This window comes from Crocodylus siamensis, chromosome 5 (assembly GCF_052110815.1).
Source record: "Crocodylus siamensis isolate JL-2025a chromosome 5, ASM5211081v1, whole genome shotgun sequence".
Classification (NCBI taxonomy): Eukaryota; Metazoa; Chordata; order Crocodylia; family Crocodylidae; genus Crocodylus; species Crocodylus siamensis.
The window spans coordinates 174,499,905-174,644,083 of record NC_143399.1 but is presented as its reverse complement, the minus strand read 5'-3'; the positions used below and the strand labels follow the sequence as shown (position 1 = coordinate 174,644,083).

Genomic DNA, 144,179 nt, shown 5'->3' with positions numbered 1-144,179 from the left:
TGCTTTTGAAAAGTGTATGGGATCCATGGATAAATAGCATTGTTGATTATGTAGGATCCTGTGAGATTAATGTGAGATTTATTTTATTCTCTAAGGCTAGAAATAGACATCGGCAAATGAAGTGGATCAGCTGTGCTGGAATATATCATAAAAAAAAATTATGGCAGCACAAAGGCAAAGAAAGGCAATGTCTGTTTCCACCCTGCCTTATAGCTGCTTAGGTAGGAGAAATTGCTTCCTATGGAAGCACAGTACAATTGGTTTGCTGATTTCTAGGCCTCTTCCTCTTCTGGTCCAGTGAGTTTGGCCACTGTTACAGAGCTAATGCTATCAGTGGCCCAACCAGAATAACAGATTTATTTGAAATGTATTTTAAGGGCAGCAATGACTTTACTCATTTAAAAAATCAAACAAAACTGTGACAACATAAAGACCTATAAAACCTGCCATTTTTCAAATAAAAAATATTTTGATTCTCTCTACACTACTGCCCTCTCCATGCACGGAGAAAGAAAATATAGAACAGGGTAGGTAGGCTCTTAGTTTTCTGCTTAGAGAAACAGAAAGCTTCATGGACTATAAGCAACATAAAACACCTTGGGACCCATAAAATAGCTTGCAAAGCACAAAAATCTCAGTTGCTCTTGCAACCTGATATCAGGATTTCTCTTGAGATGCAATAGATCTTGAGGTAAAAGTAACTACACCAGCTTTCAGAAAATGTGAACTTGTCCTGGTTAGAACCTGAAAGCAACAAAATTGAAACACCTTATATAAACCAGAAAAGAATTGGAACAGGGCTTGGATCACTTAGCAACAATAGCCTGAACCAGACAAATGTAGTGAGAACTGTAAAAATTTGTGGTAGCACAGCCTGGTGCTCTAAATGGAGATTTAGTCTTTCAGCCTCCCCTGAAGTCACAGCAATCAGGAAATATTTGTATAAGCTAACAGAGGAGGAGTTCGCTCTTTGTGACTGTTGCTGTCCGATATTATGCCTCCTGAAGAGCAATTATAAATTATTGATGGAGTTGGAATGAGTGGGAAGAGATCCTTGCTGAAAGGACTGGTAAAAGAACAAGGCCTTCAGCAGGCTCTTACATGCAAAAAACACATTGAAAACATTATGCAAACAACACATTGAATTTAATATGGATGATGCTAATTGGGTTCTATAAGAACTTAATCGGGTTCTGTAACAATTACTCTAAAAGAACATAGAATCTAGTAGAGAAAACACATTCTCTAACTTTTTAAACCTTCTTGTCCATAGCAGGTAATAGCATTCTGTAGTTCATTCAACAAACTGTCTCTGTGCTAACCTAAAAAATTCTTATCCTCTATGGTATATAATATGGGTGTTATCATAAAGGTTAATAAAATGACAACATTTCAATAGAAAACAAAGCAGGTTTGGACCATATCCTGTCATCTTTCCCAGCAGAATCAAGCCTAAAATGGGGGCACTTCAAATAAAAGCTCTGCGCTCATATATCCAGGATCAGCAGTATCCGGGTTTTCCATTTTCCATGGAAAAACAACATTTTCTCCTTCAAAGGAGAAAAACCCAGGAAACTGTGTCAGAGTTCCAGCCTGCAAGGAGCTCAAGGAGACTGATCAGGCAGGGGGCACTATGTGTATGTGCACACACACATATGCACATGGCCAGCAATACAACCAGGCAGTGTGGTGTAGGCACAGCTGGTGAACTCAGACTGGTGGGGCAAGTGGAGTGGCATATGGGAGCAAATCCCCTCCCCCACCCCACTCTCATGTGACACTTCACCCACCCCACCAGTCTGAGTTCACCAACCATGCCTGCTGTGATGGAGAGGAGCTCCTGCAACTTCCTTCAAGTAAGTCTGGGGGGGGGCAAAGGCAATGTGTGGTGGGCAAGAGGCATAGGCAACATGCTGGGGAGGCACAGCAAGGCAGGTGCCCCCCAGATTTCTGTGCCCACAGTGGGGTGTTGGGGCATGGGACTGCTTCCTAGTTGGACTGGCATTGGGCAGGAGCCATCTCTATGGCCTACCAGGTGGGACCTGGCACAAGAGGGCAGAGCGAGGTGGGGAGACTTGGTGCTGCTGCCCCTGTGACTGTCACCAGGAGTACCACGCCATCATGGCTGCCAAAGTAAGGTGCCCCCCTGCCTGCCCAGCAGCAGCAGTGCAATGCTGCATCTCATGCTGTGTCTTGCCCACTGGGACACAGTGGCGGCTCCTGTCCAGTGCTGATCTGGCCAGGCTGCAGCCCCGTGCCCCACTGTGGGTGCAGAAATTGGAGGGGGGGAACATAACCCCCCCATGACCCTCAGACATCACTTTTGCCCACCCCTCTCTTCCCCACCCAGACCCCTCTACCTCACACACTGGGGACCAACAGGGCTGAGGGGGATTGGAAACTGTGGGATGGGAGTGAAGGGCACCGGCAGAGTCAGGGGACTTCAGGTTGGAGTAAGAGGAACCAGCAGGGCTGGGGAGGCTGGGAGACCTGTGGGTCCAGAGTGAGGGGCACCAGTGGTGCCATGGGAGGTCCAGGAGTGAGGTGAACCAGCAGGTCTGGGGAGGGGTGGGGGGCTGTGGTTTGGGAGTGAAGGTCAACAGCATGGACAGGGCACCAGCATCTCAGAGCTGCATCACAAACCAGCAAGGGGCACAGCCGCAGTTGGACCTGCATCCTGGTGAGTGAAGGGGGCAGAAGGACCTCTGATTTTTCCATGATAAAAAACCCCAAAATCAAACACCAAAACATATAGGTATTTAGAATGTATTTATTATAGCGATTGAGGCACTGGTAGGATCCATATAGCTTTAAAATTTTAAGTATATCAATAAAACATTGTGTTCAACTGATACTTATATATAAAATTCTGTTTCAGTTTAATCATATAAAAATTTGTAATTTGGGGTTTTAAATAGGAAAATTTGGGATTTTTTTATCAGAGGAAACCAGGATCCCTGGTGCTCAGTCACTCGATCTGCAGGATATAACACACACAGCCCTAGAACTGAGTTAAGGACTATGGCCTCCATATGCATAAAGCCCCTAGTGGGTAATAGATATGGACATCTGCACTTTACTGTTTCCCTAGGTGGTTTTGGGGCGAGCAGGAGGTGTTCTATGACTGTACACACAGACTATGCTTCTGACCTGCTCATACTTCTACCCATTCAGCTGCCTTGTAAAGACTTGATCTTCTCCCCTATGTGCATGATGACAAGGCTTCAGGCTGGCTTCTCAGTGCTCTGAGAAAACAACATTTCTTTTGCATTTGGCCCTAACAGAGGCAACTTAATAGGTTTTGAATTGGGCAACCAGTTATTTCTGTCTTTTAGGTATAAGGTCTAGACAGGTGAACTACTACACTGCTTGAAAGTGGGCATGGGAAGACTTACTGATCTTGACTGTGCGCACAAGTTCAGTGCGCACAAACCTGTTTGAAAATGGTTGAAACCAGTTTGAGATAAACCTGGTTGAATGTAGTGTCAGACTTAACTAATTTAGGTCAAACCGGTTTATGCAATGTCTGTCCCAGATCCCTTCCTGGTTTAACTCAAACCAGAGTTCCCCAGCATCCCAGATGCTTTGCAGGGCTGGCTCACACCCCTCTGCTCTCTGGCTAGAGCTCCAGCAGAGACTACAGGTACAATAGCACCTGCTTGGTTTCCTCCTGCTTCCCCCTCCCCCACCATGACTCCCTGCTCAACCAGAGATTCCTCCATTCCTTCAGCCTTACATTAGCTAGCATACCACATGCTGACTATGGTCTGTGCTGTAGGAGACAGGACAAAGGCAGACAGGACAGAGTCTACTTAGGGCTTTTTGGAGCTAATCAACAGGTAGCTAGTAATGTCCCTTCCTTCCTTCTTCGGAAAAAGTAGTTTAAGAAGAGCTGGAATTAATGAGCACGGATCCTGGTTTTCTCTAATAAAAAAATCTCCAATATTCAGATTTAAAGAAGTAACACAAAATCCACATTTTCTATGATCAGAAATGAAACATCATGATATAGAGATATTAGTGGTGTTTCATTTAAATTATGGGAAAATGTGGATTTAGGGTTAGCTTTTTTTAATCCAAAAATTGGGGGGGGGGGGTTAAATCAGAGAAAAGCAGGATCCCTGCTAATGAGAGAGGCTTTTGTTTTGATGGGCTGATAAATGCTATCAACTCCATGTGCAACTCCTTGCTGTATAACTAAATGCTCTTTTATCAACTCCCTGCTGGCTCCCTTACTGGTCAGGAGCAGTGAGGGGCGGGGGGAACCCCTCCCTAATCAGAGTGCCCTGCCAGAGCCTTGCCACGCCCCACCCTCAGCTCAGCACTGTAGGAGGAAAGGGAGGGCTGCTCTAGTGCCCCCCATTTTCTACCCTGAGCCACTGCAGGTATGTGCATTTCTTCCATCCAGAGGGGATGTCTGTATGGTTACAAACTGGTTCAGCCTAGCCAGGTTAGACTAACCTGCAAAGACCGAATCAATTCAGGCTTAGGCGTTTTGAATGTCTCTAGCCTTTAAGTTAAGCTATGATAAATCATCTCTTTCAGCAATGGAACTTTTTACATCTGTGTATGGCCTAATATAAACTTTTAGTCAATATATATCAGCACAGCTTCTGTAAGTTGTGGGAAAATCTATCATAATGCTACATTTGCCACCTTTCAATATAATACCATATTAACTCACCCCCAAGTAAAACATGGACCTTATTTTTAGAAAGCAGAATGCAGAAGAAAAACTGTTTCCAGAGTCATAGCTAATTGTGTGACATTAGAGTAGGTCTTCCTTGAAACACAGTGTCTAGGAAACATGGCATCCCAGGAAACAGCCTGGGTGGACCATCAGGGAAGAAGTTCCTGCTGCCTACTATCTCACTCAGATTGTCTCCTGGGCTGCCACACTTCCTGGACATTCTGTATTCCCCGAAGGATTTACTTGATGCCCCCTGGCATACCTTGTTTCTCAGGCTCAAATGCTGGGGTCATCCCAATCTGCTGATCATTGGCTGGCAGGGACTGCCCTGAGACTCAAGGGATTCCTGAGCCCACAATCATGACTCCTGCCACACACATGTGGTGTGGCAGGGGGCACCTTTTTTGGAATTGGGGATCAGATCCCATTGTCCTTTTGAGTGAAAGTCTGTCAGGGGTCTTGTCATACAAGGTTAGACCCAGAACCTCAAAAGGGCAGTGATAAACTTTAGCTCCTTAGCATACATAGTTTTTCCTATGTGATCCTGCAAATACATTGTTTCCACATCACAAGCCTCATCAAGAAACTACCAGCAGCTCACTTCCTTCTTCAGGCACAAACTAGAGTGCTCAACAGTAGCTATGGCTATGAAAGTGTTAACAGGACTCTGGTCCTTCAGCTTGCTCAGCCAGGCAAGTAGCAGCCATCTTGGCAGGTGCATTGCATGTGCAGTGTCTCCAAGTGTGCTGCTTTTTCAGTGAAGAAAAGAGCTTCCCTACTTAATACACTCACCCCAATTTTGGAAGGACAAGGTGTGTGTCACGTAAAAGACAATACGTTAAGATTCTGGAAGAAAAGCCAACTTTAACTGGCATAACTGATTTCATGAGATACAATGTAGTAAAATGCTGTGTATCCAAGTTCAGAATTGAGACCCTAGCATGATTATGCCCCTAAATTTTGTTTTCAGTGATGGCTTCAGTGAAATACACCAACTGCTTTGAAAGGCTCCTAAAATTTGAGAGAATGCCATCAGTCTTTAAAGCTTGCTATATTTTTCAGTATTTAGAAATCTTTCCATAATTTTTTTACCTTGCTTTTATATTTTGTAGTTGAAGTCCTCTTGGTCTTGCCTCTGGGGTTTTGTTTTCGGGGGGCGGGGGTTGGTTGTTTTTGTTTTGTTTTGTTTTTCTGCATGGAGGTAGCTACACGTTTATTCTCCTGTAAAATCTTACATAATCAGCTGAAGGTCAGGAAAAGTTGACTCAAGTAATGAAACAGTTGAAGAGAAATTACTTCTTTTAAGAGTAACATGTCATCACCTTTTTATACCTTTTGTAAGATACATCCTTACACTGGGAAAGTCTTTTGGAAAACAGTACTTAGAACTCTTTTGAGGAAATGTTTGGGGGTTTTTTGCCTGACTCCAATGTTGTCAGGTTTAATAATTCCTGTAAAATGCCATTTTCTCCCCTGCTCTGCTGTATCATTTTCATTGTACACTCCAGCATCAATACTTCGTAAATCTCTTCAGTTCTTTTTCAGTTTGTCTCAGAAATCTGTTTTTCTCCTGGATCACTTATTTTTGAAGTTACCAAGTTACAAAAGTTACTGTAATAGAAACTGAAAACAAGGAGAGAGCTTCTAGATGTGTTTATTTTATAAACTTCTAGTATGAAATGAAAATGTGTAAGGCCAATGTAAGCATGGGTGTGAGCAATCAGTAATTTTACAAAAATTAATTAGAGGCAAAACAAGAATGATCTTTTCACTGAGCTTTGTATCTCTGTTTCTGAATAGGTTTAAATCAAGCTTTTTATTACAAAGGTTTTCAAGCAATAAATTGCAATCATAAGATAGCATTGCTTCAATGTCCGCCATTTCAGCAAGATTGAAAGACCCTCATGAGAAAAGGAAAACTCTTGGGCCTTTATTCTTCTTTCACTTTTAAAAGGTTGTACTGATGTAACTACACTGGCTGTAGGAGCCTGGCAAAGCTGCTATTAATTTATACCATGCCTTTGACAGAAGACTGTGGCCCAATAATGTTCTATTTACAGGTGGTCCAACTGAATTTCCTGTAATGTAATGCAATTTCCTGTAATGAGACTTTCTATGGCATTTAGTAGAAGTTAGACTGAAGTCGCAAATCCTTTCTAATGGTCCAGGTGGAGCGATGGGTCTTCCTGCCCTCAAGGGCTGACAGACTTTGGCTTTTAACTGTTTGGGTACCTAGCAGCCTGGACAGATGATACATTTATACCAGTGCATCTCATACTGGAATCTGCAGTAGACAGCTATGCAGATATCCTTAGTTATTTGTTATAGCACCTTGCCACTAGCTGCCAGGAGTGCAAGTATTATTCTGTTTGCCTTAAACAGCTACCCTTGAATAAGCTGTAGATAGACATCACCAGTTACAGTGGTATAACCTACACAGGTGGAGTGTTACTCTTGACTCATTCATGAGCAGTCCTACAATGTATGGGTGAAGTTGACCCAGCATAGGGGTTTGATGTCTGTTGTCTTTGTTTTTACATCACTGTGAGGGATTATGTTTGGCATAAATGTTTAATCTGTTCAGGTCCTAAACATACATTTCTCTATTTTCAGGTGCTTGTATTCCTCTTGAGAACAGCCATGAATTTTCTGGGCTTTTAAGGTTTGCATTAATTTTATTAAATATGAAATTCTTGTAAGGCTTTTACCCTGAGACTATATCTGCTCTATACTATTACTCTCAGTTCTGTTTTCATGAGGACTGCTCTAACTTCCATTAGATGCAGTTCACAGTGCTGCCACCTGGACATGCCACCAGGGCAGTCTGGGCATGTTTTCTATGGCCCCTTGTTTAAGGAGGAAAACATAAGAGCTGACTAGACTGGCTTCATAGATCTACTGGCAACCCCTCCAGAGGAGATAAAGAAAGCTCCAGCAAAAGACTTGTGCGTGGTTTCTGCTCTCTTTGCACTCTCTGAAAAACTCAAAAAGAATAAAATAGAACAGAAAATATGACACAAAATACTGATCATGGCTTCTTGACTTCTTTGAAATATTATGTTCGGTCTTCATGCCGTAAAGGTCAGGCACTGGAGGAAGGCCTCTGTTCTCTGGAGTTTTGCATACCTAACACGCACATCTGCAAACATCGAAATGGATCCAAAAGAACTTCAAACAGTCCCTTGGAAGAGAGAGCATGATGAAATAGAGACCCTGCCCCTTTCAACTCTTTCTAGAATTTTTTAAAGCCCCTTTTCTTTGCTTTTATCCACACCCCACAATGGAGGAGATGGGTACTTCATCAAACTAAATTGCTACATCGTATTTCCATAGCAACAGACTTTTTTGTTATGTCACAAACACAGGACTTGTGATTTCACAGAGGGACAAAGCTGAAGGGAAAGCTGGCCTGAAAGAGAAAAGGCTCTTATCAAATGTAAAAAATAAGAGCAAAATGAATATGGCCAAGGAAATTGCTGCTTCTACAAATGTTCTTTTCCTTCCATACTGTGCTTCAGTATCAAAGTCCCTCTTTAAAATACTCAGTATTCAGGGGAATGGAGAATTTATGTAAAAATTGTCTCTGTCTTTCTAACACATTTCTTCTGGCAACTCTGAATGGCAGGACTGAACAGCAAAGAATAAAAAAAGTGTGAGTATTTAGCAGAAATAAATGGATATAATAGTAGTCAGAAACACAGTAATGCTAGTGCCCTCATCACATTGAAGGGACTAAGGTTCACTCACTCAGTAAATCTATCTATGAAAAGAACACCTTCTATATCAGCCTTGTGAAAAAGGATCAACCTGCCCTTTCAGACAGGGGAAAGCTTTTCCTTAGGACTTCCCAAAGCAACAGCCTTATTTGGTCTCCCTCTCCTGATAGATTTCATAGACATAGATTTCATAGACATTAGGGCTGGAAGGGACCTCAGCCTGCCATCGTAAGGTCTGTTTTCTTGATCTCCGATCATGCACGTGGCTCTTCTCTGGACTCTCTCAAGGTTCTCCACATCCTTTTTGAATTGTGGGGCCCAAAACTGGACGCAGTACTCCAGCTGCAGCCTCACCAAGGCCGAGTATAAGGGGAGAATGACGTCCTGGGATTTGCTCGAGAAGCATCTATGGATGCAAGCCAGCGTTTTGGTCACTTTACTAGCCGCAGCATCGCATTGAAGGCTCATGTTCATCTTGTAGTCAGTGATGACCCCCATGTCTCTTTCTTCCGTAGTGCAGCCCTAGCATAGCTTCATGAGTGACAAGCCTCTAGCTTTGAAACCCTGGTTCTTCTCTGTCCCTGGCTTCTTCTGTGATCCATAGCAACCCCCTTCTCTAGGACCTCCATCTTTTAGGTCAGCTCCTGGGAAGGAAAGAGGGTGCTTTCTTCTTTGCAGTAAAGCCTGCCCACACAGAGCTCCCCAGGCTAAGTACAGACAGTCAAAAAGCTCGAGGCTGAATCGATTCAATTTTCTTAGGTTAGTATAAGCTGCAGAGTTTGAACCAAAAAGCAAGTGAACAGGCATTCACTTTTGATTCTAGAAATGCAGCCACATACCTGCAGAGGCCCAAGCCAGGAGCCAGGTGGTACTGGAGCACAACTCCCTGCTTGGTTGGAGCAGACAGGTTCGGCCAGGGCTAGCCCACCCACTTGGTGACGGAGGATTAGCAGAGAAGGTGTAAAGCACCCTGGGATGCTGGAGGACTACGAGTCAACTTGAATCTGGAGGGGATCTGGACCAGAAGTTCAATAAATGGATTTAACATAGAATAGTTAAGCCTTATACTGCATCCAACCAATTTACATGATCAGAAGCTGGTTTTAACGTGTAACAGAACAGAAGTTCAATGCACATAAACTGCTTTCAAACTGGCCAAACTGGTTTAAGATAAATCTGGTTGGATGTAGTATCAGATATAACTGATTTAGGTCAAATCAGTTTATGGCACTTCTGTCCCAGACCCCTTCCTGGTTCAATTTAACTCACAGTCCCCCAGCATCCCAGGGTTCTTTGCAGCCCTGGGCTATGTTGTCTGCTCCAGTGGACCAGGGAGTGCCTCTATGGAGGAGGGAGCAGGGAGTGCCTCTGCTCCTTAGCCTGCTTCTTGTCTGTGTCCATCAACTCATAGGGATGGGGGGCGGGGCGCAGGGGAACAGACCCCTACATCCCCTTAGCTAGGGTCTACACAGCACATGGGGGGAGGGACAATCCTTGTGGTGGGGTTTTCACCCCTCAGCAGCCCCTCCTCCCCTTCCCTTCCCAGCTGCTGTTTGCTTCAGTGTCTGCCACAGGAGGAAGGGAAAAGAAGTTTTCTGGGCTGGATGCCTGCTCATGCAGCCTAGCATGGGGATATCAGGGAGCCCCTGCCTTGGGTCCCCCAACCCTGAAGAGCCCCGGAGCTGTTTGCCTTAGCCCCTGCAAGTCTCAGGCAGCCTTGGAGAGCAGAAGGAAATTCTCCTGCTCCTCCAAGCCTGTTTTGCCTCAGCTACTGTGAGTCTGAGGCAAAACTAGTGCCAGGGGAGCAAAAGAATATCCCTGCCTGGACAGGCACCTGGCTAAAAGGACTACTCCTCCCTCCATCCTGTGGCAGCAGCTGTAGGAAGCAGCAGCTGGGAAGGGAGAGGGGGTGAATTTCCCTCAGCTCCCCAGGGCTGCCTGGGCTGGGGACCCCAGGCTGAGGGAAACCTCCTGAGGGGGAGGCTCCTCCAAGGTTGGCAAGCACCTGGACAGAGGGCGCCTTATCCTGCCTAGATTGAATTGATTCTGCCTCAGGCTTCTTGACTGTCTGTACTTAGCCCTGCTGTTTTACTGATTTGAACTGGTTTCTGATCACTTATATCGATTTGTGTGTGATTTCTGTTCCTAGCCCCAGAGTGCTCTCTGTTGGAACTGCAGGTTAGAATCCAGCTCACTTAGCTTCCTTTGTCACAATCAGTTGTATACAAATTATTTAAAATGTATCCAAAGCACTTAAAAACATTTTTAAAGTTGCTGTATTGAAGAAATTGAGAACATATTAACTAGAAGGGTGACTTTTGAGTTTAGTATTGTTTAAAATAAGTTTAGAGGCAACTAAAAGGAATTTTCCATCATATCTAGACTAAATGAAAGGACAAAGGAGAGGACTGTCCAGAGTACAAACGATGACCCGTAAGATTAAAAAGAAGTCTCTTTGTTGCAATTTTATCATCACTTGTAAGTGACAAAGTGCCAAAAGACAGGTTTCTGGCAGCAGCAATACATTTTCTTCAGGGCAGTAAAATCATCAACAAGGTGTCTGTATATGTGTAGCACTGCTTGAATATGAAAGCAATTTTCTAAAGCCCGGTGATTTAATTCTATTGTTTTCGTCAAGAACGAATATTCTGGATCACAATTTTCAGTGACTGATAGTAATGGACATGACTTGAAAAATGGATGAGCAAGCTCCCCAAGTGATTGCTGGACAAGGCTCCAATACCATTGACAGCAATATTTGCATTTATCTAAAAAGAGATTAAATGCTAACAGGGTTCCCGTACATTTGTCTGCCTGGCATCTGTGCATGGTTTCCATTAAATTAAAGGGAGGGAAAGAGTGGCATAGGAAGGGAATAAAAAGGGGAGGAAGAAAAAAAAGGCATATTGCATGCAGTATACCACTATAATGTCCCATTTTCTAAATACTCTCACTGTAGAGAACTATCAACTAGAGAGAGAGAAGTACATGTAAACATGAGAGCTGTTCTATCAGATTTTTTTAGATTGTGTGGATTTCTGTATGATCTGCCACTAATCTACTAACATAGCTCCAAAAATCAAATGATATATTTGTTATTCATTCTTAATATCTGCTAACAAACTCCTCAGATATGCGGGAGCAGATTTTTCCTGCAGCAAGGCCAGGCCTTCTAGCATTTGATAGCGATGTACCGTGCAGGCAGCTTTAATTATTCCATTCCATCTATCATAGACTAGATCCTTCATTAAGCTCATATTCATTATCCCTGCTGGCTTTAAGGAAGACCTGCACGTATGGGGTCATGCCATACATAGCAGCTTGGAGGAGTTCTATTTTTAATCAAGTGGTAATAGTTGATTTTTTGTTTTAACCCCAAATTTCACAAAGAAAATTACTGTTGTTGTTCCAGATAGGGAAAGCGAGCAGATAGAAATGGCTTAAAGGCAGCTTAGAGTCTATGAGTTTGATCTTGCGGTCTTAGAAGTCAGTAAGAAAAGACATTAATTAAACTAGAAACAACTGGATCATGCAGGTGTCTGGCTGTGTGGGAGGATTTGACATATTGGTCCTGATTCACTAAAGTGTATAAGCATGCGCTTATCTTTAAGTATGTGAGTAGTGTCATTTAAGTCCAAGTGTTTTCTTTGATTTTGGGTAGAGGAAGAAATCAAAGCAGTGGGAGACAGCCCTGGGCCCAGTTTATGCTGAAGTCAGTTGAACTACTTGGTTGTTAGATACTTAGACCCAGATCTTCTCATTTCAATGGGAGCTCAGTACCTAAATACCTTTGAGGATCTCAGGATTAGTTAACAACTCTGCTGAACAGGAATTTTTTGATAACTGATTGAAGTTTAAAATAAAATTTTAAACAATTCATATTAGGCTGTCTGAGCTGCTATTATGATTAAATCTAAATCTGTTGTAAATCCTGATTTTGACAGCCTTTTTGGATTAACAACAGTTAAGTGAGTGCATATTTTTAATTGCTTTTTTCTGGTAATGCAACATTTAAGTTGCTAGAACCAGTCTAGAAAATGCTCTTGGAAATAAATGTTAATATTAATCAACAATTTAAAAAAATCCTACGTCTAATTATATATGAGTGTTTCTTATCTCTGTTATATCATAGGAACACTACTCTGCTGGAGACTCATATTTCCATTCACTGAGCAACTTCATGAAGATTGCATCCGAGGCTAAAGCTGCCTTTGTTTATGCACATCTCTTCTCAGCTGTAGAGCTCCAAGGAAGATGCCAATGCTGGAAGCATAACTGGTGGATGATGAGGACATGAGCCCCAGGTACCAGAGGTGTATCTCGGGGTGGGGGGGGTACAGTGGTGCAGTTGCACCCCACCTACTTTGATTCCTGCTCCACCCAAAGTTTAAAACTAACTGTGTAGGAGAGGCAGCAGCATTTCTATTCCAGCAGTGCTGGGGGAGTCAATTGACTTTATGGCTCATTATAAACTACCTGATTCCCACTAATCTCTCTTCAGTCCCCAGATATTATCAGTCCTCTTTTCTACTGTTTAAATTATCCTTTCTTCTCCAGTGTTGCTGTCTGTTAGCCATTCCTAGTGGTGTTTGCTTTCTAGTTCACAATGCCGCAGGCTATTTTTGCTCTAGCTAAAGCACTTAGCTCAGGTGTGTAATATGAGCTCAGGTATAGAAACGACTGACAGTGGAATATCAGAGACACTGTCTAGATGCTCAAAAAGACTAGGTTTTGTTTTACTGTCATTTAACTATAATCACCACAGGATCAATGAAACAATATCTTTGACTATTTTGACTACTTTTGCTTCCCCACAACTTCTGCTACTGCCTGGAGGGCTACCTGTGACTATGCTCCACATTCCTGCACCCCCTCAGCTGAGGAGGACCTTGCTGCTGGCATCAATGCTTTCCTCAGTGCGTGAGAGGCCTGTACCCACCCAGCTGCACAGTAGAGTTTGGCACTGTCTACCACCTCCTTGTATGCTGTGTGGGTGGAACTTAGGGCCAGGGGAGTGCAGGTGGGCTGGGGGGACAGCAGAGCATGGTAGGTGGCACCCAGCTAGGGGTCCCCTCAGGGAGGAGCTGATGTTGCTGCTGGCTGGCAGTGTCACGGTCAGCTGTGCCTCATGGCAGGGGCTGAGGCTGTGGAGTTGGCACAGCAGGCATTGTGTTCCCCAAGCTGCTGGTGGTGGCTGCAGCTGGGGAGCAGAGTGGGACAGGCTGCTGGGTGCCTGAGGGGCCCTCCCCTGGTGATGTGGGGCAGGTGCTTGTGTAGGCTGCCCGTGCTGCTATAGACAGCACAGCTACAGCCTGGGTCCCAGGGCATGAGGATGTCTGTCATTTGCCACATAAAAGGCATGGACTTACAGACACTTCCCAATGGGGATTGTGGTTGGTGATGGAAACTCACTGTGCCCACAAGGCCTTGACCTTTAGGCAGCACTGCTGAGCTGACTGGTTGTGCCTGTGCTCCTGCATCCAGGCTGACAGCCCTTCATAGATATGGGTGTTGGAGCACCCACCCTGCTCAAACTCACACTGCACCTCCACCTCACCCCACTGTGCCACGAGGTCACCAGTCTTCTCCATGGATCAGCTAGGGTCCTAGGTGGTGGACATGGGCATGGGTGTGACTGTGGGCAAGGAGGACGCCTTTGTGGATCCTGTGCCGGCTCTCTGGGCCTCTGTGCAGCTGTTCCTATGTTGCCTGCAGCACCCAGCACAGGGGCCCGGTGTGAGACTGGCAGCTAAGCAGCAAGGCAATGTCTTGCAGCAGCCTCAAGCAGCCTGCAAGCCTGAATGATACAGGCCTGGCAGCCACACAGCAGTACAATGCCAGGCAGCAGTACCAGGGTACAGGCAGGCTAGGGCAGCTGTCCTGCAGCCTGACCAAGAGACCACAGGGGCCTGGAGTTGTCTTAGGCTCCCTGATGGTGTGCCCCAGGGCTCTGAGTGCCTGCAGGCTTTTAAAGGCCTGAGGCTAGGGCTGCCATAGAGGCAGCCCAGCCCTGGGGCAGGAGAGACTCCCAGCCTGGAGCCCTGGGGCTAGGCTCAGGCTAGCCCCCTAGTGTCATGGCTGAGCTGGGAGCAAACTTGTTCCAGGGTCACATCTACATGTGCATAACTATGCAGTAAGTAATCACACATAAATTTGCTACTTGCATTTGCAGGTAGCAGATTTACTCACAATTAAGCGTTTTTACTGCGCAGTAAGCATGTGCATGTGTAGACATATGCACCTACTACACAGTAAACTACACTATTGTGCAGTTAAGTGCCTTGTGTAGACACACCCCCTGTGCACAAAGTAAATGTAACATTTCAGTGGAAAAAATTAATGGAAACAAATTCAGTGTCAATGGGAAAAAGACTACATTTTCCCTCTAATTCCTTTTGGTTACAGTAATGTCTACTGCTGCTGCTTGCAACCACTGCAGTTTAAAGAAATTTTCTATTCTATTTGATATTGTTTCAGTAAGCATGAAAATGACTAATACTAACCCCAGTATTTCTGATGTTTATTTTTCTATTACATTGCACTTATTTTATTATATCCCTAAACTGTCTGTGTACCACAGATTATTGTCAAGATAATGCATAGCTACATTTAGTGGAAGTCAGGGAAGAAGATGAAAGTTTTGGCAGTATGGAGAGGCCAGAGTTTTAGCATCTGTGAAGGTATGAAAGGCAGCTTGGGAGAGCAAGAGATGGCCATTTCTGCTAAAATGGTGAGCAAGGACATAATTGATAATGTAGTGTATATTTAAATCAACTTCATGAGGCTTGAAAATTAACTCTTTGAAAGGTATGGTAAGTGGCAGTTTACAAGGAGATGGTTTGGGGCCCAAAGTAGGATTTTGTTTTAATTTTTTTTTAATCCCCATTTTTATTAAAACTTCAAAAGTTGAAAAAAAATTGTTGAAACCTATGTAGAGACTCAAAATGTGACATCATTTTAGTCTGTTTCCTTCAGTGCCATAAAGAATAGTAAAAATATTTTGGTTTTATGCACAATCATAGCCTTCTCCTTCTACTTACATACCTTACATTTCCTCACAAATGACTTGTGACAAGTGACCATTAAGAAATATAGCACTGTATAATCCAAAACCATTACTGCATTATCTAGAACAGTCCCAGTAGGATGAAAGCTTCTAAGAGGGACTTCCAGAAAGATCAGACTCCAGGCAAAAAAAATAAGTCCATTATTCACTAAGATATTGGCATTCTGTCTCTTCATTCAACTATTTCTAGCACTGCACATAAGAACTACAGTACTGAAAGTATACTGTATCAAGGATAGCATGTAAGATCTATGGACAATTTGTCTCTCCTGTCATTGCCAGAACAATGCTTACTGCCGATCACAAAGCGAAACAAAACAAAAGCCTTGTTAGGATATAACCTGAAGCGGCAGGCATTTGCAATATTAAGAAACACATTTTCAAAATTAAGCAAATTTAAAATTGTGCAAACAAAATCTGTGCATGAAAATACGCTGTGCATGTACAAAACAGGTATTTGTGCATTCATATGACCAGACACTTAGCTAAAGTGATACAGGTATCTGTATTACCTTATATGAAATCAGTTATTGGAAAGTTATTGATGAAAACACTATAAATATGTGGTTCAATCTAAAATTGATAAATCATTCGGAGATATGAAAATAATTTCATTGCTTACAAGCAAAAAGATTAGATGCTTTAAAAGGGTGTGCTATAGCAGTCTTTATGAGCAGGATTTCTACAATGCAGGCACATCTACACGTTGCCCTACATCACCATAGTGATGTGCTACATCACCATATGGCGTACTATGGCTACGTCGTAATCACTTGAGTCTACATGTGATCGGCAGCTACTTCACCATAGTAATGCACTCCCCCGTGTTAGCGTTCCACTATGGCAAAATAGCAATGCAACCTAACTGTACCGCATGCCCCATACAGTACAGGCTGTTACTGTGCCACGCTGTAGTACTTCCAAAAGGAAATGCTAAAGCATGGCACCATAGCAATGTCACCATATGGCAACATGTAGACACACCCTGCATGGATGAAATAAACCTTATAATTCATAGACCTCCCAAGTCATCAAAGGTAGTCCCCTGCTGTCATAAGCAACCACATCATATAATCCCTTTCATAAATTTATCAAGCTGCTTCTGGAAATTACTTGGGTTTCTTGCTCCCTCTACTCCTACAGAGAGGCTGTTTCAGAGCCTCATTCTTCTGATAATTGGAGACCTTCTAATTTCCAACCTAAATTTATTCATAGCCAGTTTATACTTATTTGTTCTTGTGCCAACATTTTCCTAATTATATAATTATTTCCCCTGATGTACAGGTCACAGTCATATTTCCTCTCAGCCTTTGTTTTACTAGGTTAAAAAATCCAAGCTTTTTAGTTTCCTGTCATAAACTACACTGTTCCATGATCATCCTCATAGCCCTTCTTTGCTGCTTTTCTTTCTTGAATTCATCCTTCGCAAATGTGGAGGTCCAGAATTCTAACCTGTGTACTACATGAGGTCTCAGCTATCCCTTATAGAATGACATTAATACCTCTCTACCTCTACTAGGAACATATCACCTAACACATCCTACAATTAAATTAACTTTTTTTAAGGATGACATTCTGTTGGTGGCCCATGTTTATCCTATGATAGCCTAATACACCCAGGTCCTCCATCTCCCTGTTACCCCGTCTACAATGAGCCCCCAGCTGACAACAAAAATATCTGTTGTTAATCTCTAATCACATGATCATTCACATTTACATTTAAATTTCATCCTATTTCTATTATTCTGGTGCTCAAGGTCATCTTATTTCTGTAGGATATTCCAATATCATACAGATATTTTTGATACTGCCTAAATTTGTGTCATCTGAAGATTATCTCAGCACCATAGTTCTTTCAGTATTTTGTGATAAAGATTATCCACTCCCCACAAATTAATCTCTGAGTTTTGTCTCTCTCTCAGATGTAGTCATTTTAATTTCCATTTTCATATCCTGGTCCCCATTACATATCTTTGCCAACATATCAATATCATCATTCTTATTGGAAAGTGAGGCACAATATTCATCATGCCATATTAGGCCACACTTAAATTACCTTCCCATCCTCAGTGAATAGTAACCAAAGTTGTTCTTTCCTATTCTGTTTTGTATTTATACATCAAAAATGCCTTTTAATATTTCTTTTCTTTTGCCAGGTCTAACACCAAAGACTAGGGACAGACATTTAAAAAGCCTAAGCCTAAATTGATTCCGTCTTTGCAGGTTATTCTAACCTGGCTAGGCTGAACTGGTTTGTAACTGCACAGACATCCCCTCTGGACTGAAAAAATGCAGGTACATGCCTGCAGTGGCTTAGGCTCAAAGCCAGGGAGTGATGGAGCAGCCTTCCCTTCCCTGCCACAGTACTGAGCTGAGGGGGCATGGCCAGGCCTCAAGAGGACACTCTGATTGGATACTCTAAGTAGGGAGGTCAACTTACACTGTCCCAGGCTTTTCCCAGCTCGCTGCTCAAGGGATGGAAGTGTTTCCAGCCCCAAGCCCCTCTTCCTAAACAGCTTTTTCCAAAGAAGGAAGGAGGGACCTTACCAGCTGACCTGTTGGTTAGCTCCAGAAAGCCCTAAGCGGACGCTGTCCTGTCTGCCTGTCCCAGTGAAATCGGAGATACACACACACACACACACACACACACACACACACCCACCCACCTCTCTCAGCACTAGCTAGCATACTGCATGTCTAGGGTCTGTGGGGCTGGGGTCCGTTCTGTAGGAGCTGGGAGAGGGGGAATCCCTGCTTGAGCAGCAATGGGAGCTGAGGCAGAGGGAAGCCAACCAGACCCTGCTGTGTCTGCAGTCTGTGCCAGAGCTCTGGCCAAGGAGCAGAGGGGAGGGGCCAGCCCTGCTGCAGAGCAGAGAGTTCCGCCCAGCCCAGACAGCATGCTGGGATGCTAGGAGCATCTGGTTTAACTTAAATCAGCAAGGGGTCTGCGATAGACATTGAATAAATCGGTTTGACCTAAATCAGTTAAGTCTGATACTACATTCAACCAGGTTTATCTGAATCTGCTTTCAGCCATTTTCAGATTGATTTATGTGCACCGAACATCTGTTCTGTTACAGGTTTAAACCAGTTTCTGATCACTTAAACTGGTTTATATGTAATGTCTGTCCCTAGCCCAAGTGATTTTGGCAGTTTCAGTTTGTTCCTACATTTTGAGCTCCAAGATGTAGGCTTCTTTGTTGACAAATCCCTTTTCCCATCACAGATTACTTCTAATGTCCTTTTGAAATGGTTATCCATTCATTGAGGTTTAGAGTTCTTCCCTATTAGTTCCATTTGCTTGGATTGCAATTCCAGTTAGTTTTTGTAACTTCGATGACAAGAAGTGGTAGATTTCCTTCATTTATAAATCTTTGAACTCTTAAATCCAGTTGCCTTCACTAATTAATACCCTTAATTTCTCAGATTGCCATTTGCAAACTGAGAACCTTAATTTCAGATCTATTTTTGTATATTCTCACATTTCATTTTAAATGACTCATGACTTGATCATTTGAGTCAAGATTTGTTTTCTATGACCAGCTCTTCTATAGGGTCCTAGCTGCTTGCCAAAGCTAAGTTTAAACCCTTCTTTGTTTAATCATTGTTGGATGTGATCACTGAAAGATTTCTTCATTCCATTATTAACAAGGTGTATTCAAATATACAAACTCTTCAAAACTCACTTTGTGAATATTACTGCCATTTAAATACATTTCTCTAATATATGAAAGGAGTCTTCAATGATTTTCCATTATTTCAAGTCCCTTATTGCAAATTAAACTTACAAAGAGAAATCTCAGGTGTTAATGTGATGTCTTGTTTAACATTATTTCAAATGTATAATTCTCTGTGGAAAAGTTAAAATGTGACCTTTTTGTTTCTAGTTCTGGAGCTATGTTTTCATACCTACAGATGGCCATGAAGCAAACCCAAGAGTCAAGATTCTTGAATTCTGGAAAAGCTGAAATTCCACTGTGAATTTTGTGCCTGATCTCTATCTCTGCAAAGGACAGAACCAAAATCTCCACCCTCACATTTCTAGCCTTTGGGGCTTGAATTCTTTAGCTGCATCCACACAAGAGTGGATATTTGTTTCCCCAGGGACAACTAGCAGCAGGACACCTTATTTCGCTGCTACTTGTCCCCAGGGAATGGCTGTGCCAAGCCATCTCTGGCATGTGGCAAGTTACCCCTGTTGCACTAGAAGAGGCTGGGACACATCTGCAGCACCACATACTGCATGGCCGCACTTGTCTGGACACAGCCTTTGAGTCCTTGAGTCTTTATCCCAAAGACAAGGAATTTCCCAATTTCCCTACAATCTGAAAGCCAAATGTCAAATTTCTGATGACCAACATATAGAATTTATAATGCATTTCTCTGTACACTGAACACTAGCACAGTAAAAAGAATATAAAGTATGTCAGGGCACTTAATGCATCTGTAGGTATGCTGTGTTCCCATCTTCTAAACACGGCAGACACTGTAAGTTGTGCCCCACCTTGCCGAGACAGACTTAACCCCCTTCCGTGCACTGTGAGTAGTTCCCTTGTGTCCACTGGAGCTAAACACATATACAGAGTTTAGCACAAGTTCAAGTCTTTGCAGGATTGGGGCTGTCTGTCCTAACTCATCTGTAGTTCTGCTTGGAATGTCTAGGCACTGACATTATAATGATGTCTTCAATGCATTATACATTCAGAAATGTATTTCATACTCTGAGGTGTTTCTTCACCAAGTAATCAGCACGCACTGCCTTCTTACTGAAAATAGTGAGAGAAATCTTCAACTGGTGTAAATAGTATTGCACCATTGATTTCAGTTGAACCAAACTGATTTGCAATGACTGAGAAACTGGTCCCAATATGTATTGTTTTACAATTACTCAAATTAAACATCAGGCCATCTGCTCTCTCAGGCACCCACTAATACCCAGAAAAAAAGGCCTGCTTCATGTTGGCATTTTTCATGGCAATTGGGGAGTGGAATGAGAAGAAAAGAGCAGTTATCAAGACAGCCTGGGAAATAGAAACAAGATTTTAAAAAAATGTATTTAGGTTCAGATTTTAAAGGGCATATACTTGCAGTGGCTGGGGACTGCTTTCTGTCCACGCTCCCCTCCCGTGGCCTAAAGGCTAATACAGTGCATTTATACTGTCATTTTGCTGCATTACGAGAGGGGTTTTATTTCAGATTCTAACAGTGGTTCTGTAGTTCCAAAGCTGTGTCTTAACCTTTCAATCTGCTTATTAATACCCATGTCATGGCTCCTGTTGAGAGAGAGGTTTAGTGTCACTGTCCTCAATCAGTGTCCTTTCATTCACTTTCATTAAGAACCATGTTTTCCTGACAAAGGATAACAAATGGACACTGTTGGTCCCTAATGTGCTTTTTGACTACAGAGCCTGTACCATTTCTCTGAAGCAATGGCAATTATTTGTCATTTTAATATGACTTGGCAAGGAGATCCAAAAACATATGACCATTATTCATCAATATGTATATTTTGTGCTTGCATTAATATTAGAATATCATTATTATTATCCTGACATTGTATGGGCTAGATAAAATTGCATCATGTAAAATGTATTAAACTATGTTCAGCAATATTCATATGGCAAGGCAAAAGCAATTTGAAGACCTGTAAAATGTCTCTGTTGAATGCTGCAATTTATTATGATTAGTGGTGAGGCACCTTTACCTTTGTGCTAATGGAATATATATCAGTGTTTCACCACTGCTAATTGGAAATAGTATAGCTATATGTTACTACCACCATCAAAATATATATAATAGTTTCATTCATTTTTCCAAATTGTGAAAATGTTGTGATGTCTAATATTCCTGGCATTGTAAAGATTAAATTGGTGAATGATAAAAACACTTTTTTAATTAATTTGGGAACATTACAAAGATGTGTATTTCTGTGATCTCTTCTGATTTGTTGATTTTTTTCTTGTTTGTTTTTTGAGTCATGCACCAATGTCTCTGACCTGGGCTTTAGGAGTGCTATTTGGGTGCGATGATGCTGTGGTTGTTGTACATGTGTCAGTGAAGGCATGAAAGCTATTAAATATAGCCAGAGAGGAACAGCTTTTGTTTTCCGTGGATCCTGAGGACTGAACAAAAAATGTTTGGAGAAACTTCTCCAGGTCTGCTTATAGATTTCATAGACATTAGGGCTGGAAGGGACCTCGGGAGATCATCGAGTCCAGCCCCCTGCCCAAAGGGCAGGAAGTCAGCTGGGGTCATAGGATCCCAGCAAGATAAGCATCCAATTTACTCTTGAAGGTGTTCAATGTAGGTGCTTGAACCACCTCCGCTGGCAGACTGTTCCAGACCTTGGGGGCTCGGACAGTAAAGGAATTCTTCTTTATGTTCAGCCTGAAATGGTCTTGCAGGAGTTTGTGACCGTTCGACCTCGTCATCCCTTGGGGCGCTCTGGTGAACAGATGTTCCCCCAGATCCTGGAGGTCACCCCTGATAAACTTATAGGTGGCCATCAGATCACCCCTGAGCCTATGCTTTTCCAGGCTAAAGAGTCCCATGGCTCTCAGCCTGTCGTTGTAAGATCTGTTTTCCTGACCTCTGATCATGCGCGTGGCTCTCCTCTGGACTCGCTCAAGCTTCTCCACATCCTTTTAAATTGTGGAGCCCAAAACTGGACGCAGTACTCCAGCTGCGGCCTCACCAAGGCCGAGTACAAGGGGAGAATGACGTCCCGGGATTTGCTCAAGAAGCACCTATGGATGCAAGCCAGCGTTTTGGTCGCTTTACTAGCCGCAGCATCGTATTGCAGGTTCATGTTCATCTTGTGGTCAATGATGACCCCCAAGTCTTTTTCTTCTGTAGTGCTAACCAATGTAGCACTGCCGAGCCTATAAGGGTGCTGCAGGTTTTTCCTCCCAAAGTGGAGAACCTTGCATTTATCGGTGTTAAACACCATCAGGTTCTCGTCTGCCCATTTGCTGAGCTTGTCCAGGTCAGCCTGGATCAACTGCCTATCTTCTGGTGTGGATGCTTTGCCCCAAAGTTTGGTGTCATCGGTGAACTTGGCCAGTCCACTCCTGACTCCACTGTCCATATCGTTAATGAAGATGTTGAACACTATGGGTCCCAGGACAGAGCCTTGAGGGACCCCACTGGTCACAGGGCACCACGATGAGTGACTGCCATCAATTACAACCCTCTGGGTCCGACCACGGAGCCAGTTTCCCAGCCAGCGGATCGTGGTGGAGCCAAGGCCACAACTGGGCAGTTTGGCCAAGAGGTGATCATGGGATACCAAATCAAAAGCTTTTTTGAAGTCAAGATATATGACATCAACCTCTTCTCCCTTGTCCAGGTGATAGGTCACCTGGTCATAGAAGGAAATGAGATTGGTCAAACAAGACCTACCCCCAACAAACCCATGCTGACTATCCCTTAGAATGTTAGCCTGGGCCAGTCCATCAAGGATGGCTTCCTTAATAAACTTTTCTAAGATCTTCCCCAGGATAGAAGTCAGGCTAATGGGCCTGTAGTTAGCCGGATCCACTCTCCTCCCTTTCTTGAAGATTGGCACCACATTGGCCTTCTTCCAGTCTTCGGGCACTACACCAGAGCGCCAGGAGTTTTCAAAGATCCGTGCCAGGGGCTGGGCTATGACGCTCGCCAGCTCCGTGAGTACCCTGGGGTGCAGATTGTCAGGGCCGGCTGACTTGAAGGTATCCAGCTTCTCAAGGTGTTCCTTCACGAGGTCAGCATTGATGGAGGGTAGGGGATCCCCATCACCCGGATCTCCCTGTCCCATAGCAGGCATGGGCGTCCCATGGGACTGATGAAAGACTGACGCAAAGTACCTATTTAATAGGTTGGCTTTTTCCTGGGCGTCAGTTGCCAGTTGCCCCATCTGGTTTAGCAGGGGTCCAACATTTCCCTTGCTTTTCCTCCGGCTCCCCACATATCTGAAAAAGGACTTTTTGTTGTCCTTGATGCTTGAACCTAGTTGGAGTTCAGTTGCAGCCTTGGCTTTCCTGGTTTGCTCCCTGCAGGACCGGACCAGTGCAGAATAATCCTCCTTGGAGGTGAATCCCGTTCTCCATCCTTTGTAGGCTTTCTTTTTTAGCCGCAGGAGGTCCGCTAGGTCCCTGGAGAGCCAGGAAGGCTGCTGTGCCTTCTTGCTGCCTTTCCTCCGTGTTGGAATAGATTTAGCTTGTGCATTGAGGATCGCTTCCTTGAGAAGCAACCACTCTTCTTGAACTCCCATCTCCCTGGGGTCATGGTCCCTGAGGGCCTGACTGACTAGCCTCTTGAGCTTGTCAAAGTCGGCTTTTCTGAAGTCAAGGACTTCTGTGTTGCTGACTGACTTGCCAGCTTTACGGCGGATGGTGAAGGTGAGCAGCTCATGGTCGCTGTCACCCAGCTTCCCATCGATCACTAGGTTGCCGATTAGGTCGTCCCCCGTAGCCAGTACCAGGTCAAGCAGCGCTTTGCCTCTCGTTGGCCCATAGACTTCTTGAGTCAGGTAGAGGTCATCCACGCATGACAGAAAGCTTTGCGACTGCTCGGATTTTGCTGAGTGATCTTCCCACGAGATGTCCGGGTAATTGAAGTCACCCATGACAGCTAAGGTCCTGGAGCAAGCGGCCTCAGTCAGTTCCTGGGCGAACTCCTGGTCAAGCTCAGGACTTTGAGTGGGAGGTCTGTAGTAGACTCCCACCGTTTTGTCCCCTGTGCTGTATTCCCCACGAATTTTTACCCAGAGGGTCTCTAGCTGTCCATGCTGGTCGCCAACATCAGCTTGCAGGGACATGTAGCTTTCCTTCACATAGAGAGCTACACCCCCACCCCTTTTGTCAACACAATCCCTCCTGTACAGGGTATAGCCCTCTATACCCATGGTCCAGTCATGGGTGGAGTCTCACCAGGTCTCCGTTATCCCAATGATGTCATAATTCTTTGCACTGAGCAGGAGGACGAGCTCGTCCTGCTTGTTCCCAGGCTCCTGGCATTAGTGTACAGGCAGGCAAGTGTGCCCTTGGGGGCTCTTGCCTTGCCCACAGATTGTGCCAGGGCTGGGCAGGGGTGGGATCCCTTAAGTGCCTTAGTCTGCTGGCTTTGCAAGGGTTACTCAGCAGGCCAGCAGTGGCAGTAGTCCCCCCATCCCCCAGCAGGCTTAGTTTAAAGCCTGGTGGAGCAGGTCAGCCAGCCTGGCTGAGAAGATCCTCCTCCCCAGGTGGTGGAGGCCATCTCCCCAGAGGTAGAGACCATCTCTTCCCAGCAGCTCACTGCCTCTCTCGCCAAAGAGTGGGCTGTGGTCATGGAAGCCAAAGCCTTCCCGATGACACCAGCTCTGCAGTCTTTGGTTCACTGCGTGGATCTTCCTCTCCCTCCTCAGCCCATAGCCCAAGACTGGGAGGATCGACGAAAACACCACCTGAGCTCCCAGACCCCTAAGCCCCACTCCCAAATCCGTGTAGTGCCTCATGACCTGTCTGGGAGTGCTCCGAGCCATGTCATTGGTGCCCACATGAATAAGAAGCATGGGGTAGTGGTCTGTGGGCCAGAGGAGCTGTGAGATCCTCTCCTCAATGTCTCAGATGCGGGCCCCCGGGAAGCAGCAGACTTTCCAAGCTAAGGGGTCGGGGCGGCAGATTGCCCTCTCAGTGCCCCGCAGGATGGAGTCTCCCACAACAAACACCTTTCACTTTGACTTGGGGAGAGCGGGGCCAGTAGCTGCAGTTGAGCCTGGGTTGCCTGCGGGAGCTGGCAACTGCGTGGGCTCTGCTGGGGCTGCAAGAGGTGCGAACCTATTGCTAAGCTCCAGCGAGGGAGGGGCTTTGGTGCGGCGGGCCTTCAGGCCCTTGACCACCTTGGTCCATGCCCCTGACTGGGCAGAGCGGGAGGTCCCAGAGTCCCCCTTAGTCGTGGAGGGAGATGGTGCTCTTCCCTGCGGCTCCTGGGGGAGAAGGGCCTGGCAGTAGGAGTCAATCTCCTGCTCGCAGTCCCTGATGGCGTGCAGTCTCTCGACTGTGGCCTGAAGCTCCTCCAGCTGGCGCACCAGAGACCCCAGTAGGAAGCAGACCCCGCAAGGGGAGGTGGCCATGCTCCCGGGCCCCAGAGCCTGAAAAAGGGACAGGCAGCCCCCGCAGCCAAGAGCCAGGGGCTCCGTCTGCATGGAGCCCGGGACCATGGGCTCCGTCTGGGTGGCCGTCTCTGAGGTGCCCAATAGGGGGGCCACAGAGCCCGAGGGGACCCTCGGGGTGCGGCGCGTGCCCATCCGTGTCATACCTCTGGTAGGCTGGCTATGGCTGGGGCTGACTACTCTGGGGGGCCACAGGCAGGGTCTCGTGCCCTCCCACACCCTCTCCTGCGTGAACTCTGTGCTAACTCGAGCGCCTGTTTACACAGCCTGTTCGCGCAGCTCCGGTCGCGGGGCTCCCTGGGGGGCTGGGCCAAGTAGGGGCCTGGGCGGGGGCTTGACCCAGCCCGGCTCCAGGCAGCGGCCTCCTCCCAGGGAGCGAGGAGTTAACCCCTTCCCAGCACGAGCCCGCTTACCTCCGGCTGTGCTGGGGGTCGGCAGGGGGCTCTGCGGCTGCTGAGGGGGTATCTGGGGGGGCTTTGGGGGAGCGGGGGCACAGCGGGCTTCACCCGTGCGTCTCTCACTGCTCCGGAGCCTAACTGAGCTATTTTTTTTTTTTTTCTTTTCCCTGTTTGGCGGGCCCTTTTAAACTGCGCACATGTGCAGTGGGCCTGCCGTCGGGGAACGCTGGTTTCTCAGGCCAGGGGGGCCCTGCCCTACAGGAGGGAGACTGGTGAGTACCCCACTCCTTCTCTTGTCACTCCCGGGGGGGCTGGGCCAAGTAGGGGCCTGGGCGGGGGCTTGACCCGGCCGGCACCAGGCAGCGGCTCCTCCCAGGGAGCGAGGAGTTAACCCCTTCCCACCATGAGCCCGCTTACCTCCGGCTGTGCTGGGGGTCGGCAGGGGGCTCTGCGGCTGCTGAGGGAGTGTCTGGGGGGCTTCAGGGGAGCAGGGGTGCAGCGGGCTTCACCCGCGCATCTCTCACCACTCTAACTATACCTAACTGTACCCTTTCCTTCTTGTGCTTTCTTATCACACCTTGAGAAATATTAGCCTTTCCTTGCAACAAATGTACCAGTTGAAGTAGTAAAGCCACTTGGGGACAATCCCCCTCAGCTGCTCTCAAGCATCTCAGAGTTAGAGATCTTGAGAGTAGCTGAAGTGGGGGTGGCCCATAGATGGGCTTAATGGTTGCATTTTCAGGGTTAGTGTCTGTGAGTAGGTGGATGAAGCATATTCAAAAGGGTCCTTGATGTGGTCCTGAATGTGGTGGAGAAATGATATAGACATGTGTGTTATATCCATAGCAGCCATATTTTTTCATTAAAGTTACAGTATTGTAGAATTGTGATTAGAAGTAGCATTCTGGAAAACCCAGCACAGACAGCCTGGAGAATACCAGCCAGAAGCAAGGACAACTGTGCTATGAGATGCTAAAGCAAACTGCTGTAATTAAATGCATTTAATATGCAGATATACTTGGCAGTTTAATTATTTATGAATCTTTTAAGACTCAACTTGTTTTCTTTTACCAATATTTTAGTAGCTACAGCTGGAATGTGTGAACGCAGTTGGAATGAGCAACAAGAGGCATCTCATGGTGGAAAATGGTGTTTTGAGGATCAGATCAGCATTTGAATGAACAAGTCTTGTGCGAGGGCTAGAGCCAGGCACAGAGGATACACTAATAAAAAACCCCTTGAGTTAGCTTTCCTGTCTCTTTAACAGTGTGGTCATAAATTGTAGATCAGTGTAGTTGCTCGGCAAGCTGTATTATTTTCACTCCATTTTGTTGGACTGTGTCCGGATAAACACTCATCATACTTGGCAGCTGCTAATAGTGTGTCACCTTCTGCAAGATCAAGCCCTCATGAAGCTATGATAGCTGTCCACAAATATTTGAAAGATGTAAAAAGCCAGAACAATTGCTTAGAGTAATCTAAACCTAAGGATGTAGGGCTGAAATTGAACAGAGGGAGATATATGGGATGAATATCAGGGTGAAATTCCTAATGCACATTTTGCTAGACTTCAGAATAGACTCATAAAAGGGGTGAGGGGAGTCCCATCAACTAAGACATTTAAAACTCACCTGGACAAAGCAGTGGAATTTAGAGGATGACCTTTTCCTGTCACTAATGTCTACGATTATGTACCTTCTTTTCTTGAACACTGTTCAATCAGTATCTACTTTGCTGTCAGCCAAGAAAAATAAGAATAGGTGGAGAAAGGAAAAGGAGGCAGAGGATATTCAGCCAGCAATTTAAAAACTGAACCTGAAAAAGACTAGGTACAGACAGTCAAAAAGCCCAAGGCTGAATCAATTCAATCTTTGCAAGTGAGTTTAAGCTGCATAGATTGAATGGATAAGCAAGTGAGCACATATTCCCTTTTGATTCCAGAAATGCAGCCACATGCCTCAGTGGCCCAATCCAGAAGTCAGGGAGCACTACAGCATGCCTTCCTCCTAAGCTGGAGCAGACAGATTGGGCCAAGGCTAGCCCACCCACCCTATGAGGGAGGGTTTGCAGGGAGGTGCAAAGCATTCTGGGATGCTGGGGGACTGTGAGTTAACTTGAATCTGGAGGGGATCTGGGACAGAAGTTCAATAAAAAAATTTAATGTAAATCAGTTAAGTTTAATGCTACATCCATCCAGGTTTATCTTAATAAAATCTTATCTCAGGCTATGGGCTGAGGAAGGAGAGAAGGATCCAGGTAGTGAAACAAAGACTGCGGCACTGGTGTCATCAGGAAGGCTTTGTCTTCCATGACCACAGCCCGCTCTTTGGCGAGAGAGGCAGTGAGCTGCTGGGAAGGGATGGCCTCCACTTCTCTCTGCTGGGGAGGAGGCTTTTCTCAGCCAGACTGGCTGACCTGCTGCACTGGGCTTTAAACTAAACCAGCCAGGGGATGGGGGGACTACCACCACTGCTGGCCTGCTGAACAACCCTTGCAAAGCCAACAGACCAAGGCACTTGAGGGAGTCCACCCATGCCCCAGCCCTGGAACAACCAGTAGGCAAGGCAAGGGCCCGCAAGGGGGCACTTGCCTGCCTGTACGCAAATGCCAGGAGCTTGGGGAATAAACAGGAGGAACTTGTCCTCCTGCTTTACACAAATAATTATGATGTAGTAGGGATAACGGAGACCTCGTGGAACTCCACCCATGACTGGACCATGGGTATAAATGGCTATACCCTGTACAGGAGGAATTGAGTAGACAAAAGGGGTGGGGGCATAGCTCTCTATGTCAAGGAGAGCTACACATCCCTGCTAGCTGACATTGGTGACCAAGGTGGATGGCTGGAGACCCTCTGGGTTAAAATCCGTGGGGAACACTGCACAGGGGACCCAATGGTGGGAATCTCCTACCGAAAGTCAGGAGTTTGACCAGGAGTTTGACAGGGAATTGGCTGAGGCCGCATGCTCCAGGACCATGGTTGTCATGGGAGGCTTTAACTACCCAGACATCTTGTAGGAAGAGTGCTTAGCTAAATCCAAGCGGTCACAAAGCTTCCTCTCATGCATGGAAGACCTCTACCTGACACAAGAGTTCTATGGGCCAAAGAGAGGTAAAACGCTGCTCAACCTGGTACTGGCAATCAGGGACAACCTAATTGGTGACCTAACAATTAATGGGAAGCTGGGTGACAGTGACCATGAGCTAATTACCTTCACCATCTGCCATAAAGCTGGCAAGACAGTCAGCAATACAGAAGTCCTCGACTTCAGGAAAGCTGACTTTGACAAGCTCAAGAGGCTTGTCAGTGAAGCCCTAAGGAACCATGACCCAAAAGGGAGGGGAGTTCAGAAAGAGTGGTTGCTTCTCAAGGTTGCTTATCCTTGATGCACAAGCTAATGCCATTCTGTCTTGGAGGAAAAGTACCAAAAGGGCACAGCAACCCCCTTGGCTTTCCAGGGAACTAGTGGACCTTCTGTGGCAAAAAGTAAGACCTACAAAGAATGGAGGGCGGGATTCACCTCCAAGGAGGAATATTCCGCAATGGTCCAGACCTGCAGGAAGCGAACAAGGAAAGCCAAAGCTGTGACTGAACTCCAACTTTGTACAAGTATCAAGGATAATAAAAAGTTATTTTTTGGATACATGGGGAGCCAGAGGAAAAGCAAGGGCAATATTGGACCCCTGCTAAACCAGAAGGGAAAACCGAAGCCCAGGAAAAAGCCAACCTACTAAATGAGTACTTTGTGTCGATTTTCCATCAGTCCTATGGGTTACCCCTGCCCATTACAGGACAGTGAGGCCTGCGTGAGGGGTCTCCCCCTTGCCCTCCATCAATGCTGACCTCATTGATGGGTACTCAAGGAGCTGGCTAGCATCATAGCTCAGCCCCTGGCATGGATCTTCAAGAGTTTCTGGCACTCTGGTGAAGTGCCCGAAGATTGGAAGAAGGCCAATGTGGTGTCTATCTTCAAGAAAGTGAGGAAAGTGGGTCCGGCAACCTACAGGCCCATCAGCCTGATCTCTATCCCAGGGAAGGTCTTAGAATAGATTATCAAAGAAGCCATCCTCAGTGGACTGGCCCATGGCAACATCCTGAGGGATAGCCAGCACAGGTTTGTTGCAGTTAGGTCTTGCTTAACTAATTTCATTTCCTTTTATGACCAGGTGACCTATCACCTGGTTAAGGGAGAGGAGATTGATGTTGTATATCTTGACTTTAAAAAGTCTTTGATCTGGTATCCCATGATCACCTCTTGGCAAAACTGGCCAACTGCGGCCCCGGGTCCACCACGATCCACTGGCTGGGAAATTGGCTCCGTGTTCGGAGCCAGAGGGTGGTGGTTGATGGAAGTCAATCATCGTGGTGCGCAGTGGGGTCCCTAAAGGTTCTGTCCCTAGGCCTATATTGTTCAACATCTTCATTAATGATGTGGACATTGGAGTCAGAAGCAGACTGGCCAAGTTTGCTGATGATACCAAACTCTGGGGTAAAGTATCCACACCTGAGGACAGCAAGGCAATCCAGGCTGGCCTTGACATGCTCAGGAAATGGGCGGATGAGAAACTGATGGTGTTTAACACTGAAAAATGCAAGGTTTTCCACCTTGGGAAGAAAAACCTGCAGTATCCTTATAGGCTTGGCAGTGCTACGCTGACTAGCACTATGGATGAAAGGGACTTGGGGGTCATGATTGACAACAAGCTGAACTTGTGCCTTCAATGTGTCGTTGTGGCTAGTAAAGCAAGCAAAACGCTGGCTTGCATCTATAGATGCTTCCAAGCAAATCCCAGGATGTCATTCTCCCATTGTACTCGGCCTTGGTGAGGCCGCAGCTAGAGTACTTCATCCAGTTTCAGGCTCCACAATTCAAAAAAGATGTGGAGAAGCTTGAGAGAGTCCAGAGAAGAGCCATGTGCATGATCAGAGGTCATCATAAGGCTGAGAGCTATGGGACTCTCATGCCTGAAAAAGCGCAGGCTCAGAGGTGATCTGATGGCACCTATAAGTTTATTGGGAGTGTTCACCAGGATCTGGGGGAATGATTGTTCACCAGAGCCCCCCAAGGAATGACAAGGTCTAACGTTATAAACTCCTGCAAGACTGTTTTAGGCTGGACATAAGGAAGAATTTCTTTACTCTCTGAGCCCCCAAGGTCTGGAATAGCCTGCCATCGGAGATGGTTTAAGCACCTACTCTGAATGCCTTCAAGAAAAAATTGGATGTTTATCCTGCTGGGATACTATGACCCCAGCTGACTTCCTGCCCCTGGGGTAGGGAGCTGGACTCGATGGTCTTCCAAGGTCCCTTCCAGCCCTAATGTCTGTGAAATCTGTGAAAACCAGTTTGGACCATTTTGAAAGTGGCACTGAACTTCTGTTGTGTTACAGGTTTGAACTGGCTTCTAGTCACTTATACTGGTTTATGTGTAATTTCTGTTCCTAGCTGAAATGGTTGTGCAAATTACATGTGGGTAAGTGCTGAAGTGAGACTTCTGCTTTTATACTAAACTTTTCTCACTTTATTAATACTTTCACATACCCTCGCTGTCCTATCTGAGGCATCCTGACAGCTGTATCGTGAGCTCTCTGGGACAACAGCCCATGTTCTTTACTTGTTCATACAGTGCTTATCACACCGTGGTTCTTTGACTGGGGTTCCAAAGGACTACTGTGCAAAGAATGGAAGGAATTATCATTTATTATTTTGCAGTATTGTGAAAAAATTGTATTAAACATAGATGAGGATGATTACATTTTAGATCATTTCTACGGGTTTTTTAAGGGTCAGTGTAAATTTTTATGTCAGTAGAGATCAACTGAATGGCAAAATAGAAATGGACCCTACCATATAGTATACTACTGTAATGAGAACTTCCTCAAACTGTCTGGCCAAACTACAATTACCATCCTTGACCTTGACAGGCCTTTGGGAAAACAAGAGAACTCTTGTTTCAGCTTTTCTAAAGTGGCACAAGCTAATCAAACTCAATTTTCCTTCATTATGTAGCATGTGTGTTGCCTTATGATGAGGATTTCTGCCTATTGAGACCTTAGCCCAATTTGAGAATATTTCCCATAGGATCTTTGATTCTGTTGACATTCTAGCTCCCTAGCAAGTCCATGTCAAATATTTCTTGGCTGATCCATGGTCCTCCAGATCTGTGGAAGATAAAAGCAGTCACATTTCACTAAACGTGAACAGCCTGACAGTTTGTAATGAATTTTCAGAAACAGAGTAATATAAAGAATAATAAATTCATTTGGCAAAATGGAAGATTATCCAACCAAGATAGAATTTTTTTTCAGGCAAAAAAATGTTCTACTTCCTATTTTAACAAAAACTCCATTTACTGCTTGAGACTTAACTTGATATAGTCACTGTTATGTAAAGGAAATATCTGGGAATAATAAATAATTTAGTCCTGGCATTCTTTTATCAGGAAGACTCCCATTATTGTTAGTTCCAATGTTCTTCAAATCTGAATCTAATCTCCAGGTTTTTTTCAGGAGCTCTCCTAAGTTACTCAGAGCTGCTAATGAGAGAGCAAGAAAAAACATGACCAGAGTGCCTGCTGATGTTGTGTATGGGATTTTTTGTCACCGGTGGAAATCAAATCCTTACCACTCACTCAGTTAGTGGGTGCTGCAACTATAATATTTGTATTTAATGTTGAGTACCTCTTTGATTTCAACTGCTGCATCTTACATACTCCAAGAAGAAGACTTGTAGGACATTATCAAGAACATGAGTTCAGTTCTAATAGGTCCTACAGAGCACTTAAATATCTAATATAGTAACAGGCTTAGTCTGTATGTCTGTCTGTCCATAACAGTTTTGGGCAACTGTGCATGTGCCTCTGAGAGGGCAGGTGGCAATTGGCTGTGTGGCCCGGGCTCTGCAGGCCCAAGTTTGAGCCACTGCTGGGGAAGTTTGTGGTGGTGAACACACCCCAGCTGCATGAGCAGCAGGGCTTCTCCATGCCTCCCTGCCTGAGGGCAAAATGGGGGGATCACGGTGGCGGTGGCTTCCACCACCCAGCCCCTACACCTCCGAGAACAGCTGGCAGAAAGGGGGAGGCATCAGGCAAGGAGGGATGGAGGTGAACGTGGAGTGGGGGTGGGATGTAGAGAGGGCCAGGGGTGGATTCAGAGTGGTGGGGGGGTGAAGCGGGGCTGGACCTGGAGCGGTGGGGGGAGGGGGTGGAGTAGGACCAGATCTGGAGCGTGGGGGTTGAGTACAGTGTAGAGTGGGGCAGGAGCTGGAGGTGGTGGGGGTGTGGGCCTGGACTCAGGGCTCCATGCCCACCCACCCTCCCCATCATTCTTGACAGGGAATTTGCTAATATTGCATACTATGGGATAGTAGTCCAGCATAATATAAAAATTGGGAAGATCCTGGTTTGGGGGAGCAGATATCTTTCTTTTCACCTTTTGTCCTAGAATGGGAGGTTAAGTCAGAGCAGCCACAATGATGTTTTAACTTGCATCAGCTGGACTATCTTGCTGGAGGTCAGAGGAATATGTTGTGCTCCAGGCCTGCCCCTCACCAGTACTGGTGACATATATCAGTCTTGGTATACACACCATGTGTATTCTCACAATTCTCTTAGGTAAGGGAAATGGTCATACTGTTATTATTGTTCATTCCACCAGTTTCATTTGTATGACTATCCAGGACATGTAGGTTGGCTGGTGAATACGTCTAACATTTTAATATTTAAATATTTAAATGTCCAAAGTCATGCACAATCCCAGGCTCCCCTCCTGCAGGAACCAGCAACTCTGGGCATTTATACAGGTGTGATCTAGAGGTGTGGGGGGGGGGCACTTTAGCTAGAGCATCTCCAAGAAGCACTCTAATTAAAGCACCTGCAGTGTCTCGTGTATCAGCGTCTCTGCACTTCAAGATAGCTGTAAGGGCACTTTAGCTAAAGCTCATCGAATGAGCTTTAGTTAAAGCATCCCTGCTGCCATTTTGAAGCATGGGGATGCTGACACATGAGATTAAGGTTGCCAACCCTCCAGGATTGCGTTGGAGTCTCTAGGAATTAAATATCCAGGAAACCGCTGAGAGTCACCCAGGAGATAAATAATAGGACATTCATTAAAACAAATATTAAATGTTGAATCCAATGTATACAGCAGTCCAGTGTGTTTTTAAAATGTAATAGTAATGTGCATTTGCCTTCTTGACATACAGTTTACGCACTGTAATCTCTAACTAATGTATACAAGCATGGAGGCAAGTTAGCATTGGATCTTGTGGGCATGTTGGTGTTCCAGAAACCTCTCAGAATAGACTCAAATAGATTTGATAACACTACAGGAGATGTGGCGGCTCCTGGAGCATGCTAATTATTATACTCGATTAATCGAGTCTGCAGCCTCCCCACATGTCTACAGGCACCATCTATTACCACAGCTATGGAGACATATTTTGAATTGGGATAATATGGCCATTGTATAATTAAAATGAATGTTCTATCCTTAGCTAGCCAATGTTCATTGCAATATCTAGTAAAATCAAGGAAGAGGACTGCTGCCATTTCTAAAAGGAATATTATTTAAAATTTTACTTCCTTTTTCTTCTTCACCATTTTCCCATCTTTCTATATATTGTTTTGCTTTTGCTTTTATTTTTTGTGGTGCTGTTCATTATTTACCTTGCCACTGTTGCAGTTTAGTATTGCTATGTTATAACAAAGGCATTCTGGGAAAGAGTATTAACATTTTATGAAAACATTGGTGGTTTTAGAATTTGTTTTGTTTCAGTGCACAATGAATCTTAAACTTTTGAAATTCTTGAGAGAGACCCCAGAATAGGTAATGTCCCTGGCTAAAGCAGGAACTTGAAACTGATATTGAATGTCCCTTGCAAATGCCCTAATCAGCAGCTATTCAGAGTTTGTTCTCTTTCTCCAAGTTTTGGGAAAAATCCCTGACCATCTCTAATGCTAAATTTGTTACATTTCAAGTGCCTTCTAATGAGGCTTATGAACAGACAATTAGTGAAGTGTTTTCCAGATTAAACATGAGTTCTCCATATAAAGAAAAAAAATTAGCATTCTGCAAATAGCTGTTGCCTTGCTTCACATAAGCATCCTGGGAGTGATAGTGACCATTGATTGTATGTTGGCACGTAAAAATTTTTTTTAAAAGTTGAATTATACCAGTATTTGGTTTTATCGGTATATATCAGTTTTATAAGAGCTGAAGCAATGGAATTTATAACAACCATATTAGAAAAGTGTGTGTGTGTGTGTGGGGCGGGGGGGCAGGGTCGGGGGGGGGCAGTCGGAAAGAGAGAGAGAGAGAGAGAGGCTGGTGCAGAAATTCATTGAACTTCACTTAATCCATAAACAGACATCACTAAATGAAGCGGGTCAGCTGTGTGAGAATGTGTTCTTTCACATCCTAAATTGGAATCCCCAGGTATCACTGTGCAAGTGGAGAAACCCTGGGTTACTCGCCCTGCCCCACCATGGCGAGAAGTAGAGGTTGAATGAACTCTTCTCAAGCTGTCACGGAGGGAAGAAGCGATAGCAGTGGTCCTGCCTCCTGCCCACCTACCTGCCCATATGCCTTGGACCTGAAAAGGCTGCTGGCCATTCTAGGACATTACTTACATCTGAACACACAACCTCTCCATTACGGTAGCTTCAGGCTAAGAAAGGTCACAGAAAGTTCACACTTCAGTCAATAGATCTGTAAGGATTTTGAGACACTTCAGGTTATGGGCCAGGCCACTGGCATCATCTGATTTTAAAATAATATAAGAAATACAAAGCTAGCAAAAAATATGAAATTGAAAGCATACACCAGTTGTGAATTCGCTGAGCCCAGAGTGTGGATGCAGCAGTTGTGAATTTATCTGAGCCATGTCCAGAAAAGGACCACTCCCATTTTATAGATAAATACTGATAGTGTATCCTGCATATACTGGGACTGAGCGGGTCATCTGTGATGAGCTTTTACTTCAATACATAAATTGGGGAGGAAATTAGATGTTAATTCCATCAGAATTTTAAAAAATCCTCTAAAACGTGCAGTTTTGGAATGCTGTTTTTATTTGAAAACCTGTCAGAGGGTGGAAATTATTTATTTGGAAACCTGCTAGTGACTTCAGTGAGGTCCCAAGTAACTGCCAGTGACTTCAGTGAGGTACTTGGAGCTAAATCCTGCTGCTTCAATGGTTAGACAAACAACAGAATTGTCCTTGAGTAAGGAATGAGGCTGATCTCACTCCAATTAAAGTCACTTGGAGTTTTATTATTGATGTAATGGAATAAAGATTGGGCACTGAGTAAGGGATATAGTGTTGCCTCCTATATGAATGTGACATGTTTTTAGTGAAATGAAAAATTACTGGCAATTCAAGGACTTTTCACATGTTGTTGTTAGTTCCAGAACAAACCCATTTTCTAAACCCCTTTCACTGAATAACACAAAGGTTTCAATCAAAAACAGGCAATTTCCCACTAAAAATGGGTAATTTTTCAAGTCAGAATTAGGACATTTTAAAGATAACATAGGCCCATTTTTCAAGAAGCGGTGCTCTTCCTCTTGTGAAGAGGCAGCATAGCATTCACATGTGTTTTATGTGTTTTGATGAAAAAAATGAATTAACCAAAACAACAAATAAAATACATTTTCTGGGGAAGGAGATGAAAGCACAAACCCAAGCTGCACATTTCCCTATGCTATATTGCTCACTTCACTTAGTTGTAGTAAATTTTATTAGTAGCATAGTAGTGAGTTCCCTCCTTAGCTGTCATATTTCTTTGGATGAATGGATTAACTGAGTGGGAGTGATCCAGCAAAACGGCACACAGGCAGAACTCTTATTAAAATAAATGAAAGTGTCACCTGGCTGTACTGTAGTCAGTATACTAGGTGATCCTTGTTGTTCCTATTTAAAAATAATGGGTGAAATCCTAGCTTCGCTGGAGTCCATGGGAATTCTGCCATTGATTTCAATGGAGTCAGGACTTCTAAAAAATCTGATTGTGCTGAACTGTTTATTTTGGCTGTTGGAAAGAAAGTAATAGGAATAAAAGTATTAGGGAATCCTATCACCAGTTTGCATGGCTTAATCAAAACAGTGTTAGCTATTTTTCATAATTTTTTAAGATCTGTTTAATATAAACAATTAAAATATGTTTTGGGCCTAGAAGCACAAAATACGTAAACATTTCCAAGAAAATAGCTCTAACTATAAAGAATTTATGTCCATACACAGACATATTCAAAATTACTTTTAGGAATATTTTGTGCAGTCGAGGAGGATAAAGTTTCTTTCAGAAGGAATTGTCAATACTTTTAAAAATGGACTATAAAAATAACAAAGACCTCCTTTTGATCCTCATGAGTATACTTTATTTGTCCTTGAAAAAATATATCCAATGTACCTTTCAAAATGATTTATTATGTGTTATTGTTACAGTGTTCAATATTGTTCAATACTGAACTACTGTACTGATTACCACTCTCCCACTCTGCTTTAGTTCTATCATGTGCTTTTATTTACCTCCCGAGGCAAAAACATTTTAATTGGTTTAGTGAAGCTTGAACTCTCTTTTATCAATGACAGGTTTTATCAAAGTGGAACTAACCCAGGAGCTGTATGTATTCTCCCAGTGTTGAGGAGCAATGATTTTGTTTGGGGTTTTTAAACTGAAATTTAACTTTTGCAGTGTAGATTACCTACCAACTATTTAAACAGCAGTGAGAAAACATCTTTTTCCTCTTCCTCTTCTTTTTAATTCTAAAATCCCTTCCCATAGACAGACTAGTTTAGCTTCTCCATGTTTTAGCTTAATGAAAGACAAATGCATTTGGCAAACTGAACATAAAATATGCGAAATGTGATGTCCACTAAAGTTCTAGAATGCAAGACGAAGTGGTTTATAGTTTCAAAAGTGACAAAAGGAGTATATCAGTATATCAGTTTTGCATTTTAAAGAGCTTCTTTCCAAATTATCCTTACATAATATATAGACCAACAAGGTCAGATCTGGTATAAGGTATGATTATTTGTGATGATAAAAATTCTTCAATGTATCCTTTAAAAAAGTATATGATTTTCTTAGGGATATATTTCAAAAGATTGAAATGGCTCATGAACAATAGAAATAGACTCCTGTCTTCCTATTTGATGAAAATTGTTAGCAGTGAATAGGACAGATCTGTGTGAATCTTAACTTTGGAAAAGATAGTGAAAAACAGTAATTCCTAATCCCAATATATCTGTATCAGTATTGTAACATACTGCTTAAAATTAATACTAAAACTAGGAAATAATTCCTTATTTTTATATATAGGTTTCTAACTGTGGCCATAAATCTTTTACATTGGAAAGAGGTGAGTATTAAACTATGCAAAAAAGCAGGGGGGCAGGGAGGAGGGTGCAAAAACATTACAAGTAACAGGTAATAGGGAAATGTAACTTTTTACATGCTTGGGCAAGGCACATTCATAACATTTCCACAGCTCTCCTGTGTGCACTCCATCTCCACCAAACACAGAAATTAGGTAAAGAACTGCTCTGGGGTCATCCCAGATGGCCACCACTCTGAAGTGCACCAGAGGAAGAGAGTTTAGGAACAGCAGAATGTGGCTTGGCACATGTTTAATAGAAGTGGATGGACTTGTGGGCAGGGCTATGCTTCCTGGCAGTGGACTCAAAAGCACCTCAGAACCAGATTAGACATCTAGTAAATCAGTTTTCTGCTAGACGCCTTGGCTGATTGATTTCTGAACAACAAAGAGGGTAATATTCATGCACAGAATGCGTAGGTAGGCAGAACATGCTACAAGCGAAGGTAACAGTGGGGGATTAAGGAGAATGGCATCTCAAACTGTGGGCAGGCCAAAAGTGGGGAGAGGAGTTCTGTATAGTCAAAGATCCAGCTGTCATGCTGGAAGAGTGCCTGCTCATCCTCCACTAAGTCTGCTGTTTCTTTCTCAGTCTACCAAAGCTTCCAAGCTCTTCACCAAATTGTTTTGAGTCAAGAAGTAGTACTTGATGATGCTGCTGCCTCTGTCTGACTGGGGCATCATCCATTGACAAGATATAAAAGTCCTGTGTGCTTAGCTTAAAAGTTCTTGATTGGTTTTTGGAAGCAGTTCTGGGTGCTAGAATTCTGCTTGTGGGCACTAGTCTATAAAAATGAGGAAAAAAATAGCTGTTGAAAAACAAATCAAACCTTATGTTTTGTGTACTACAATTTGGTATACCCTAAATTGGCCCCCACTTTGCTGCTTTACCACATAGAGTGAAACCCAAGTGAGGAATATTTTTTTACATGCTAAAGAGAACCATAATGAGAAGTAAGAGCTAAAGAGGTACCTACTGGAAATATTTAAAAATATATATTCTGTATAATTGTAGTTGAAAAATGTTTCTACACAGACATAGCCATGCTGTAGGCACATGGCCAGAATGCAGACACATGCAGTTAGACCTTACAACATCTGGCCTATTTCTGAGATAAAGCTAATGTGCACTCTGTCTAAGATAGGTGATGCTTCCAGGTCTGATCCTAAGGCCATTGAGATCAATGGGAAAAAATCATATCAGCCCCTAAATTTGTCTGGAAGTCTAGAGTATTTGTATATCAACTTATTAACATGACAAGAAAGACTTTAAATAAGATTTAAAGGGGGTTAATGATAAAAACTTAAGGGAAGGAAGAAATGGACCTCACCATAGGATTGGAATCTAAAGGGGAAAGAAGAAATTGAAATACGGCCATACAGCAAGGTTGTCTTTTTGTTTGTTTGTTTGTTTGTTTTGTTTGGGGGGGAGTTGGTTATTTTTTAGTGGACGAATTGCAAAGATAGGAGAGAAGTGTGACAAGTTTGGGGGCACAAAGCACACTCTTCAGGTCTGAGCTTGTCAAACATCTCTCCCAACCATATATTGGTCCACTAAAAGATAGCATAAAAAATCCCCTGCTTCTTCATAGCTTCATGTTTTCTAGGGTCAGAAGGGACCTGAACAGATCATCAAGACCGACCCACTGCCCTGGGCAGGAATTAGTGCTAGGATCATAATTCCCCAGCCAGACATCTATCCAACCCCCTCTTGAAGATCCCCAAGGTAAGGGAGAGCACCACCACCCTTGGGAGCCCATTCCAGAGCCTGGCAGCCCTAACTGTAAAGTAATGCCTCCTGATACCAAGCCTGAATCTACTCTCAATCAATTTGTGGCCATTATTCCTTGCTATCCCAGGTGGTGTCCAGGGGAACAGAGCCTCACTTATTTTCCTCTTTTCTCCCCTGGTGAGTTTATAGACAGCCACCAGATCCCCAGGCAGCCACTTGTGTAGGCTGAATAGATTCAGGCCCTTTAGTTTATCTTTGTAGGGCCTGGCCTGGTGACCCCCAACCATGTGAGTGGCCCTCCTCTGAACCCTCTCAAGGTTAGCCACATCCCTCTTCAAGTGTGGCGCACAGAACTGGATGCAGTACTCCAACTGCGGCCTGACCATCACCGCTTAGAGGGGAAGGATCACCTCCCTGGATCTGTAGATGAAAGACAAAGTGCGGTTAGCCTTACTGACCACTTCCTTGCGTTGGTAGCTCATGTCCATCCTGGAGTCAATGACTCCAACATCCCTTTCAGCCACTGTATTGTTGAGAAGGATGTTCCCCAGCCTATAGGTGTGTTGCTGGTCCCTTCTCCCTAGATGCAGCACCTTATACTTGTCTGCATTGAATTCCATTTTATTCTCATCCGCCCACCTCTGTAACCTGTCTAGATCTAGTTGGATTTTATCCTTCCCCTACAGTGTGCCCACTCCTCTCCACATCTTTGTGTCATCAGCGAATTTGGACAGAGTGCTTTCTACACCCACTTCCAATTCACTGATAAAGATGTTGAATAGCACAGGCCCAAGGACCAAGCCCTGGGGAACTCAATTGCCCACATTCCTCCAGGTCAAAAATAACCTGTCCACCACCACTCTCTGGGTGTGATCACTGAGCCAATTTGACACCCATCTGACTGTGTAGGCATCAATGCCACAGTCACCTAGTTTTTTTATGAGCATTTGGTGGGAAGCAGTGTAAAAGGCCTTCTTGAAGTCCAGGTAGACAGCATCCACCAGGACCAGGCCACAAAAAGCCTGAGTCTGAATTGATTCAATCTTTGCAGGTTAGTTTAATGTGCAAAGGTTGAACCAATTTGGAGATGGCTAGACATAACCTTTTTATTCCAGACATGCAGGTACATGCCTGCAGTGGCTCAGGTTAGAAGCCAGGAGGTGCTAGAGCAGCCCTCCCTTCCCTTTCTCAGGGCTGAGCTGAGCAGGCATGGCTAGGCCCTGGTGGGACACTGTGAATAGGGGGGGGTTCCCCACCCCCCTTGATAACAGAGCATTTATCAGCTCTGTTATCAGCATTTAGCACCCCATCAGAAAACAAAGCCTCGCTCATTAGTTGAAGGTCTTCTTAAACAGGTTTTTCCAAAGAAAGGAATACAGGGATGTTACCAACTGAGCTGTTGATTCACTTCAAAACAGACACTGTCCTATCTGCCTTACACAGAATTATCTAGCATACCGCATGCTGACTACGGTTCGTGCTGTGGGAGAGAAGAGGAAGGGATCTCTGCTTAAGCAGTGAGTGGTAAGATGGAGGGGGAGGGGGGCATAGGGAAGCCAGCAGACCCTTCTGTGCCTGCAAGTCTCTTCTGGAGCTCCAGCCAGGGAGCAGAGGGGAGGGACCAGCTCTGCTATGGAGCAGCAAGCTCCAAACAGCATGCCAGGATGCTGGGGGTGTCTTGTTTAGCTTAAACGAGCAAAGGGTCTGGGACAGACATTGCATAAACTGGTTTGACCCAAATCGGTTCAGTCTGATACTGCATTCAACCAGGTTTATCTTAAACCAGTTTCATCCATTTTCAAATTGGTTTATGTGCATTGAACATCTGTTCTGTTACAGATCAGTTTCTGATCACCAAAAACTGGTTTATGTGTAATGTGTGTCCCTAGCCAAATAACAAGATGCAATTCAATGAATTCAAGTACCACACCTAGGAAAGAGAAAATGAACACAAAAATTAAAAATTGGGACTAAGAATCTGAAAGATGTAGTGCTTCCAGACTGAGAGCACATTCCACAGCGAAGATCAGCTCTTTGGCTACCCTTACATGTAAAGCCAGAGCCAATAAGGCCACTAATTTGGTTAGCAGAGTGCTTGCTCAAACTCAGTTGGAGCCAGGTGGCTACCTATGTGCAGTGTTAATAGAAGTCAAGTGTTTGTTGCCAGATGAAGAATCTTACCTGATATAGTGTCATGCCTTTTAAGGGCTACTTCCAAACACCTCTAGCCCAAGGCTTTTTTGCATGCATCTGAAAAAAGTCTGGTACATGAACATTTTCTGCAAGTTCCCAGGTAGGTTCTTCTTGACCAGGGGTGGGCAAAGTGGTGCATCTGGCTGGTGGCTGGACTCCATTTCCCAGCAGCCCCTGCTCACATCACTGTGGCCATTTTCCAAGGAGACCCCAGTAGCATCAGTACTGTGACAGCACAGGGCCAGGGTTTCCATGAAGACCAGGCTCAGCACCACTGGCAGGGTGCACAGATGAGAGAGGACTTGCTTGTGACCGGGGCTGGGATCTTGCATTGGTAACGGGGTGGTTCAGAGCTGGGGCAGAGTAGCCCTGGGCACCTCCTTTCCTCCTCCTATGTGGGCAGCAGTTCTCAGCTCTGCCCTGACTCCACGCTGTCACTGCTGCAAGATCCCAGCCCCAGAACAGCTTCCCACCCAGCATGTGTCCTGATGGGATTGCATCTGTGGGCTGGATAGCATAAAAGGATAGGCCGAATAGCACAACTTGATGTCTTGGTGTCCATGGGGAAAAGCCAAGTGAAGCCCAAGTGTATCTGGAGCTGGGCAGAGGTGAAGACATATTTTAGCCTATTCAAAGCAAACAGAGTCTTGGGGTATGGATCAATGTACATATATATCTGCCTTAAAAGGGTGGAGTGGGGTGGAAAGCTGCTGCTTGGGAGCATATAGCATATATTATGCTGAAACTATTTGTATGATCCTGTAGTAGTCATAAGTGAACTAAATAGCCCTGAATTGGACCCTGTATAAAGCAAGATTGGTTAGAGCAGTTTTGCTGCCTTTACATAGCTATGGGCTCATGCAGATATAATAGTTGCATTGTAACAGCTTGTATCGGTATCCTTTGATAGTGATATATTTGTTATACCTATCTATACCCTTGGTGGACCCTATAAAATAAATAGCTTCCTTTGATCTCATACAAAAATAACAAGTGAAAAACAAAATAGATGCTGTGATTTGCAGTGTTTTCCAGTTTTATTCATGACATTGAATGATTTTAGATATATGGTGTGTATACTTAATATTCATTTCTTGATTTTCTTTGAGTTGGTACATTATTTCTTAAATTCTTCTGTCCTTTCTTTCCTTTTGTTTATTGGCTGCAATAAATTCTTATAATTTTTCCTTTCTTGGTTTACTAGATAAAAATTGTACTTAATGCCCTATCTTATGGACATAAAAATGGAAGTGATGGAGTACATTGTTATGATTTATCTATCTTCAGCCAGGACTGTGTTTGTGTTTTTAGTCCCCTAGTGAGACTATAATGTTTTTATAACTACCATTTACTTCTGAATCAAATTATATGATAAAAAAGTACATAACCACAAAAAACCCTCCCCAGATGACAAAATGAGAAAGCTTAGAAGTGTATTAACTTTTGATGAAGGAGGGCAATCCTGTGTGGAATCAGACTGTAGCATGGAGGACCCATGCTGAACCTTTGTCTCAGGGCCTTGTTACATGTTGTACTTTGAGCTACTCAAATGTTGATTGGTGTTAGTGTTAGCTCAAATTTGTAGCGGTCATACATTAAAGCTAAAAACCTCTGACTTTCCCCCACCTACACAGCTGTGACTGGCAAATAGGGCTAAGTACAGACCGTCAAAAAGCCTGAAGCTGAATCAATTCAGTCTTTGCACATTAGTCTAAGCAGAGATTAAACTGAGAAACAACTGGACACACATTCACTTTTGATTCAGGAAATGCAGCCACATACCTGCAGTGGCTCAGGCCAGAAGCGAGGGATGCTACAGCATGGGTCTCTGGCATGTAGCCAGCATGGTCTCTGGCCTAAAACCAATTTTAGCCATTTTGAAACTGGTTTATGTGCACTGAACTTCTGTTATGCTACAGTTTCTGATTACTTAAACCAGTTTACATGTAACTTCTGTCCCTAGCCTAGAGTGCCCGCAAGCAGGGGCCAGACTAGGAGCTACAGCTGTGAGTTGCCACTGCAGGACTGGTGAGCCAGGATAGGCTTCTGTCCCTGCTCTAGGTGTGGGGGTGTGAAAGATGGGCTGTGGCAGGACGGGGCAGAAGGTGGAAACATGAACCTAGGAGGCAAAGAGTTAATAGGATGGTGGTAAGTAATTAAAAGGAAATGGTTGGAAAGGAAGTGGGGTGAGGGGAAGGGTAGTGAAATGAAGGAAGTCAGCCACTGAAGATAAAAAAAGTTAAAAAAAAAAAAGGGAATTTAAAAAGAAATAGAGGAAGTAAATTTTAAAAAAGTCTCATGTTTTAATAGATTGGGATTTAGGACTGGGGTATGAGGGGTGCTGATTGTTCTTCCCAGGATGGCTGGGAAGTGGGAGCTAAGGGAAAGTGCTTTTGTGGGAGCTACTGCCCCATCCCCAGGAAGGAAGCCCCAGCTCATGGGAGTCTGACCTGCTCCTCTACCTTGTTTCCCCCCTTGACTTCACTCCAGGCCCCATCCATGCCCTATGACCTGGCCAGCTGGCATGTGCTCTGGAGGCTGTTTGCATGGGATCGAACCCCTGAGGGTGGGAAGGAGAGTTGGCTTGGTGTCAGAACTACCCCCTGGGCAGTAGAGTTCAGGAGGTGGAAAGTTTGTCCATGCAGAACAGGAGGGTGGGAAAGGGGACACTGCATCTTGGGATGCTGGAGGACTGCAACTTGGGCAGCTCAGCTGTGTGGAGTGGCCACACGTTAATGGAACATGGGCTGGGTAACACAGATCAGAGAAAAGTCTGCCCTGCAGTGACATCAATTTAAACTGCCTGTAGTTTGCTTAAAACTAGTTTCAGGTGTTAATGCATGGACAATCCAGGGGTTTAGAGCTCCAGGAGGTGCCTAAAATTAATGTATAATAAAGCCCTCAGTGCTTGTCATCTTGAATGGATTAACTTGAGCTATTACTTGAGTATTGTTCCAAACCAAATTCCTATCCCCAAACACAAATCTCTAGTAGGAGTTAAATTTGGCTTTAAATTCAATCTAATTAGTCCCTACAAAGGGTATCAGGTTAAATCTCAAATGCTGCTAATGCTTGATGTAGTCATGAAGTAGTAGTGCAGCTACAAGTTACAGCCTGAGTTAGGAAATCTCATCAGCCCAACTTACCCAGTCACTCCATGTAGCTCAAGTGTTGTTCTAATATGATTGCTCTCACTTACACAAGGTTAGCCTGAGAGGAGTACCTCAAAGTACCTCTGCAGTGAAGTGAATCCTTCAGAAAATATTAGCAAACTTCTCTCTGCAGAAGTATAATAATGAATAAATTTAAGCTGAGAATCTAAAATTTTCCAGCCATCAGGGGAGTGAGATGCTTGAACAGCCTTCAAATAGCAGGAAAGAAGGGGAGCAAGGACAAAGGCTTAGTGAGTGCAGACTGCTCTGTTTATTAGAGCGTTTCTGTGATGTGGTTACCTGTGACAGCAGAGTACTGGACCAGTGGCTAGGGTGTCCTTCTCTGTCTTGTTCCCTTGCGCCTACAGCTACAAATGTCCAGCAATGAGGAAAGAAAAGCAAAAGGAAGAAGCTCTACAAAGTATGTTCCTTAGAGCAACGTTTCCCAACTGATGTGCTGCAGCACACTGCTGTGCCATCAGGGATGTCCAGGTGTGCTGCGGCATTTTGGGCTGGAGCCAAGCCCCCCACCTGCTGCTGCTGTGGACACAGACAGACTGAAGTGTGGCTTAAGCCAGGCAGGAGGTGTGGCTCCAGCCCAAAATGCTGTCCAGTTGGCCACATGCCATCCCTCCCCATGGTCATCCAGCTGGTGCCACTACCTTTCCCCCCATGTCTGGTGTGCCACAGTGGTTTTTTATTCAGGTAAGTGTGCTGTGGGGTGAAAAAGATTGGGAAATGCTGCCTTACAGACCATATATTGTCTATCCACTTAATCCTCTAGTGACATACTTCACCCATGAAGTAATATCTATTTCCTCTTGATTTCCTTTATTTCTCTAGATGCTGTGATTTTTTTCCTATATACTTTAAAGGCCAGGGTCTCTGGCCTGCTCTTTCTCCTTTACAATGTGCCTGAAATGCAAAGGAGACTGAATCTAGGCTTTACCCTCTCCTACTGGGGATGTTTCCAGTGCGTGGGAAAATCTAGGTGGTGTAGAGACAGCTTCTGCACTCCCATCCCCACTGCCTGTAGTTCAGAGGTTATAAAATAGGCATGCCAGGGATGAGGGGGAGTGATTTGAGCACATGGTAGTCTGGCTATGCTTAATGAGCACACAGTCTGTTTTAGGGACTGCTGCCAGCTGGTGCAAATTGCAGCAACCCCAGTCTAGAGAGCTAGGATGCCAAAACCAGGTCCTTGCTTGTCCTTGCTCTCTGCTGGGCACAGCACAGAATCTGATCCTGAATATTCATTCCAATGTACATGCATTGTGTTTTTTTTGAGGAACTGTACTTGTTCTAGAAGATGCAGCTCAGTGCAGATGTATCACTTCCTAAGCTACAAAGAAAACACAAGTGTTTTTGTCACTATCAGCTTCTCCTTGCAGACACTACAAACATGGAAACTTAAAGATGCAAAACCTTGGATTGGTATTCTTGTAACTATGAAACAGGATCAGACTTGTATGTTACAGTAAAGCTGGCATGTATCAGTCTGCTAATTTCAATTTTAACTATACACTGATATTCTTTCTATAGCACTACATGAAAAAGGAGCTGTGAAGAAAGCATGCATCTATCTATGTTTGATACGTTATAGCACAAAACCATACTCACAAGGAATTATTGGCAAGCATTTGTTTTGCGCCTACAGCTACAAAATGAAATTGTGGTGGGGAAAGAGGGAGGAAAGTGTATATCAGCAGAAGCTGAATTTCTTAGGGATTTTTCTTCTCAAAATCTTGGTAGGATAATACAGTAAAGCAACCCTAGAAAATCTGTAAAAAGTCTGATACCATAGAAAGTGCATTAATGTTAGAGCCTACCTTTACATTTTTGCTTGGGTGAGGGTGAGCCTGGAGGGGGGTTGAAATCACAAACATAAATGTTTTTGTAAAGATGAGCAAAATGACTTACCCTACACTTCATGCCCTGCAGCAGAGTTGGAGCTGGAGGGCAAGCCCTGTAGCATGATTATATGGCAGCCCAAGGCAATTGCCCCACCTACCCCTACCCCCATCTGCGCCTTAGTTTGAAAGTGATGTCTAAATTCCCAGTTCTGTACCACGTCTTGTAGAATACTCTTCTAGGATGCACTATAGGTCAAATAACAATACAGTCCAGACTGTGATACACTTCGCTGCCATTCACCTTCGTTCTTTCAAAAGAAAGTATTTGAGCTTCAAGTATTTCCAGTCACCCAATGGAATGTCTGAATGTCAGACTCTCTCATCTGGTCTCCAGAGGACAGTCATCTAGGGATAAGACTTTTCTTTTGAATAGTACTTGCAGTGGTAGCTCTGCAGTTATGATTTAAAAACACATTTTCTTTACAAGCCTCAGTTTCCAGGTGTTTTTCCAGTTCTGGAGGTAGTATGCTACGATTTTTTTTATGGTTGTTGTCAGCCCAACAATTGCATTTGGACAGTGTGCTAAGATTTTGTGCAGTGAAGCAGATCATTTTAAGATAACTTAATTCTTTAAAAGGTTTTTGATCTTTAACCATTAATAATAATACAGTGGAAACTGCTTAAATGCAAGAATAAATTTGCATCCTGAATGTTCTGGAATGTGCTTTTTCACAGCGTTCTTGGAGGACACTGCAACATTTTACAAATATTAATTAAGCCTCACAAAACACTAGAGAATTAAGTGAAAGACATGTATATAGATTATTTCACTGACAAGTGTAATGTAGTTGCCTGTAGGTTCGAACACGGTAGTTATTTACAAGCATGCACAATGATAAGCAGCAATTTGCAATGGGGATGGAGAACAGCATATTCCATTTCAGGAAATGTCTAAGTAGGCAGAATACAATGTTCTGTATTTGAATTTTGCCAGAAGACTGGGATCAACATTATCAGTTGTATGAAAAGGGCTATAATGTATTTTTTTAGACATACTTTTTTCAGAAAAATGTGCATTTACAATTGTGTACTTAATTTGCATGTGCAATTACTGTCCTTACAGTCATATAAATTGTTGGACTGCTGTGACTGCTTGTCCAAATTAGACATAAAATTACATGCATAGTTTTTGAAAGTTTCTACCCAAATGGTCACGAGTCATTAACTTTGTCTCATCTGAAAGATGGATTTGGCAATAGAAACACTTTGGATACACATGAGGAAAATGTGTATTCACAGATCTGTCTCTCCAAAGTGTTAGACTTCATTATAACATCTTTAAAGCAAGTTATGCAGCATACTGGACATGAAGGATTTATAGTTACATTAGAGTTACAAAAGGAAAATTATAATTTGAATCAGATAAACTAGAATTATCCTAAGCATAAGCATTATTATTTTTATAGAATGGAATTAGTGTGCATTCTCCTAAACAAAATGTATGTCTTAGCTCATTTCTTGCCCACAGAAACTTACAGTGTAGCTACCATACAGACAACTAAAAGATGAGGTATGGTGGTGGACAAATTGTAGCCAACAAGCTATGGAAAGCTAGGCAAGAACATAGGTTTATGGAGAAGAGGAAAGACATTTGCTTCACAAGACAGAGACTACTGTAGGTACAGGGAGCTCAGTATGAAAAAGCCTAGGGCTTTATGATAAGGGACACTGAGGAGACAGGAATCGGCCAGACATGAGACCCCAGTGGAGATGAAGCAATATTAGAGGTTTAGCTTATCAAACAACTGGTCAGGGGTATCATCCCACTAAATTGCTTTTACTGTAAATACCTGATACCTAGTATAATTCAGTTATATTCCAAAGGGGCAGAAGAGGAGTGGGAAGAGTATTAATAGATGAAACTGAGTTAACATAGTGGAAGGTGGCCCATGATGTCCCTCAGGGTTCAGTACTCGGACCAGTGCTTTTCAACGTGTTCATCAATTATTTGGATTCAGCTATTAAAAGTATACTGGCACAGTTTGTGGATGACACCAAATTATGGGGAGTGTGGTCATGCTCATGGGCAGGCTAGTGATGCAGGGCAACCTGGACAGGTTTGCAAAGTGGGTGGATCATAACCTGATGACGTGGAACGTGGAGAAATGTGAAGTGGAGAAATAATCCACAACACACTTACAGGGTTGTCAGTGCATCATTTGCCAGCACCACAACTGAAAGAGACATGGGAGTCAAGATAGATGACAGAATGAATATGAGCCACCAATGTGATGCCGTAGCTGGCAGATCAAACCAAACAATAGCATGCATCTACTGATGCATCCCAAACAGTCCAAGGATGTCATCCTCCCTCTCTACTTGGCCTTGGTGAGACCGCTGCTGGAGTACTGTGTCCAGTTCTGGGCACCACATTTCAGGGAGGACATGAAGAAGCTTGAGAGAGTCCAAAGGAGGGTCACACATATGATTAGAGGCCTGGAGAACAGGTCATATGAGGAGAGGCTAAAAGACATGGGACTGTTCAGCCTGGAGAAGAGAAGACTTAGAGGGGACTTGGTGGCAGCCTGTAAGTATATTGCTGGCATGCATCAGGGCCTGGGGGAGCGTCTGTTCACCAAGGCACCGCAGGGAAAGGCAAGAAACAATGGGCACAACCTGATTGAAAATTGCTTTAGATTGGACATAAGGAAAAGCCTCTTTACAATTCAAGTGCCAAGGGTCTGGAACACACTCACCCCAGAGGTGGTACAGTCACCTACCCTGGTGGTCTTAAAAAAGTGTCTCAACGCCCACCTTGATAGGGTCATCTGACTCCAGCAGTCTTTCCTGCACAAGTGCAGGAGGACTGGACCTGATGATCTTGTAAGGTCCCTTCCAGCCCATAACATCCATGAATCTATGAATCTAAGAAAGAAGAGCTTTTCAGAAGAATTCTGATGAGCTCCAGGAATAAGCTGTCTCTGGCAGAGCTGATCTTACGGTGCTCAGAACTCCATCAAAGATAGGGCCATCATCCTTTCTTCAGTGTGGAGGCAGCTTTTTAACAACTGTTTCCTGTCTCTGGGACATGGGTCCCAACTAAAAACCCCTGACAACCTTAGTATCTCACCTCAGAAATGAGAAGACTATCTTAAATAATACAATGCATCCTAGGAATAAAGACAGGCCCTAAACTATAGCTTTGTGTATGATCACCAGCATTACCTTGTAGCTCAGTAGTAAATAGGTTGCCAATGCCGAGGACAGGAAAGAGTTTTTGTCTGGTTTTTTTTAAATGAAATTTGAGGCAAAGACCTACCATAGTATAACATTATGTTTAAGGGATTTAAAAGTAACAAATTTGGGATGCACAGTGCATCATGTAGTAAAGCAGGAGTGGCCAACCAGTGGCATAAGTGCTACAAGTGGCATGGGTAGCCAATGTGTGTGGCATGCAGGAGATCATGGAGGCAACAGGCAACACAGCAGCAGAAAACAGAGCAGAAGATCAGGCAGAGAGCACAAGACAAGAAGCAGAAAACAGAGAAGGAAATTGGGCAGATGGATGAGATCAGTGGCACTTAGAGAGGGTACCAGGCTAATTTGTGGCATACCAGCCAAGAACATTGGCCTCAGTTGTATTAAAGGATAAAATTCATCAGCATATAAGTAAACCTTATGTAAAAAGGGGCTAAGTCATGGCTGCTGTGGGAAGTCATAACTTTTAAACCCTTGACTTTGTACATTTCAAACCAGATGCTCAGCTTCTGTAAATTGGTGTAGCTCCCTGATCCTTAATTTCTTAACCACCAGATTGTTTAGAGGTTTCTTCAGAACCAAACTAAATTAAATTAAATAGCATTGTTAAGTATATCCATATTAAGGACTACATCTCCCTCTACTGGGCAGAAAATTGTGACTTAAAGATTATAAAAGTTCAGCTAATGTGGATGACCTGAAGCTACTACTAATTGTACTGTTTTCAAAATGTCAAGCTTTAGTGTGAAACTCACAAAAATACTGCCACATAAATTATAATAATGCATCTTCATACAATACTGTAAGTAACTTAATTCTTCTTGTGTGGTGATGATAGTCCCCTAAGTGGGTGCAGTGATTCAGCCTAGAATTGATAAGCAACAAAATGTTCTGGTTGAAAAACTGCCAAATTTGAACCTTTTTGAGTGATAGCTACTAGAGTATTGACTCCTCCACAACAGGTTTTCACCTAATGATTCTGTTTCTCAGTGTTGCCCAGAGCTTCTTCTGCACTAAGTCATAACCCACTCACAAAGACTCCTGTGAATCATATTCCCATAAACTGTTATTTACTCTTAGTCTCATAAACGGGGTGGTACATTATAGAATGCCTAACATATAGATCCCACCTCCTGTGATCCTCCCTTTATGTGAGATCCTCCCAAGACCATAGAGTTCACAGTCTATAATAAAACCAATTAAAGGAAGGGTACAAAAGTAGGAGCAGCAGGAATTTTAGTCTATCACTTATGGGAGATTAGGTAGAAGAAAATGATTTTTCAGGAGAGATTTGAGGGAGGATGAGTAGGATGCTCATAAAATAGGAAGGCAGAAAAACAGTGAAAAGCAAGTACAAGTTGAGACTAATGAAGGAAATAAAGGAATGGTTAAGAATACAGACTTGTTCTTTATTGATTGCTTCAGACTGCTGGAGCCATGGGGAGCAGGATGTGTGGACAAAAAAACAGCTTAAAATGAAGATAGGGATGGTATTTTGTTGAGTCTTTGATTTGATCCAGGAAAGGGCAGGAAACCACTGAAGAAATCTGCAGAGGGGGTGAAATGATCAGTGTTATTAAAGGAAGTTTGGGCTATAACATTCAGTGTCAGAGGAGAGGTGAGTTGAGGTGGGTTTCCCTAGTTACTATAGTTAGGGACTTACCCAATTCAGGGTAGCTGCAACCCTGATTTTATGAGCAGAATGCAGGGCCTGGCAGCTATTTTGCAGGGGGAGCACAGTGCCCCTCCCCCCCATACCCCTTTCCTACCCCAGTGGGCTGCTGCAGCGCCCTGAGGACTGCTGGGTCCCTTGGGACTGTAATTTTTCAGTAAGTTTTTGTTGTAAGCTGTAATTTTTCAGTAAGTTTTTGTTTTCCAGCAATTGTGCAGGCATTGCCTGATTTTGCGGGCAATACCAGATTTTCCAAAATTCACAAAATGCTATTTTGTTATTCCTAACTATGGTCATTCCTGTCCTCTGTACCATTATCCCCTTCCCCAGCAGCATCCCTCCTATCACGATGCTCTTTCCCTTCTTCCTTTCTGCTGTCCTCCAAGAGGCTCCTTAGGACTTCCCCTCATGTTGGCTTTTACACAGATCAACCTTCTTTTCAGTTAAAAGAAGGTTTATTCTCCCCCTAGAGTCACCCACAAAAAAGTGGTCAAAAAAAAATTCTGACAGAGCCTTTTCAAACCTGAAATTTTACATAGGAACCTGTTGATGTGAGACAATACATTATTTTAAAAAATGGTGACAATATTCCATTTCAAAATTCTGTAAATTAACCATTTGGATTTTTTTCAAAAGGACTTTTCCATGTGCAACATAGTATATTATAAAAAATAAAATCAAAAATTCAAAGAAGTCCATTACAACTGATCCAAAAATTTTTTTTTTAATGTTAAATGGAAATTTTAAAAAGATTGCTGTTTGCTATGATTTGCAATAAAATTAAACTTCAAAATAATCTTTTATATTTGACTCTGGGTGAAGGAGATTCATAACACCCCAAACTATCTCACCAGGACCTGTTTCTAAACCATTTTCTTAACTTGTGCTCTAGTACTTCAATGACTTTCCTCTTGCCTTTCTGATGTGCTCCCATCTCCACATCATCCTTCTTCACTATAAACTTCTTGGACAGGACCCCAGTACCACATGACAGGTTCCTTCTGTTACCTTCACAGGGACTATTTCAGTACCACATGACCTTTCCTCCTCTTTTTCCCTTTTCTGACTTCCCACACTCTGACATTTCTGATGAAGAAACTCCTCCACTAGACTAAAACCTCCAACAGAATAGCAGCTCTTCATATCACCTCCCTAAAAATGTTTCCACAACATGTTCTCCCCCCTCTGAGTGCATCCAGAGGAGCAGACCTCCTATGAGCCTCCCTTTCTGTGAGATTCTCCCAGGTCTGTCTCCCCCTGGACATTCCTCTGAAACATCTTTCACAAGCTCCTATATACTTCAGCCTCTTCATAGGCTTCCAGATCTCCACAAAAAGATTTTTAAAGCACTGAAGAGCAAGTAAAGCTTTGATTACTAAAATATTCCTTTCTCACTGAGTTTCCTAAGAGAATGATACTAAAATCCAAAGTAGCTTTTAATGAATTAGATTCTATAACCATGAAATCTCTGTCTTTATTTTTATATGGAAGCAATGCTAATTTTGTAAGAAACCTGGTGACATCAATTTTCTTTTAGATATATAACTCCATGCTACACACACATTTATTTAGAAGTAAAAGGAGATAAAGAGCTATGTAAGTAATAGTAACATGAAGATGTATGGAACTAGAATGATTCCTTAACTAATTTTTGCAAGAGAATTCTGCATGATTGCTTATTCTCTTTATTTTTTCTTTCACTACAGAGTCACTGATCTTAAGTGATGCAATTAGCTGAAGAATACTGAGTGTGCATGAAGTTATTAGTTGATTTACTGTCTCCTGGAATTTGTCTGAGCCACTTGTAACCAACGAAGCTGAACATACAGAATTAGTATTCCTGGGTTACATGAATTTAATTCTTGACATTTTGAACAATCAGAAACTTTACTTTTTCTGGCAATTATTTTTCCACAGTTTCTTTTACCTTTCACAAGCAGAAAGAAAGATATGCCACAGAGTAACTCATGCACAGCATAATCAAATGAAAGGTTATATATTAGCTGATTCTAAAAATGTATTGTATTATAATGTAATGACAGGAAGTCTCAGCCCATAATAATGAAACAAGATAGAAAAAATGCTAAAAGTACAAGCCCATCCCATAAGAAAGAAGGGGACTGAAAACTCTATGATGGATAACTGACAAAAAGAAATCATGTAAACAACTGCCTCTTGTGTATGTGCCCATTTCAAGGGCTAAGTACAGATGTTCAAAAACATTTGCCCTCTGCCCGAAGCTAGAGTGCAGTCCTGTGCAAAGTTGCCTGGGATTGCACTCTAACTTAACCCTCAATGTGATCTGGAACAAATGCTGGATGAAGTGCTCTAACAGAAAGCACTTTAGTCTAATACCGCCATTTATCAAGGGTTAACTTAGAGCATGATCTCCATTTTGCTGTGAACCTCTGTTCAGTTACGGCTTTAGAGTGCTTTCTGCATGCTTGAAGTATGATAGGTGTAATGTCTGTACCTAACCTAGGTTTGAGGTCCATACTTTTCCTTCACTGCAACTAGGTACCTTGATTCATTTCCTGATGTAAAACTCAGCACAGCTGCTATGTAGGGCTGTGCAAAGCTTCAACTTAATATTCGATTCGACAAATATTCGACATATTCGACCTTGAAAAGTGAAAGTCGGGTTGAATAGCAGCTGGTTGAATAGCTGTCGAATCGAATACCGGAAGTCGAATATTAACAGTGCAGGTTGAATATTCGACTTGCCTATACTGGATTCCCTGTGGGGGGGAAAAGAAAGGAAAGTAAGGGGAGGGAGGGGGAGTGGGGGAAGGAGTGCTTTCATGACTGACATGTGGCCAGCCAGTGACCTGTCAGCCTTCTCTGAGGTCCCTTCCAATCCCAGTGCTCTGGGGGAGGGCCAGAAAAAATGCATAAAAGACAGCAGTTTTTCAGCTCCCTGCTTTCTGCCCTGGGGTCAGTTTCTGAGCTGCTGGTGTTCTCCAGCACCTCTGCATCAGACCAGGATGGCTGGAAGCCCTGATCTTCAACAGATTCCCTGCTTGCAACGCTAGCAACAGGGATTTCTGAGAACTTGGTGCTTTTATTTTATAACTACTTTTCATATTAGTTTACACTTATATTGGATAGGGTTAGTAGTAGCCTAGGATCTATTCTATATATAGGAATTTAGTTTATGTATATATGTATTTATACATCATTCATTCTTTCCACCACACCAGTGCTTCTCAATATATCATCTACACACACAAACACATTTACATAACATCCAGAAATCTAATCTGTGGCACACAGCACACTTAGAGGTTCCAGTTTACATATGAAGGAACACATTATGAAGCAGGGTGGAAAGGCAGGTGGCCACACTGGCCAGCTTGCACGAAGAGGAGCAAGAGGGGTTGCAAGCGGGAGAACTGCAGTTTCTCCCCCCACCAAACTCAGACACAGCTCTTTCCTCCTGTTACAAGGAATGAGGCTGCTACAAGCAGTAAAGAGAAGGAGCAGGAGTGCGACCAGAGCCACTGCCTGTGCCTGAGACTCTCTCATGTCCAGACACAGCAGCCACAACCTCTCCCACCATAACTGCAACCAGCACAGCAGCGCGCTCCACCCCTGTGTCACTGCCGATGCTGAGCCTTCCAGCGACAGAAGAAGAGCTGGCACTGGATGTGGATCTCAGTGCTCTGGCAGGGGAAGTTCTGGGGAAGGAGGGGGAATAAGTCAAGTTTGTGCTTGACACCCCTCAGGTTTTTTTCCTTTCAAGCCACAAGGTCTTTCCCAGAAGGCACTTTAGAAGGTGCCTCTGTACAGGTGAAGGCAAGCAGCTCAGCTGAGTCCGCTCTTTCTCTTGCTGTGCCTCTGACTGCTGAAGAGGGGGAGAGTTCAGCAGCATCCACATATGCACCCGCACGCCAGAGGGAAAGGCCTAGTACTAACATGGTCTGGGATCATTATGAGCTGGCAGATGATCCCGTGTTTGCTATCTGCGTGCACTGCTGAGCCAAAATCAGCCGGGGGCAAGGGAACAAAGCACATGACCACCTCGGGGATGCTGAATCATCTCCGCAGGTACCACCCCTTTGCCACAGAAACACCCCCACTCACTCCACAGCCCCCGTCCCCCCACAGCAGAGGCAGGGCACCCTGGAATATGGGGGGCAAAAGGGACCAGTTGCAAATGCAAGCAAGGTCACCCAGACCATTGGGGAGATGCTTGCTCTGGATGGCCAGCCCTTCACCTTTGTTGAGCAGCCAGGGTTCAGGTGGCTCCTGGCACTGCTGACTCCATCCTACCAGGTGCCCACATGCAGCAGCTTCAGCAGGACGGTGGTGCCCTCCCTATAAGAAGCATGCAGGGAGCACTTGAGGGAGGAGCTGCACAAGGCAGGTCCGCAGGTGACCATACACTTCACCTCAGACATCTGGAGCAGCTGGGGTGGAGATCATGCATACCTCTCCCTCACAGGCCACTGGTGTGGCCAGTCAGGCCACCGGTGGACTGTCTTTCATGCCAAGGTGATGGATAAGTCCCACACAGCAGCAGAGAAAAGTGGGGCCATGAACCACACACTGCAGGGGTGGCTAGGCATTGGGCAGGCTGAGGTCACCTGTGGCTTCATGGTCACTGACAATGGGGCCAATATGGTCAAGGCAGTCTGTGATGCCAATTTTGCTGTGTGGCACACAATTTATATCTGATTGTGAGGGATGCCTTGGAGGGGGACAAGGCTGCTGGTGATGGCACCAGCAATAACAGCAGGCTCAATTCCAGATGCAGGAAGGTGGCAGGCTACTTCCACCAGAGCATCAAGGGGGGCAAGATGCTGCAGGACAAACAAGCAGAGCTAAATGTTCCACAGCACAGAATCATCCAGGATGTGGAGACTTGGTGGAGCTCCACATACCTGATGCTCGAGAGACCGGTGGAGCAACAGAAGGCCATCCATGAGCTGGCCTTGCTTGGGGAGATTGGGATCAGCGGCCCCCTGACCAAAGCTGGGTGGAATGCCATCTCCCAGATCTTGCTGGTCCTCAAGCCCTTCTTCAAGGCCACTGAGACCCTCAGTGCTGCTGATGCCTTCCTCAGCCAGGTGGTCCCCATAGTGAAGGAGCTCCACAGCCAAATGGAGAGCTTCTTGGGGGCCGATGTTCCTGGCTGGGGCAGGCCGCTTTCACCAGATGTGCAGGCACTGGTGAGGCGGCTGAAGGAGGGCCTTAGGAAAAGGCTTGAACCCTTGGGGTCCAACACGGTGCATATGCTGGCTGCCACCTGTGACCCAAGGGTGAAGGACACCATATGTGGCAGCGAGCCACTGAGTCACTGGAGGGAGGAACTTATTAAGAAAGTGATGGAGGCAGAACAACAGAGGCGGGGGGAAGTGGAATAGGGGATCCACTGCCTGAACCCAGCCCGCCATCCACAAGCCAGTCTTCCCCTCCACCACAGGCACTGCCAATATGGGCTATGGCCATGGCAAACATTTGGGGATCCAGACCCACCAGACCCCAGGATCAGGCAGACAGCCCTCACACCGTGGTGTCTGCCTATCTTGCCAAGCCTGTGGAGCCCCTGGACTGTGACCCTTTGGCCTACTGGGCAACCCACAGCCCGATGTGGCCGGATTTGGCCACAGTTGCCTGGGAATACCTGTCCTGTCCACTAACCAGTGTGCCAAGCGAGAGGGTGTTCATCATGGCTGCGGATGTTGTGACACCCACCACACCTACTTGGGTCCTGGTTTGGTGGAGCAGCTGGTGTTCCTCAAGGTGAACCTCCCGCTGCCGGGGTTCCCCAAGCGCCAGGTGCAGACAGAGTGAATGCCACCTCCTCGCTCCATCTGTATCACGAGTTCTGTCTGTCAGCAGCCTAAGGTGCAGTTTCCCCCAAACCCCTGCAGCTATCACCATGAAAGATGGCAGGCTTTGTGGGGTCCTCAGGGTCTAGCAAGCCTGCAGTTTTGAGCTCCCTGTGGCTTTCCACACAGAAGTCACAGCAGGTTTTCTCTAAGGAATTTGGGGTGCTCTTTCTCCAAACCCCTGAACCTATCTTGTTGAAAGTTAGCAGGCTTTGTGGGCTCCTTAGGAGCTACCATTCCTGCAAGTTTCATCAAGATCAGACAGGAAATGCCAAAGTTATAGCCTGCTTTGACCTTCCCCATTATAGCCTATGGGGAAGTCGAAGCAGCTTGAATATTCGACTGAGTTTTGACCTCAAGTCAAAGTGGACCCACTTCGAATCAAAGCAGATGGCAAATCAAAGTGGGACCCGCTTTAATATTTGACATGGCTGTCAAATCGAATATTACCTGCTCTGCACAGCCCTAGTGGGGATCCTGCCTTATTTCCCTTCTTGCCAAGAAGAGGCACAACAACTCTTCTTCTGGAGCTAAGCCACCTTACCCCACAACCTCCTCCAAAGTGCCTTCCAGAGAAGGAGACCTGCCTCTAGGGGAACTTTGAGGGGGATGGAGCACAAGCTCAGATTCTCCCTCCTTCACCAGAATTTCCTTTGCTATGGCCCTCAGCTCCTCTGCTTCCAGATCCAGCTTTCTCCTCCCCCAGAGACTGTGATTGGAAGGGAATTCAGAGAAAGATCACAGTCACTAGCCAACTACAGATGTCAATATTAGAGCAGTCTTTCCCCGCCTCTCAGCTTTTTCCATATATCGAAGATCACCCACCCCATCCCACTCCCTCTTCTCAGTTTCTGTTTGCTGCAAGCCTTCTGAATCTCCAAATCTCTCCAGATCAATTCAGAGGCTTCCAGTGTGATTCAATGGGACCTTTTAATGGGTCTCCCGATTCAATTTGGATTTGGAGATTTGGCTGCCGCATCAGGCTGAATCACCTCCAAATCAAATCGGCTGCCGAAGCTTCGCATAGCCCTACTGTGAAGTCAGTCAAGTCCTTTGTAACCTCCTGCTAGATATATTGTGACATGATTTAATTACATGATTGCATGCTATTTTTTTTCACAGGTTGTTCCCTTGGTTGTTCCCATTTAAGATACATTCTAAACACTTTTTTATACTAAATTCTTGTTTTGTTTTGTTTTAAATTAAGTATTCTGATTTTTTTCCTAGCAAGCAAAATCAGATTTCCCAGAGACAGTTAATTCAATGAGTTCAATGCTATGGCCAGAAACTACTACTCACGAACCTTTTCTGGTTCCTCAGTCTTAGTGAGGTTTGACGAAAAATAGAAATGGTCTATTATTCCTACAATTTTGCTGACTTCCAATACTCAGTTTCAGTAAACAATGTATTTCTTCGAAAGTATAATAGGCAAACAGTGTACTAGATGCGTTGTACATCAAGAGATGTTTGCTAAATGATCCACTTGTACAAGTCATGAACACTATTGGCAGGTAAGATGCAAAATACTGTACTTTCCATGGGCACCTATGTGTAATTTTACAGTGGACTTTCACAGTAACAACATAGCATTACTAAAGATTTGCCTTGAAAGATTTATCTTATTCTGTTAAAACAAATCATTAGATTTATCTCTTTCAGTATCATAAGTCTTCATTGAGTTAATAAACCATATTTAGTTTACCACCCTGGACAGATATAAATGCTAAATATTAAACTGGGTCCCGCTTCGAATCAAAGAGGACGGCAAATCAAAGTGGGACCTGGTTTAATATTTGACATGGCTGTCGAATCAAATATTACCTGCTCTGCACAGCCCTACTGCTATGTTCTGTAAATAATACTATACAATTGCAGTAATTAATGCTTGTCAATGTTTCTGAAAATGGTGGAGCTCTATCACCATCAATTTAAATGGTTTAGTACAAGGTAAACTATGGGCCTTCAGATATGCAAACAAGGATGGATAGCTGTTTGGTTTGCAATTAAAATAACTTTCATAGAAACTGAGCTATAAGTTATACATTCAACCTTCAGGATTATTTCCCCCTTCCTTGAGAAGGCTGATTACTACTTGTACTAACAGGCAATATATACCAACATCCAGGGAAATCAACAGTTTGTTTTGTGAGAACCTACTGGTGAGACAACAATGATATTCACAAGCAAGATTGTATTGTTCAGTTTTGCACTTCAGTAGGAGCGAGAGGTCTCAACGCTTTTAAAAATTTGTCCTGCAAAAAAAAAATTATGTCTACACCACAAACTTACTGTGCCAGCCTCAGCACCTGCCTACCAGTGCACTGCATAGCTTTCCACACACTACTTCATAAACTGGAAGCAGGGTAGCCATATCTGTACAGCAGTGTAAATAAATAGCGTTGTCTCTGGCCAGTGCTAATTAGCTTGAGTGCGGTTTCATATAGTCATGGTTACATTGCTTCACATTCAGGAGGTAGCCCATATAGAGAAACATGTTTAAGCATGCAAATGAATAAGTGTGTGGAGTAGACCCACTCTACCTGTTCTTTTTAAAAAAAAATAAAAATAAAAAAGAAGAAAAATGCCACAAAATGAGACAATAGATGTTTCATAATCTTGTGGCCCAGGCTGTCATTGACACTAAGGCTGTAGTGTGGGTGAGTAAACAAGAGAATAAATAAAACTTACCTATTCTATACACACACAACTAGCCCCACCCCCTATGTCCACCCATCCTACACATACACACGCGTGCATACAAACACACAAACACCCCCCCCCTCCATTTTCTGCATTATCAGCCTGGACTGCACATCTGAGGGCAGGAGGGGAGGCAGGTTTGTGCACCGTTACTACTTTTCCCTCTGTTTCCTGGCTGGGAAAGAGGGACAAGTTTTTGTTACAGCCTGAGATCTGTCTCTCATACCACTCACTGGAGCTTGTCTGATGTAAGTGGGGGAATAATCTGCATCTTGTGAAGGGGTGGCATTGATTGCTCCACAGATACAGCTGCCACAAGTAAAGGGAAAACAAAGACGCATTTGTCAGAATTCCTCCCTAAGGTTTCTCCTGAGAAGGTGCAGGTACATAACACCCCAAGGTCAATCAGGAATAATCCTGCTAGTCCAGTTCAGGAGGTAGAACCGTTCCACATAAAACTTCTAGACCTATTGTCAGTATAGATGTGTTGGACATTTTCTGCTTCTTTTCTCTAGGTAACCAAGGCTATATAGGAAATAAACAGGAAAAGGGAGCTGTGGAAACCTTGGTTTGGTAAGTGTAATAGGATAGTCCTTAATAGCTCCCTATCAATGCTAGATACAGGATACAAAAGTTATTCCACACACTGCTGTGTGTTCTGACCAGCGTGGCACGTTCTTCATTATTATTCTAGTTGTTATTAATATAGCAGCAAATGCAGGAAATGTACTTCAACAACAAATAGGATGACATGATCTCTTTTCCAAGGAACTTGGGCCCAGCCCACAAAGATGTCTTACTTTTCGCTACTCAGCTCCCAGAACACAATTTATGAGTCCAAGTTAGATGCCATTAGGCTTGTGAATTTATGCATGCCTACACTTAATACGCCTTAGTCTAAGGTGCATGAAGGTGATTTAAGTGTGTGTCTACATGTGCACACCTTAAGGTGCCTTAATGTGGTTCTCTGGGCAAATGCCCTTGCAGCCTGCCCTGGTCAGCACCCTGGACAGCCCCCCAAAGCCTGTGGCAGTGTAGCCAAATGGTGCAGCCCAGCATGGGCAGAGGGGGTGGGAGCCTCCAGTCCCCCTGGATGTGATTGGCCTGGACCCGGTCCTGGCCCCAGCTCAGGCTCTAACCCCCCCCCCATATGCCTGCCTCCCCAGTGTTGGACATGAGTAGGCCAGAGCCGAGCTCACGGCAGCCTGCACTGCCACTGGGCACTGCAAAGATGAAGAAATGGTGGGTGCTGTTCTCCAAGGTGCAGGTGCCAGAGCTGGAATGGAAGTTACAGCAGAAGTCGTACCTGTCGGTATGCTAACTGCCTTGGGACTAAATCACCAGAGGGGGCAGGAGGCACAAGGGCTCCTGTCAAACCATAAGGGAAGCCCCTCTGTGATGCCCTGCAGGGGAAGGGGTCAGCCCAGCTTGGACAGGGCCTTTGCTAGCAACTCCCCCACACCTCTCCCTTGAGGCAGATTTGCTGGCTGAGCAATACAGCCCTCCAGGAGCAGGATGCTTTGCTGCCCACCTGGGATTCAGGCACACTTAGAAGCCCACACTAGGGCTTCTGCTCAGGACAGCACACTAGGTGGGACTGTCTGCCCCCAGCAGCCAGCATGACTTTCCCTGCTCCACCCACCTCCATCTCGGGCAAGTACCCAGCCTCCCTGCTGGACACTGCCCATGGGAGAAGTAGCATGAGCTCCTGGGCACTCTGTGTTGCTCAGCCCATGCAGGCTGGGCACAGCACAAGTGGGGGCTTGGCTGTAGATCAGGTAGGCCAAGGAGAGACTTTAGCCCCTGTCCATGTTGCGCCCAGCCTGCCCTGGCTAAGCTGTGCAGAGCCCCCAGGAGTTCACACCACAGGGCTGCATTGCCCAGCCAGCAAACCTGCCCCAAGGTAGAGGCATGGTGGAGCTGCTAGCTAAGGCCCTGGCTATGCTGCGCTACCTCCTTCCTCTGTAGGGAGTTGCAGGGGGGTCTTTCCTGTGTGCTTTGACAGGAGCCCTTGCACTTCTTGCCCCCTCTGCTGACATAGTTCCAAGTCAGTCAGTATACCACTGCTCCAGCATCTGCACCTTGGAGAACAGCACCTGCTGTCCCTAAGAAGTGACTGGGAAAAGGTAGGAGCCTAAAACTGGGATTCATAGCAGCCAGTACACTGATCTGTGGGGGCACCTGAAACAGCCAATGGAAGAGGTACATGCGTGACATCCTTTCTCTCTCCTGCACTTATACGCCTACCTAAAGTACCAAATTTTTGTGAGAAATCTAAGTCCTTTCTCCCAACACAATTTATGAATATTTAATACAAAATTCATAATCAGTCCTAAGAACAAGGACTAGAAACCAGTTTCGCACCTCCCAGATAAATGTCCCTGAATGGTTAGGTCACTATCCTGGGAGGAGGGAGATGTGGCTTTCAAAGGCCCCAAGGTTGAAGAGAACATTGAGCCCAGGCTAGGACACTTCCTGGGCAAGTACTCTAACCAGTAGTCTATTATAAAAAAGGTGGGAGACACCATTGCCACTACTCTTTGAATGAAAGTAGCAGCTGTGACTGCTGTGCTTCAAGCTGAACTCAGTAATGTTGGTATGTATTAAGTGTTCTTGGGGCATGCCTCCCAGAGCAGTAGGCCTGTGTGAGTTGGCAGCGATCCGATCTGGAGCTCTGGACCAGGTTTCTGCCTCGATCCAGCCGAACCTTTGGAGCCGCCTTGGAGATCCAGCCATAGGCTATAATGGGGAATCAATTAAATATCTATAACTTTGTTGTTTCTTGTCTGATTTGGATGAAACTTGCAGGGATGGTAGCTTCTGCTGAGAGCATGAAACCTGCCATGTTTCAAGAATATCAGTGCAGGGGCTTGGGAACTGTACCCCAAATCCTTGAAAGCCAAACTCATGTCATGGCTGTGTGTCACATGACAAGGAAGTGAAAACTGCAGGACTGGTAGCTCTTACTGAGGCCACAAAGCCTGCCAAGTTTCAAGGAGATAGGTGCAGGGGTTTGCAGGGAACTGCCCCTCAAGCTGTGGACAAGAAAACTCGTGACATGGGTGACCCTGCGTGTGTTAAGGCACAGCAGGGTGACGGCTGCAGGGATGGTGGCCCCTGCTGTGACACCTGCCAGCTGTGGAGGAGATCGGTTGGGGGGGGGAGTTCTGGGGCCCTGCACCCCTAGCTGCTGATGGATAAAACTCCAGGATGGTCTTTGTCTTGGGGCAGTTGATTGTCTGTATTTATTCTTTCCTCTCCTTAGCCTGGTTTTGTAGGTGCTAACTGATGCTCATTAAGTCATTATGTAGTAGATAGGTCCTGTGGATTGAACTGGTCCCTGAGTGAATCATGATTGATTGATTGATTGGTAACTGGGAACACAGTAGCTTAGCAGCCAGGCCTACAGTAGTGTCTCCTCTCCCCGCCCCAAGACAGACACAGTCCCCATGGCACCAGTTTTGCTTGTCCGCAGCTTGAGAGGAAGTTTCCCCCCAAACCCCTGCACTGATCTTCTTGAAACTTGGCAGGCTTTGTAGCCTCAGTAAGAACCACCATCCCTGCAGGTTTCACCCCACCATGTTGTAACGCCTAGATGTGACATGAGTTTTGCTTTCAAGAATTTGGAGTGCTGTTCCCCCCAAACCCCTGCACTGATATTCTTGAAACTTGGCAGACTTCATTCTCTCTGCAGAGTCTACCATCTCTGAACATTTCATCCAAAGCAGACAAAAAACAACAAAGTTATAGATATTTTATTGTTTCCCCATTATACCCTATGGCCAGATCTCCGAACCACTGCGGGAAGCCTAAGGAGGCAGCACTTTGACCGGGATGTGCTGCTCCACCCCCGAAGTGTCAGAAGCTTCTCTGGATCCGAAGCTCTGTCCGAAGCCTTGCACAGCCCTACAGGGCAGGCTCCTCTGACCTACTGACATCTAGTCTGTGAATCCTCAATTATTTCAATGGAAGATAAATGCCAAAATGTTTAGCTTAGCCAAATTGGAGTTAGTCTAGGCATTCCTAGTAGCAAAGCTGTAGATGCCTAGAAAAATTTACTGATAAAAAAGATGCCTAGTCAGAGTATTTATGGATCGCGCACTGCAGTTCAGACATGTAAAATGAGCTATGACTCACTGGGATTTAGACATGTAAAACACGAGATGCTTAATGCACAGTAGAATTAGTCTACTAATTCTACTGTGCATTAGCATGCATGTCAAAAACTGTGCTAATACATTCACGTGCAGTAGGATTAGTCTACTGTGCATTGTCACACAGAGCGTGTGATGGCGCTCACACGCAGTACAGCAGCTTAGTGTGCATTTATTTTGTACTTAATTATACAACTACTATATTTAATGTAAGCACTGCACATTAATGAAGGCGTAGACACGCCCAGGATTGGGTTCTTAGATAATAAGAGAACTTCTCAGGATTAGGCTCTTAGTGAGTTAGATACAATGCAGACTAGATATAGCATGTTTATTATTAATGCTTATATTTTTCATCCCTATCTCATCTACTACAAGATTTTGGCTTTTAATTGTCAGGTGTAAGTACAGGAATAACAAGTTTCAGAGAATATCGGAAAAACAAGCTGAACACACTTAAGTTTGGAACAGAGATTTGAAGGAAGGAGAGCAGTTGTTTCCAGGGTTCAAATTACACTCTGACTCTTGCGGGGGCCTGTGGCAGTGGCAGCTGGAAGAAGCCACTGCCACCTGGGTTGCTTAGAAAGGCACAGGGTGGGCCACGGGCTCTCATCTCTTAGGGCAGGGTTCTCATCTTTTATGGGGGGGCCTCCTTGAGCCCCTCCATATTTCAAACCCTGGTTGTTTCTGTGTTCTAAAAAAATAAATCAGAATGTAAAGAATTAACAACAGATAAAGTGAAATGTCACAGAACAGTGCATGTTCAATGGAAAGGGAAATAGGAAATTTGCAGCAGGTATTTTAAAAAATTCAGATATGTTTTAAATTAGCAAGACAAGGAACCATGTGATGGCAGCATAGCATAAGAAATAGCAGCTCCTATACTTTTAGTAAAGACGAGTACGTGGAAAAACAGTGTTTATTACCACCAAAAAGAGAGGGGTGATTAACCATAAAAAGATGCATCCTTTCTTAAAAATGCTACATCTGCATATGAATCTTAATATATCCAAGAAATGGTAGAGTAACAAAATGGTATAATCCTGTTCACAGCCTGAGTCACATCTTTTACTCAGAGTAGAGTTCAGGTTTATTATGTGCATGAATGTTCTGTTTGTTCAAAGTAATTCAGAGTTGATAATAATACAAAAGGACGCTATATAAATTGGTTAATGTACTAGAATTGAGTGTAGCCCACTGAAATTAAGAGGTACCAATCAATTTTCAAGCTGGAAAAATTAAAACACTCAGTCCCTTTTCATATTTTCCTCTCCCCAATTGCTGTTTGACCTCTCTTCCCCCAAGCAGTAAACCTCTTTTCCCCCCAAACCAGTTACAAATAAAGACATATTCCAAACCAGATTCTCTTTCAGATATGTGCAAACGTGAATTGGAGTTTGAGAGCTTACACTTTCAAATGACAGCTACAGGTCTACCTCTTCCAGTTTGTATTCTCTGCTGCTGATAATACCAGCTATTGCACTATTTGCCTCTATTTTCATGAAGCTTTGAACTGCCCTATTTCATCAGTGTTTCCACAATTATCCATGGGGTGCTTTCCTGGACCAAAGCACTAGTAGATTGTTCCATTTGGGGAATATTCCTTGTTCCCAGACTAATTATTTTGTATTGGTCTATATTGAACTCTATTTGACTCCAGCTATTTAGCTAGACCCATTTAGATGGGTCAAATCATTCTGAGTTATCTTGGGTTGTTTCTCATTATTGTCCCCGCTTCCAGTGTTAGTACTGTGTGCAATCCTAAAGATATACTTTTCAGTAACCACGTTCAAAGAATGTATAATATTAATATCAATGATATTCAACTCTGCAGAGCTGGTGAAGCATTTTGTGACTGAATGTGTATATTCATAACAATAGGGCATGTTTTAGGATCATAGGAAAGTAGGGCTGGAAGTGACCTCACAGTCTAGTCCCCTGCTCAAGACAGGATCATTCCTGACTACACTCAACCAAGTGTCATATTTTACTAAGAAAATAAGACAGGAATTAGGAGGAGCAAACTACTCAGCCAAGTGTCTGTCTAACCTGCTCTTAAAATTTTTCAGAAATGGCAATTCCACAGCTTCTCTCATTAACTTGTTCTGACTATCCTCACAGTCAGAAAGTTCCTTTTAATATCCAAGCTTGTGCATACATACAGGCCCCTCCCAGCTGAAGGGCTCAAAGTGGTCCATGTTATTGTGGCAGCTTGGAGGTTGGAGTGCAGAGATCCCAGCCTTTTGAGCCTGAGGCTTGGGAGGTTCCTGAGGACTGTTGAATAGAGGAGAGGGAGCTTTTTGGCTCTTTGCCACCTACCACTGCTCTGGTTTTGCTTTGTGCTCTGTGCCAGTGGTGTAACTAGTGGGGATCAACATGGGCAGCCATCCCAAGCATCCCTTTTTTTTTTTTTTTTTTTGTGGGGGGGGAGGGGGAACACAACTGCATGTTTGTGTTCACATACCACAAGTTGCCACTTCTGTTTTGCCCTAGGCACCCAGCCATGTCCCTACACTGATGCATGTTACCACTCCAGACCTGGTTAGTTTTACCTCCAAGACCTTGTCAGTTACAGGAGGAGCACTATCACCCTGGGAAGTCTGGAATGGATACATGCTGTTCCTTCTGCCCAAGGCAAAGTGCCATGGCCTACCTGGGTAAGCTTTGTGGCTTCTTCCACCTTGTCTGACAGGCAACAGCATAGCAGTTCTGGGCATCATGACCAAGGCAGTGGAAAGGTGCTTCCTTGAGATGTTCTACCTGCTCTCACCAACAGAAGTAGGCCTGAAGATGTTGCCATACAGGATATAATGGAGAATGGTCTCTGGGACCATGTACCAGTACTTCTTAACCACAAAACTGAACAGTGAGGAGCACATAGTCCTGTGGATGTGGGAAATGAGCACTGGTAGCAACACTCTATATTAAGCCATGCCAGCTTCAGGCAGAAGCTTCACTGAGTTGGTCCTGTTGCTTTAGTGTCAAAACATTAGCAACTGGGCACCCCTCACTATGGAGAAGGGCAGAACCACTACAGTCCAGAAGCCAGCTACCTCCAACACTTCCTCTATCTTGCCAACTTGCAGGAAGTTATCAACAGATTTGCCTGCATGAGTTTTGGCAGCTGCATCAGGGCCATCAATAGCATCCACATCACCATCCTGTGCCTTGCCCACAGCAACTTGGAGCCTATTGACTGTATGAACCACTTCTTCACTATATCATGAGGAGTTGTGGACCATCTACTATGGTTTACCCATGCAAGTACAGATCAGCCCACCAAGGTCCACAACACTAAGGTCTTTAAGAACTCCAGCCTGGTGCCCCTGATGACACATGCAGAGTTTGCCTACAAAGCTACCAGCATCAGAGTAGAAGGAAAGAGTCATCTCAAAGTTGTTCCTGTTTTTTCCAGGTTCAGTTTTGAGGCAGTACTGCCCTTTCTGAAGTACTTCATCAGATATGCAATCTGTACACTAACTTTTTGTACAGCTTTAAAGCCACTCAAGCACTTCACGTTACATCTATCTGTACTTGGCTGTCCAACTGGCAGGGGTTAAAATGAGGACCAGGGGCTTCACAGTGCCTCTATCCCCATTGCTCCTGCCACTGCAGCAGCAGAGGTCTCCAGCACAGGGCAGCACAGCAGGAAGTCCAGTGAATTTGCTGCCTATACAGCTGTGCCTGTGGGGTGACTCGTCCTGCTTGCATGGCAGCAGTAGGAGTGGAGGGGTATGGCATAACAGGTGGAAGTACTCATTCTGCTCATGTACCACAGGGGCTGCAAGTGGCAGTGGTCCTGGGGAGTCTGTGTAGCCCCTGCAGCATGCAGCCCTGTGACCTGTATGGCATGTGGCCCCCGACCACTTTGAAACTGGGCAGCCCTGCCCTAAATTGTATATTTGAAACCGCTGGTGTTTCTGTAGCAGAAAATGATGTGGCTATGCCACCTGCTGATCTGTCCACAGTACTACACTGATTTAAAAATTCTATAAATTCACTGCTTTTGCTGGTACCTGGTGCAAATCTACCCTGCCTTACACTTGACTTCAGATTAACATACCTAACTACATCTCTGTGGTAAGTCAGAACTAGAAAAAATCACTTAAGACTATCCATACAAAACATTCAGAAGTACCACAGGATGTACACTTCGGAGAAGTACAGACTGACAGCCCAATTTTGCCTGTTCTCCTAAGCAGAACTGTCACTGAGGTTCCCGAGCTAGTTCGAGGCACAGAATACTGAAGGCTTGTCTAGACTGCTGCTGCAGCTAGTTGTGGGGGGCTGGGGCTGAGCATACTTCACACGCCTCAGTCTGCAGGAATGTCCAAAAAAGGAAACATCATCAGCAAGGCTCTTCTAGACCCACTCCCAACCCCTGGGTCTCCATTGGGTCTGGTAGTTGCCACAGAAGACTAACTTGGAGCAAACATCTGGGTTTAGAGAATATCTGGATGGACAGAAACAGCACCACCCCCAAGGGACCCAGCACTGCAACTACATAGTCAAGACCATAGAACAGAAGGCTATTTTAGTTTTAATGTGTTTGAAAATATATTTTTTGGGCAATTTTGCTAGCAGTGATGATAATTTACCAGAACTGTGAATGATGTAATAAATGGGAAGGATAGAAGGAACTATTACCCTCACTTATTCCTGCATAACATAGACCGTAAACTTTCCTGAACTATTTCCTGTACAAATGTAAATTTTCACCATTCGAAATATACATACATAGCTGAAGCTAGTTCAAAACTGTTTATATTTAATCAGACATGATTTACACAGTTAAATTTAGATACTGAAAATAAGCAGTTCAGATGAGATATCCAGTTACTAGCTTAAATAAAATCATGCAGGTTTTTTGCTTTTCGTTCTTCAATTAAGAGAACAAAATGGGCGCTTCCAAACAAATGAATATTTTTTTCAAATATTTTTGACAGCTTGTATGAATAACCCAAAGAAGAACAAAACATATTACTAACAGCCGAATGGGCTCCAACTCTATCAGTTACTGACCGAAAGTCTTGTGAAATTCTTGGATCAGTTTATACAGCAGAAAGAGTGTATAGAGAGGATTATTAGGTGTTAAGTTTCTTCATCTTTTGAAATTAGCTTTCTGGTACGTGCAGGTCTGAAATTATTATTTCCCCTCCCCTTACTGTTAAGTGTTGTGTAGGTATAGCAGATGCACCTTCAAACATTCTTCAGACCGTGGGGATTGTGCATGGGGAGCACCGCAGACAGTACAAACTTGCTGTTCCAGCACCGGTCCCTGAAGCATGCATGAGATAACTCTTGTGCAGAAGTCTAGCTGGGCAGCTAGGATAAATGTTTCTCTAGATCAGAGGATGATCCTAAATTAAAGCCATTATTCAGGTTCTTTGGAGCAGTACTTTTCTACCTAAAGGTGTATGACAAGGTCCAGTCCTCACTCAGCCCTTATTTCCTCATATAAGGGATGAAATCACAAGATAGGGTTGGAGACTTGAGTCCAATCTAGAAAAGCAAAGGTGTGGAGGTGCCCAACTCCTATACAAGGGGTGTTACACCCCAGAATAAAACTCAATGCAACTAAATGTCTTCCTGGGTCAAGTCTACGGGCTCGATGCAAACCCTACTGCAATCAATGAGGCTTGCAAGGTGCTTTGGGGACAAGCAAACATTTTTATCACCACGACGGAGCAGTCGTGTCCTTAGGCCAAGAGGGCTACGACCGAAAACCCTACCTACATCAATGAGGCTTTACATTTGGGTCAAGGTTGAAATGTTAAAGCACAGCCTCAGGTGGGAGGGGGGGTGTTGAACAAACCCCTTCGTCTGTACACTTCGTACTCGGCACCAGCACCGGGGATGGCGGGAGGGCCGGGCCCGCAGCCTGCAAGGAGCCTGGCCCCGCGGCCGCAACCTCGCGTCCGCCTGCTGCACCTGCTCTGGGCGCCCGCCGCTTCACCCCCCGCGGGCCTCCTCGGCTCCCAGCCTCCGCCTTGCCCCCCCCACCAACTGCAGCCCAGCACAGCGCGCACGCGCGCGGTGCCGCAGGAGGCCGTGAGCCTGCGGGGCTCGCGGCGCTGCCCCTTCCGCTTCCGCCACCCGCGTCCCGGAAGAGGAAGTAGCCGTCGGGGAGCGACGGGTTTCCGCGAGTCTGACGGGCCGGTAGCTGCGGCCCCGCCCCGGCCCGGCCGCCGCCCCCACCCCCACCCCCACCCCGCTTCGCCCATGTCCAGGGAAGGCGGGTCGGTCGCCACATCTAGTTCCACCGCAAGGAGCCGCCCAGGCCGAGTGCCGCTTCCGTGCCATGGCTGAGCTGAGCGCGGAGCTCGTGCACCTGGTGTGGGGCAAGAGCGCGGGGCCCCGCGGCCTTGCCGACACCATCTTCTGCCGCTGGGCGCAAGGTACCGCCTGGCCCCGCCCCTCCCCTTCCCTCCCGCGCCAGCATCTTGGGGAGGGTCTCTCCCTCTCCACCAGGCCCAGGCGCCTTCACCCTCCACGACCTCCCCTGGTGCGTTTCCTCCCGCCTGCCTTTACCAGCCCTCTTCCTGCCCTCCCAAGAAGGGGCCCTGACAAACTGCACAGACGGGGCACCCTGGCAGTGGGACCTGCATCAGATCTGTGAAGCAGAGATAAGCCCCATGTGCCCACACCCTTGGCCTTGGCTGAGGCTGTTTGTGACCCATGAAAAAAGTGGTGCAGTCGTGTCCCAAAGGAGAGGTCCTTTCAGTGCCTGGCAGCCCCTGGCAATCTCGTCTCTCCCAAGCTGGAGAAGGGGATTAGAAGGGTAATGAAGGAAAGTTACTTTTCAGATTGCCGTCTCCGGTAGCAGGCGGATGCACATGTGTGTGGGTCTTCTGGTGTTGCGCTCCACAGCCGGGAGGAGGGGAGTAGGGGGTGTCCTGGTGCTTTCTGCTTATCTTTACACTGTTACTGAGAAGAATCTAGTTTGCAAATGGGCTGGTCAGACTGGGGAGAAACTTAGGCCCCAGCCTGCCACAGATGCTGCGCCTGCTTAATGTTGTAGTTCAGGGGTTTTCAACCTTTTTAAGGAGTGTATCCCTTCTGGATACACTTTTGGCAGGGTGGGGAGGGGCGTGAGGGGGTACATTATCAGCTACATGGGCCAAAAAAGCCAGTATCAAATAATGTTAATTCTCCTTTTATTGGGGCCAATGAGATAAGGCACTGGTGTATCAGTGGGCCTGTACTGGAATTGTGATTTCAGACCCAGATGCTCACTGGGTAAAAATAACAACGCTGGTAGAACAGGTTTATCTGAATTGACAGGTGAAGTTAGGAGACAGGAAAGTAGTTAAAGGGATGCTATCGTTATGGTGAAAATTTAGGGAGAGACTTTCAGACATAGATGGTAAAGTCACTGGGAGTTGAATCTAACTTGTCTTTTGAAATATAATTCATATTTTTCAGTTTGAGCACAATAAAAAGCATGACAATACAGTAAGAAGGGTTACTAAAATATGATGTACTTTCTATTTACATAAATACACTTGACCTGCTCAGTACACTGCTGTACTCAGTAACCTACTAATGGTGCATATGGCCCACTGTCTTTTCTGAAATATAGCTTAAATATCTGGTTGTGGGCTGCCATTTTAACGCATAAAGGTTTTACAAAGTTTAGAAGGAAATAACAGTATTGACATTTATTTTTGCAATATGTTTCCTTAACTAATTAGACTTGTGGTGCCCAACCTTTTTGCCGGGCAGGCCAGATGAGTAGTGCTTCATCCCACCACACAAGGGAAAGGTACCCGATCTGACTGTGTCCCAGACCCAACCTGGTCCTGCAGGGTGGGGTGGGAGGTGGCCCTGGGCTGGGGGAGTGGGATGTGACTTGGCCCAGCCTCAGTCCAGAAGCAGGGAGGGGCCAAGTGCAGGACTTGGGAATTTGGCAGTGGGGAGGGTGGCTGTACTAATGGTCACTGCTTCCCCCATCCCACCCCCCTTCCCTTCCCTTCCACCAAATTTCTGGGTCCATGAGGATCCCTGTGGACCTGATGAGATGGCTTCATGGGCTACATTTGGCCCATGGGCCAGAGGTCGAGCGCTACTAAATTAGATTAAACACCAATTCTCAATGTTGTTTTCCAAGATATAATTTGACGACAAATTTTTGTGTGTGATTTATTAAAATATACAGGGTGAAGTCCAAAAGCATCATTGAAGCATCACTCTCTGCCATGCCTGTATCTTCCAGTTGTTTAGTAATTAGTATTGTGAGTTGCTGTGCATTTTGGAAGGGTAAAATTGGGATTTAGGAAGTTTTGAGTTCTGTCACTTATGTTGCTGCTGTCTCATTGTACATCAGGTTAGGACAACTTGACCAATTTTTTTATTTTCCCAATTTGCAAAGTATAAATAACATTTATTTGCCTATTCTACAGGAATGCAGTTGAAGATGAATGTTGGTACAGTACTTTGTGTGTGGAAATTACTATGAAAATGCTAGCACATATTGTTTTCATAGACTTCAAGGTTAGAAAGAAAGCAGCTGTTTTGCATTCAGTCATTTTACCAAGTATAATGATATCTGATGTATAAACTTCATTTATTTACTTAAATGGATTGTTGTTTCTGATACCTACTGCAAGCTCATGTTTATTTCAAATAATGAATACTGAGAGAGAGACAACATACATGACTAGATGCCTTTTTCCTTTTTACCATGGGAAGTGGATATAGAGAAGGTAATGTAAAGCCCAAGTCTGTCATATTCCTTGTAAGGGTAGAAACCCTGTGTTGGGTCTCCTAATCATGTACTTGTTTAATTATTATATAAATCCTGTCATTACTTCAGATACTTTACTGTTGATTTGGGAATGGCAACTGTTAAGGAAAGAAGGGTCTTATAGGCAGATACTGGCAACAGACCAGAGCTATCTGAAAACCTGCTTGGTTTTCTGTTGACTTGCCTTTCCACTTAACAGCCTGCCAGGGTCGTTGGAGCTAGGGAGACAGCTCCCTGAGGACTTTCTCCCTCCTTATCAGCACACTGGTTGGAATTTTGTTTCAAACCTACGAGATAAACCATTTCAAATTTTTTAAATAATTGCTTTGGAGTCTATTTCCCAGAGAATTTTAGAATTACTGGGTTTTATTCCAAATCAGAGAAAACCCAGACATCTGAATTCTCAAATCTTCTGCCAAATGAAATGGCTGTTCTTCACACAGCACAACAGAAAATGTTAAACAATCAAATCTTGTGTCAGTTGCTAGTCTAGAGTTTGCATGCAGCTGAATTACATGTTAGCATTAAAAAAAAGGAAATGGGTTAAGTAAAAGCTGGCACAGCACAAAAATCAGCGAGCAACGTGAGGTGTTTGTAGTTAAAATTAGGGGTGCACCGGTAGAGATTTTTGTGGCTGATACCAATAACTGACTTTTAAGGAGGCATGTTGGCCAATGCTAATGATTTCTGATACCAGCCCTGCAGTGTGGAGAGCTTCCTCCCCCCCCACACCAGACTTACCAGCTGGAGGCGGAAGAGAAGGGACATGGGGGCAGGCAGATCAAGGTCCCTGTGGGGAGGGAGGAGGGGGGCTGGGATAAGCGCTGCCCAGCCGAGGCAGGGCAGGAGCTGGATGGTGCAGCGGGTCATCTAGAGAGGCAAGGGGGGCAGCTCCTACCACCACCGCTCAGCCGGGTGCTGCTGAGCCATTGGTTGCCTGCTTGTTCAGGAGGGTGTGTGTCCTCGGATCTGCTCAGGGCAGGCTGGGGCTGCACCAAGCTCTTTCCGGTGGGGTGGGACTGTGCTGGGGGAGGTCTATGGGGGGTGGGGCACACGCCCCCCATGCCCTTCCCCACAGCCCCCGCGCACCCCAGGATGAACCACAGCACCATCCTGCACCCCCCCCCCCGGCTGAGCAGCACTTGCTCCTGGCCCAGCTCCAGCCCCCCTTCTCGTTTCCCACGGGGGCCTTGATCTGCCCCCCCAGTGCCCCTTCCCTTCCCCTCCCCCTACACCAGATTTACTAGCTGGAGGCAGCTCTTCAAGCTGCTGAGCTGTGCTCCTCCCTGCCTGTGTTGTGCTGTGGCTGTGCATGTGCGCAGGCCATTTATTGGCTAAATTATCAGCCTGATATGGCCAATTTCCAATGTATTAAATTTTCTTTATATCGGAGCTGATCCAATATCAGATTGATGTATTGGTGCACCTCTAGTTAAAGTGTACCCCCAGAAGAGACAAGTAAATTTTTTTAAGTGATGATGTAAAGTAGGGCTGTCCAACTGGTAGCCATTAAGCTGAATGTGACCCCTGAGGGCTTAACCTGGCCCTCTACTCTCTATTCAGGTGCTGCTCCTGTTATTGTTCTTGTGCTGCTGTCACTGGGATCTCCTGGGTCCCCCTCCCTCTTCCAGCTTCTGCTTCCTGACCTCCCCCAGCCTGTGGATGGGGATGGCACAGTCTGTGATCCCTTTCCTTCCCTCCATGATTCTCTCTGCAGCTGGAATTAACGTTGGGGGAAAAAAATAGAAAGACTGACATTGTATAGAAGACAGCAAGGGAAATTTGTAAAGAGGCAGGGGTGGCAGGGTGACTTGATAATAAAAGAATCAATTTCATTCAGAAATAGAGACAGTCATGTGAAGAGGCTGGAGAGATACAATATGGTTAGACCAGTAAGGCCAAACTTACCTCAGACATACTGTCTTACTCTGTGTGTTCTTTTTGCAGCTGGTAGTGTGGCTGCTTCTGTTAGTAGGCATTGTCAATTGGCAGCACAAATGAGTTGTACCCTCAGTCCCATGTGGATGCATCTACGCTGCACTGCTGGTTTGGGGCGAAGGATAGCATGTGCAGCTGTACAACTCGCTCGTGCAGATTTCAGCTCATCAGGTGTAGAAGAATATGAAACAAATGCAGGCTTTCTTTATTATTGGATGGTACTGCATAGTTGGTCATTAAAGCCACTAAAAAAGTACCACAGCAATGTGTTCAAAGTGTAGGATTGCATACAATGTTAAAGGAGAACTTAGTCCGTACTAAATCCCTGTCAGAAACTACCTTAGACTATACATTTGAATGCCAGTAGATATGGGCAAGGAGCCATTTTAGCTCATAACTTTGGTAATACTGTATACCATAAGGGCACTTACAAAGGATGAACAAAATGATACTAATGAAAGATTTGGCAGTGGTATGGAGTAATAGAAATCCTGACCCAATTAAGTGAGGGAATTGTATGTAACTTGCATCTTGGCTCTGTGTATAAATTACATCAGTATAGATTTATGTTATTTTAACCTAGCATCCTGTTGTTTATATATTGATCTATGCTTAATTATGTTGCATCTACATTTTGCTGACTTAGACAAAGGAAAATAACTTTCCTTTCTCATTGAGGAGTCTGACAAGTAATGAAGGGTCTTGTAAATTATAACAATTTAGACTAGTGTCGTTAGGCATATTGTATAAAAGAACGTCTCGGTCTTTATAATATTCTGACTTACAGTATGTCAAGTACTAAACTGTTATTTTTTGGTAACCAGTTGGGCTTGGGTACTTCAATCTGCCAGTTGAACTTGAAGAGGAAAAGCTTCAAATGTTCTTTTTGGGGCCATTTTGAATCTGGCTGCCTTGCAGGCAGTTAGCATTACATATTCTGTGGAAGGTAGAATTCCAGAGTCTAGTTCCATAGTCATCCAAAAATCTTTACATCTAAGAAAGGGGGTTGTCAATCCTTGGCACATATACCAGAGCATGCCACACAAGGCCATTTTGCTGGGCATGCCACTGCCGGCCTGGGCTTTGAGCAGCTGCCATCAGCCACAGAACACAGGCTGCTTGCAGCAGGCAGTGGGGAGGCTTCAAGCTCTGCTGCAAGTAGCTTGGGGGCAGGCAGCTGCTGCCCAGACTTGGGCCAAATATGGTAAGCAGCCAGGAAGCTGCAACTGGTGCGTGGGGGCCAGAACCCCGACCTGGCTCCATGGTCGGTGGTGGCTGCACACAAGTGTTGGGGCACATGGCAAGGAAGGGACTTGGGGTAGCACAATCCTGGCCTCTTTCTAGCTGTGTGCCCCAAGGAGCACATGCATCTGCCACCACTGTGGAACCAAGTTGGGGCTAGGGATCCCAGTGCAGTTGTTTGTAGCTTGCTTATCACCTACTATAAGCAGCCTGAGCTCCATGGCAGCAGTGACTCGCCTTGGGGTGTGTGACAGAGAAGAGGCCGGGGTTGCACTTCCCCAAACCTCTTCCCCACCATGCACCCTGAGCCAGGCCTGCTCAGAGGCCAGGCTGCAGGCAGCTGCACTGGGGTCCAGAACCCCACTCTGACTCTTTGCTGGCAACAGCTGCATGCATGCCTCAGGGAGTATGGTGGGGAAGAGCTAAAATTGTGCTGCCAGTGCCACAAGAAGGATTGGGCTCCTTGCAGTTGCCCTGCCACCTGCCCCGGCATACCAACTTCTAAGTTCAGGTTGCAGGGTTTTTTGGCACTCAGCCCTAAAACATTGCCCCCCCTGATCTAAGATGTCCACTGATGGCTTCTGTTAAGATTAATAGGAAGAAGATGATCAATAGGAGCTTAAAAACTGCTTTTGCACATAACGTAAGATACGGTTTTTCCAATTTTCGAATAGGATTCCTATAGAATTTATTTATTACTACATCAGAATGTGATTTACAGATATCCAGCACAAAGAAGATGATGGTATGTTTAATTATGTTGTAGGACATTGCAACTTTTTTGGGTAATGTATACTACTGATATAAGTAACATTATATATAGTGACCTGCCTCCCTTCCTCTTATACTCCATACGTTTTTATTTTCAAGTATCATACAACAGAATCTTGTTTAAACTCTTAAACTGGTATGGTCTTATCTACAAATTTAACTTGATAATTAAAACTGAGGGAGGTGAGTGACATTCCTATCATGGGGGGTTATGCAATAAATACATTGTTGATTTCTGTACTTTACTAACCCTGACCTCTTTTCATTGTCAGGGTTTGTATTTAGTGAATCTGAATCAACAGCATTAGAACAATTTGAAGGTGGCCCTTGTGCAGTGATTGCACCAGTTCAGGTAATATGCACTGTTTAAAGAAATAGCTTATAATTAATAGACAACATTTCACAGTTATTTTCCTTAATTTTTACACAACCATAACTGAATACTAATATTATGCAGAAGAGAGGGTTCTGCCAAATGAATTTACAAAATCAGATAAAATCAAAGAAACAAAAGTCCAGGCAGAAGAAGGGGCACAATCAGTCTAACCAGAGAGAGACTTTGCAGAAGTGTCATGTGTCATCTGCGAAGTGTGAAAGAATAATTTGTGCATTGATAACTTGAAAGAATGTATAGAAATCTCAGTTCTTTTCTTTTGCATAAATGTGCTTCTGCTGGAGCATTTACAAGAGGCAGTTGTTTTGTCTGCTAATATTTACTATACAAAAAAGGGGAAATATTAAACTTAGTCTTAATTAGTAAAATAATTAGAGGGGAATTAAAATAACTGATTTGTAAAAATTGAACCTTTCCATTCTGGAGACTCTCATACTGCACTTTGTATGAATTGCAGTCTGCTTGACCGCCTGTGATGATAGTTTTCATATTTTCAATATGCATGCTGCAGCTCTTTATCTTGTAGACCACCTCTACTTTCACTGAATTAACATCCCACAACATTTCCTAATAGTACTGTGTCATATAAATGACTGCTGGAGTCAATCTCCTAGCTCTTTCTAAAGTAGCTTAGTAGTTCTCCATAGACTTCTTTGGTCGGCAGACTACAATTTTGGAGGAAAGGACACAGGTAGCCCATATGGGGGAAAAATATTCTCTTTTGCATTTGCAAGTTTGGTCTGAGCTATAAAAGAGCTTGCACCAATGCCTCTGCCACTACTATCTTCCTTTAGCAGCTGTTTTACAAATTTAGCTATCAGGATTGTTTCCCAGCAGTTATTGCTGCAAGCTGTCCTCAGTAGGTTTAGCATGCTAGCTGTGGCAAGTTTCTAGAGTGAAGTAATGTTGTATTTTGAACCATTAGTAGGAGATGAGTGAGATGCCAGAGCAAACTGTAAGCAGATGGCCTCCAAAGTGAGTTGTTGAGTGTGTTGCAACATAGAAAGCTGTAGCAGGCCTCCATTTGGCACCATTGTCTCTGAGCTGATGGATGGGAATTAGATGGGCATCTGTACGTTTGCACTAGGGTGCGGGTAGTGTGTGTGGTAATTACAGTGGCTCTCAGGAGTCACTCGAATTAAAAAAAATACCTGTCATTAGAATGCATCAGAGCAGACTTGATTAATTGAGTCTGCTAGAATGTTCTAATTAGTAGCCATGCTGTCACATGTATGCAGTTTCAAAATGGCAGTTAGGATGCTTTAACTAAAGCTCAGATGAGCTTTAAAGCACCCCACTGCCATTTTGAAACTCAGGCACACTGAATACATGCGACAGCAAGGCTGCTGGAGCATTCTGATTAGAACACTCCAGCAGGCTTGATTAATCAACTCTGCTCTAATGCGTTCTAATTGGAAGATGTTGGCACAGGTATCTCTCACATATACAGGAACCTGTTGATTCTCATGATCACCTTTTATAGATATAATCTCTTTTCTGAATTTGTTTTTAAAATTCAGGGATCAGTTTAATGAATTTCAGTGGCAGGGAGGAGGGAAGTGCATCTAACATAAAGATTAATCTTAGAGACCCTGAAACAAATGCCACTGGCATAGATATCTCAAGGGAGAAGGTTGGTTAAAAAGCTCTTGTAGAAGAATAGATTAGATAAGTGAGCGTGGATGAGGAGAAAAAAGAGAGGGTAGGTATGAGTGTCAAACAAATTTAACAGCCATACCTCATGCTATCATAAATTAAGCCAGAGAATGTAAATCTTTCTTTACTTTCGCATTGTAGGTGGTACATAGGAATTACTGTTGCAAAACTTGTTTTCAAGTTTAATGCTTTAAAGCAGGCTTGTCCAACATGCGGCCCGCCAAGGCATTTTCTATGGCCCACAGTGCTGCAACAGGAAACGAAAGTAAACACGGTTTACTTTTGTTCCCACCCCTTGTTCCTCCCTCAGCAGCTTGCTAATGGCTGCTGAAGGGCTGGGGAAGGGACAAGATTCCCACATGCACCATGTCAGCTTGATGTTGCTGGCGCAGTGCGTGTGGGAAGAGGAGTAGCCATGTGCCGCTCGGGACAGGATGAGCCCAGCCAGAACAGCAGGGGCTGAGCTGCATTCTCCCCGTACCTGCGCTGGTCAGTCCTGAGTGGCACATGCCTCCGCCACCGCCTCTGCTGGCTGGTGCCAACCCTGGGTGGGTCTGTCCCATCCGGAGCAGCATGCAGCTGAAGCTGGATTCCCACGTGCTGCGTGATTTATTTGGCTGGCACCTTGGGTTGAGGTTTTCAAAGCTGAGTCAAAAGACCAACTTCCATTAAAATGAATGGGATTTAGAGGGCTCTAAATCTTTTATGACAACTTTGTAACATGTCTATCTACCCCTTTTTGCAAATCTTAGCCATAGTTTGGAAGCTCAGCCAAAGAACATAAGAGCTTCTGAACATAACAGCATACAAAGTGCCATGCTTGGTCAGCCCCATGGTCCATCTAGCTCAGTATCCTGTCCCAAACAGTGGCAGAGGTGGATGCTAGAAAGAGAGAGTTTTGAACTGGTTAGACCCATTTCATTATTACTTCCTGCAACTTCATTGGTGTCAAAGGTCACGTGACATAATTTCCTGGTATGATACCACTTCCTGTGAGGTCTTTGAATATGGCTTGCCGGCCCACTGTGTGATAAAAAGTTCGTGATCCAGCCCCACGTTCAAAAAGGTTGGACACCCCTGCTTTAAAGGCTTCCATATTTGATTTTGAATGGGACATACATAGACAATTAGAGCAGATATCTAAGAAGGTGCTGAATTTTCTGTCAGACCTGAGGCAGCATGAGCTTTTAAAAATCATACCTTACAAGTTGCTGAGCTTGTTACCTGCTTACAATGATTGGTTTGATCTCTGGGTGGAAAAGGGCAGTCTTGAGAATAGCTTAGCATAGAGAACTTGAGTGAATGAGATGTACCCTGAGCACAAGAGTTGCCTTGGATATCCAGAGTTAGAAATACACATGTGTTCTGGTATGCTCAGTTAATGTTAATAATACCTTAAGTATGCACACTAGGTTCTAATTAGATTGAATGATAAAATTAGAGAGCAGAGGTTACCCTGGGAAGCTTTCATAGTTTGATTGCAAATAATCTGACAGAGGTCTGATGCTCTTTAATGTAAACAATGTGCAGTGTAGAACTGAAGTGTTAAAATGTCATATGTTCTTGTAGTCTAAAAGTTATTCCTTTTAATTACAAAGGCATTCCTTTTGAAGAGACTTTTTGCTAGTGAGAAGTCTACTTGGAGAGAGTGTCAAGGTAAATAGATTTTGTTTGTTTATTATGATCGTTATTATTGTATCTTACATTGCAGCTTGCATTTCAAAGAGATTAATTTTTTTAACTGACTGTGCTATAGTGCTGCAGGAATAAATGGTATGTACAATGCATGTGGCTGTAAACTGCAATTTTGGTATGTCTGTACTGGTTTGCAGAATTTGCTTAAGTTGATGTACATCATTGATTGAATTGTTCATCCTGGAGTAGTTCATTTTTTAATAAATATAATTGAGATGGATTGTAATCACCTTGAGTCATATCATTCAGAGGCTGGTTTTATAATTCTTCCTTCCAATTTGGCCTCACCAACTAATATGTAGGTGTGTACCCTTAGCACTAATAGTATGCTTAAGATGGTGATTAACAGCAATTTGGCTGATTGAAGTTCTGATCTTTCAGAGGAAGAACAGAAGAACCTCCTCTCACATACGTTATGTGACATTTTGGAAATGGTTTGCTCTGATAATTCAGAATCATACTCTTTGGCAACATGGATAAGAGGCAAAACAACTGAAGAAACTGCTAGTATTTCTGAGAGTCCTGCAGAGTCAAGTCATCAAGAGGAACAACCTTGTAAGCTGAATTTCTCCTCTAAATGTCCTGTTGTCTTTTGAGGAATATTTCATTCTTTTAGGGAATTCTCAACATCTGTGCAATACACTATGTGTATAACTCTTTCATTATTATCAGATAAGGATTTTTTTTCTTTCTGCTTCGTTGTTATAGGTGGATTTTCTTTCAGTAATATAAGATTTAAGTAAGTCTCAACTCCGGCCTGGTGTCATATTCCATTCTATAAAAACTGTCAGTCAGAGTTGTTTCAGATTTGTTTCTTTTGAGGTCATGCAATTTGAGAACTTTTTAAAAGGAATACTACACTTTTTTTTTTTTTTAAAGCTTTTTAGGGGCTGACATGTTACTAACTGCTGTTCAACCAATCTAACCACATTGTCAGTTACTTTTCCCATGCCTGGGATATCTGCCTAACACTGTACTTTTGCTCAGTGATGGACTCTTATGAAAAGTTAGTAAAATGTTAGGGTATGTCTTAGAGGTGCGCTGATACGTTGCTCGGATATCGGATCAGTACTGATATAAAGACAATTGTCTGTATTGGATATTGGGCCAGTAATTTGGCCGATAAATGCCTGAAACTGGTAAATTGGAAGTGGGGAGGGGAAGGAAGGAGTGTGGGGGAGAGACGGATCAAGGCCCCCCCGGGGTTGAAGGAAGGGGGCAGGAGCTGCCTGGCGGGGAAGGTATGGGAGGGAGGTGCAGCTTGTGAGGTGGGGACAGCTCCTGCTGCTGCTTGCACCCCAGGGGGGTGGGGAGGGGGGCATGTGCCCCTGGATCTGTGCAGCGTGGCATAGGGTGGGCTGCAGCTGCAAGGTGGAGCTGCCGCTGCACAAGACTTTTCTTGCTGGGGGCTGGGCTTGGAGCAGGCTCCAGCGGCACTGGGAGGAGGATGCAGCCACCCCAGATTTCACCGCAGCTCCATTCCCATCCCCGCACTACTGCCTGGCACAGCCCTGGCTTTTCCCAGTGCATGGGTGGAGGCGAGGCATTCAGCTAGGGCTGCTCTGGGTGGTGGTGTGTGGCTGGGAGTAGAGCTGCGGCGAAATTTGGGGTGGCTGCAGCCTCTTCCCAGCATTGCTGGAGCCCGCTCTGAGCACAGCCCCCAGCAAGAAGAGCCCTGGACAGCACCACCTCTGGCTCCACTCCACAGCTGCAGCCCACCCCGCACGCCCCCCTCCCCCAGGGTGCAAGCAGGAGCTGCAGTTGCCCCCACCCCTTGAGCTGCACCTCCATCCTGTGCCGCGTGACCCCCACAAACTCTCCCGCCTGGGCAGCACCTACCCCTCCTGACTCCCTCACTCCGGGGGGTGTTGAGCTGCACACCACGCCCTTTCCCTCCTCCCCCTCCCCTTCTACCACACCAGACTTACCATCTGATGGCAGCTATATCAGATCAGTATCAGCTGATATGCTTCCTTAAATATCATCCATTGGCCCCCAAAACCTCTATCAGTGCATGTCTAGTGTGTCTATACTGTTTCGGCACTAGTTTTGGGATCTCCACAGAGAAGTAAGCCATGTGTATTTGCTTCTGCTTTCCATGCTGAAACAGAGACTAGATGTCACCATTAGATTGTTAGTTGTGCCCCGTACTACTTTCAGGAGTACGTCTAAGGTTAAGATCATGACAGCATCCTTGGGCGCTTTCCAGAAGGTGACAACATGGCATTTTTACATCTGGCTGTGTATGTCATTAGTCAGGACTTGTTTCTCGACAGCAATATCAGGAGAGGTGCAGAGACAGCATAGACATGCCATTGGATACCTCAGGTAGTGAAACAAAGGCTCTTCTTTTTCTTTTAGTAAACTAGCTGAAGCTTGCAAAACATTTGTGATTAAATTTTTATTGAAAAAGTATTTCTTTAAATAGAGGATTTTTAGTTATCCTTTGACTCAGTACTTTAATAGAATCAAAACTTCTCACCCTCAAAAAGGCAATATAAAGCTGTCTATGTGTAAACAGGCTTAGGAATATAAATACATAGTTTATGAAAACGTCTGATTTTTTGTGACTTGTTTATAGTCATAGAATAAGAGGGCCCTTGTTCACGTGAGGAAATGACCCCTTTTAGTGGTTTAATTGCCCTGTTTAATGATTACATTTCATAAGTCTACATGCTTGGCGGTGTATTTCGATTTAAATGACCTTTTTGTGCAGCTAATTAAAACGTATCCCGTGTATTTTAGTTTGCTACGTAACAAATTACAGCAATATTCCTCACATGTACAAGGGCCCTATCTGGAGAAGGTAGCAGGGACAGGGCACTGGAAGCCTAAGCTTCCCCGAGCATGCCTGGGCTTCCAGTGCACCATTGGATCCGGCAGGTGCTACTTGTGAGCTAGGGCTGCACCCGCACAGCTATCATCCCACCGAGGTGCCCCCGGGGGGCACTGCTCCCATGGAGGGAAGCATTGCTCCCCCCCCCTTGCAGCTTGGGCTGTTCGACCCAGCAGCAGCTTGCCCAAGCAGGCTCTACTTTGGGGAAAAATAAAAAAGCAGTTGGAGCCTGACCTTGTTTCCTCTCCCAGTCTGCCTGCTTTTCCTGCAGCCGGGGAGTGAGTTGCTGGTGGTTCGCACATCCCCTGAGCTGCGGGGGTCCCCACCAGTGCTTCCCTCTGCAGCAGTGATGCCCCCCAGGCAGCACCCACCTGCTGGCACCCTGCCCAGCCAGTCCCAGGAGATGGTGCCACCACTTGCCCCCTGGCTGCGGCTAGGCTTCAGGAAAAGAAAAAGGATCAGTCCCCTTACCGCCTTTTTTTTTTTTTTTCCCCCCGCCGTTGACAGAGCCTGCCTGCTCTGCAGCAGGGTGCTCTGGTGCTTCATTCTAGCTCTGACTTGCCTGCATATCTGTTTGAAATGCCTCACGATCTATAATAGTAACAGGCTTATTCTGTCTGTCTGGATCTCTCTAGTTGTTTCAGAAAGCATTGTGATTGGCTGCCAAGCCAACCAGTCAGAGTGCTATGGACAGACAGAATAAGCCTATTATTATTATAGATTGTTAATTCTTTCTTTTAAAGATTCTTCCTAAAGAACAGTAAGTTCTGAAAGTCCAGCTTTTCATACAGCTTCCTGGTTTTCAAACATTACATTCATGCCATGGAGTTCCTTTTGTAAGATTCATAGATTATAAGGCCAGAAGGGACCTCAGAAGATCCTCAGGTCCAGCCCCCTGCACCAAGCAGGAAAGATAACTGGTGATCCCATCAGGTGATCCCAGCAAGGTGACTGTCTAGTCAGAGGTGGACAAGTTTTGGTTGCTGTCAGGCTTTACCAAACGCTGCCTCATTTGTTAGAATACTAACCCCATCCTAAGTAGTTTGCTGTATGTGCAAAGTGGACTGGATTATTGCAAAAAATATTTTCCTTTTTATGGGCAGCTGTCTTGCTATTGGCAACCCTGCCATTTAATGAGTTAATCCATTACATTTCATACTGCTGCACGATTCTGGGTGTTTTGGTTGACCTTGTCCTCCATAAAATAGTACATGCTTAGGAAGGAAATGGAATTTTATGGTGAACAGCACCTGTCTCTTGATTTTTTTTTTCCCCTCTTTTTTTTAACTTTCTTCTGTATGTGTTATTGTACAGGGACTATTGAATTTGAACACTATTTCAGTTTTTTCTGGTGCATTATATTTCACTCAATCAGTTTTTTTTTACTTTCTCACTTCTTCCTTTCATCCTAGTTATGGGGGACTTCAGATTCTTCCTGGTTTGCCTGGAACTAAGAGAGGGTATATAGGGATTGATGGCAGTGCAGAGTTCTACCATTGCAAAGGTTAATACCTAAACTGTAACTATTTCTTGGTTCTGCTGCCGTGACCAAATAAAAAAATAAAGGTTGCCAATGTAAGACTTCTTGATGTTGCAGATTTTACAAATAGTAGTCAGTTTGGCAGGTTAATGTTTTTAAGAAATCTAAAAGGTAGGGCTGTCAGTTAATCACAGTTAACTTATGCAGCTAATGCAAAAGCAAATTAATGTGTTAACTTCTTTAATCACATACATTGTTTTGACCAGTGGAGTGGAACACCCAGAACCTGCATGCACAACCCTGACTCCAGCCCGCCTTGCACCTGCTTCAGACACACCTGCCCATGCTGAGCAGTGGCAGCAGCCGGGTAGAAGCTGCTGTTCGGCACAGGAGAAAGTGGCCCCTCACCGCTGCTGGGCCCTTCTTGCTGCAGCTGTCCAGAGCCTGCACCCAGGCTGTGCTGCGACTCTTCTCTGCTGCTGTTACTGCCACCTCCAGGCCACCCAGCAGGGTTGTGGTGGCAGTGCAGAGGAGCCACAGGGCAACCCAGGCATGGGCTCCAGGTGGCTGCTGCAAGAAGGGCCCGACAGCAGTGAAGGGAAGGGGCTGCTTTTCATCTGGGCTGAGCAGCAGCTTCTGCATGGCTGCTGCCACTGCTGATCATGGGCAAGTGAATCTGCAGCAGGTGGGTGGGATGGACTGGGGCCAGGGCTGTGCACTGTTGGTGGTGGCAGGGAAGAGTTGCAAGGCACACAGAACTGTTGGGGAGGGTGGTTATGATTATTATTTAACCGTGCGATTCAAATTGCGATTAATTGCAACTTTTAATCTCACAATTGATTATGATGAATTTTTTTAATTGTTAGTCAGCCCTACTAAAAAGTGAAATATAAGTGTTGTATACATTTCAGTAGCATACTATTAAAACTTTCAAATATAACTCTTGATATGGCAGTATAGAAAATATTTAATGTAGATTTTCTCTGCCCACTCGTTTTTATACAGCTCTTGTTTCATCCATTCTCTTCTGTTTTTTGTCTTCAGGAAATATTCTCTCCCCTTTTTTTTTTTTAGGGCTTTTTTTAGGGCTATCTCTTTTTTTTCCCCCTTTCCCCAGTCTGTTGTGTAACTGTTCCCTGTTCTGCTTTTTCACTCTGTTCAGTAGTAACAAAGTGAAATTGGCTACTGTAGCACCCCATGAATATCAGAAGAATTTGTGCTTGCGTGCACGCACACACACACTGAATGTAATTACATTTGTTTCATCTGCTTTTGTGATGTACACCCATGACTTGTTGGCCATGCACTTTATTGTAATAGTAAAAGCTCTCAGGTTCAAAGGTTGCTTTATATATTTATTCCCTGTAACATTTTCCTTTTTATTCATGGATATCTAAATATTCTTTTATGCTAATGTAGCGGTTCTAACCACTTCTTTTAAGTTACATTAGTTCCCATTTAGGTCTCCTGTTTGTTCTTCTTTTAAAATACTTTGCACAGGTGTTTTCCAAGCATGGTTTCTTTCCCAAGTGAGTATAAGCTTTTCAGCCATTCATCGAGGACGATTAGATGGTGTTTTCCCATTTTCGAAATAATATTCTCTTTTAAGCTGTTTTATTGAGCTGATTCAAGTAGCTTAACTTAAAACACCAAGAGTAACATTTCTTTTAGCTCGTCCATTGGGTAGAGCAAAAGATTTATGACATCTTACATCAAGTAGTTCTGAATTTCTTTATCTGAAAATTCCGTAGGGCTGTATTTAACAAAGCTCCATAAATTGAGGCTCCTTGGTGAGTCCAGGAATGATTTTCAGGTTCCAACAGCAAAAGTCTTGGCCATACTTGTAGTATCTTCTGCTGTAGTTTCCTATTTTTTCCAAATTGTGTGGCTACATATGTCTGTTTGTATAGCTGGATGGAAGGGCAACTGTACATGCATACGTGCATATTAAGACTTGTCGTAAGTAAGGAATTGTAATAGCTAAATTTACTTCTTAAACACCGCCTTAAATACATAAGTGGCAGTGCTGAGCAGAAACTTCCTCTCTCTAAATCTTCCATATTTCTTAATCTTTCGTAAATTGCAAGAGTCACTCCATTTTAGGGAGCAACAGAGTGCTTTGGAAGTAGGCAAACTAAGCTGACCTTTCACGATACAACCCTAGTTGTATCGTGAAATTAACAATTAACTATTCTTCTGAAATTTTGAGGAAAATTTTGAAATTCAGCTCTCCATACTGAATCATACTCTATACTGTATTACTTATGACATATACATGTGACTGACATAGGCCTTGACCATCTATTTAAGTAGATGGAAAAAGTATCTCTGAGAAGTATATGCCTTAACCTTAAATGATGGCATCTGGTTAATCTATTACATAGGAAGAATGACATAAAGTATTTTAGAGTATTAGTGGAGAAAAAGCTACTAAAGTGTATCCTTTTTTGAGTCTATCGTATAAGCATGTAAAATACCTAAGGTGTCAAATACTTAAGTACTTGGCACTTGTATTTTTTTTAGTTAGAAGTCCATTTTATCGCTCCCTTCCAAAAACACGTGCGAGGGAACAAAAATATAAAGTCTGCATTGAACCTGGGAAGACACTATGTGCTGTATTTTTTTCTAGCTCTAGATATAACGGGTGGCTAAGCAGACTTAATTTAAGAGTTATGAAAAGTTTGTTTAAGGAAGAGACGAGGATGTCTGGAACTATTCTATTTAAGAGTTTTTGCAATGAAAAAGGGAAAAAAGAAAGAAAAATACAGCTTTCTTACATTGCCACAGCTCTCTAAAATGATTCAAATAATCATGCTTGCTTTTCTCTAGAAATAGTACTTCTAGTTGACTTGCAGAATTGTTTCTGGTATGCTTATGCTCATGGAGTTTGTAACAATCTACTTACACAAATTTAACAATTTACTTTTTTTTCCAAATATTTTAAAGGCTGCAAACTCCAGTGGCTCTGTGCTCTTAAAAAGATACTGTCATTTAATCCAAATATTGGTATATTCCTTGATTTGTAAGCTGAAGACCCTTATTGTTGCCTTGAAGTAGATTGTACCAGTCACTTACAAAATTGAAACCAAAATTTAGATTTCAAAAAGAGGGGAAATAAAATTTAAAAATAATTGAAGCTTGAAAGTATACTAGCTTGCTGTGTGTATCTTGTGTCATTTTTGCCATGTGTAGTGCTGAAAAGTGTCTCTTGTGTATAGCTGCCTTGGCTGTCGAAGAGCTTGGCTTTGAGCGATTTCATGCATTAATTCAGTAAGTAACATGTTGGAACATTTAAAATACACTAATTGTCACACTAATATTCAAAATCTCCATGTTGAATGGCAAGGGTTTTTTTTATATGACATACAAATGAGGTCAAACTGAATTTAATACTGTTTGAACAATCTTCATCTGTGCACTGTATTTTTTACCTTTGAAAGGGAAACAGTACTTTGTTTCTCTTCCTCCCCCCGCCCCCTTTTTTTTTCAACTAGGACCAAAACATTACAGATTCCTTGTCTAAAATATTTGACTCTTGCATTTTGTTCTTGACTACATTAAGTTCTTTCACAGGTAGATTTAATAGACATTAGGGCTGGAGGGGATGATCTTGTGTGGTCCCTTCCAGCCCTAATGTCTGTGAAATCTACCTGTAAAAGAACTTAGTGTAGTCAAGGGCAAAATGTAAGATTCAAATATTTTAGACAAGGTAGTTACAAGGCTTTAAGTAAAAGAAACTAAACTTCTAAACTTGATTTGATAAATTCTTTAAAAATTATTCTGGCTGAAATGCTTGTTTGATTTGAAATTCCAGAAGCAGTTTGTAGCACAGGCTATCTGTCTGTAACATAGGGCAGAAGTATTTTGAGAAATTTCACCTTAACAGATATCCTTGATACTCTCTTTTTTAGCTTTAGCACTATTCTTTGTTGTTTTTGTATAAATCCTTCATAAGATTACATGCCATTAGATTTGTCTTGGAGAATAATCATTTTGTTTTCAAAACGCATAGCTTATATTTTATTTTTGTACGAGAGTATAAGGAGCAAACTAAGAACACTGGTAGAAGTTCAAGAATATTTTTGCTAAAGTGCAAATTTCTAATTAAAACTCAACTGACCTTTAGCTTATCACCCTCACTACAGGGATAAGTAAGAAAATGGTCTTGGTCCATAATTTTTTTTAAGCCATTTACATGATGGAGGAAGGAATTGTGAGAAGCTCTGACTTCTTCTGTTGCCTAACTCTGCTACAAGCTTTTGTCCCTTCCCTGGTCTTGCACTATGTTCTTTGATATTTATCCTCCTCAGCTTCATGCAGCCCACTTCACTGGGAATACATACCTTTTCTATGCCTTTTGAACCGAGCAGAGGGGCAGGGTAGGTTTCAGAAATTTTTGTCTCCTGTGCTGTTTTTCTGAGATTACAAGGTATGTTTTGTCCTTAATAACCTCGGTAACCTTTTCCTCATGCAAAAATAAATTTGTACTATAACTATACAAAGTTCTTCAGAAAAAGATTGTGTTAAAAAAAAAATATGTGGAACATAAAGAAATGGCTTGCTTAATATGCCTAGTTTTATACTTGCTGTACACTAAACGAGTAAGGTACTCAAAGCTCCAGTTACAGAAAATAAGATCAGTGCTTACATATTCCAGAACAGCAATCTGGCCCTGACTGCATGCTGTCCCCAAACAAAGCAAGCAGCTCACTGTGCTGCATTCAAAGAGAGCTCTTCCTCTCTCCCTCCTCACCCCTGTTTTTCACTTAAGGTCTAGCTGCCTGTTTGAGTATACCTATCATCATCGAGGGCAGTTACCTTATTGTTCACACCGGTTTTCTGCCTGTTTTTTACTTATAAATTCTGTTGCACATATTGCTTTCTCTTAAGGCTTGTGCAACCAACAACTATGATGATCATATTCTCAACGTGATTTTAATAGCCGCCTTTTTAAAGGCTTCAGTAATGATTTTTCTGAGGCTGCATTTCAAAGACTAGTCTGCCATTGAATAAAGTGGCTTCTGATGGGGCCATCTTTATCATTTATTGAGGAAAGTAATTTCATAGGTCGATGAACATTTTTCTAAAAGTAAAACCTGTCCCCCTCATTTAGCTTGACTAACACTCAGTTTAACATGTAATAACAAATACCACTCTGCAGATAGACCTACTCAGTTCATTGCAATTTAAAAGATGGTTAATAACTATTAATCTCTTCATTTAGTACTAATTCATAATTTTATGCCATCTGCAAAAGATAGAATACACAATCCAAAGTTATACTTGCATATCGATAGAAAAATATTGTGTGAATTGTTACAAACTTCGCTAAAATCATCTGCTCTCTCTAGTAAATACAAATGGTTTGTGATGTGTATGTTAACTGCAGAAATTACTACATTTTCATCTTTACAGTAATGGCAACTTTACTCTCCTTTATTTACATAATTTCATATTTAGTCCAAACATTGCTTTTGTTTCTGTTGACACTATTCTAATGCTTCATCTAAATTAATTCTCCCATTTTCTGTTTTTAGCAAGCAAGCATTCAGAAGCTTTCCAGAACTCAAGGACGCAGTTTGGGATCAGTATTCAATGTGGACAAACAGATTTGGAGTATTGCTGTTTCTGTATTCTGTGATATTGACCAAGGTTTGTTTTTAAAAAAGAAAATATTTGATTGTTCACTTTTTCTTTGCTTGGAGGTGAGCAGCAAACTCAGACTTAGTTCTAAATTTATGATTAGAATGGCCAAATTATTAATGCTGTGAGGGGGCATCCAGCCCAAAAACTTGTAAATATAAATTTAAAATTAATTTTATGTTCTGAATGCTGTCTGGTATTTTGTAGTGGTGTAGAAAAGGGGTGGACAGTATTCTTGTATTTAAAACAACTTATTTGTGTTTGGTGTCTTCCAACTCTGTCTGATTAAGATCACATTCAGTCTAGAAATCAGAAACTTGGGTTTCATTTTTTGGGGGTGGGGGGGTTTGTTTGGTTTTTTTTTTTTACTCGGTAAGTGAAATCCATGGAAAAAAGAAAATTGCTCAGAAGATCTTCTTGCAGAGCACCTGCTAATTGCTTATTTTATTAGAATTGTAGTTGTCTGTTACCATCCCTGTGAAATGGCCCATGGGGCTTTCAGTATCCCAGCAGAATAAGTGTGTAGGTTGTTCTTCATTAGTTCTCAGCATGTGATCCCTCTTAGGTAGGTCTACATTATGTCCCTAGTGCTCTCAGGGATGGATATTTTTAAACATGTCCTCCAGGTGCTTTCACTTACAGAAACTAAACCCAGAAGTGTACCCCTAGAACATTTTCAGATTCAATATGTGTAAAAGGAACATGTGCAGGGTGGGAGGTTCCCTCCACAGAAACTATAGATGTGTAGATCAGTGATTCCTAATCAGAGTGATTGCAGTGCCTTGAGGTCCTTTCAGATATGCTTCAGGGTGCTGTACACTGTTGGCACTGTTAGGTGTGCAAACTTGATTCACAAGATAAATCTTCCAAATAGGAATTCATAGTGTTAAAAACATCCTGACCTGCTGTGGCTTGAGTTCTTTGAACAGAAAATTGCTCTATTATTTTTCTTTAATCAAAAAAAAAAAGTGAAACCTAAGTTAGCATTTTTTGAGAGATTCCTTTTACATGATGGAGGCTGAGAACCACTGGTGTAAATAGACCCTTTGTGTCCATTATTTCTGTCTTCTGCTCCATCTGGTGTCTTTGGGATTGCATGGATGTTGCTGAGGCAAGAACGGGCCTTGTGCACTTAACACTGTGATGCTGCACAGACAGAAATAGCATCCTTTTTTGCTGACCCACAGATGCGTGTTCTGCAGTGCTAAACAAACAAAAGTAAAACTTTTATAAAGTAATTGGAATAAAGTAAAAGCAGACTTGTTTATATGTTTTCTAGTTTGTTTTTCATTTGCTGGTGTGCTCTTATATAATCAAAATGAGATCCATTGGTTGCCATTCCCTTTCCTTCCTTACTCAACAGACCCTTCCATCTTACTATTTTGCATCCTTCTACCAGAGGAAGGTTTGAAAACTGCTCTTCATTTTAGGACCAGTACATGCTAATTTTTTTTGTGGCAGGATTATACATTATTGACATGCGTTGCCTCGCAGGTTTGTAACGTTTACTATCCCAAGGATGAAGGACATAGTTCAAGTCACAGCTTCAGGTCTTTGTATGGTAAAAGCATTACATGCAGCCAGACTGTATAGGAAGTCTCTGTTATGACTTGTCTGATTGTTACTTTATATTATATCTCCTAGTCTTAAATGTGTATTCTTTCTTTAATGGAAAAAAAAACCATTTTATAACTATTCCAGTGAGTAGTTTCTACTTTATCTCTAGGGTATTGAAAACATAAAAAACGAAATTGAAGACTCAACAGAGCCATTAATAGATCCTGTTTATGGCCATGGAAGGTAAGTTGGCAATAATGATTTCATGCCTGCTACCACTTACATTTTTATCAGAATAATTCATTAATAATGTTCTTTGCTGTACAGTAATAGACTAATACTTTCCAATGTTTCTCTAAGTTATTATTCTTTTATAAAGTTGGCTAGTTTGCAAAGGATGAAGAGAATTCAGTTGCCATTCTACAGTTAATAAAAGCAACTTAATTGCAGTATAATTTTTGTCTGAGTTCTCGGTAGCTCCACTGTGCAGCCTTTTGGTTTTAAGAAAATATCTTCTTAATACTGAACAACAAAAGCATACAAACTTTTATGAGAGAAGTTAGCAGTACTGCATTTAAATGTGCTGGTAGATAAGTGTAGATTATCTCAGCAATAACAAAAATAAGCAGTGAAAAAATAGTATAGTAAATACTTACTAAGATATGAGTAATTTTATTTTGTTAAAGAGTAAGTAAATTGTCAGAATTATATTGCATGTTAAGTTTTCATAGGGTCTTTATTTCCATTGCATAGCCAAAGCTTAATTAATCTCTTGCTGACGGGACATGCTGTGTCTAATGTGTGGGATGGAGATAGAGAGTGCTCAGGAATGAGTAAGTAAATTCTAGTTCATATTTTAACCTAATTGTATGTGGTATAGCAGTTGTATGCTAGAAACTTGTATTGGTACACGTGTTATCTAGTTCTGTAGATGAGAAGCTACTATACTGTCCTTTAGTTCAGTGTGTTCATCGAATAGAAATAATACGTAAACATAAACCTCAAAGAGTTTTGTGAGGATTAGGCAGCTAATATTGATGCAGAACTTAGTGTAACTTTAAAAAATCATTTCAGTTATGTATGTGGGGGATAGTAAATGGAGTTCTGGCCCCAGACTATCCAAATTGGGTGGGGTGGGGTATTTCTTACAATTGTACAGAGGGCATATTTTGATCAGTTACATCAGATTCTAAAGTTCCCCTGTTTTCGGTAATGAAACTGCAGTTGCTGTATTGCCAACACCACTGCTTTTTCTTTTCCACTCTTTCTGGCTGTTTTTGTTGACTTACTCCTTTTTTGGTCTCCTTTGGTTGCCTCCCTGTCTCTTGCTATTTTATCATCATCTTTTCAATTCCTTGAAGTATTTCAAACCCTAAAGCAATTTTATTCAGACCCACTTATTGGTAAAGGTGTATTTGAAACTTCAGTATTTATAAAATTGAAAAAATATATTTATGATACTAATTCCTGATAAAGTTATGACTTGTCCATGTGTTGCCTTTTAATTTCAGTTAGGATAGGTTTTCCCTGGTGTATCATTAAACATTAGAATTTAATATTTTAAGCAAACTTGTATTTTTGCTTAGTTACTAAAAAGGTATTGGATTATAATATGTAGGGATTCAAAACTTTTGCAGGTAGTATAGAATACTCCAACTCATGAAATTACAGAAGTACAAGATACTAGGTAACTCTTTTCCTACAAATTCCTAGTTGATATAATTTATTCAGGAAATTATCTCTGAATGTGTTTCACTCTGACCACATATACTTTTCCTTTACCTGGTCTTGGTATTCTCTCTTATTCCTACAGCTCTCCGTGTCTAGAACATGTTTTTCTATTTGTGGTACCCAATTTATTTTGAGTCCTGTTTTTGAAACTCACTTTTATTTTCTTCATGAAGCATTTTGGTGGACTGTACCAGATCTTACTGGTTTCATTTTTATTGGGTCATGTGCATCAGTCTGGAAGGTGGCAGTTTCACCTGAAAGAAGCCCCAATATAGTATACAACGCTGTACCATGTTAAGTACAATTCTGTGAGAACTTCTGCATTATGTCTTATTGACACTAGGTGACAGCATTCTAATGTTAGGTGAACTGCTTCAACTTAAGCTTCTTTGGGTAAAAGTGATGTCTTTTATTAGACCAACCAAATAGTTGGAAAAATTATTTGAAGTTCTGCAGAAGCAAGAACAGACCCAGAAAATTGGCACTTTTTTGCAGTCTATGATTTTTTTCTTCTTTAGAGCAGCTTTTGTCTGATACCCACACAGTACTTGCAAAAGTTTTGTTAGTAAAGTTGCAATATTTTAGTGTTCCATGAATTATATGAAAAGCAAGGTTTTTTTAGTGATATCTTTTGTTGGACCAGCTGTATAGTTAGGAGAGAACTTAGACAAGTTAGGTCTGGGGAAAAAGGCTTACTGACTTCTCTGGCAAGAAGGCAGAGCCACCCCCATAATCTGCCGTGCTGTGCAGGGGGAGTGGAATTTATCCAGAGATAACTCTTCTTTTTACATGTCACAAGAAAGTAGGCAGTTCTGTCACCCTTGTCAGATCTTTTTCTCAGTGGTTATTTGAACTTTCATTATATAAAAGCAGTTTCTCTGCGCTGCTATGTACCTGGAAGGGAGAAAATGTCTACCTGAAGTGCCATTCCCCTTAGTACCTAGCTAATAGAGAAGCCAGATATTCCGTATTATACCTTGGCTGCTTTAAATATCACTTGTATCTGGCTTGTTCAGTATTCTCTTAAGAATTCTGAAATCTCTGGATTCCTGTATTGCTCTTTATAGAGCCCTTATGTAGCAATGTGATCATGAGAGTTCAATTTAGTGTCTAAACCTACTGAAGTCCCTGTCTTAATTCTGTCTGGGTTATGTATCATATATTCAAAACAGTTTTCATTGTTACTATGGATACTTAAGAAAATGACTTAGTCGATAAATAGACCTTAATCAGTGAAATAATCATGATATTTGGTTGCTTGTGTCTGCTGTCCCTGGCATTGGAGAAGCTTCAGATTTTTACATCATTCAATCTAACAACTTTCTGAAACAAAGCTGTAACCAGCAGGCTTCTGTTAAAACTAAGTCAGTTCTATTCATTTTATAAAAAAAGTATTGAAGCCTGTAGCTAATTGACCTTACCTAAACCTTTTTTCTACTCTTTTTAAAAAATTAGCATGGTTTTGTATGCTTGAGTATTATTTGATATCATGTTATTTTGAAGGAATTTTTAGAAGAAAGTGAAAATGGCTTTAACCAGGCTTTTGTATTTTTTGTGTATTAAAATGTTTGGGATTTGTTTTTAAACAGAACTTCTTGGCATACATAAACAGGCAACTGTAGGCTTTTTAACCGTAATGGAATCTCTGAGATATTGTAAGGTAAGCTGCCTTTTTTGTGTAATTTTAAAATGTTTTCTACTTCTGCAGCATTGTGCTCTTCTGAAAATATCTTCAAGTGCTGAGGAGTATAATCTTGAGGAATATATTATTTAGCAGTAATATTTCTGGCTTCAAACTGAAACAGGATAAAGTTATGCAACAATGGATCTCTAATGATGTTAAATAAATCTTTATAAGTAAACTTTGAAAGGAATTGTTATACAGTGATGGTATTCATTCACTGAAGAGTGACTGTGGTTGTTAGCTGGTGGCAGTTTCTCCTTGACCAAAATAATGAGTTGCATGTAAAAGTCTGGCTTCTCTCAGAAATACTATCTGTTTCACAAAGTTTTGAATGAACTAGTAAAACTAGTTTGAGTAACTAATATCACCTTTTTTGGTCACCCTCAGTGCTTTAAGAAAGAAAGAAAACACTGCAGGGGAAATTGACAAATGGTGGTATATTAACAATTTAATTTTTCATTAATCTTCACTTTTTTTTGTTTAGTTAAGATTAAATCCCAAGGAGACAGATGTTGTGTTTTACAACGTTCTTTTTGCAATTCTGAGGTTGCTGCCACTGTTTCCTATATTAGAAACAAAAGCAAAATGCCACAGATACTGACATGGTATTTTTGGTGCTTTTTAGTATCTCTTTGTTCCAGTTACAATGCTTTTCGAGCGTTGTGTGTAGGTGTCCTGGCATGTTTAAAAATCGAAAACAAAAAAATTACAGATTCTTGTGGTACAGAACCTTAGTTTCCTCAGTCCTGGAAGCTTCATTTAAGAGACATTTGTAAATTTTTGCTATTGCATTTGTAATGCTTTGGAACCTTGACATTGATATTTTTTAGTTATCTTTATGCATGCACACTACTGTTTATGGTAGCATTTCTAAAAGGGGTTGTTCACTTGTTTTTGTCTTCCTTGATTCCTTTTGACTTGCCTAATGCTGTCAGCGTATTTTATAATCCTTGCAAATACCTAAAAATGTCAGAACCTCAATGTATCAATTATGCATGTCCCTTCATTTAAACCAATATGCAGCAGTCGACTGAGGTAGACATAAATACACTTCATGTACTGCATTTGGTATAATGCCGTAGGCTCTGGAGTATTGAAGAGGCTTTCCTTTCCCAAGTGAGGTGATGATGACATTCATTTTGTTTTGAAAAAAGACCAAGAGCTATATTTGATGGGTCTGGTTTTTTATTTCTTTCCTCTTTTTATTTTGATTGTTTAAATATGGATTCTTTGTATTGTATACCTAGTCAAATTGATCAACCAAGTGGACTTCTACCTTACTAAGGGTAAAAGCAGTGGTGCTTTTAACCCAGAATACCAGCAGCAGTTCTACTGAGGGTCAAAGAACAAAATTACTTCATATTACTTTTAGGGAGGGTGGCTGGCAGTTTCACTAAATATATAACAGTTTTTGTTGTGCTTTTACATTTTTTTCTCTAAGGTTGGCTCCTACTTGAAATCTCCAAAGTTCCCTATTTGGATACTTGGCAGTGAAACACACCTCACAGTCTTTTTTGCCAAGGTATGATAACTTTGGTTTCTGTTATTTGACTCTACTTAGTTAAATTCCATATAAGTCCAGTGCTCAGATCTTACTACAATGTAAGTTTCATCTGCCTTTAATATAAAATTTAAATCACTGAGTGTTTTTAAACAAACCTTTCCATTTTTAAACACTCTTCCCTTAAAAACATGTTTGTTCAGAAAGTTTCATTAATATATTTGTAATCTTAGGAAATCTTTGCTTTTTCTAAGCTGAAAGTATCGGATTTAGAAAGAAAACAAACTTTTCAGCCACTGATTTTTGTAGTTTACTATGCCATAGGTGTTATGTGTTAAATCTCAAATTGCTGTAATTGTGGGAAAGATTGAAAGCAGTGTATAGTGTCAGATTGCAACTCTGTCTGTCTGACAGTGCTTTTTGCACGTTTTAATGATTGGAGAAGAGATAAATTAAAAATCCTTAATGAATATCTTTATATGCATGTATATTAACTGTTTAAAATCAGCTGCAAAGCATTTTAACATTTGCAAACTTTACAACATACAGAACTTTTAAGGTAAGCTTGAAATAAGTTCTTATTCAGTTTATAAACCATATACTGAATGTTCTGCAGACACACTTGGTATTCCTTTATCTGTGGATGTAAAAACATTTTCCCTTATTAGTTTAATTTAATTTTTCAGAGAGGGGACTTATAAAGAAACTGCATAAAGTTTCTTAACTGTAGCTAAGACTTGAAGTGGTGGCTTTTAATTAAAAGAAGGCTGCTTGTTTTTCTCATCCCTAACTCAGAAATCCTACAATGAGAACTTTCTTACGTATGAATCCTGAAACAAGAACTGAAACTTAGGACAAAGTGAAAACACAGGAACAGTGGTCTCCATAGGTTATAGCTTCTAGGAAGATTTATCTTGAAAATTAATATTGTATGTTTGCTGTTCCAGTGTTTCTGCTGTCTTAAAAATAGCAGGTTCTCTTTTTGGTGAATTTATCAGTGTCTTGGTTTCCATTCTCTCCCCTGTCCATTTGTCAAATACACTGTCAGTGTCTTGGTTTCCATTTTCTTCCATTTTCTCCCACTAAACATAAAAACTCTTCCTTAGCAGTTCTACCCAAGGAGAACTTTTTACATCATTTGTAATTTAATATTGTCATATGTGACCTTTACCTTCACTGGTAATATTAAGAGCATAATATTTGGTCCCTCTTATCTATTATAGAATTGGTATCCTACTGCACAGATGCCAACTTGTGGGCAGTGCACTGTGCCCACATTTCCAAGGCAAATGGGTCTCAGCGTTGTTATTTCTGGGTCTTGAGGTGTGAGCCTAGGATTAGGTCATGTTATCTGATGCCCTGCCTTGGTGTATTGGGAACTCCTGTCTAGTTCTCATGGACAGAAATCAGTGTGTAACACCTGTGCCCCCAGTTCCAGTTCTGTATGCATTCTTCCTAGAGCTTCACCAAAACCGGTGACGTCCAACCCTTTTTTGCCCTGTGGGCCAAATAGGCAGTGTCAGGTCTGATTGCAGGGGGTTGTGCAGCCTGATCCTCATTTGTCTGCCAAGGGCAGGGCAGACTGACTCCAATCCAGGTGCATGGGGGGAGAGGAGGTGAGGTGGAATGGCTCTAATCCAGATGGGAGCAGTGCAGAATGGCCCTGATCAGGATATGTAAGGGGTAGGGGGAAGCAGCCAGATCCTGATCCAGATCTATAGAGTGAAGGCAGGAGAGGATGGCCCTGGTCTGGATGCACATGGGAGTGGGAACAGAGACAGTGGCCCCAATCCAGACGTGTGCAGGCACTTGGGCGGGGTGGGGCATTTGGGCCCTGATTTAGGCATGTGAGTAGAGGTGAGGGGAGCAGCCCAGCTCAATCTGAATGCATGGGGGGTGGACCCTGTTCTGCCCACTGCACAAGCGAGGGTGGATCCAGCTGCTTGGAGCTTCCGCTGCTCCCCGCTGCCAAGTTTTCCCACCTGTAGTGATCCCTGTGGGCTGAGTGTCACAGCTCTGCAGGCTGGATTTGGCCCATGGGCTGGAGGTTGAGCAACCTGACCTAGATTAACAGTTCTTAAACAGGATGCCTTGAGATCCTTTCAAGGGTGTTGGAAGGTGCAACACAGTGTTAACATTGTTAGGTGTGCAGACATGTTTTGCAAGATGAACCCAGAAATGTCAAACAGAAATTCATAATGTTAAAAACTGTATAACCTTTTGTGGTCTTTTAGAGCAATTCTTCTTTGAAAAGAACTCAATTATTTTTTCTGTAGTCAAAAATTGAATGAAAAATAAGAACTGACATTTTCTGACTGCTACCTTGAGTCTGAGGACTGCCTTGAATCTGAAAAGGTTGAGAATGATTGGCTTAGACTGTGGATACTCTAGATTCCTTGTTAATTGTTAATAATACCTTTGGGCACAGCATAGTTGTACTATCAGTTTGGCAAAGAATTATAATAATCACAGTGACTTACTTTAAAAGGACTAGAGAGAGAGAAATTAAAATAGCCAAGATCTTGAAAACCTTGCAGTTTTATGATTTTGCTCCTCCTGAGGTTTCAGACTGAGCAGGATCTTTTCTTTCCTGCAAATCTTACTTTTTGTGCAGTGGTTAGTCTTCTTGTTCAGAACAGGCTCCTACTCTTCAGTTGAGTTTCTCTTCTTAAACATGTATTTTCTTTGGAACTATCACCCTGTTTCCCCAGGCTTTGTTCCCTTCCAAGAGTACAGCCAGTGGAAGCACAGCCCCTTCCAGTTGTGCAGCAGTATGGGTGCTGCTGGTTGTGGAGCAGAGTGGGTGCTGCTGATTGGCTGAGCAGGCAGTGCAGCAGTGTCGGTGCTACTGATTAGCCAGGCAGGGGATGGAGTTTCGATGTGCTCTATGCCTAGAGACTGACACCCTACTCCAGTAATTGGGTCATTCATCTGGAATATGGGAGACCTGAGTTAAAACTTGTGCTCCATATTGGGCAGAGTAGGGGTCAGGCATTTACCTGTGCAGATTAGCTGCCTTGAGTTTTAAACCCCAACACCTTTCTCTGCATTTTCTTTTGAGATTGCTTAGGTCATTTCCTGTCCAATGGACTTTAAAGACTCCCTTTCTTAGGCATGATATTCAGGGTTGAAGATTGTGCTCCCTGGCAGGATGCCTAGAAGGTAGGAATTACAATACTCAAGCTTTATAAAGCTAAGGTACTTTGAGAATCTAGCCCTTATGCCCCCTCTACACTGGTATCATACAGTTAACTAGTTAGCTGCACAATTACCTTAAGGCCAACTACACAAGCAAAGTACTTATACAACAAACAGCTCCAACCAGCTGTAAAGTTAAACCTCAAAATGTGTGCTAACTTTATAACTGGTTACTGGTGAGCTTTAATTTGCATATGTAGCAGGGTCATCCCTGTAGTCATGGAAGTGCACCATGCTTAGCATAAAACCCCTAGGACTCAGGGGTGCATAAAACCTCTGACCCTTGGATCACAGCTGCCACAATCCCCCCAGCACTAAGGGTGTGGGGGGGGGGCTTGGGATCAGGCTTCCTCAGCATCAGCAATAAGGGACAGTGGGGTCCAATGCACAGTCTCACAACTGAACCTCCTGCTATACACGTGTGGCATGGCAGGAGCTGTGACTGGATTGTACATTAGATCCCATTGCACCTTTACCTGCATGTGTAGAGGGGGCCTTAGTGATTAGTGTTTCTTTACATCCTTTTTGGGAAGAAATTACTTTTACTTGGTCTGTTGAGGTACTTTCAGTTCTGGGTATGGTCATAATTTCTGAGCTCAACTCTTCAAAACTCAAACTATACTTTTTTTTATGAATTGTAATGCCTTTAAACATAGATACAGAAGATGCTTACTGCAGCTAGGAAAGACACCTTATAGTGAGATGTCAGCTATAAATTTCTTTCAGGAGAACTAGAACATCTTAACAATCTGCTATCAACATCTGTTCAGTCTTTTGAATAGATGTATGCAGTCCTCAGATCCTGGGACAGTGGGGTGGAAACTTAAGAATTCAGGGTTCTTTCTTGCCTCTACGTATTGGATGAAGGTTCTTTTTTTTTTACTAAAAAGGCATTTTAATTGGTAGAAAGCAAGGAGTACTGGTTTCATAGAAAGAAAAGACAGATTCTACTTCACTGAGTACTTTTAAGAGCCATAAATACTCAAGTTTTAGACTGAAGGGTAGCTTAAGGGCCAGAAGGGTACTGCCAGCACCCATTCAGGCACTGGTACTGTGATTTAGGTTTATATGTTGTTCAGTATACATGAAGTGTTACCAGAGTCCTGATTAGTGATACCTTGTGTTTACTATCTTTCAGCAGAAATATTTGGTACTGAAAAGTGAAATTGCCTCAAAAGGCTGGTTTCTCTTAGTTCAGATTCTCTGCTGCTCTCCTGCAATACCAGCAGCGTCTTGACATCAGTAGAAAGTGTGGCCTTAGTACCAGCTAGAGCATGCTCAGAGTACCCAGAGAACATGCTAACTGCTATGCTTTACTACTGAGATTTTTGAGGACAAAATGCAACTTTACCAGTTTGGACGTTGGAGTCAAGATAGATATATTGGCCTGTTTGCTTCTGGGAGACAGACCACTAAGTGAAGCGCTCCTGGGCACCCTCCCCTTTTGCACAGGACCCAATTAATATTACCATGGGGTAATATTATGCCAGAAAGACCAGCATTAGGTTTCCCAAATAAAGGCTAAGTTCTCTTGTCAGCAACTCCCCAGTGGCAGTTTTATCACCAGCTCATCATGCTCCACCATTGTCAAAGCAAACCTTTCACTGCTCACAAAAGGAATTGCAAGGAGGAGACCTAGTTCCAGTATATACTCTCATCCTTGGTTAAGGCAGTAGTACCCAAGTCATCTATTTCCAGCTGAGATGACTACAGGACAAAACAGGAACTATTAAGAATTGCTGGTGTATTGACAGTTCTATCTGGATAAACATGGACGTTCAGTGTGCTTCAGTGTCTGGGTATCTGATTAACTGAGAACTCTTAAATCCTGCCAAGTGGCTCTAGCAGATGCTTATCTTTCTACTTTCAATACAGAAGAGAATTGAGTGCCACTGAAAATGTTGGTGCTTAAACCTATTTTTCCCTCACCTAGTTCACTAATAGTAGTGAATTAACTGATGTACTAAAATCAACCTAAAGCTTCAAAGCAAAGAACTCCCAAATTGAAGGCATTTGGAGGAAGAAAGTTGACCTCAGATGTCTAAATAAGAATTGATAACTACCAAACCTTGTTTCTAAAGCATGATTTTATTAATTAGTTTGGGGCATATGGAGACTCACAGAAACATTAACTGGACCCAGGTGACTTTTCCTCATCCCTATTCAGAGATGATTCATGTGGGAACAATCTTTGCTCACAAAACAGTAAAAGCTCAACATAGGAAAAGTGTCTTACTTAAACTTCCAGTTCCCCTGTGCTCTGTCTCCTTTCCCTGAAAAGAGGTTGGCAATCCATTTTGTACCACTCAAGTGTTCTGGGAAATCGCCTCCATGTGTTGTATATTCATTTTTCAAAACTAACTTTAAACATTCCTGCCTGCTGTTGCTAGAGTGCTACAAGAGCTTCAGTCAGGAGACAGTGTTCTCTCAGATCCAGAATAAAGGATCACCCACCTTGGGTTGCTGCATCACTACATTTCGGACTTAAGTTAACATGCAGTAAGTAGCTCAGTCTGCCCACAAGGAGTTGCTTGCATCATTCTAACTCAGTTGTTCTGCTGTTATTAGTGACTCTTGACTGCAGATTGCCTGTCAGTATTTCTTCAAGGAGCTCATCCAAATTCTTTTGAGTTAACATCTATTGAAAGCTTTATTAGTCTGACCGTAGTTGTTCGTAGCCTGTTCTCTCAGATGCTTTAAATTAGTCTTAGCGTAGGCTTGATACTTTATAGATATTCATTCTGTTTCCAGCTTTTTACATTTTCTCCTGTCATGTTGCATCACTTGTTCATTCTGCTTATCTTTCAGCAATCTTCTATTAACTTTTATAACTGCCATTCTCAGGCTTCACTCTTGTTTCCCTCCGCCCCCTCCCCCCAAGGAATTTGCTTTTGCACTTAGCCTGCTGTGAATGCAAGGTGCTGTAGCTTTTAATATCACTTAACACTTGTGCCTTATATAGACTAGAATAGTTTTGCTAAAGCACATAACTGGGAACAAGGAGATATTAGTTCTGTTTGTCCCCATGTCATGCGTTTCCTTGTGGGCATAAACAATGACAGTTTAGAGATTTTTCTAGTTTTAACACAAGATTGTTAGTCTGAATCAGCTGCTGTTTCTGTACAGGGTGGAGTTTGTAAGTACCTGCATGACCCCTTCTCACAAGGAATGTAACCAGTTCATGATTGTGAGGGAGTGGCGGCTAGGGGCGGCCGTGAGCTCCCTAGCACCGCCTACCGTCACGTTAGGGTGACGTAGCACCCTCAGAATCTCGCCCGCCACGACTTTGATGGTTAAATATATAATGTGGAGGCTGCCAGTTTCCCTAATGGACGGTCTTGTTGTTTGTCCCTATCCCAGACTGGGGATTCGATATGCGTCCTGCCTTAAGGGCAATGCGTGCCTCCAAGCCTCCCCCTCAGCACGCCCCAAGCCTCGCAGCTGTTCTGGGGGACGCTTGTATGGTCCCTCGCCCCTCGGGTGCCCTTGTTCTCACTCTCGGGCACCGGGGCTCTTCGCCCACCTGGCGCCTCCTTGGGTCGGGCCCCAATCTCTAACCCGTTCCCCGCGCCCTGGGCCTGTCACGCTGGCGCCCAGCTACTTGCTGGCGCCTCCTGGGTCGGCTCGCCAGTGCCGCTCACTACCGGCGCCCCCTGGGCCGGGTTCTAGCCGGCGCCTGGCTAATCGCCGGCTCTCCTTGGAACTGGAGCGTTTTCGCCGCCCTAGTCTCGGCGCCCTTGGGCCGGCACGCTCCCTCCGCCCGGATCTCGGCTCTTCCGCCGCCCTGGTCTCGGCGCCCTTGGGCCGGCTCGCTCTCGGCGCCCTAGTCTCGGCGCCCTTGGGCCGGCTCGCTCTCGGCGCCCTAGTCTCGGCGCCCTTGGGCCGGCTCGCTCTCGGCGCCCTAGTCTCGGCGCCCTTGGGCCGGCTCGCTCTCGGCGCCCTAGTCTCGGCGCCCTTGGGCCGGCTCGCTCTCGGCGCCCTTGGGCCGGCTCGCTCTCGGCGCCCTTGGGCCGGCTCGCTCTCGGCGCCCTAGTCTCGGCGCCCTTGGGCCGGCTCGCTCTCGCCGCCCTAGTCTCGGCGCCCTTGGGCCGGCTCGCTCTCGCCGCCCTAGTCTCGGCGCCCTTGGGCCGGCTCGGTCCCTCTGCCCGGATCTCGGGTCTCTCGCCGCCCTAGTCTCGGCGCCCTTGGGCCGGCTCGCTCTCGGCGCCCTAGTCTCGGCGCCCTTGGGCCGGCTCGCTCTCGGCGCCCTTGGGCCGGCTCGCTCTCGGCGCCCTAGTCTCGGCGCCCTTGGGCCGGCTCGCTCTCGGCGCCCTAGTCTCGGCGCCCTTGGGCCGGCTCGCTCTCGGCGCCCTAGTCTCGGCGCCCTTGGGCCGGCTCGCTCTCGCCGCCCTAGTCTCGGCGCCCTTGGGCCGGTTCGGTCCCTCTGCCCGGATCTCGGGTCTCTCGCCGCCCTAGTCTCGGCGCCCTTGGGCCGGCTCGCTCTCGCCGCCCTAGTCTCGGCGCCCTTGGGCCGGCTCGCTCTCGCCGCCCTAGTCTCGGCGCCCTTGGGCCGGCTCGCTCTCGCCGCCCTAGTCTCGGCGCCCTTGGGCCGGCTCGCTCTCGCCGCCCTAGTCTCGGCGCCCTTGGGCCGGCTCGCTCTCGCCGCCCTAGTCTCGGCGCCCTTGGGCCGGCTCGCTCTCGCCGCCCTAGTCTCGGCGCCCTTGGGCCGGCTCGCTCTCGCCGCCCTAGTCTCGGCGCCCTTGGGCCGGCTCGCTCTCGCCGCCCTAGTCCCGGCGCCCTTGGGTGGCTAGCTAGGCTGCTCTCGCCGCGCTAGCCTTAGCTCTATCGCCGCCCTAGTCTCGGCGCCCTTGGGCCGGCGCTATGGCCGCCCTAGTCTCGGCGCCCTTGGGCCGGCGCTATGGCCGCCCTAGTCTCGGCGCCCTTGGGCCGGTTCGGTCCCTCTGCCCGGATCTCGGGTCTCTCGCCGCCCTAGTCTCGGCGCCCTTGGGCCGGCTCGCTCTCGCCGCCCTAGTCTCGGCGCCCTTGGGCCGGCTCGCTCTCGCCGCCCTAGTCTCGGCGCCCTTGGGCCGGCTCGCTCTCGCCGCCCTAGTCTCGGCGCCCTTGGGCCGGCTCGCTCTCGCCGCCCTAGTCTCGGCGCCCTTGGGCCGGCTCGCTCTCGCCGTCCTAGTCCCGGCGCCCTTGGGTGGCTAGCTAGGCTGCTCTCGCCGCGCTAGCCTTAGCTCTATCGCCGCCCTAGTCTCGGCGCCCTTGGGCTGGCGCTATGGCCGCCCTAGTCTCGGCGCCCTTGGGTGGCTAGCTAGGCCTGGCTATTCGGCCCCTCTCTGGGGCCTCGCCCCTCAGGGGCCTCTACCGCGCTCCCTGCGCTTCGCCCCTTTGGGCTTCCCCACTCTGGGGCCGACACGCCACGCGCCCGCGCCCTGTCTCTGCCCCGCTCCGGGAGCTTGCCCTCTCTAGGGCTGACTCCGCGCCTCTTGCGCCCTGTCTCTGCCCCGCTCCAGGGGCCTTGCCCTCTTGGGGCTGATTCCGCGCCTCTTGCGCCCTGTCTCTGCCCCGCTCCGGGGCCTTGCCCTCTCGGGGCTGACTCCGCGCCTCTTGCGCCCTGTCGCTGCCCCGCTCCGGGGCTAAACACCGCCCTTATGGGCCGGGGTCTGTAACCCCACACACCGCGCCTCCCTGGCGCAATATGGTGCCCTGCAGCACCGACAATAGTGCCCCTGGCACTATGCCCCAACTGGGCACTGGGAACCCCCAAGCTGTTGGGGAAGCTCCCCTTGAGGCCTCCTCGCTCCCCTACAGCCTCACCCGGTCCTCCGGTTTAAACTGCAACATAACCTCAAGCCATCTGGCTGCAACATAAACAGCGGCTCCACACGCCCAACAATAACTCCAAGCCCTGCCAGGGCTCTCAGTCCTACCTGCAGTCAGGGTGATCTTGTTCCCTGCATCATCGCAGCCTGTTAGTGGGGTAAAGCAGCAACCACTAACGCAGGCCACTCAGCTCAGCCGCAGAGCTCCTGGTCCTGCGGCAGCCAGAAGGGAACTGTGTCTCAGGCTCTGGCCTAAGCTGGTTATAAAGGCCTGGCCCTGCCCCCTTCCGGCCATGTGACCACCTGGTTGCCCCTGGCAACCAGGCACCTGGGCTGCCTGGGTGATTGACAGCACTGCCAATCACCCTCACAGTCACGGGGCACCTCTGTGACTCCGTGACAATGATCTTTAGTGTATTTTACATTACAACACCACTGTGACAAAAAGATATACTGTTATTCCCATTCTCTAGCTAGAGGACTAAATGGTGCAGAGACAGACTCCAGCGTTCCAGAATCATAGTGAATTTATGAGGAAGCCGGAATTTGAACTGGGGACTTCAGAGACTTTGTCTCTGAATGATCGTTTCTTACTGTTCCCATCACTTAATGACCAACAGAAAGTTCTTAATCTAAAGTGCAGAAAACAATAATTTAACTCTGTCTCTCAAATCAGTATAGAATTCAGGGGAAGCAAAAAGAATTGGACATGCGTCAACTGTATTGGACCTTTTGTTGTTCATTGGCATTGGCCTTCCTGTTCACTGACTTACAGACATTTGCTTCCTCTTGGGAGATTTGCTTCTCTCCTAGGAGAAACCATGAGTACACAAATGTTAAAATGTTTCTTCCTGAGCAGAAGTGGTGCTTCAGGAGACAAATAACCTGGAAACACCCAAAGTTAAATCATTCCAGGAGAGTTTCTTTTAGGAAGAATGAATATCTATACAAACTTACTCTTCAGAGAGATACCGCAGCACAATTCTCCAGTAGCCCAGGTGCTTTGCTACAGTTTCCTCTCTCTCCTCCACCCTTCCCCCAGAGATGGTTTGTTTCTGGGCTGGATTCTACCACTAAAGCCCAGCCTGAACCAGAATGCACCCCCTTCACAATCCAGTTGAGCAGTCTGCATAAGCCAGTCAGGGCTACCTTGTACATTGCTACCATCTGTTGCCAGGCAGACTGAGGGAGCCTGCAGAAGATAAGATGTGTGCACAGAGGTCCTCTGCAAGCTCTCTGGTTTTCCGGGGCTCAGCACTGGAATGTGTGTTCAGGCATCTCTGGGTAAGTTGTTTGTTTTGTTTGGTTTTTTTCTGCCAGAGGAATAAACTCAGGAGAACTCTCTTGGGTCATTTGAATGCGTGTGCGCAGCCATCGGCAACACAAATCCAACAAATATAAAGGCCTTGTCCTTCATTTATTATTGTGCACTGAGGTACAATGATCCAAATTTGTTAATCCAAATAGTATTAATAAATAAGAAATGAATAATTCCTTCTCCCTTCCACCATTTTTTAAGGCAAACATCACTAAGCATCTAGCCATTAATCCACTCAGCAATAAAATGCTGAAAAAGATAAAACAGCATCCAAAATTTTCCCATAAATATACTGTAGTGTTTGGGAGCACTGTGTGATGTCACACTTGAGGGAAACAGTAATTTTGACTAAAGGATTTTTTCCAAGAGAGCCAACAGAGGATAATCAATTTTTCTCTGAAATTCAGCTGTAGAGTTTCTGTTTTGTCCCTCAACATTTCAATAGCCTGACCTGCTTTTTAGGGCTGCCCTGGTCTAACATGTACAAATGGCATCCACATCCTCCAGAGAGATTTAAGAAAAGAAGAAAAAGAAAGCTGAATGGTGTCTTAGAGAAATATCCTGAACAGCTCCTTTTGATGGTTTTCTAGCTTCAAGCTTTAGCTAGTTCATGGTTGTAAATATGTTGATCTGCAGATATTTATTGTTTGTAAACCTCGAAGCCAGGTTTCCAGGTTGATTACCTTCATATATTTTGAAAGCCTATTGGCACATCCATGCAGGTGTTTTCAAGTGGATAGTCTCTGTATTTTCCAAAGCAATTAAAAAAAAAAAATCCAGACATGTTCAAAAGAGGTAAGAAAAACAGCTAATCTTGACATTCCAGAAGAGGTCAAATTTAAGTTTCTGAAGACACTTGCACATGGATGGATACTGACCTGCCTCAGACAAATAGATACCAAACAAATTTCAAAAGGGTTTAAGTTTGGATTTTTTTTACATGGAAAAATTTGGTTGCCTCTGAAACAAAATGATGTTCTTGCTAAAATGAAACCACGTTCTTAGCTTAAACGAAATATTCTGGTAAGCTTGAAATGCAACATTTTGTTTTCATTTAACGTACTTTTAACAAAAGCAAAGCCGTGGGAAAGGTCTAGTCATGGGCACCATTTTTGCTTCCTCTCCTCTGTGAGTTGAGTGCTCATATAAGGAATACGTTACAGTGCTGTGGTAGAGCCCAGTCCTGGTGTATTTGCCTTGGCCCATACTTCAGTAGGCAGGGCAGGAGCCAACATGGATTGATGAGGGTCTCTATATTGAAGCTGTGTAGGGAACCCATCCTTGATCCCCAAGCTAGTACCATCTCTGAGAGACGCAGAAAGTGCCTACAAGAAGGAGAGCAGATGAGCCCTACCCTCTTTGAGGATGGGGGAGTTGTTAGCTACTTGAAATATTTTTCAGAGTAATCGCTGAGCTCTGTCTTGTCCCTACTCCAAAGTAGTTATTAAGACAAACTGTCAAAATGGAAACAAATGAATAATAAAATTAGTGCTGTTTCTTTTTCTCATATCTTTTGTTTCATGGCTTGCAGTAGGGTAGGTTTTTCTCAGTGTCTGGTTCCAAATCTACCTAGTCTTCTGCCTGATTTCAGATTAATACAGCTAACTGCTTCTCTCTTTCATGTGCATCACAGCCATGTCAGATCACTGAAGAAATGGTGAGACCGTAGGTGTGTTGATTTCATTCTCATAATGAAAGAGAACTGAGAAAAAAAAAAAGAAAGAACATCAAACAAAAAAGAAGGGCTAGACTGACAGTCCTGTGAAAACTGTGCTTTTTATATGACTCTTTCCTATGCATCCTGGGAAGGTTTAAAATTTATTTTCTGCCACAGCTAAATGTCGAGAAAGTATCTGGCTTGCCTTCAACTGCTGCGAGGAGTAACCTTGCTGTAACTATTTAGCTTTCACTCCCAACTGCTAATGTGTGTTATTCTGTCTTAATGTCTTCTGGGTCTCCCTTTCCATTGCAAATGGGCAGCACAGCCCTCCCTTCCTTATGGACAACAATAGAATGAGAGGCACAGCAGTTTAGATGCGACAACTGAGAAGCAGTTGATTGCTAAAAGGTCTCTCTTGTGTATCATTTTATAATATCAAGAAAGTTTCTCAAGATGACCTTTTTTTGCTCATGATCAGCGACTTCGTTTTGAATGGGGAAATTTTTACTCGATACAATAGCCTTATTTCTCTATAGTCAGATACTGTCTCTGCCCCATTTTTGGAACATGAAAACTCCTAGGTGGCCTCAGGCCAACAGTAATAAACAAATGAACTTTCATCTGATACATTAGTGCCTCTGAGAGCTTTCACAAACATTGCTTATGAGAACAGAAAGTATTGCAAGGTTGTCCTTCAGCTGAGTCACATCTGTTAAGGACTTTTCCCTAATAAGTGAAGTAGGAGAAACAGGAGATCCAGATCTGGCTGATGCAGAGGTAGGGTTACACTTCTTTGGATCAGATGCTCTGAATCTGTTCCCTGTTATCTTGGTGATGTAGTGGGAAACTGCATGGACAGCTGAGGCTATTTAGTATCAGCAGAAAAGTTTGTATCCTGCCAGAAACTACCAAAAAGAACATACATCATGTGGCAAGTTGAGACAGTTGGTGATGTTCAACAGGACAAAACACCTCTTTGCAAGTGGTAACTGTAATAAGCTGTGAGGCAGCAGGCAGCTATGTGCCAGTTTTCAAAATGCAGACAAGGCTAGCTAGATTATAAAGTACCTTAAATACTACATGCTCATTTTGGAAGCAGAAGGGCTTACCTATAGCTTTGATTGAATAATGTCACTGGATACTTTCCAGTACTGTCCATATGGAGCTCTGCTAGAATTTCACATACAGTTTTATTCCATTCCAACTCTCAGGAATGCATGACATGAATGAAGAATGAAATTATCCATCTGCTGCAGACTAGGGTAGTACCACTTGTTCATCATCATCTTTCTAGCCTCTGAAAATCAGATATAAGCAAGTAGTGTTATGTCTGAAACATCTTAAGTTCCAGGCATAAGCTTCCATTGAAGGGGCAAGAATTTTTATGGCAGGTTTTCTTTTCTGGGACCAGCTGCATGGTTGGGATAGAGTTAGACAAGCTTTCAGGTATCACAGTATACTTGCTTTTGTTTCTCTTCCCCTCTGAGATCCTGAGGAAGGATACTGTAATACCAGAATCTTTCTCAACCATGAAATTGATCCAGTAAAAGATACCACATTCAAATTCTTGAATCTTGGCTTTCCTTAAAAGCATTTCAGTTTTCTCATCTTGAAATAATGTTTTGCAGATGGATGGCAACTAGTTGGTTTTAGGGATGTTGGTACCAAAGCATTATAGGCAATACTGGTTGAATACACGGTACAGTTAGTCGTGTGGTATTAGCAGCCCCAAAACTGACTTGCTCCCAGTCATTTTTAGTTTCTAATAATCACTGTCATGGATGTTCTTAAAAGCTTTGAAAATGAGAGAAACTAGGTATTGCTGACTTAACAAGTATTACTTGTTCACATTAAGTCCTTGTATGTACAGATGTTCAGGCTTTTTTAATCCAGAGTAAAAATGGCCGCTCCAAGAGAAAAATAACCTGGGTGCAACCAGGGTCAAATCACTTTGAGGACAATTTTCCCTGGAAGAGTAAATGTCTGTGTGTGATGATAACACAGACTGATCATGGGCTGTGTTGGTTAGCCACTCGGGGCTGACCTAGGCACTGCCATCATCTGTTGCGAGGCAGACTAAGGGAGCTAGTAGATTTGCGCACAGAGCCCTTCCCTGGCTACACAGTGTCAGCACTGCAAGCTCTCCTCTCCTCTCCTCTCCTCAGGGGCTTAGTATTTGAATGCCTGTACATGTGGTAAGTTTTTCTGTCGTGAGAATGAACTTGGGACAGTTCTCCCACATTGTGTGTATTCAGCCTATGTTTGGATAAATGTCTACTCTGGATAAGTGCATGGTCTTTTTTTTTTTCAGTCCTGTGGCCATGCCTTTAAATGGAGCACACTGTGTTGTGCTCCAGTTACTCTTTTTGAGTTAGTGTTACTCAAGACAGTGATCATCTTGCAAAATAGTGCTCATATTGCTGTTTTGGTGTTCTTCCTTGTGTGTAATGCTGAGATTTCTAGGAATACATTTCATGTTTCTCAGAATTGAATTAAGCTGAGCCACTTTGAATTGTGGAAAGGCATTGGAGGACTAGCAGCCCTCAAGTGGCAGTGGTTTGGTGCTCCTGTTAGCAGACCATCTGAGGCTGGAAACATGTTTTTATGCCACCTTAACAATTTTTGTGGCAGCACAAAGGAAAAGCAGCTCAGCTATTCAATAGCAATAAATATGAATAAAAACTACCTTGTCATAGAAAATTAATCAACATGTAAAAACTTACGTTAAAACAAAAGCCATTTATGCAAAAATATTAGCCAAAGTCTCTCCCAAAACAAGTCTTGACTGTTACTTTATTTTCCTTTGGCTTATTAGAATTAATTTAACTTCAGTAAGAAGACTGACTTCTTTTAGGGTGTAGAATGACATTAGATGAATTTATGAATATGAGTCTACAGTAACCTGAATAATGTAATATAACACACTTCCTGGGATTGAGCTGCATGCAGTAACTATATCAAACTTATGCTCAAGCTGTTGAGTTCTAACCATTAGTACAGTACAGTTTTTCCCAAAAGCTTTTTTTGTAGGCAGTGCAGAATAATGATTTGCAAACACTAAACGCACGAAATGCATTGCTAAGTACAGCTTTATTACTTGGAAGTCATTGTGTCAAATAAATTCAGAAAGTCAACATGCCAGTAGAAAAGAAAGCTGAGAACGTCACTGTATCATTCTGTATCCCTTTCAGGTGTGAAACCAATGTTGGTTCCAGCAATGTTTGATACAATAGAAGACATTGGGCCTGAATCACCAAATGACGGGTAGATATTTTGTTTTTCAAATGTGGAGGAATAGACATCCCCGTTCAGTATAAATGGTTAATTGAAACGTACAGTTCTAGCACTGCCTACAGAATTGATGCTTGTAGCAACTCAGCACACACAAAGTGTAACTTCTTTTCCCCAGAAGGATGCCTGATCAAGTGGTAAAGGTCCTTTCCTCATTGGTATGTCTAAGCTTTGGATTGTCCATGTAGTCCTATTATTTCAAGATCGATGCACCTATGAGACTTTCTGGATAGTGTTCAGATTTCCTCTTGGTACTGTGGTTACCATTTCAGTCTTGGTTTTTTGAGCATTATCAGTACTGAAGCAGGTATTTCCACTAAAGTCTGACTCTAAAGATCCATTCTCTATTCTGTGGGTTCTCCTCAGTTTCTTTAAAGTCTTACCACACTTAAAAACATGCCCACACCATGGCATCACTAGTTAAGATTGCCTTGTGATCAGCATACAACTGCAGCTGCATTGGCTGCTAGATGCAGATTCTTAAATACCAGCTATAGACATCACTTTATGGTAAATATTAATCTGGTAAGAAGTGAGTAGAAGAGAAGAACAAGTTGTCTTAAGAATATATTGTACCTTTTGACAAACTGCATTAATGCCATAGTACAGTCCAGTTTTCAGAGATCTAAGCAAGCCAAAATCAATACCCTTTACCTGTGAAAGAATGAGAGGAGAAAGAATCCACTTTATTCTTTGAGGCTGCTTTAACATTTGAGGGATAGCAGTGTGTAGCTGGTGTTATCCTCCATGGCCTTTCAGCAAGCTGATGAATTCCTTGTCAAAGTTTCTAAACAACATGTTAGTCAGTAGTGTGTTATGTTAATTATATATATGTACCACCATTAGTTCTCTTCATGAAATCATTGCAGAACAGTATAAGTACATATACCTCTTAAGAACATATAGGCTTCTAAACATATCCCTTGGAAAATCAGAAACTGTACAGATGTCAAAAACCTGACTGAAATTATTTTGTGCTTTGGCTGTTGTTTGATCACAAAAACCTTAATGCATGTGACCAGCTGTTGAATTCACAGAAACCTTAAAGAGAACCTGTATACAGCATCCAGTTTCATCCTTTACAAATACAATGACTAATGCCCTTGGAAATCCACTTCAAACTCTCTTTTGAAGTGGTGAGAAATGAGTTTCACATCTCCTTTGTTATCCCCTTTCATGGTGATAGGGTCATTCTTGTGTATAGAATAACACCTTTGACCTTTTCTGATAAAGCAGTTTCACTTTTACTGAGGGCACATACAGGAACGCATTGAAAACTAAACTTAAAAAAAAATGTAAAGAAAACTACCTTTAGTACTGGAGGAAGCTTTTAACTCTCCCTAGGTAAGCTGGCAGTACACTTAGTGATATCTGTTACTGAGGCCAGATTGGTATTGATACCTTATGTGGCAGATGTCTTTATTCTTTCCATGTAACATCAGAAGTCACACTTAAGTAAACATTTGGATAATGTTTTGTCTGCATGTCTAAGATTCTTTTAAATTTTTTAATATTAAATATTTTTTAAACAGAATCAAACAGTTTAGTTTAATATTTTAAGTTGTTTTATCAAGTGCATTGTGATAACATGTACTCTTGCAGGGAATACAAAAATAGTGACAATGGAGAGAGTCCCAAAACCATCTATATACATGTACCAGTACATGTGCTTTCTAACTTACAGGCATTTTAGGCAGAGGCTGCTCCTAAGGCAGCAAATGAAAGACATTGATGAGATGATAGAAACTTGGTGGGCTAGAATTATGAAGGCAATTGCTAACATATTTGGAAAACTATTATACTTATTAATCTCTATAATCAAGGAAATCACTGTGCCCGAAGTATATGGTAAAGGTTTATATTAAAAATGCCCTATTACAGCATTAAGTTTGGAAAATGGAGCACATGGAGGTTTGTGGTTAGTGCTTTATATTTTTCTTTCTTTCATAGAAAAGAATTCAGTATGCTTTACTTTTGAAGCATACAGACTATTCATTTTAAAAGTTCTATTCTAGCAATGGCTTTGGGTACTGTGTATTTTCCAGCGAGGCAAAATCTGGGGACAACAGGAGAAGGGAAGTACCACTGTAAGAACAAGTTTCTTATTGAACCACTGTTCAGTCAGACATCTGGATTCAACTGCATACTTCGAAACCAGCTTTGTTACTGTAATATGTGAGAATGGATTCTTAATTATATAAGGGGGGGAGGGTTTAATGCTTGCTCACAGATGCCTGACATTTGTTTTTTAAGGAGCAGCCATAGACAAAGTTTTGAAGTGAGCAGCATTGTTAACCAATCTCAACAGTGTGTAAGGAATATTTTTTTCCTACTTAAGTCATTTAAATAGCAGACTTGGTCCTTTTCCAAAAACCTTTCACTCCCTTAGAATGAGAAAAGGCAATGGTTTTTGTCATTCCAACAGGAGAATTGTAAGTTCTGACCAACGGGAAAGATTTACTTCTTGACAGGGAGAAGTGTACCCCAAAATTCCAGTCAGTAAAGCAGGTAACTCCTCTTCAATAAGGGCATTAGTCGGGGCAATGGCCACCCAGCCAGAGGTTCTCAGCCACCTCCAAAGTCCCTCTGTCCCAGAGCTAGCCTGCACAGCCCTGAGCAGCCCTAAAGCTAGCTCAATTGCTTGTTCTCCAGTCCATGCAGCTATAAGCCCCAAGCTTCTCAGAATGACCATATCAGCTTGTTTACCCTGCTCTGTCTGTTGTCCTGCTTATCACCTTCAGGTTTCCTGGAGTGTGCTGTGGGGCTCTATCTTTTTTTTCCTCCTTGCTGGTAGGCAGCCAGGACCTAATAGGGACTCTGACTCTTCTTTCCACATGTACTAGCTCTCCAGAGAAACTCAGGCATGCATCCTTATTACAGCATGAACACTGCTAATACAAAAAATACTACAGTGAAATCCATAGTATGTCACGTATACCTTTTTGAAACCTGGTAGGGATCAACACTGGAGCCACTTACCTTTACAGATAGCTTTGACCCATGGTGTTCTACCAGGAATTCCTGGTGACTTTGGGCAGAGATGAAACTGCTGGATATATTTCAGCAATGACAATTTGCATTCAAGACAACACTATGAAAAGGTGAGGTTTCTTTGTACTAAATTAAATTCAGAATGTTAGAAGTCAGAAATTCAACTGTGGACTGACCATATTAAGTCCACTAAAACAAGGACCTTCGATAATCATTCATCTATTGTAATGGTACTGTTGGGGTATAGTTTTTTCAATAAATTCGTTAAAGCACAGTATTACTTTGGTAAATATAAAAATACCAGACTGGTGTTTTCATTATTTCACAGTCCTTGTGTCCTAAACAAACTGCCCTGATATAATGTGACTTACTTATTTTGGTGTTTAGTGAAGGAAAGAAGACTAACTGGTGAAGTTGCTAGGAGGCCTTTGACTTTGCTGTAAGTGCCATAGCTGTGTGTGTGAACCACATGTACAATTTGTACAGAGCATTCCCAGTCCATATTGTATTGGCACTGATAAAAGGAAAATTGACATTATTGGCAGTCGGCTTTTTTTGGCTGATGTGGCCAATAACGTTACTGATAAATGCCGCGTGCATGTGTGCAGCTGCAGCATGCACAGGGCCAGGAATGCAGCCCACCTGTGTGGAGAGGAGCATCTGGCTGGTAAGTTTGTGGGAAGGAAAGAGCGTGGGGGCAGATTGAGGCCCCTGCAGGGCCATGGGATCCATTAAGATGTGGTCCAGGCCACAGCCATTGGGCTAAATTACCAGACCTTCCTAAAGAATAGAAAGTATTGTGTTAAAAATCTGGAATCTATAATTTTTTGCCTCCTGTGCACACATGCATTTACACACATATGTGTGAAATACTGCCTCCCAAGTTAACGTGTAACTTGCTTGGTTGTTACCAATTATTTGTAAATTAATAAAGTTTTCTTTGGTTTCATTTTCTGTGCATTTGATGTAGGTAAGCAGAAGAATGTCTTCAGCAGTGAATGGGTTAATAACAGAACAGAAAGTTCTCGGGTAGTAAATTACTTAGATTGAAAACTAGTATTCATTAGTTATTTAAGAGCAGCTAATGTTACTCTTACAAAAGTGGTGGTTGGCAGCATTTCCTGGCAATGAGCTAGAATGGTCCAGCTCAAGTCTGAGGTGGGCTGCCACTAGGACCTAATTACCAGGGCTTCTCCACACTGCCTGGTTGCAGCATGGCATAGGAAAGTTCCCTGTCTGCAATGCAGGCAACATCTCCCTGCCGCCAAGGCCCCGGGTAGATAGTCTAAAATGTCCTGCAGTCAAGAACAAGTTTCTCCTTTATAATTATTTTAACAAAAAAAATATGAAGCATGTAAGCAATATGCTAAAAAGGAAAGTGGCACCTTGTAGGATAGGAGCAGACATTACAGTTTAAGTGATCAGAAACTGGCTTAAACCTGTAGCAGAACAGATGTACATTGCACATAAACCAGTTTGAAAATGGCTGAAATCGGTTTGAGAGAAACCTGGTAGAATGTAATATCAGACTTAACTGATTTGGGTCAAACTAGTTTATGCAGTGTCTGTCCCAAACCCCTTCCTGGTTTAAGTTAAACCAGAGTCCCCCCAGCATCCCAGTTGCTTTACAACTCTGGATGGGGCTCTGCTCTCTACTCCAGCCAAGCAGAGATGGCCCCTGCCCTCTGCTCCCTGGCTGGAGCTCTGGTAGAAACTGTAGGCATCTGCTTGGCTTCCTGTTCCCTCACCTCCCCTCCTTGTCACCACTCCCTGCTCAGGCAGGGATTCCCCCCTCCCCTCTGCCTTACACATTACACAAACACCTCTCAACATTAACTAGCATACCACATGCTGGCTATGGTCTACCTCGCATCCCCACTGCTCCAGATCTGGCCCTGCTCTACTGCTGCCCCGGTCGCTCCGCATCTGCCTGGCAGATGTCAGCCTCCCTCCTTACATACTGCCGCCCCCTCCCTGCTGGCTGTTATTGGGGGCAGTGGGGCCAGGCATCAGGGTGGGGTGCTACCACCGTGATTTCCACCCTTCGCCCTCAGGCAGGAAGATGTGGGGAAGCCCCACTGCTTGTGTAGTCAGGGTGTGTTCACTGCCACCCCAAACTTTCCTAGCAGTGGCTCAGACTTGGGCCCGCGCAGCCCAGGCCACACAACCAGTCGCTGCCAACCCTCTCGGCGGCACATGCACAGCTTCCCAAAAGCATTACAAACAGACAGACTTATAGACAGACAGACTAAGCCTTTTATAGCAGAATATTTTAAAAGAGGGCCATCCAATTGGTGGCTGCCTCTTTTGAGGAAGAACTCAGGGGTCTATGTACAGTCTGTGTGGAGAAGGACAGGTGATGTGGTGGGGGAAGCTACATGCTGCTGTCACAGCATGTAATCCATGTACAGCTTCAGGACTGCATGCAGCCCCCAGCTGCGACAAAGTTGGGCAGTCTTGTTTTAAAACAAAAAATACAGGATATATTCAATCAAATGTATATTTTTTCCTGTCACTAAAGAAGCTTCTCTAAAACCAAAAACAGAAAGGTATAAGTGCTACTGATTTTTGTTGCATCAAAGCCATCTGATGCCATAACTGAATTGATCACATGCAAAGTTTTATGGGTGACCCAATAGTTTAATGGTTGGGTAGCTTGCTACTGTGTATGACACCAGCTTGATTGCAGAACTTCATTCAGCAAGCAATGAAGCACTTACAGAGTTTAACAGCAATTCTTCAGCATGCTAAGTATTGGTTTAAATGACTTGATGCAACATTGTATCTTTTTCCAGCCAATGTATTTAAGGTAAGTTATTTAACGACCTTAAGGATCTGGAAAGAGGGAAACACACCCAGTCTGTTTTAGCAGGAAAAAGAAACTATTCTTATGACTATAAAATTATTCTTACTTAGTAAGAGCAAGCAGACATGGTGAAACACTTCCCTCAAAACCACCTACCTTCCTTCCTTCAACTTATAGTACTTTAAGTTGCCCAGTTTCCTTTAGATTTAATATGATAATTGCTTTCAACTTATGGGCTTGCAAATCATGTATGGATTTTTATTTAGGCATTAAATATGCTTTATTTACTCAAGGCATTTACTTTGAATTGGTTTTGAAATCTATCCACAAACACTAAATTTAAAAGGATAGAAAATCTAGATCACAGAAGAGGTGGTGTAATGAATAGGATTATAAATATGAAATGTGTCGTGAACTGGAGTAGAAACGATTTCACTTGTCAATATTGTGCTGAATTGGCAGAATCATGTGTAGAGAGGTATATTTGGCTTTAAGATATCGCTCTTAATTGACTAATGAAATTGATTGCTAGGGACTTGGCATTCTTGAAAATCATTCCATGTAGGTTAAATACAAATTTGGGAATCAGTGTTTTTAATCTTAGCCTATACATTTTTCTAATGAGAGAGCTTATTGTACTAAGTTTTAGAAGTTACTAAATTTTTAAAGAAATTAGGCCTAGAAGGGACCTTCATGAGGTCATTCAGTCCAGGTGCTTGCTCAAGGTAGGATCATCCCTGAGATGACAGTAATTAATTTGAAAGAAACAAGATATAGAAGTTCGTATGAATGCTAAAAGGTGGTCGTTGATGCTTTAGGAATTGCATAGATCTGCAGACTCGTTCAGAAGCAGCTTTTACAAATGGAATTAGTTTAATCAGATTAAAGCATTTAAAATAACAGTATATACAAATACACTTGTAACTAGATGACCTAGAAAAAGAAGAATATTCTTCTACAGTGAAAGGCTTTAATAGGAATAAAGCATCATAGCACCACAATAGTATGTGTACAACTTCAAAACATTCCTTGTACAGGTAGACTTCATTTTAAAGGGAAGATGGTCTTTCCTTCCTTTCTCATATCCTTGCAACACGGTATTTAGCAGAATTCGCAGACTCATTGGAATTGGACCTGGTTGTGCCATGAGCGCTTCTGCCATGGCCTCAAACTCTCAACCTTTAGGTTTCTAGCCACTTGCCCCAGTGTCCACGCCATCAAACCCAGGATCATGATCTTTCAAAAACAAAATAAAGTATAGTAGAACTGAGACAAGATGTTTGTGCAGCTTAGTCATTATGTGGATTTTTGTGTGTGTACTTTTGACTTGTGGGATGAAAACTTCTGGAATGTTTTTGTTAGAATTTACTAAGAGTGTATTTTGCCTCTAAGGGTAAACATGTGATCTTAAAATAACTGGTATTAAAGAGAAGTACTTTCAAAAGTACTGTGAGCAGACTTGTTTGTACATCACAAAAGCCAAGGGGTAAAACATGATTTTCTTGTATTTTAGGACGTCGTGTACTTAGTGTTGAAAATAATAGTTGCAATAAACTGTTGAGGGGACTTCCTTGTATGGAGTTTTCAGCGTGTGGGATGTATCAAATACAATTTACTGCGCTGGAAGGGTGCTTTTTTGTATTTTGGCAGATGTGATGGAATTTCAATCTGGGCAGTTGAAGTACATTTTTGTTAGATGTCTTACATTTTTAGGCATCACGGCCTGAAGTTGGTACATTATTCATTTCATTTTCCAAATTATAAAAATATTCAGTGCTGCTTTGATTTTTCTGAGCTAGTGAGCATGGACAAGGTGGTAAAATTACAGAAGTATATAGGGATGCAGTTTATCTGTGTGTGTTGGGCTTTTCATTTGTTTTAGCTCTCAGAGGACAGTATTATTACAAAGTACAAATTTACTTTTAGATTCGCTTGTTTTACTTCTAAAACAATACGAGTGTTTTCTTACAAGGGACTTGAAAAATGAAACCCATAGCATAGAGTTAAATCTACATGTAAATTACTCTATTTTCTTGTGTGTAACACATACCCTTTTCCCCAAAATCAGATGCTAAATATTTAGGTACGTGTTATAAGTGAAAAAATACTAGTAATACTAGTTGCTGTAGGTTAAGTCTTTGCTGGGGGAAGGAGCAGGTACCACATATAATGCTTCCTCGAACACCAGAAGCTGAAAATTGCAATGTGCATTATATGCAAGAAATATGGTACTAGTGTTTCTGCTAGTTATGGGCAAAAATACAAGTAAAATCTTCACTCACAGGAAAGATTTTTCCTCCTTCATTCTGCCTTTCAAAAACAAGATGTGTATTAGATTCAGGGGCACACTATATGTGAGAAAATGTAGTAACACGGCATGTACAGCATAATAGGGGTAACACAGTGAACACTCTGGGCTCTCTTGTTGCTGGCTGTGAACACGTTCTCTTTTTCCTGACAGAGACTCAGGCAGCAGAAGCTCAACAGTGCTCTGTATGAAGTAGAGCTGTGCCCTGGATGTCAGGGCAGAGGCTCCTGCTGAATTAGCTGAGTGAGCCCTCAACCAGGCTTCAGGCCCTGCTGGCTAGAATCAGGCCCTCAGCTGACCTGGCAAATGCTGTTAGTTGCCCGCCCAGCTCAGTTCAGGAAGAGAAGTGGGGTCAGACTTTTTTTTGTTCAGCCAGCAGCACCAATAGCATCCTGCATCTAGGGGGTTAACAGAGTAGCCACAGTGTTTTTGCTTCATGGCTACTCCAGCTGCCTTGGTTTGCCCTGGAAAAATACCACACTTACGAGTATTTTCAGGGAAAGATCTTTTTTCTCCCTTCTGCCTCTTAAAAAATAAAGTGCATGTTTTATTTGGAGGTGTGTTGTAGGCAACAAAATATGACAGAATTCTTTTTGAAAGACTTGCATTGAGCAGCAAAATGCTATAAAGAATTCTTTAAAGAATTAGTGTACAACAGTTATGCAATACATTAAGTAGCATAGTAAAAATTTAGTAAAAAACAAAAACAAAACAGTGCTTTTTTCCTAGATGTCACCTTATGCAAAGAATTGCTTTCTCCTTGTTTTTTCAAGATGCTTTGTTAAAATAAGGATAGGCAGACAGGCATTTAGATTACAATCAAATGATGAAAGTTTGTAGTATTATATTTAAGATAGCAAGCAAAGAATTTAAACAAACAGGTTACATCTCTAGGGAGCTCCTGGTGATATTTTAAGGCAGCTGAAGATACTTGGAGCATTATGTGAAACTGAAGAAAATTAAATACTATGTTACACAACATATCTTTGGGGTGGGGTAAGGCAAGGAGAAGGATAAGAAATTATCTTTATTCAGAGTTTGCATCACATTTTAATGGGGAGGGGGCAATTTAACAAAGTATGTGTTGTTGATAAAGTTAACCAACACATTTGGAATAAGGTTGCTGCTTTCACTGTTTTGAGAACCCATGCACTTCCCCACAGTCTGATGACTGACCAAGTCTTATGCCCCATCAAAGCAGAAATCAAACACATTAATGATGGAGCAGCTTGATATGCTGCCAGCTCTTTAACAAGAGGCTACTACAAAAAATTTCCTCTTAGGGAATGACTTTGGTTCTTGTGCTTTCTTCCTTAGGCTAGATAAAGCACATTTTTTAGAAATAGTGAAAATATCTCTAGTTCACCTCAACTACTGCCCACTTTAAACCAAAAAAGGGAATCTTTCTCAAAACATTAACAGTGGGAAGCGGCCATCATTTTGCAAACCTAGGTCAAGTGAACTTGCCAGAAATTGTTACTTGAGCTTGAAAAAAGAAATTACATAGATAAAGTAGTATCTGTGGTCAGTGTTTGTGATGAGATGGAGTTTACTAGTGCTGTGTTTCTTCACTGAAAATGTTTTTTAAAATATTGGTTTCTTGAGATTAAATGAATTCCAGAGGCAAAACATTTTTGTTAAAATACTTGAGATCCAATTATATTCTTACGTACACTTAATGAGCATGATTGAGCCTCATTCAGAGGGAGCAGATACTGTCATTAGCAGAATGATCACCCAGTTTTCCCATCTTACCTGGTAATAAAATTTTAAATTGGGTTCCAAAAAATCCCCCTCTCCTCTGCAATCCAGTAGTGAAATAATTTGGAAAACACTCAGCTAGTATTATTTTGCAATAAACGTGTTTAAATATTTAAATAGAAATATGTTTAAAAGCAGGAAGAGGGATTGTTACGAGTTCTGCTTTAAATTAATGCAAGTGCCCAGAATATTCTATAGCAATCTTGTAGTCGTCAGTCTCACTCCAGTGCCTTTTTAATAATTTTCCTTGTATAGGAATGTCATTTATTTTTAACTTATACAAGCATCACTATTAACCACATTTGCAGATCCCCAGTATTTTACCTTATACCAATTGTATATCTTGAACATGCCAGTCCTGCTTTTCAGGGCAGTTTGTGAACAAATTTAAAACTTGTGTCCCTATTCAAGATGGTGTTTTAGTATGTGCCGACTTTTATTTGGAGATAAGTTAAATACCTGGCTGATTTGGGGTCTTTGAAGAGAATTGAATTGAAATGGAAATACTAGTTTAATGTATTTTTACTTCTCTTCTTTTTGTGAGGAAATTTCCTTAATGCTTAACAAATGGTGGATTGTTATACTAACCTTTTGATTCTCTCATGTAGGTGCTTGATTGCGATTTTATTTGTACTCCATCCAGTGCAAGGTGGCAAAGGCATGCAGTAAGGCAGCGGCCCTAGATTTTAGGAGGGCAGACTTCAACGAGCTAAGGAGGATAATAGGAGAAGTGCTGAGGTTCCGGAGGGGAGGGGAGCCAGGTGTCCAAGGAGAGTGGTCGCTCCTTAAGGAGACGATCCTCCAAGCCCAAAGGAAAGTAATCCCAATGAGGATCAAAGGGAGCAGGAGAGCACACAAGCCTCCGTGGCTCACTAAAAGCATCCGGGAATGTCTCCTTGCTAAAAAGGAGGCTTATACCCAATGGAAAGAAGGGGTCATCACCTGGGAGGACTATTCTGTAGTTGCTCGGGGATGTAGAGGGGTAGTTAGGAAGGCAAAGCAGAGATGGAACTGGGGCTAGCTTCCCAAATTAAGGACAATAAGAAGTCCTTTTTTAAATACGTAGGGGGTAAAAAGAAGGTCCCGGGTAATGTGGGGCCCTTGCAGGACGCCATGGGAAACTTGGTCGTTACACCAGACGGCAAAGCTAACATGTTTAATGATTTCTTTGCCTCCGTCTTCCTAAGTAGGGACCAGAACAGCCACCTCCCTGCTGGGCCCCCCTCGGGCCCCGGGGGAGGCACACCTGGGCCACGGGTTAGCGAGGATTTAGTTAGGGAGCTTCTGGAGGGGTTGGACGTATTCAAGTCAGCCGGCCCGGATGATCTCCACCCTAGAGTTCTAAAGGAACTGGCTGAGGTCATTGCAAGTCCCCTGGCACAACTTTATGAGCACTCGTGGTGCTCTGGTGAAGTACCGGAGGACTGGAAGAGGGCCAACGTGGTCCCCATCTTCAAAAAAGGCAGGAAGGAGGACCCGGGAAACTATAGACCGGTTAGTCTCACCTCGATCCTAGGCAAGCTGTTCGAGAAAATTATGCTGGCACACATCCAGGAGGGGCCAGCAGGGGACTGCATGCTTAGGGGCAACCAACATGGGTTCATCAGTGGCAGGTCCTGTCAGACCAGCCTGGTGGCCTTTTATGATCAGATCACCAAATCATTAGATGCAGGGGTAGCAGTGGATATAGTCTTCCTGGACTTCCGGAAGGCTTTTGACACTGTCTCTCACCCTGTTCTCATTAAGAAATTGGGTGCTGTGGTGTAGACACCCACACAGTCAAATGGGTCGCCAACTGGCTGGAGGGCCGCACCCAGAGGGTGGTAGTGGATGGGTCCTTCTCAACCTGGAAGGACGTGGGCAGTGGGGTTCCGCAGGGCTCGGTCCTCGGGCCCGCACTGTTCAACATCTTCATCAGCAATTTGGATGAGGGGGTAAAAAGCACCCTGTTCAAATTTGCTGATGACACTAAGATGTGGGGGGACGTGGGCACATTGGAAGGATGCATCAGGCTTCAATCAGACTTAGACAGGCTACAAGGGTGGGTGGTCGAGAATAGGATGGGTTTCAACACAGACAAGTGCAAGGTGATGTACCTCGGGAGGAACAACCGGCACCATACCTACAAGTTGGGGAACTCCCCTCTTGTCAGCACGGAGGAGGAAAGGGATCTTGGGGTCATCATTGACTCCAAGATGAACATGGGCCGGCAGTGTGGAGAGGCAGTAAGGAAGGCCAGCCGCACCTTGGCATGCATCCACAGATGCATCTCGAGCAGGTCCAGGGAGGTGATCCTCCCCCTCTATGCGGCACTGGTCAGGCCGCAGCTGGAGTACTGCGTCCAGTTCTGGGCGCTGCACTTCAAGAGGGATGTGGACAGCATGGAGAGGGTCCAGAGGAGGGCCACTCGTATGATATGGGGACAGCAGGGCAGGCCCTATGAGGAGAGGCTGCGGGACCTGAACCTGTTCAGCCTCCAAAAGAGAAGGCTGAAGGGGGATCTAGTGGCCTGTTATGAACTAGTCAGGGGGGATCAGCAGGCATTAGGGGAGTCACTGTTTCCCCGAGCACTGCTAGGAGTGACCAGGAATAACGGTCACAAGCTGGCAGAGGGTAAGTTTAGGTTAGATATCAGGAGGCGCTACTTCACTGTCAGGGCGGCTAGGGTCTGGAACCAACTTCCAAGAGAAGTGGTGCAGGCTCCTACCCTGGGGGTGTTTAAGAGGAGGTTAGATGAACATCTTGCTGGGGTCATTTGACCCCAGTACTCTTTCCTGCCATGGCAGGGGGTCGGACTAGATGATCTGCTCAGGTCCCTTCCGACCCTAGAAACTATGAAACGGAATAATAGTAGAAACCTGTGCAGTCTACACAGATCTAATATGTCACCTAAAATCTGTTCAAGATCTGTTCAGTCAGTAAATACCTTTGTTTTTATGCTTTAACAAAATGAGAGTAGATCTTCAAAAAGCCACCTGCAATTGAATAGGAAAATCTTCTGTCAACTTTGATTGTGTATTTTGTGGGATACCTCCGGAAAATGATGACTTCTGATGTACTTTAGTGCAAAATACATTAACTTAATAAGTTTTGAAGACAATGTTACTCAAATGGTATCAGCTTAGTCCATAATAATGTTTTCTGTATAAATATTTTACCACTAATGAGGACCTGTAAAGCTCCTGTTGGTGCTCACATACCTCTATTGCTGGAATGGCTAAAACGGCTGCTTCTGTCCAGCCATAAGGGTGTGTGCACGTGCATGTGCTTTTGGTGCCTGGTTAGTGGAGCCAAGCTGCGAGAGCACACAGTGCACCTTGGGACAGGGCTGTGTGGCAGTTGGCAGAAATTATAAGAGTGTCTGCCAGTTCCCAGACAGCAGCAGAAGTACTACTTTGCTTGGCAGGTGAAAGGAGGGTTCTGATGCTGCAGAGGAGCCTTAGGTGTGGACATGTTCAAAGTTTTGTCAGCTGGAGTTTTGCTGGCTAAACTTTGTAATGCGGACTAAGCCAGGTGATACTGGCTCCTTTTCATTTTTAAGTCAACATACTGCTGACAAAAGGAAGTTTTGAGTTTGACTGAGTGAAACCCATACAGTGCTAGGTACCTATGCAGTGCTGTCATATGCAGTGATTCTCTTTGTGTCTTTCAATGGAAAGGAAGAGGAAGAACAACTAACAATTCATGATTGTAAACCACAAAAAAATCCTGCAGGGGTCTTATCATTTCAAATACTTATATATATTGTACAGCTGACTGTCCTTTGACACGCCTTCTTAAGAAGTCAAAGGAGATGCAGAATTTTTGGCACCATTTTCTTAAGTTACTTCTACTTAGCAATATTTTTGTCACTTTTTGGCAGACTGTATTGTAGGACCTACTCCTCTTTACCTATTTCATATGTTTTCTTATATTCTTAACTAATAATATGTTGTATCATTTACTTGTAGTCTTTTCGTTGAAAAACTGAGCTGTTGATAGCAAGTTTAATTTTTTTCCTGACTTACCTCTGTACATACATAGCTGTGTAGCATACTGCATGAGTTTTCAGCATATTTGATTGCATTTGAATAAATATCATAGTTATAAAAAGTATTTTTTTTAACAGTTGACTATTTTGTGTTCTTCATTTGTTTTTGATGGGCAGAATTCTCCATTAAATTCTTTCTACCTGCTGGCTAATTAGGCCCTCCAACTCATTTTCTCCTGATATTCACCACAGTACGTTTTCTGAACTAGCAAACAGTTTCATTTTGATTTTACTGTATTTACCCTTTTAGATTTAAAAGGATTTAATTGCCGGTATGAATCTCCAGTTAATGTATTTGGCTCTTGGTTTATGCATTTTTATGTTATGACATTCACATGCTCAGACTTCTATATCGTATGTCCATAAGGGCATATAAATAAACCCTGGCATATTCCTTATGTTTCAACTATGTATGGGATTCATTTGAAGTTAATAATCCACTCCACCTTTAAATTGTAGTTTTTTATTACTTGAAGGAGTGAATTATTTTTAGGGTGGCATAGTCTTTCCCTAGTGAGGTACTTTGCATTAGTTTGAAATTAAGAATATCATAGAATGTTCTTTTTCTTTTCATTTTTAAGGATATGGCCCTTGTTGCGCCTGAGGCTCCTTCAGAACAAGCCAGAAGAGTTTTTCAAACATATGATCCTGAAGGTAAGGCTTGCATTGATTGCTGGACTGAGATTTTGAATTAAAATGGGTTCACTAAATTATTTTACAGACTTACCCTGATTTTGACTGTTTTGTGTATATAAAGAATCCCTTAAAGAAATAGGGTAAGGGTTGTTTAATACATCTAGAATATTTCACCTCTAATAGCACAGTCTCCTGCATTTTAATGCATCCTGCTTATCATTAGGCTCAGTACAGACTTGGAGAAGTGTAGTATTTACTGATTAATCAGCAAATCAAGGGGCTATGAGTGCTGCTGTTTATCCACCTAAAAGGCTGAATAAACCTCTTGATTAATACAGCCAAGTAAAGCAATACACAATACAAAATAGAATTCTTAAGCTGTAAGAGAATCTCTTTGCAAGTGACTTACCCTAATTTTACAGTTGTGAAGAATAACTTTTGCCTACTCAATGCAGTCACAGCTGATCCCAGTTGTTTATACGAAAAGTGCTGGAAAATTCACCAGTTTTATTTGGAAACTGGAAGCAGCATGAAATTCAGGTGTCATTTTTATTAGAAATAAAGCTTAGTACTATTTTTCTGTGCTTTCAAGTGGTACTTATTAATAAAACTGCCTTCATATTTATAACTATTTCATATTTCTATTGGGTAGGAAGATGATTTTGTCATGATGAGAAATGTGTATGGAAATTGTGCCTTTTTAGCACCTTGTCTTTCAGGTTTACATCTGGCTACAATGTTTTAAGCTGTACATTTAATTTCCATCATTTTGAGTAGATTTGTGCTTGTGGAATATATTCTATTTTTCCCCCAGTGAAAACATTTCTCTCTCACAGATAATGGATTTATATCTGACACACTTCTAGAGGATGTAATGAAAGCTTTAGATCTTGTATCAGATCCTGAGTAGTAAGTATAAGTCATGTAGTTAAATTCCTCCTTTATCTACTAATATACTAATGCACTAGTAAATGGCTTGGTTATCTTTTGATAATATTGTTAATAAAACAAATTGGTGTAATGTCTCAGAATGTGAGAGTTATTTTTATTAACAACCTAGAGAGGTTTTAAATCTTGTCTTCGATTTAGAAAAGGACCTTGTCTCAGCTTCTGTTTATTAACTACTTGTGACATGTTTTTCTTCGTGTGTACATATTGGCCTATGACTACCTAACATAACAAGATGAATCTGTGCTGGAGGAAACCAGATCTTTCAAGGGCACCTACTACAATGTCACACATCTGTAGCATTTGAACTTAAAACTGTTTCAGATTGATTTTGATGCACTTACCCTTTGCATTTATCCATCAATACTACATATGTTCTAGGTCTAATAGAGCGCATTTATTTTTAGTATTAAGGTCTGCATTTTTTTTCGGTACACTTAGTCTTTTGTATACTTAGCCCAGAAGGGGAAAAATGTGAGTTTGAACTTCTTTTGCATCTCCAAGACTTTAGTTGTGTTCAGCCATTCAACCAAGTTGCAGTTTGTCTTAGTCTAAAGCATTTGTGTTATAAGGCAGTTGAGTACTCTTCCAAGAACGAAAGCCATCTTTGCTACCTGAATGGAACAGTCTCTTTCCTTTTAAACTTGCACAACCCAGATAGTAAAACTGACTTTTATTTTGTTCTTCTTTATGAACTTGGAGGAGAGGCCATGGAAGTGATAGGAATATGAAGATGTGAATTATGGGAACAAACAATAAAGGAAGTACCTAAGAGGCACCCAGTTCAGTCCTTAAAATAGTGAAAATTTTAGTGTTAAGGAAAGAACCTGACTTAGGAAGTTTGGGAAACTTTTTTTAAAATTTGCTTTTCTAAAAGGAAAATTCCTCTTTCTGTATTCAGTTTTCTTTCAAGTGGGTGCTTTGTTTTTAGTAATTTTTGGCTTAATCCTGATTAAGCTACAAAACTCCTTGTAAACTTGAGCTTTACTATGGAGTAAACTAGGTAAAGTTACCCTGGATAGTTGATTTTTATGATCATTCAGCATACCAGTGTGATTTTACTGCAGAATAAAATACAAGTTAAATTACTTCAGGGTATATGTATTGTGTGTCTGCACGTGGCCTATGGTTACATGTCCCATTAATAAGGTATAGAACGGGAGCTGTAATAATGTAAACAGGACTCAGATTCTTAAATTCCATGCAAATGGTTGTTCTATTTCCATTTAAAATTTTAAGACAATTATAGATATACCTGCATATACTTCCAAGCATATTGTATCTTTGCATATCTTTACATTACATATAACATGTCAGGTCCTGTAGTTTCCCCCTTAGGTTTTGAGCATCTCAAATCTCAAATGAATGAAGTCCTTTCAGACCTCAATATGTGAGAAGATGATACCAAGGAAAGATTTTCATGGAGCAAAAGGATATTCACTAGGTGGAATAATTCTGTTTTAGTTGTGAATATATTCCTACAAAGTACGTGAAGGCATTGTTGTTAGGGGCATTGTCTTTTATTAGAGACTTACTCATTTCTGGTTACCAAAGTTCTGTGGCAGTCTTAGCAAAATTAGAGATATCTTCAAATTTTCTAAAGTTTGTCTAACTTTAATTTAAATTAAGTTTCTAGGCTTAAACCCTTAATATGTCTAAGTTTTTAAACAGTTGCTGTATTTCATTAGCAAGTGAAAGGGTTCATATATGTTCTTATGTGAATTACAGAGTATTTGAAAGGCTATGCCCCACCTATATTCTTCTGTCATCTTTCAAACAGTAGAAAACTCTTGGGCAGTTTTCAGACAGCTGCCTTTGGGGTGGGGGTGAGGGGGAGTACTTAAAAAATTTCCAAACTTGTAACAGAAAGGGTAATATTCCATTCAGAACCAACAACAGGTTTAAAGTCCTGTATCTTAAAGACAATCTGTGCTACTTCCATGAAGTGCTGAGTATTTCTTATTTCAAATGTTAAAATCCAGCATGATTTACAGGAGAGCTAGTTAATTACCATTTTGTGAATTCAAAAACCTTTCATTCAAAGGCCAGTATTGTAGAACTTAAGAGTACCAAATGATACTTATCATACTAAGCAGAGGGATAGGGAAGAAAATATGAATATATTTTTAGACTTTATAGAATAGGGTCTGCAGAAATATTTTATTGTCAGTCATTTAGTGTGACCTGCAAACATCCCATGCTTGTGTCAATAAAACTTTCAAACTGCTTGCTGTACATTCTCAATCTCTCTGTGTAATACTAAAATAAATGTAAATGCTTTTGACTTCTCTAGTATAAATAGCACTAAGTAAATATGCAGTGATAAACTGGGGGCTTTGATAACCCTGAATTAAATTTATCAATTTCAAGTGAATTTATTGAGGAATTTTTAGATCTTTTTTTAAAAACAGGATTGTTAATTCTTGCAGAGTTGTATTTAAAAGATGGTTTGTGTATTCAAGTTCAAGCTAGCAGCTGGTTTTAAGATGTCTTCTAAACTATTAAGTTAGAATCTAGACTGGTTTTTAAATGACTTTTCCTAATAAGGTGGTGTCCCAAAATTATCATTGCTACCTCAGTTTTAAATAACAGATTATTTTGATTTTCAAAATAGCTGCATTTTTGGGAAATAAGTTGCTTTTCTGGTCCATTTGTCATTTAAGATTATAAATAGAACAGCATCAATATATTTGGCAGCCAAAGGGTATTGTATCATTGCATAACTGAGCCATGAAAAAATAAAAATGCACTACTTACACTTTTCTTTTTTTCTTAGTGTAAACATTATGAAGACCAAGTTAGACCCAGAAGGACTAGGAATTATATTATTGGGTCCCTTTCTGCAAGAATTTTTCCCTGAGCAGGTAACATAGTCATTATCTTTTATGTTACAGCATGAAACATTGTGTATTTTGCTCAACAGCATCTTTTGGTGTGATGCATTAAACACTTTTATATATCTAATGTGCAAAACTTTTTTGCAAAAGTATTTTTAATAAATACTGCATTTATTTGACACTTCTGGTCAGCAGGTAACTGTTTGCACTATGTAGTTGAATAGATTTCCTTTAGAAACCAACATTACATGAATTTTACATTTTAAAATGCTTCCTATGTGTTTTAGGCTTTACACTAAAAGGAAACTCTCTTGAAGTTGCAGGTTTAAAGTTCAATTAAAGGCACATTGTCAAGTATCTTAAATATAAATTTAATTTTGTCTGTTACCTAGAAGTACACAGGCATGAGGGCAGAGCAGATAAGGCATCTTGCAACAGCTCCAAAGGCATAAAACTCTGGTCTGGATTTGTGCTGGAGGCCACCCCCAGCCAACCCCACCAAAACCCTGCGGTACATCAGAGGTGATTGGATATGAGAGACTAGCTACAGAAACAGCTTGCCTTAACCACACTAATAGTTTGGGCTCTTTGATTTGGGAGACCTTGGTATTTTTGCTTTTGGTTCCCCAGATGTGAGAAATCACCTGAGAATTATTAGTTTAAATTTGATTTGAGTCTCTTGTGAGAGTGTAATGCCCATGGAGCTTTGTAGCGATATCATAAAGATCTACAGCAGCTAGCAAATACTATTCCCAAACTTTTGGTGACATAATGATGTTAGGATACAAGCAGACCATGATATCTCTATAACATAAATGGAAGTTATGACTTTTAAACAAATAGCGACAACATGCAGGAAATACAAGAAAGCCTGCATGTGTGAAAGTTATGGAAAAATTTTTCAGGATTTAAAGTGAAAAGTGGAATGCTTAAGACATTTTTAAAATATACTTGGCAACGTCTCTTAAAGATGTAATATGCACAGTCAGATGACTGTACCAAAGCAGTGCCACAATGTGAAACACTACAGGTGATTTGGGGAACATTGAAGCCACCCTGCCAAAGTTTGTAATGACTGCAAACATCATAATGAGATGATGCACTGGGTAATAGATTAGATGAATTATCAGACTATCTGTGCTCAGTGCTGAAGAATCATGCTATTTCCAGTTGGGCAGTGAATGTAATTAGTTACTTTTGAAAATACTGGTTTGTCTGTTCAGTTACAATATAATTGGACTGATCATCAGGGTATTTTGTTTTGTCCTGGCTGGGGAATCCAAAGCCTAGAAAATCTTTAGGATCTTGTATCTGATCATTTTTATTACCTCCTTGTCCCACCAACTGCAACTTGTATTCAGGATGAGAAAAAGTTTGCAGGATACAGTGATTTTATTATATGAAATTAACTGTTTTATTTATACTAGGACTCCAGGGTTCCAGAGTCATTCACTGTTTATCACTACAATGGATTGAAGCAATCTAATTATAATGAAAAGGTATGATTTGAGGGGAAAAAAATACCCTAGGTCAGGAAGAAACCAGTAGTTTTCATCATATGATAGCACTTCAACATCCTCTAGAAAAGGAGTTTGTAAAATTCCATTCCTTATATCCCTATATAAAGCTACTGTAACATTTAGTAGTAGTTTCTGCTCAGGTGAGTAAAATATTTGTACTCACAAACTTTTTTTTTTTTTTTTTTTTTTTTAGCTAACCGTCTGCTTTCTACATACAGTTTTGATTTTCCCCAAACCTCTATTTGCAAATATTTGAATTTGGAAGCATTGTTTCATACTCCCATTCTCTTCTACAGGCTGGGACTCCTGCTTGAGCTACATTTCCTGTGCTATAGCATGATCTGCCTCCCTGAGAGTGGAGACAGTGCATCGGGTGGTAGTTGCTGGCATAGTACTCAGAGCAAAGTACTTCCTATGCATGAGAATGGAGACATGAGACAAATAAACTCCAGGGCAGCATCAACATTTCCAAATTTAAATTTTTGATTCCAGTGTCTACCACAGATCAAAATTCTCTGTAGGAAAAGTAGATGAAAAATAATCTGTTTTTGGTTGGGTTTTTTTAATAAATGTACAGAATTAACTGCTTAGAACTCCCCCTTGGTTAGTGCATGTATTAGTTATCTTGAGTAGAGTATGAGAATAAATAATCACAGAGGCAGTTACAACTGAAGAGACCCCTCCAGGAACTCTATTCAGTCATCGTTTAATGCATTTGAATCCACATTCCTTAAAATGAAATCCTGTGAAACCTAAAATGTAGGGAAACATAACTCAAAAACAATTGTCTAGGTAATATATGCACATATATTTATTTTAATATTTGACCTTCACATATTTGCTGAACAAATAACTATTCCTAGGAAATGCTGGCTAAGATATGTTTAAAGATATCTTTGCTGCTTCATTGAGTTTTAAGAATTAAATTTGTTCCAAGAGACTTTAGGATCTAGTTAACTCTAACTCCAAGGAATCAGGGTACAGCTAGCATTTAATGAGAAATGAAAATATTTTGACTTTGGATAGGTAAGCTGCAGTAAAAGAAACCTTTTTCTTATGCCATTTTGGCTACTTGAAGAACAAAACATTGAACATTGTTTTGCCTAACACTGGATACTTGAACAAGTTGCCTGACTTCCAGAAGTGCTGTGCACCTGCAGCTTTTGTTGACTTCAGTGCCAGCTCTGGGTGCATGAAGGCATGAAATAAATAGTGAATTAGTTTGTTCATCTTTTGCTTCATTAAATTTTTCTTGTGCAGCTGTAATTTTCACTACTTGCCTTGCCCATTGACACGTGTGTGTGTGTGTGTGTGTGTGTGTGTGTGTGTGTATGTTAACTCACTTTGTTACCTATTTTTTCTCTTCTATTTGGATGAAAAATATTTCAGTATTTTTTTTAGTATTTATAGTAATACTTACCTGTAGAACAAATTTTAGTGCTGTAGGAGTTAAATGCAAACTTGTTGCCAAGAAAAATCTCTATTTCAAAACTATATTGTTTCACACCTGAAAATCTGGTCAAAATATTTCTTTCTCTAATTTTCTGTAAAACTCCTATGTTATAAGAAATTTCATGTTAAGCTTGTGTTTGTTTCATCCTTTTTCTGACCTGAAGGATACTGGCAAATTGAGTTCATTATCTGAATAACCTATTGTCACACAACTTTTGTATCAAGTTTTCATCCGGCCTCTCCCTCTGCTCTAGCCTTTATGGTCTCTTCATGCATATCATATGCTGCATATGCCCTAATCAGAAGTTTTGGCACTGGATCTTCTATCTCACTTTTATAAATAAGAATGAACTATTTGTGTATATACACAAACAGAAACAAATATAAAAGTGCATCCTTTGGTTATGGTATGTTCTATGATGCACATCTTTCACAAAGGATAGATGTTTGCATACTCATAAAAGGTTTCTTAGATAATATAGACTGATCTAGTTGGATTTATTTTGACAGGTCATGTATGTAGAAGGAACAGCAGTTATTATGGGCTTTGAAGAGCCAATGCTACAGACTGACGACACTCCAGTGAAACGCTGTTTGCAAACCAAGTGGCCATATATAGAGTTACTGTGGACTACAGATCGATCTCCTTCATTAAACTGATGTGTTTAAATTATATACCATACCACTAGCTAATGCTTGAATGAGGGTATAGGAAATGTCAGTATACGCTATACTTTGGCTGCAAGAAGTTATACACTGGTATCATTGACAAACTGTAAATAATGATTACAAACACTTTTTTCAGTGTTAATTGGAATATTTAATTTTTTAATCAAATTGATTTCTATTAAAATAGTTTGTCATTTTTTGGCCGTTGTAATGCTGTTAATGTAAATTTGTTTGTTTAAAAAGCCCGTTTATTCAGTCCAAAATTATTTAGCATCTCAGCAATTTGAAAAGTGTCCAATATTGCAGTATCTGCATATTAGGAATCAAATTGATCTTTCATATATAAAACCATTCCTTTGCTTCTTGAATCATTTGGTCATGTTTTATTATTTGAATATACTGGCTTACATTACAGTATCCTAATTTTTGGACAAGATTAGCCTTTGCACTGAATGTGTTTAAATGAATTTAAACTTTCTGCAGTTTTTTCTAAAATCTGGTTTTAACTAAACAGCTTGCACAAAAGTGGTATAATTATGATATATTTCTAGGAATATTACTCAGTATAATTCATAAATGCTTTTTCTTGGCAGTTGTGTATTGCTGTGGCTTAGCTATCTGGCATGTTAAAAGTGAAGACAGGATCTGAGAATAAATAGATGTATTGATATTTATTCAAAGTTGTATAAAGGAAATGTAAAAAATCAACAGCAGAAAGAATTTGTTCTATAATCCTTAAACTGTTCGGATTTATAGTATTGCCAAATACCTCTCTCAGTTTGTCCAAACAGCAGTGTAAGCCAGCTTTATTGTATGTGTTAAGTGCATGAGACCATCTGTTATTACATTAGTATATTCTGTTATTTATTATCAACTTGTTAACCCTAAATAAAGACTTTTCCCTGAAATGTGATTTAGTGTTTCCACATTGGTTGCCAGTTTAACCTGTTCGCTGATTCTGTAAGCTTTGTAATGAAAAAACTAGAAATGTTGAATCCCCTAATATCTACTTTTTGAACTAGAGAGCAGTCCTTTGAAGTTATAAACACTAGTCAAAGATAAAAGCTTAAGATCATAATTGGCTTCCCACTTCTTGCGTTTGATAAGCATAGGACATGCATGTATAACATGTATCGATGTTAAAAGAGGGCTGAGAATTAAAATTTTTCTACTCTTTCACTTCGTTTGATAGAAAAATAGAATGATAATAAAGAAGCTTTTTCAGAGAAACAAGCTGAGCTCGAATTGTCAAAACAAAAACCATGCAACAAAAAATGCCTCGTTATAGAAATGTAAATTCAGTATTATTGGCAAAGAGACACAGGTTTTCTCTGGATGGCAGTTGCAGAAGTTACATCTGCATAAACTTCAAACTAATTATTAGATTTACTTCAGGAAAACAAGATTGATGTAGTTCCAGTATGGGCTTCATGCAAAAGCTCATTCCAGATCCTGGAATTAACACCACCTTTGCTAAATAGAAAAGTGACAGCACTGAATATATCTCACAATATAAAAAGGAAAGTAAGTATTTAAGGCAAAATTTTATTTTCCTGAATAATGATCCCCTCATGGGCAGTGACAGTTTTAATACTGTAAAAATCTCCATGCTTTCCTTTAAGTCAGTTGTCCCTATACACATTCTCACTCTACTGGGGTATGTTCAGCCCACAACTTTATTTGCCTTTGCAATATTTAGATTGTTCCAGCTGCACCCCGGCACCCCATCATCTGGAGGGCAGTAAGTGGAGATTTATACTTATCCCCACTCTCCCTCTCCTTTCCTCTTGACTTGGTGGTGAGGAAAGATCATTACTCTTGGTCAGCATGAGTATCCTGGTATGCCTTATTTACTCGTTTTGCTTGTTTCATTGTCCTTTCCTCCTTGTAGCGCCAACCTTGAAAGGCACCACAGATCCACTTTTAACCACTGAGTTTGAAGACTGGTACCTTTTAGTACTTCTCCCCTCTGTCTCCCTTCCCCCCACTCTTGTTTCTTTCTGTTGTGCCATTAGGCACTACCATTTAAGATTTGCTTAATTGCTGTCAACCTGCAAGTTTCCTCACAAGAATTATGATGTTGCTTCCTAAAGCCTGTTATCTTTTATAACTGCCTCTCTTGTGAAGGGCTTATTTTGGTATCAGACCATCATACCCAACATCTCCACTTCAGAGTGACTCAGCCATCCCAAACAAGTATCCGTTGTTCATTTCAACTAAGAAGGAGAAGAAGAGACAATTATGAATATCCCTTATTGCAGACCCCTGGGTTGGACAAAGTTCTCAGCACCAAGTGTTCCACTCGGTAATAGCAGGCTCATGATATCACTTCTTCCTGGAGACCCTTTTCCTCTGGCCAGAGCTACCAACCATCCATAAATTTACAGGGAAAAAAAGAGGCTAAAATACTTGTCCATAAAATGTATGGAGGGTTGGTGGCAACCCTACTTTCCTACTGCTGCTTACTGGGACCTTTGGGTGTTTTTGGAAATGCTTTGGATATTGTATGTGTGGGAGAGGAGGATGAGTTTAGCTGGATGGGAGTGTCCCCTGAGCACAGGGAGCGGGGCTTGGAGTGTCACTACTGCATTCAAGTTCTCTCCTCCCTCCTGTCCACCTTGTGGTTCACAGCTGCAGCAGGGAAGGGAGGATCAGGCTCTTTGCTCCCTGACCTGTTGCAGCAGCTGCAGCAAAGAGGGGCTGCTCACAGCAGCAGGCTTCTCTCTCCCATTTCCTGCAAAGGGAGCAGCAGTTGGGAGACTTTTTGCACCTCAGGGAGTGTACAGCGATTTGCGGGGGGATGGGGAAAGATACACTCCTGCCTTTCCTACCCCTTGCACTGAGGGGGAGAGTTTATTTGGGGGAGAGCAACCGGTGCCTGGAATGGTTTCTGAAGGACATAGGCAAAAAGTCAATTGTCAGCTGAGGTAGGTGGGAAAGTTGTATCTCTGTGGGTTCAGCATTGGATTTTCCTGCTCCCACTGTCCTGTGCCCAGGGAAGCTTTAGCTGTCACTGCTGGAGGAAGGGTTTTGCTTTCCAAGAATGCAGGGATGATAAGAAAAGCTGTGAATTGCTGTATTTAGTGATACTGGGCATTTAAAAAAGTCCCTGGCTTTTGGGGGCTATGGGGAGGGTATTAAAGTGCTCTTGTGTCTATGTACTACATGCAAAAATGTGTCAGTAAAAAGGTTAGTTGTCCATAAAACTTGCAGATTGTCAGTAAAGAAATGTTCTTGGGCTGATAACCCCATATCTGGCATCACACAGATTGGCATCAAGTCATCAGTCATGGTCTCAGAGTAGGACTCCTTCCCTTTCCACATCATTCAACTCCTCTTTCCTGGTAAACCCAATGTGAGACCACCTCCCATCCCTGGGACTTCATGGTCTATCCAGAAATCTTCTCAAGCTTTCGAAGGACTAAGGCACCAGCATATTGAGCTCCAAGATTTCCTAGGCCTGCAGGGACTCCATGGATGTTTGTAGATAATCAGGAAGAGCAACATTGGTTCTATCTTCTGGCTCCAAGCATTCTTGCCCCAGCATGGGTTTTTCTTGTGTCCACAGGACATTGCTCAGTGACCTTGGGTCGTCCTTTCCTTAGTTGCCAGCTTGGCTATTTTAGCTTTCGGGTCACCTGCCCATGGACAGCAAACCTGTTATTTGGGGATCCTGGTCTTTGTTTTCATCTCGAGCAGGCCCCTAGATTGCCCATTAGGGCTGTGCAACATTTCGGCAGCCGTTTCATTTTGGAGGTGTTTCGGCTCATTTCAGCACCCGAAACATTGAATTCAAAACAAAATGGAAGGCTCTGAAACATTTCCGAAACAAAACCAAACCATTGGAATTATTTTGGAAATGTTTTGGAGGCGGCCCCTGGGAATAGTCCTGCACAGCCCAGCTTTTTCACTATTAAAGTGCCAGGTGGGGGATGGGGCTGGGCAAGGCAGTCATAGGGGCTTCTCCTGCGGCTGTCCCTGCTGGGGCAGAGGCAGGCACAGCTAGAGGAGCCTTGGGAGAACATGCAGCCACCCAGCTGTACCTGTCTCTCCCCAGCCAATCCGAATCTCCCAAACGTTCAGCCAAATTGAAGCAGAACAGTGATCCAAAACACTGAATTACTGTCCTCCGAAACAGTCGAATCTTAAACTGAAACAAAGCGTAGCTGTTTTGCACAGCCCTACTGTCCATGCCTCTCAAAGGATTGCTGAAGACTGTGCTGTTAACAGTCAACTTTTCTTCTTCCCTGGGACTTGCTCCTGAAAAGGTTGAGGAATTTCAGGATCTTTCCAATGAATCACTAAGAACCCTCAACTATCTTTAAAAAATTGGTTGAACTGCTTCTGCATGTTCCTATCGACATCCCACAATCTCCCAGGGTACTTACCCTGCTGATCAAAGGATACCTTACAACAACAGTATGGTTTTGCCTTTTCATACTCACCCACATAGCTTCCTATGCCATTGTGATGCTGCATGTCAGACTTCACCTCTTGGTTATGGATCATTCACTGGGGATGACAGTGATAATCCCCAGCATGGTGTTGATTTCTGTTATTCAGTGGAAGGATTCAAGCAGTTTCTTAGGGGTGTGCCCTTTCTGTTTATTTCCCCACTCTGTAACCTTGACAGATACCTGTTTTGGGTGGGGAGATATCTTGGCACACAGGAGCACTGATTGCCAAAAGAGGTAATAAACATCCTTGGACTCAGAGTAGTACAGAGTGGTGCTGGTATGTTTGTCATCATGTACATCTCCTGGGTCTCTAAAATATCATAGTGGGGTAGAATGGTATATCAAGAATAAATCCTTCAACTTCATTTTGCATATTAGAGCCATTCAGTCAGATCTTTGCAACAAAAGTCAGCAAGAAATGTTATTCATGTTCCAAGGAAGGCCTCGAGCCCCAACCCTCTCTAAGACGCCTTCCTGATTCGGTCATGGGAAGGGCCTTCTGCATGCCCTTCCTTCCCCACAGGTTTGGTCCTACAGGTGGTCTGCAAGGGAAGACCAGACTCAATTCTGTTAATTCTGAGTTGCTGGAGCACAGACAATTCTGGAATTGGGATCTGTTGTCCGTATCAGATCTGAGGACTTTACCCCACAGACTGTAAGACAGAATGAGCCCTTTACCCACAGCTGTGCTCTGGATGCCTGAGAGCTCTTTCAAGGCTCTGCTGGAGCCTCACTGGAGTCTGCTGTGCCCTCTTTTCTAGCTACACTAGTGCTCAACCTTCTAGCCCCACAAGCCAGATGAGTGGCACCAGGTAGGTCCAGGATAAGATCCAGCACAGTGGCACAATCCTGCACACTAAATCCAGCCACAGCGTGACCTCATGCACTGGCTCAACTTTGTGCGCCAGATCGAGCCATAGTGCAACCCCACACTTCGGCACAATCTGGTGTGCAGGGCCATATCATCCATTCCATGGGTTGAGGAGTGGAGCGTGGCAGTGTTAATTGCTGCAGCTCTGGGAGCAATTACCACTGCTACCCCTCCCATGCCTCCAAATTTCTGGTCTCATGGAGAACTCCATGGACCAAAGGTTGAGCACCGCTGATCTGCCCTGCAAATTCCTTAAGGCATAGGACTGTTTTACTAGTTTTCTTTTAGCGCTAAGCACAATAAGGCCTGTATCTCAGAAGGACATAATTGGAATACAAATACAGGTTTCCTTTGATTTATGCTGTGCATGTATTCCTGAAGAATGGTGCATAAATTGAATTTGCATAAAGCAAACCTACTTTACAATGTAACAAATAGGGATAGGCTCCCATAGCAGGAGGGAGAGAGGCTAGGACTAGGAAAGGGATGGGGGGAAGGGGTGCCACACCTGGAGCTGCACAAGGCAGCAAGGCAGAGGGAACAGAGCAGCACTCACCCCAGCTCTGGCTGCAGCGGCCCTGCGAGTGGCCAGTGCCAGCTGCTTGCAGCCACTAGGCTGCACCGTACTCTGTCTATCCCCACTCATCTCTGCTCCTGGGCTGTGCCATGCCCTGGTACAGGTAGCTGGAGTCAGTTGCTCCCAGGGCTGTGCAGCTGAGGCTGGGGTGAGTGCTGCACTCCACACCACCCAGGGCTCTGCTCATTCAGCTTCACTCCAGCCTGTGCTGGAGCAGCTGACACCAGCTGCCTGCACCACGGCACAGTGCAGCCCAGCAGCTGGGGTAAGCCCAGGCACAGGGCGACAGGCGGAGCATGGTGCAGCTCTGTGGCTGCAGGCAGCTGGCACCGGCTGCTTTCCCAGCTGGGACTGGGGTGAGTGAGGCCACAGCTTTTTTCCTCTCCCCCCACAGACTTACCTGCTGGGGGGCAGGGGGCATCTATGCTCACTGCATAAGAGCAAATTTACCTTCTGTATAACAAATTATGGGTCTAAATATACTCATTGCATAAAAGCGAATTTGCATATAAAGAACCCACATAAATAGAGGGAAACCTGTATTTGATGTGTGTTTTGAAAGTAATTGGAAGTTAGATGCCAGAATTAGTGGGAGGAGAAGGGAAGACTAAACTTATGTAGTCTGATCTTTGCTATCGAGATGCTAGATTTAACCTTGTTCTGAAAAATTTAGAGGGAAAAATCCTGTTGCTCTATTTTGCCTTCCTAGGGTCTGAAACATGTTGGGTAAGTGTCCAATATAGCTCTCACCCTCTCCCATATCTGTAAATATGGCTTTTTTAACCTATGTGTAGGTAGATCGTGCTTTAATGTGAAGTAAAATATTATTAAAATCTAATTGGACAGTTTGGCGTGAGTATGCCTAAAGATCTCGCTGAAACTTAAATTTCAAGCAATCTTTAAGTTCCACCCTTTTGACAGCTCTTTTTAACTTTTTACCACTTACTTCTACATATTTTACTTGTGAAGTGAATATGGGATATGTAGTAAAATGATTATGGGGTTGAGCAATAGGACAGAATAGGAATAAAAAAGTAAGTCCTTCTAGGCTAATTTGGGGTTTATGCAAGTGTTTGCCATACCTGATATACAATCATGCGCTTGTTTTAAGCTGTGTGATTGTAGACTGGGTGCAACTTGTGCACACATTCGTCAGTGCCAGAAGAACCTGATCTAAGTAAGTTGGGGTATGGGAGAGGGGTGGATAGGATTGTAGGGGCTAGTGGCTCCATGGGGGGAGTTGGCGGGTCTGCAGCAGGGAGAGTGGTGGGTGTGGAGAGGATCGAAGGTTGTCTGTCTGCAGGGGTGGGGAATCCAGCAGGGCTAAATATACCCTGGTCAGGGTGAGCAAGACAGGAAAAATGAGCAGCAGGGCTTTTCCAACCCCAGGGCTTCACTCCATAGATCAAGCATTTCCAATCTCAGGCCAGGTGCCAGATGATTGGAAGAAAGCCAACGTGGTCCCCATCTTTAAAAAAGGGAGGAGGGATGACCCAGGCAACTATAGGCCTGTCAGTCTTACCTCAGTCCTAGGGAAACTCTTTGAGAAGATCATCATGGAGCACATCTGCGATGGGCCGGCCTCAGAGAGGATGTTCAAGGGCAACCAGCATGGTTTCATTAGGGGCAGGTCATGTCAGACCAACCTGATTGCCTTTTATGATCAGGTTACAAAAGCATTGGATGCAGGTGTTGCCGTGGATGTAGTCTTTCTGGACTTTAGCAAGGCCTTTGACACCGTCTCCCACCCCATCCTCATTAAAAAATTGGGCGACTGTGGCATTGATGCCTACACAGTTAGATGGATTGCAGATTGGCTGAAGGGTTATACTCAGAGGGTGGTGGTGGACGGGTCATGTTCAACTTGGGGGGAAGTGGGCAGCGGAGTCCCCTAGGGCTCGGTCCTCGGGCCCGCACTGTTCAATCTCTTTATCAGCTATTTGGACGATGGGGTGAAAAGCACCCGTTTAAATTCACTGATGATACCAAAATTTTGGGTGAGGTGAGCACACTAGTAGGGAGGGAAAGACTGCAGCAAGACTTGGATAGGTTACAGGGGTGGGCTAGCAAAAACAGGATGCGCTTCAACACTGACAAGTGCAGGGTGCTGCACTTGGGCAGTAGTAACCAGCAGCACACTTATAAGATGGGAAACTCCCTTCTTGAGAGCACGGAGGCAGAAAGGGATCTTGGAGTCATTATTGACTCCAAGATGAACATGGGCTGACAATGCGAGGTCACAGTTGGCAGGGCTAACCGGACCTTGTTGTGCATCCAGATGCATCTCAGGCAGGTCCAAGGAGGTGATCCCCCCCCTCTACACGACACTGGTCAGGCCACAGCTGGAGTACTGCGTCCAGTTCTGTGCGCCCCACTTCAGAAGGGATGTGGACAGCATGGAGAGGGTCCAGAGGAGGGCCACCCGCATGATCCGGGGACAACAGGGCAGACCCTACAATGAGAGACTGCGGGACCTGAACCTGTTTGGCCTTCACAAGAGAAGGCTGAGGGGGGACCTGGTGACCATCTATAAACTCACTAGGGGGGACCAGAAGGGTTTGGGAGAGACCTTGTTTCCCCTAGCGCCTTCTGGCATAACAAGGAATAACGGCCAAAAGTTGTTGGAGAGGAGGTTTAGATTAGACATCTGTAAGAACTACTTCACGGTCAGGGCAGCTAGGATCTGGAACCAGCTTCCAAGGGAAGTGGTGCTGGCTCCTACCCTGGGGGTCTTTAAGAGAAGACTTGATGCCTACCTAGCTGGGATCATTTGAGCCCAGTTTTTTCTCCCGCCCAGGCAGGGGGTTGGACTTGAAGATCTACAAGGTCCCTTCTGACCCGACTTATATGATTCTATGAATCTTAGTTCACCTCCTCAGTTAGATCAGACTGGCCTGTTTTGCCTGATCTAAGCTCTGTAAACATCTGTACAGACTGGCCCTTAGATTGATCTACCCCTAGTTAGGTCAATCTAAGTTTAACGTCTGTACGTACTGTAAGTGATTGCATTTTAATCCTGACCTAAAACATCTCTGCTATTCTCGGGCCTTGGGGCTTCTTAATGCAAGACTGCTAATCATATCCTCTGTTTATATGAGAATACACTTTTGTGTTTGGTATTGACCTTATTTGTTTGATGAGACTGTATTTAGTATTTATATACGGAAATAGTTTTTGCCTTATAGATCCCATTAAAAATAACACTTCCCGGAGCCTGCAAGCTTAAGTTACTGAAAAACATAA

At 43.2% G+C, this 144,179-nt stretch overlaps 1 protein-coding gene across 3 annotated transcripts; it reads left to right on the top strand.

Annotated features, from left to right (window-relative positions):
* The first annotated feature begins 71,059 nt into the window (after positions 1 to 71,059).
* Positions 71,060 to 135,944, top strand: MINDY3 (MINDY lysine 48 deubiquitinase 3). Of its 3 annotated transcripts, XM_090047205.1 has the most exons (15): positions 71,063 to 71,323; positions 77,895 to 77,974; positions 81,271 to 81,328; positions 81,749 to 81,922; positions 88,902 to 88,953; positions 91,221 to 91,335; positions 93,053 to 93,126; positions 93,637 to 93,716; positions 96,204 to 96,274; positions 97,740 to 97,820; positions 127,551 to 127,623; positions 128,442 to 128,514; positions 131,330 to 131,417; positions 132,818 to 132,889; positions 134,873 to 135,944. In XM_090047205.1, the coding sequence occupies exons 1-15, from the start codon at positions 71,227 to 71,229 to the stop codon at positions 135,020 to 135,022; spliced, it is 1,338 nt and encodes a 445-aa protein (XP_089903331.1). In that variant the 5' UTR covers positions 71,063 to 71,226; the 3' UTR covers positions 135,023 to 135,944. The 3 variants fall into 3 exon arrangements, with proteins under 3 accessions (XP_089903332.1, XP_089903331.1, XP_089903334.1); XM_090047206.1 differs by lacking the exon at positions 132,818 to 132,889 and having other exon boundaries at positions 71,060 to 71,323; XM_090047208.1 differs by lacking the exons at positions 71,063 to 71,323; positions 77,895 to 77,974; positions 81,271 to 81,328; positions 88,902 to 88,953 and having other exon boundaries at positions 81,785 to 81,922.
* The last annotated feature ends 8,235 nt before the right edge of the window (positions 135,945 to 144,179 follow it).

Bases quoted from the DNA above. Each gene is read 5' to 3' on its own strand.
- MINDY3 (XM_090047205.1), top strand. From the start codon at position 71,227: ATGGCTGAGCTGAGCGCGGAGCTCGTGCACCTGGTGTGGGGCAAGAGC. The intron at 93,717-96,203 runs GTAAGTAAATTC...GTTTTTAAACAG, and splicing joins TAGAGAGTGCTCAGGAATGA to AACTTCTTGGCATACATAAA. The intron at 132,890-134,872 runs GTATGATTTGAG...TTATTTTGACAG, and splicing joins AATCTAATTATAATGAAAAG to GTCATGTATGTAGAAGGAAC.